The sequence below is a fragment of the Polistes fuscatus genome, unplaced genomic scaffold (genome assembly GCF_010416935.1).
Source record: "Polistes fuscatus isolate 324 unplaced genomic scaffold, CU_Pfus_HIC Scaffold2, whole genome shotgun sequence".
NCBI lineage: Eukaryota > Metazoa > Arthropoda > Insecta > Hymenoptera > Vespidae > Polistes > Polistes fuscatus.
The window spans coordinates 5,137,870-5,259,765 of record NW_025113096.1 but is presented as its reverse complement, the minus strand read 5'-3'; the positions used below and the strand labels follow the sequence as shown (position 1 = coordinate 5,259,765).

The 121,896-nt window shown below is 31.8% G+C and overlaps 10 protein-coding genes, 4 long non-coding RNA genes and 2 other non-coding genes across 27 annotated transcripts; 8 read left to right on the top strand and 8 right to left on the bottom strand.

The window, feature by feature from the left end:
• Positions 1 to 556: 556 nt before the first annotated feature.
• On the bottom strand, positions 557 to 4,793 carry LOC122516928 (O-phosphoseryl-tRNA(Sec) selenium transferase). Of its 3 annotated transcripts, none has more exons than XM_043635171.1 (6): positions 4,487 to 4,793; positions 2,499 to 2,679; positions 2,126 to 2,399; positions 1,679 to 2,054; positions 1,094 to 1,590; positions 557 to 1,019 (listed from the first exon to the last, which is right to left on the bottom strand). In XM_043635171.1, the coding sequence occupies exons 2-6, from the start codon at positions 2,610 to 2,612 to the stop codon at positions 754 to 756; spliced, it is 1,527 nt and encodes a 508-aa protein (XP_043491106.1). In that variant the 5' UTR covers positions 2,613 to 2,679; positions 4,487 to 4,793; the 3' UTR covers positions 557 to 753. The 3 variants fall into 3 exon arrangements, with proteins under 3 accessions (XP_043491106.1, XP_043491107.1, XP_043491108.1); XM_043635172.1 differs by lacking the exon at positions 4,487 to 4,793 and adding an exon at positions 4,194 to 4,282; XM_043635173.1 differs by lacking the exon at positions 4,487 to 4,793 and adding an exon at positions 3,773 to 3,859.
• Positions 4,139 to 19,703, top strand: LOC122516926 (cytosolic purine 5'-nucleotidase). Of its 9 annotated transcripts, XM_043635167.1 has the most exons (12): positions 13,189 to 13,453; positions 14,325 to 14,648; positions 15,080 to 15,189; positions 15,564 to 15,659; positions 15,807 to 15,880; positions 15,954 to 16,167; positions 16,312 to 16,735; positions 16,834 to 16,990; positions 17,091 to 17,331; positions 17,466 to 17,703; positions 17,796 to 17,915; positions 18,003 to 19,703. In XM_043635167.1, exons 3-12 carry the CDS (start codon positions 15,113 to 15,115, stop codon positions 18,168 to 18,170), a joined length of 1,809 nt encoding a protein of 602 aa, XP_043491102.1. In that variant the 5' UTR covers positions 13,189 to 13,453; positions 14,325 to 14,648; positions 15,080 to 15,112; the 3' UTR covers positions 18,171 to 19,703. The 9 variants fall into 9 exon arrangements, with proteins under 9 accessions (XP_043491096.1, XP_043491097.1, XP_043491100.1 ...); XM_043635161.1 differs by lacking the exons at positions 13,189 to 13,453; positions 14,325 to 14,648; positions 15,080 to 15,189 and adding exons at positions 4,139 to 4,321; positions 6,352 to 6,473; XM_043635165.1 differs by lacking the exons at positions 13,189 to 13,453; positions 14,325 to 14,648; positions 15,080 to 15,189 and adding exons at positions 5,216 to 5,411; positions 6,352 to 6,473.
• Positions 7,522 to 7,916, bottom strand: LOC122516935. Its single transcript, XR_006303692.1, has 2 exons — positions 7,799 to 7,916; positions 7,522 to 7,586 (listed from the first exon to the last, which is right to left on the bottom strand). It is a non-coding gene; the product is annotated as an uncharacterized LOC122516935 (long non-coding RNA).
• Positions 19,704 to 20,149: 446 nt separating the features above from the next.
• On the top strand, positions 20,150 to 22,552 carry LOC122516929 (F-box only protein 9). Its single transcript, XM_043635174.1, has 7 exons — positions 20,150 to 20,343; positions 20,548 to 20,772; positions 20,846 to 21,160; positions 21,257 to 21,420; positions 21,513 to 21,704; positions 21,791 to 22,028; positions 22,119 to 22,552. Exons 1-7 carry the CDS (start codon positions 20,341 to 20,343, stop codon positions 22,308 to 22,310), a joined length of 1,329 nt encoding a protein of 442 aa, XP_043491109.1. The 5' UTR covers positions 20,150 to 20,340; the 3' UTR covers positions 22,311 to 22,552.
• A 746-nt stretch (positions 22,553 to 23,298) lies between these two features.
• On the bottom strand, positions 23,299 to 26,864 carry LOC122516931 (progestin and adipoQ receptor family member 4). Its single transcript, XM_043635175.1, has 5 exons — positions 26,087 to 26,864; positions 24,739 to 24,963; positions 24,509 to 24,612; positions 24,284 to 24,421; positions 23,299 to 24,167 (listed from the first exon to the last, which is right to left on the bottom strand). Exons 1-5 carry the CDS (start codon positions 26,280 to 26,282, stop codon positions 23,940 to 23,942), a joined length of 891 nt encoding a protein of 296 aa, XP_043491110.1. The 5' UTR covers positions 26,283 to 26,864; the 3' UTR covers positions 23,299 to 23,939.
• A 580-nt stretch (positions 26,865 to 27,444) lies between these two features.
• LOC122516932 lies at positions 27,445 to 33,382 on the top strand. Its single transcript, XM_043635176.1, has 3 exons — positions 27,445 to 27,624; positions 28,716 to 28,817; positions 32,528 to 33,382. Exons 1-3 carry the CDS (start codon positions 27,448 to 27,450, stop codon positions 32,663 to 32,665), a joined length of 417 nt encoding a protein of 138 aa, XP_043491111.1. The 5' UTR covers positions 27,445 to 27,447; the 3' UTR covers positions 32,666 to 33,382.
• LOC122516936 lies at positions 31,416 to 32,407 on the top strand. The gene is made up of 2 exons (XR_006303693.1): positions 31,416 to 31,498; positions 31,989 to 32,407. It is a non-coding gene; the product is annotated as an uncharacterized LOC122516936 (long non-coding RNA).
• A 96-nt stretch (positions 33,383 to 33,478) lies between the features above and the next one.
• On the top strand, positions 33,479 to 37,120 carry LOC122516933. The gene is made up of 2 exons (XR_006303691.1): positions 33,479 to 33,565; positions 36,958 to 37,120. It is a non-coding gene; the product is annotated as an uncharacterized LOC122516933 (long non-coding RNA).
• Positions 37,121 to 45,629: 8,509 nt separating this feature from the next.
• LOC122516925 (serine/threonine-protein kinase Doa) lies at positions 45,630 to 57,742 on the top strand. The gene is made up of 9 exons (XM_043635160.1): positions 45,630 to 47,913; positions 51,108 to 51,186; positions 54,270 to 54,336; positions 55,168 to 55,281; positions 55,481 to 55,571; positions 55,768 to 55,938; positions 56,122 to 56,251; positions 56,354 to 56,604; positions 57,153 to 57,742. The coding sequence occupies exons 1-9, from the start codon at positions 46,681 to 46,683 to the stop codon at positions 57,363 to 57,365; spliced, it is 2,349 nt and encodes a 782-aa protein (XP_043491095.1). The 5' UTR covers positions 45,630 to 46,680; the 3' UTR covers positions 57,366 to 57,742.
• Positions 57,743 to 59,623: 1,881 nt separating this feature from the next.
• On the bottom strand, positions 59,624 to 70,083 carry LOC122516924 (NADP-dependent malic enzyme-like). Of its 2 annotated transcripts, none has more exons than XM_043635159.1 (8): positions 69,996 to 70,083; positions 66,406 to 66,562; positions 61,678 to 61,836; positions 61,234 to 61,596; positions 60,844 to 61,155; positions 60,375 to 60,743; positions 59,993 to 60,287; positions 59,624 to 59,907 (listed from the first exon to the last, which is right to left on the bottom strand). In XM_043635159.1, exons 1-8 carry the CDS (start codon positions 70,046 to 70,048, stop codon positions 59,798 to 59,800), a joined length of 1,818 nt encoding a protein of 605 aa, XP_043491094.1. In that variant the 5' UTR covers positions 70,049 to 70,083; the 3' UTR covers positions 59,624 to 59,797. The 2 variants fall into 2 exon arrangements, with proteins under 2 accessions (XP_043491094.1, XP_043491093.1); XM_043635158.1 differs by lacking the exon at positions 69,996 to 70,083 and adding an exon at positions 68,145 to 68,330.
• Positions 70,084 to 72,175: 2,092 nt separating this feature from the next.
• Positions 72,176 to 72,247, top strand: Trnap-cgg. Its single transcript has one exon. It is a non-coding gene; the product is annotated as a tRNA-Pro (tRNA).
• LOC122516508 (signal recognition particle 19 kDa protein) lies at positions 72,199 to 73,111 on the top strand. Its single transcript, XM_043634369.1, has 2 exons — positions 72,199 to 72,480; positions 72,674 to 73,111. Exons 1-2 carry the CDS (start codon positions 72,434 to 72,436, stop codon positions 73,065 to 73,067), a joined length of 441 nt encoding a protein of 146 aa, XP_043490304.1. The 5' UTR covers positions 72,199 to 72,433; the 3' UTR covers positions 73,068 to 73,111.
• Positions 73,112 to 73,710: 599 nt separating this feature from the next.
• LOC122516509 lies at positions 73,711 to 74,121 on the bottom strand. Its single transcript, XR_006303585.1, has 3 exons — positions 74,011 to 74,121; positions 73,858 to 73,932; positions 73,711 to 73,792 (listed from the first exon to the last, which is right to left on the bottom strand). It is a non-coding gene; the product is annotated as an uncharacterized LOC122516509 (long non-coding RNA).
• A 41-nt stretch (positions 74,122 to 74,162) lies between these two features.
• LOC122517167 lies at positions 74,163 to 77,059 on the bottom strand. The gene is made up of 5 exons (XM_043635580.1): positions 76,940 to 77,059; positions 74,887 to 75,006; positions 74,693 to 74,821; positions 74,269 to 74,603; positions 74,163 to 74,207 (listed from the first exon to the last, which is right to left on the bottom strand). The coding sequence occupies exons 1-5, from the start codon at positions 77,019 to 77,021 to the stop codon at positions 74,163 to 74,165; spliced, it is 711 nt and encodes a 236-aa protein (XP_043491515.1). The 5' UTR covers positions 77,022 to 77,059.
• Trnah-gug lies at positions 75,606 to 75,677 on the bottom strand. Its single transcript has one exon. It is a non-coding gene; the product is annotated as a tRNA-His (tRNA).
• An 860-nt stretch (positions 77,060 to 77,919) lies between the features above and the next one.
• Positions 77,920 to 78,760, bottom strand: LOC122516636. The gene is made up of 3 exons (XM_043634608.1): positions 78,488 to 78,760; positions 78,124 to 78,393; positions 77,920 to 78,027 (listed from the first exon to the last, which is right to left on the bottom strand). The coding sequence occupies exons 1-3, from the start codon at positions 78,758 to 78,760 to the stop codon at positions 77,938 to 77,940; spliced, it is 633 nt and encodes a 210-aa protein (XP_043490543.1). The 3' UTR covers positions 77,920 to 77,937.
• Between the last annotated feature and the right edge of the window lie 43,136 nt (positions 78,761 to 121,896).

Below are 121,896 nucleotides of genomic sequence, written 5' to 3'. Positions count from 1 at the left end.
ATTCAAACAATATTTAACGAGAATTAATTGTCTCCTTGTGTAATAACATATAATGTAAAATTTAATATTATATCTTACAACGTGATAAGTTAGAATTAAAATGCACCAGAACAATTTTTTTATATTTTTGTTTCATAAAAAATATAAATTTGTAAACAATTCATAATGATATTTGCGACCAGCGCACATTATAATTGAATGTCTTGTAACAGATAACTAAGACAACGTTATTTTATTATTTCTTGATTTCTTTTCATTAGCTTTTGACATTCATTTAATATCATTTACTCAACATCCAATTGCCTTGTCTCTTAAGATAGGAATTGACAATATCACAACGCAAGTGGACAGACAAGTCAGTTCATTATTTTATTTCATGTCTCTGCAATATGTACTGTATCGTATTAATTTGCTTTAAAAACATGTGTCATTGTTTATTATAATATATAAAAATATCGTAGAGTAAAATTTTATTATTTCAGATAATCTTTTCATAAAGAAATAAAAATTATTAGTTGATATGTAAAAAGAAATATTACAATGTGAAAAAAATATTCTCTGTTTAAATATGTGTATATTTTAAATAATATTATGTAAAAATATATTTCACCTTTATATAATCAAATTTAAGATTGTTGTTTTGATACAAGTAATTATGCAGAGATATGAAAAATATATTAATTGCAAGTAATAACTTACTTACAAATTAATATTAATGTGCTGATTTGACTGGCCAGTTGCGTTGATTACGGTTCATTTTCGCAAACTATCTTTACTACTTGCACGGCTGGTTGAAGCTGTGCTGGATTCACCTGGTCCACCAGCACCACCAGCATCTCCATTAATACTAGATCCAGCAAGTGATGCTGTCGGAGTTACAGAAGCAGAACGTCTTCGTACTTTTGTTAATGCTTTATCTAGTCTCTGTATAAATGCTTCAACGTCTGATCTTTTCATACCTAAAGCTGCAGCAACAGTTAGATATGGTACTGGGTAATTACTATTATGAGCACCCCACCCTAAAAATACGATTTTACAATATGAAAAGATGTTCTCAAACTCAAATAAAAAAGGTGATAATAATGATAACAACCTTCAAACTTGTGCGAGATAATGTGCTTAGAGTCTGTTGTAGTGATTACTCTAGTACCACTAACATTACGAAGGAACAACATCGAGCCTAGGGTTGTAACTTGCTTATTATCATGTTGATGACTTAAACACTGTAATGTCATTCCCATTGATATTGGATTTCCTTTCGTATCTAATAAACGTTCTCCATGTTTCGCTGCTATTTTTCCAAGTTCCTCTTTAAGATAGGCATACATTTCTTTACGTTCAGTAATAAGTTGTTTGTAACCTGCTATGCCAAGGCTTAATAATGTTATCATAACATCCATAGTAGAACTTGCACTTGCACGACCTGGATACATTTTTGATATACGACTCAAAATGTTTTTATCAAATGATCCAATTATTGCACCACCCACGGGTACAAGAAAATTTTTATCAGTGCTTTGAACAAATGCATCAACGCGACCCTTACGTGATGCCTCTTGTATGAGACGCATACATCTTGAACTCTGTAACCTTTTAACAATATAGTCAAATATACCTCATTCTTACCTGTATCAGAAATATTTAAAAATTGTTAAAAGAACATTCACTAAATTCTTACCCATAAGCATTATTCACTAAATGAGGTATATTATATTGTGTACACAAAATTGCAATTGAATCAACCGAGTCGCATGCTCTAGGTGCAAAGCAACTTGTTGTTGTTAATACACAAACTACACTTTCTCCAAGAGCTACCATTTGAGATTCGAGCATTTGTATATCTGTTTTTAATTCGTCACCAACTATTTGCATTTCAATGACTATAGGTTCTAAACCTGCTGTAATTATAGATTTGAAACTTGATTTTTGATCAATTCGAGGCCATAAAACATATTTTGCTCGTGGTCTATCTTGTTTGAGAGTCAGCATACATAATACTAAACTCATGCCTGTAGCCATAGGAGATAAGAAACAACCAGCTATACTTTTTACACCTACGAGTATACATAAATATATGTATAAATGTTTAATTCAATTTTCAACATATTCGATTTCTTTCTCTTACCCATATAGCGCAATACTTCCAATACCAGAGCATTTGTTAATTTATACATGAGACTACTACCAGCAGCTTTCGGTTGTACTTCTTCTAAATCACCTGATCTACCAATACCGTGTCCCATGCGAAAATGTCTCCTTGCTACAATATTCGATACAATTCTTGCTTCACGTTCTCCAACACTACAGTTAGAAGGAAAATTGTTGCTATCCATTTGGGATAGATCGGAAAGAAAAGCTTCTATTGTTGCGTCGTCCCATCCCTCTTCTGGCCATTGTCTCTATGTTTGATATAAAAATGTATGACATATATTTTTATTTATAAATAGAAATATATAATTATAAATATAATATTTGATATGTCTGTAAATAATACATACATGTTCGATAAAATGTCTTATATGGTTTTCGCGAATTTTCTTTGCATTTAAACCTTGTTGCACATACGTAGAAGGTATAAGCTTTTCTGCCAAACTGAATGCTTGATTATTCATTTTTCAGACTGGCTTAATATTCTTACTTTGCAAATATTATGTTGATCGATGTCTTAGTACACCATTGCTTGATAATTATTAAAAGAAATTGCAATGAATTATTAATGATATATTATAAAGAATAATATTTTACTTATAACTATTATCTTACGATAAGATCAACAAATATCGTGTATTTAACATTTATAATATTTACAAGAGTTTAAAGATGTGCGCAGAAAAACTATATTTATAATGCAACATAATTTCGCTTAACTTGAAACAAATTTCTGTCGAATGATAATATGAAACAAATAAAGATAATTAATTAAACTAATATCTAAAATAAAAGAAAATATATGAAAGTAGACACAATTTTTATTTAAAAAAATAACGTTTCAATGACAATGAACAAATAATAAAATTTCTTAACATAATATGGTATCCGTTACTGTAACGTAATGTTAGATTTTAGAATTATAGTAAAAAACATATTCCTAATATAAAAAGATATCTTATATACTATACGAATAAATAAAGAAGATGATTAATACAAAAAAATACAAATGTGATGCGTTAAAAAGAAATTTATTCAAAAATTTGTAACAAAATAGAAGTAACAGATCAACTTAATAAAGTGAACATTTGCATAGTACAAAACTGAATACTTATGTAAATATAAATGAAAGTGATAGTAATTAAGTGATAAAAAGTATGATGAATAAAATAGAGCGCATCATATGTCAGTAATAATAATGATAAATGTGTAGTACAAGGTTGGAACAAAACATACGATAAAATATGAGATAACGCACACACACACACACACATACACGTGAATATATTACAAAATCATAATGTATTTTTGATGAGGAAGAGTAAATAAAAAAAATGTTCTTTAACAAATGCTCTCCCTCTCTCTCATACAAACACACAGAAACATACATACACTTTTATTTCACATGTAGAGGAAGGTTATGTTATGTCACCACACTAATTGAGTTCCTCTAGGATGAAGAATACCAAATCATGATGAAAACCAAAAAAATAATAGAGTAGAAAAATAAAAAAATCATAAGAACTTAGAAATTGCAATGATCAAATTGTCACAAAAAATGTTCGTTAAATGCATTTATCAAAATATATTGAAGGAGTTAAAAATTCGACATAAAACAAATCACCGATTAAAAAGTGGGTTGGGCCGTGAGCCTAAAAGGGTCCGAGTTATTACACATCAGGTTTTCACTTTCGATAGAAAACATATCCCGATAATAATAAATCATATGACACCGAGATAAGTTCTCGAAAGAAAAAATATCGATTAGATTAAGGAATTAAAAATGTCGATAGAGAATTGGTCTACGTAAAGGCACGAAAGAGTTGTCAGAAGAAGGAGAACCAGAAGGCGGTAGTTCAAGACGGATTTGTAGGTTATGTTACGTCGAGGTCACCTAAATCGGATTAATTTTACGCAACAACGAAAGAATGCAACGTAATTGCTCGTGCACGGGATAGACGAAGTCTACGTTCCAATCGTGCTCAACACGATGAGTACTGTGGACGTGTTGAAGTTCGCGAAAATAGCGAAGTACGGGCTTTTACCTCGGATTTTGTCGTTCGGGCAACGGCGGACGGACGGTTTACACAGGGCGCTACGGACGAATTCGTCGTCCGTCGCCAAGGCGGGTCAAAGTGATCCGCGTGTTATCCGTGAATCGACCATCCGGCAGGTGCTTTCATTATTTTATTCATCATTAATATAAATATCGCTCTACCATTATTATTTTACAATTTTTTCATTTCGTCCATCGAATCGAAGAATGAGAAATGCGAGTCAAGTTCGATCTTCATCGATCGAGTTAACCATCTCAAGTATGTTTTATATTCTTTCCTACCTTTCTCTGTTATATTCGTTTTCCTTTCCCTTTTTTTTTATTTTTCCCCAATGTTCAAACGCGTCGTATTACTTCCTTAGGTTAGTACAATTAATTCGACCTTTGTTGTATCTCCGTCATCATCTATTACTCGTTTCTATTTTGTGAATTCTATTACGAGATCGATGATAAGATAGACAAAAAATAGCGCGCATATGCCGAAACAAATTGCGCGCGTAAATATGAAATTCTTTCTTTTTATCACGCAGATGTATATACATAACCAGTACACTGTGTTGGTTATTTTGATTTCGTACTTAAAACTCGCTACGGGGTATTTTTTATCGATCGACTTTTATAATATACATATATATTTTTATTAAATATAAGGATAATGCATTTTATAAAAAGATTGTCGAATCGATTCGATTCGATTAATCGATTATATCGTTTCGTTATTTATATATAAATCATATCAATAAGAATTTATTGATTTCGATTTAAATCAAATAAACATTTATCTAGGCTATACTCTTGTACTCTTATTGGTCAATAAATAAACGTAAGAATCGATTATTTCATCGTTCAAATGAATTTGATTTGTGCTAAAAAATATGCGTCTCCCCTTTGATTTTATTGCTTGAAAAAGGAGGATGATAAGATTTGGCGCGCACGTCAAATTCAGAAAATACGAATCAGGCTTAGTAACATTTGAAACTGTTCGATTGGCATACCTGCGTCGAGGTCAACACAGTTCAGTGAATTGACCTCAGTCTGCGGCAAATCTGCACGGTGCGTGGTCGTCAGTTGTTTTCTCGATATACATAACTATCGATGACAGGTTGGCGCCCGATAAATTCTATTTCGAAGTTGCCAAAAAGAACATTTTAAATCGTTCTGTGTTTTAATCTCAAATCAAACTGCATCCAACCAGAGATATCACTAGGTACGAATTTATTTTCTATTTACTCCGAGTAACGGTCTAAAGGAATGGCTGTTCACTATTTTCACGCTTTATGCGAAACAGACATAAAGATTAGAGATAATCGTATACTCTTTTTCATTTTCTTTTTCGTCTAATGAATTATCATCTATGTTTCTTGTTTATTTTTTTTTCATTAATTAATTATCGATTAATTTCAATTTAAATGTTTTTCTTTTTTTTTTTGTATCATCGTAACATATGATTCATACGCATTTCTTTGAACACGTAGACATTTTTATAAACGTTTATTTAAGATTGAATATCCTGTATTAATGATATTAAAATACTATGAAAAAGAAAAATGTTTTTTCTTTCAAATTCGGTTTAATCAGAAAGAGGAAATGCGTGTCAGGTTTTTAATAATCGATCGAATCCTACTACTTTGTCTCTGCATCCGATAAAGATGTCCAGTTACTGATCTTCTCTAATCGGCTTTATCTATGCAAATATCAAATTCCTTACTCTTGTCAACTATTAAAAATGAGATAATTATTTCTAAATAAGATAATTACGATTATAATTACATTCATTTTTATAAAAATATAAGGAAAAGAAAAGATTCTTAAAAGAAAAATAAGAACAGCAGAGTGCGTTGATTGATATATGTGTATTGCGAAATCTTGCAGCATTTATAAGAGTTTAGTTAACCTCACTCTTCCGGGTCTTATTGCAGAATAATTTGTATTTTTATATAATCAAAACACTCGCGTATAAGATAATACTTCGAAATAATATCGACAACAATTAATTAATCCCAAAACACACGGAATAAATAATCGTCGTTTATCAAATAAAAAATATCGCGCATTGATAAAAAAAAGAAACAATCCAAATTGGGAAAAGGTAAAATTAGTCAACGTACACACGTTGATTCTATTTTTGGTTCTTAACACTTTTACAGTTGATCATGGAACTGGAGAACTGTAATTCGCATGGTGATCATGGAAACGTATTCCCATCGACACCGCAAAATGATAATGACCCCTCGGGTCATAAGAAATGGTACCGGCAAGCCAGTCAAAGGTTAGTAAAGAATTTTATTAGCAAATGTCATCTAATCGCATCTATCTAATGACGCGACTAAACATGACGATTTTTCTTCTTATTTTTCTCTCATATTCTCTTTCCCTGACACAAATGAGATACGACCTGTTTTAATAGAAATATTATTTCATTCACAATGGGATTATTGAATACGTATATACACGAGTTTCGTTCAACTTTATGTGATATTTTATCTTTTCGTATCATCGATAATAATTTAAGAAGAACACATTACGAAAGAATAAGGAAAGTATGTCGCAACGTGATCCAAATTTGCTGCATTGCACCTTCTTCCTTTGTATAACATCCGTTCGTGCACGCACGCGCGCGCGTCTACATACACATATACAAACGCATACACACATCGCGCGATACGGAAAAAACTTTACAATAAAACAAAGAAGCAAGGTCATGGTCGTATCGTTAAGCACGATTAATAGTCGATAACGAACGTTTAATAAAAATATTTTCTTTTTTTCTTTTTTTAAATCAACAAATTATTTCATTTTTAAATTCAACATACCGATTTATCGGATGTATTTATTGATGTATTTTTACTAGTATTTATTGAAGTGTTTATAATAAAGCAATCCAATTTTTGGATAGAATCGATTGCTCTCATCGATTATGTACAATTCGATATTTTACGATATCCGTTGTGGTTTCGTTCATAACTCGTACTCTTTCTCTCTCTCTCTCTCTCTCTCTTTCCTTTTAAATCAAGAAGGAGAAACCCAGATCAAATATATTTCTGGAAAAGCGTGCAACTCGTTAAAAGAACGAAGATCTTACTCGGTCCTCCGAGATAAAACGAATTTATAAGTTTCCACACCATTATTATCCGAAACCAGTTTATTATATTATTCTCCTCGATTAGGTATAATATTTTTCCTTGCATTTTCCTTCTCTCATCGTTTCTTTTTTCTTTTTATTTTTTACAAATTTGATTAAATATTCCTTATCATTTTTCGTTCATCCTTTGTTATAGTCCCATCGTTCCGCGTCTTCTTTTTTTTTTTTATCTTTATTTGCAAAACACACGATTAAACGTACGATCGTTACGAAGATTGCATTATCGTCATTGTTTTCTGCCTGGCAAAGAATAATAAGATTATTTACAAATGATAACTTGACACAAATTAAACGAGTCTTTACTCGATACTTTTCGAATATTGCAATCAAAATAAAGTCAAATGAAATATAGGATTCTGCGGGAGGTCTCTCTTATCGCGTTTGTTTACTTGCAAGAACTGAAATTGTGTAATAAGCAATGTGTATGTATATATATATATTTATGTACATACATGGGTAAGTTGAAAAGTTGTTAGCCTGAAGAAGAGAAACCATATTTTTCCGGTCAAACTTGCTCTTTTATTAAAACAAAACGAAAAATAATTTTTCGTTGAGGCTTACAACTTTTTAACCCATTCGCATATTTATTTGTTTCGAAATTGTATTGTTGTATATAAATTATTTATTAATAATTATGTATATTTTAAAATTTCATTTATCTTAAGAGAATATGTTTTTATCTTTCTCGTGTGTATTTTAATTAGCATACGAAAATAAGCACTGCTGTTAAAATATGCAACACTTCATCGTTCTTTCTTCTTCGTCAATCTTTTTTATTTCTTTTTTGTTCTCTACTTCTTTCTTTCTTATCATCGCATGAATGACCTTTGGCGATCCACGAAGTGTCCACGCTTATCGTAATCATTTATTTTCATTTATTATAGTCTCCCACTTCTTGTTTGTTCGTTCATTTGAAAAATTTGTTATCGAAGATTCACGATCATCGATATTCATTATTCAGTCGTTTGCCTAACCGATCAGATCGCACATATGGGTGTAACTTTAATTATTAGAAAGAATTAAGAATTAAATCCGTATATTTGTTCATTTTTATTTTTTTAATTGTTGTTCTATTCGCGTAAAGTGAATAATCTGTGTTCATTATATTGTATTATGAATCAACAAAATATTGATTCAGTAATTAAATCGCCCTATAGTGTTGGTAATTATTTCATTTTTCAATAATATCGAGATTATTCTTCTCTTAATCTTATTATTAATCTTTACATCTTTTGTTTATACAAGGGAGGGATTGAAAAGTCTTGAGCTTCAATAAAAAAAAAAAGCTTGTATCTTTTCAAAAAAATAAAAATGAGTTTGATTGAGCAAAAAAAATGTTCAGTACTTTTCAACCCACTCTCACGTATATTTTTATATATATTTATTTATTCATGCAGTTACAAAGTTTGTTAATAAATTTTGATAAAGTGAACAAATATGAAAAAAAAAGAAAAAAAAATATATTTTTATATAATATATTTGCGCGCACGCACACACACGAAAGGTTCATTAAAAAATGAAAATAATTTTACGGAGTAGGCAGGAGGATACGATTTCCCCAAGATGAGACAATCTTCCCGGAGGAATCACTTCACAGGAACATTCTTGGCTTTAACTTTTCTCGCACGGTCGGCTTGAACAGAAACGATAGTAGCGAGAATGATCTGGAAAGTTATAATGAAGGAACGCAAGGGACGTGGAGTGATAAGAGGGAACTCGGTCACAGGTAAAGGTCAATCGGTTAGTTTTGTGAATGACGAGTAAAATGTCGTGTGGTGGAAGAAGAAATGAAAGAAAATGAAAAAGTCGCGAATGAGATGAACGAGATATAGGTACGAGGGGGGTGGGGGGAGGAAAAAAAGGAACAATGCATAATCAATCGATTAAAAATAAATTTAATACAATTTTCTAAATTTGCGTTTATCATCTCGTACAACAAATATCCGATAATCATTAGGATAACAATGAATATTCGAATTACTTACTATTTCGAAGATCAATAAAGAAAAAACGTCATAGTTCTTGTCTTTATGCAAATCACTGTTTAATTGAGAACTGCATAATGCATAATCGCGTGAAACTTCATTGATAGCGCGTAACACGCTCTCGTTGATCATCGTGATTTATTTCAGAAGATTACCAATGACGTTTACAAATTTGTCCCTTTTTTGTCGCCAAATGGCGTAAAGCCATGTTCACAAATCCACAAAGGTATTTAACAGATGGAAAAGATTAAAAGGACTAATAAGCGATGAAATATCAAAATGTTCAGCCAAATTCGTATGACTTACTTACTTCTATCCTAATATTGCCGATGAATTTTGTTATCCGGCCAAGAGTCTGTCACAATACTGTTTGAAGATGCATTGGGATGTACTTCGTATGTTCGATAAACTATTTCTATTAAATATCCAGCCGATATCTGTTTTTTAAACGTTTCAATTTCTTCTTAGTTTTATCTCTCATGAAAATATTTCCACGAGATTATGTAGAGTTTATTATCAATCGTTTTTCGTGTTCATTTTGATAAGAACGAAGTGTGACGTAATCGTAGATGACGACGACGACGACGACGATGATAAAATTAAATTTTGTCCATTGTTAAAAATTATAAACACGCGTTCATTTGAGAATGAATATTAATCTTAACTTTCTATACAATTGAAATCTTTCTCACTTAATTCAGATTGGTAAATTTCTATAAAAATTTGTAAATTGATCGTATACGTGCCATTAGTCACATGAATCACCTTTCTAGGAAGACCTTTCAATAGTATCGCGACTGATTATATTCTCGTATGTGTAATCATAAAGGATTCTGACTCTCACGGTACTTGAGTACACTTACGATTCAAATCCAACCGACTTTGTTCTGTCGTTCATTTAATTTCTTTTTTTTTCTTTTCCTTTCTTTTCGATAGTGCTTTGACCGCCTACGCAAAATGACGATGTGAACCAGTTTATGCTTTTACTCGTGAAGAAATATACACGATGACATTGACGATCCATTCCAATTAAATTTTCTACTTTATATTTAGAAAATGTTGCATTCATTCCAAGATCTTTAAAATACTGTTCTGCATCTACCTACTTAAATACCGTTTCGGTATTAGATCGAATAATAAAAGATTCGAAAAGCTCGTATATTCCCTCGTGAAAAGACACACGTATAAACAAGATTATTCATGGTCAACAGATAACGGAATACAATTCGTAACCGTAGCTTTTAATTTCATCATCATTTCTCTTTTTCTCTTAGAGATCTATCAAAAATATAAATAAATATATGTGTATATATAAATTTTCGAGAAAGATAGAAGTACGCTAAATTCAAAGTTCATTTTCTTTTAAACTATCAAACAGAATTCTGTCTACTCTTTTTTTTATCTTTTCCAATTTACATATAACAAATCTTTCATTGTTAATTTTGTCCGTTATCGTAATCTTTTATTTTAATAATATTTGAAAAGTAATTATCCCTGATTTATAGTTGATAATTAAATACATTAAGAAAAAATAAATGAAAACAAATAAGACAATTATTCTATCACGATCTAAAAACATAATATTAGGTAAGAAAGATCAATTGGAAAATTTTCCTTTGGTTTATTTGTTTTCTTTTTAACTATCTTAGGAATAAGAAACATGCAATCGTGACGTGCTAGGATCGGCACTAGTTATAATCGAGAAAGACACGAATGTTTATACCAATATAACAAACAATTACTTTGATTGTGTTTAATCATATACGGAATGTGTCAAGAATTTGTAAATAATTTCTCAAATAAATTATTCCTATTTTATTTTATACTTTTTTTTTTTTCAATTGTTAACGAAATTTTAAAATCGTGGGTAGGAGAAAATAAAAAAAGGAAGTATGCTATCAATATTTTACAAATTATTTCAGAAATTGACTCGCTCTGTAAAAATATTTTATGATTGAGTTATTATTGAGTTATTTCGCGGAAAAAAAAAGATAGATAAATAGAGAGAGAAAGAGAGAGAGAGAGAGAGAGAGAGAGAGAGAATACGGAATGAGTCAAGAATTTGTAAATAATTTCTTAAATAAATTATTCCTTTTTTATTTTATAGTTTTTTTTCTGAGATACTTTAACTCAATCATCTTTCTCGTCAAATTGTTAACGAAGTTTTAAAATCGTGGGTAGGAGAAAATAAAAAAAGGAAGTATGCGATTAATTTTACAAATTATTTCAGAAATTGACTCGCTCTATACAAATATTTTATGATTGAGTTATTATTGAGTTATTTCGCGGAAAAGAGAGAGAGAGAGAGAGAGAGAGAGAGAGAAGTAGAAAAAAAGGAGGAAAGAAATAAAATGGAAGGAAGGATAAATAAATTTCATGAGTTGCAGCGAAAGTGTATAATTTCCGTTCGTGACACGAACAAGTCTTGCATCCTCTTGTATAGTGCTTGACCGACTTATTCAAAAGTCGATACCTCAAACTAGCACGTTCAAGGCGTAGGTGCCCTAATCATACCTTAGTAATTAAAGAGTCTTTTCAAGGTCTAACACACCGAAATAAAAGCCATTATAAAAATTATCTTTAACCGGAAGAAATGTATTATAAAAGTTAATGACTCTCGTTTTTCAAGTTTAATTTCTTATTTTTTTTTTTTTTTATTCTTTCTTCGTCTTTCTATTCGTAAAATGAAAAATGGATGGAATCGTTTATCCGAAAAAGAATAATTTTTAGTACAACCGATCGTGTTGTAAAGATATCGCGTTCAAATTCTACGTAATTATATTTATAATGATTCACGTTCGATAATCGTTTTATGAAATTTCTAGAACAATTATGAAATTAAAAAATAAAAAGACTATTCTTCGAAAATCGTATCAATTTATATTTCTTGAAAATTTCATACTTATCATTTTACAATAGGAAACTTTCCAAACTTCTCTTTTGATAGAGACAACGAATGGAAAATATGTATTTTATATAAAATAGTTTAATTATACGTAACATTAGTCGACTAATATCGTTGGAATAAAACATAGGATAAAATATATTCGATTGGTTTACAAATAAATAAAATCACCAAAGAAAAATAATTATATTCCATAACATATTAATGCAAATTTACATTAGTTGATTGCTATATCCAACTTATTCCATGGAATATGAGAGAATATGAGAAAGGTTTCGATAATTCGTTTAAAATGTAAACATTGGTTAAATTTTATAAATATATATATTTTTTGTTTTTCTATTTGTATATTATAAGCTCTCTGTAAGTGCTTAAGTATCGTTTTATATCGTTAAATCGAATGATAAATATAGTCTAAAAGTCAAATGAAAAGTAATAATAATAATAATTTATTAGGAATATATATATATTATATGTGAAATATATATTATATGTAAATCAAATGAAATAATTTCGATGAAATTTTGATGTTACAATTATTCTACTTATACCTTAAGGAGAACGATATTAAACGATTAACAATAAAAGATAAAACGAGGATTATTATCGTTTGAAAAATGACTATTAAGGACATTAAACAGCAAATAATTTTAAACATTTTAATATTATTTTACAAAATTCTTCTCGATCGTTCTCTCATAATATATTTATACGAGTAATAAAATTGTTATTAATTAAAAAATTATCCAAGGTTGATAAGAAATAATTAATACGATTTGAATGCGTAATGTGTACGTGTAAATGCGTGTATATGAAAGAAGTAGGATGTGAAATAAAATGAGGAAGACATATATATATATGAAATGTTCTGTTGATTAGAGAGAATAAAAGAAAAGTTTACATCCGGAAGACGATGAATTAAGTTTCATCGTAGTGTATTAACCGTATCGTCAAACCCAGTGGGGATCAGTCGAGGTTTGATCATCGAGCGGAGTGCACGTTTTCTTCCTGACTTTTCAACGACGTATTAAATACTATACACCTTAGTCGTTTATGCGTGTCACTTCGATCGGTTGCGTCTTTAAATCCCACGCGAGTCACCAAAATTTCGCTGAATCCGTCGTTTAACTCTCTCTCTCTCTCTCTCTCTCTCTCTTCACTATTTTTTGGTTTGTGTCAACGTTTTTATTTACATACCTTCCTTCAATCGATTGGTGGTAACGTAGAAGAGAAACAATTTTTATATTTATTTTTATTTATTATTAACGTGTATTCTTCTTTTTATTTTTTTTATTTAATTTGAATGGTTCATTCCATGCGAATCATTTCTTTTTAAATTGTTTGCACAAAATTCATTCATTGCATCGAAATTTTGCTCATAGATTGGATTTAGGTCTTTAATTGTTTTATTTTCATTTATATTATAATAATTATATCCTTATTTGTCTTCCCTCTTATCTTTTTCTATTTTTTTTTCTTCTTTCTTTCTATTCGTTTTCATTGTAATCGCAATAAACGATAGATAGCAGGGGAAAACGAATAAATTAACATTTCCTGTAATATCACGAACACGTGGTATGTATCTAGTAAGAATGATTAAAAAGGAAAATCAATTTCGCGAATATTTTGTTGTCTTTACATTGATTCTTATCTCTATTTGCACGTAATTAAGACGAGTAATAATTCGAAAGGTAATTAGAAAATAAAAAATGATGTAGTATAATATTGAAAAAAACAATAATTATTATTATTATATTATAAAATTAATGATCTCTTTGCCACATTATTTCGTCTATATAAATTGTTACGTGTATTTTCAAGATCTTTTTGTTTTTATTTGTTTTGTTTTTCAATGAATACCTACGTTGCATTGACTTGAACAATTATCGTTAGTTAACAAATATATCTCTCACGTTTTTCATACAGGTGATTTATGTCATAATCATCATAATACTCTTGAATATTATGAAAACGTTTTAGAAAATATATTTTTCTTTTTTTTTGCTGCTTTCGATCATCGTTTCTCTTTTTCCAACTTATAATTTCTTTAATAACGCACCTCCTTCTGTTGCTTCTTTCTCAATTAAGGTTGTTAGGTATTCTCTGCAAAAAAAAAAAGAAAAAGAAATAACGCTTACCAAACATAATTCTTAATCGATTTCAACGAAACAATATCTCATTGGAAAGATTTTTTAAATTGGAAAACGCGTTTCCTCGTTTGAATCTTGCTTATCTTTCAAATGAGATCACCGTCGTAATTTCTTCATAATCGATTAGAAATTATTTTCTAACTCGTCGATTATTTTCTTTCTTGCGTATCGAGGAACAACCTTGACGATTTCTTTTCTTTTATTTTTTTTCTTTTTTTTGTTCTTTTTCTTTTTGTTATTTCTTTGATCTAACCAAAATATGGTAAGTTCTAACGACTAAGCGTTTCGTTATATAATTAATTTACATCTTGTTCTCTTGTCGATCAATTGAAACGAAAAATCTACGGCGCGTTATGTGTTTATTAATTGTAAAAAAGAAAGATCATTATAACACAACCAGTTTGAATGTTATCGAATATCTGGATTAATTACTAGTTTGTTTGTTTTTCTTTTTATTCGCATTGATCGAGCTTTATTTATCGGTAATGCGATAGAATCTAAGGGAATCTTAGATTAAGTTTTTGCAGTTTCATTTTGAAAAAAAGATATCACGATTATATATATATATATTCTGAAATTAATTAATTTATTTGTTGCGCGGTATTTCTATTTTTGACACTAAAAAAATCTTTCGATAGAATAATTTTCATAAGAAATTGAATAATAATTGAATGAAATTGATTTATGTAACAGAAAGAATGCGACATTGATATGATATTGTGAAAAATGTGGTTAGAAAGTATAAGCAAGTGTTCGGTACCACAAACAGGTATCCCTAATCATGGACGACAAAATCAAACCGAGTAAGTCACCCGTTAGAATTATTCGTATTCAAGAAAATTTCACATTTACGTTCGTAAGATCATTAGAAACACACGCATTGTCTCATAGCGATACCGATCATAGATGTTTATGAAAAATAAATGAAAGAAATAATAGAAAAAAAAAATATTTGTGTTCAATGAATTTAACAAACATTAAATTCGATCAATTTATATCATTGCCAAATTTTAATTATGTAATCGTTTTAATCGAATCGTATCATTCTCGTTCACGTTTCAAATTAATTCGGTGTTTAATAATAATCGTCAAGATATTTAACGATACTTTTAAACATGGGGAGCATAAGTAGCAACGACAAATCACCGCGGCAAATGAGCGATTCTGATTTTACTAGATATCCAACCATCAGTATGCATGAAGCTGATACATCTGATCGAGTAGAGAGTTTGGGGACTAATAGCAAGATGGCTAGAAAAATTGCTGCAAATAGGTCAGAAATATCAATATGGATTAACGAGAATGATATTAAAAAAAAAGGAAAAAAAAAATAAATTAAAGAATAAAAATGTTAAGGAAACATAGCCAACGATTTGTCAGACAATGAAATAATTTGAACAAATCAATTTCTTTGTTACAGGATCTTTGTTAATCGCAGTCTCCATTTAGAAAATATTAAATTTTATGGATTTGATATGGATTATACATTGGCGGGTTAGTATTTTTAAAAACAATAAAAAAACGAACGATCAAAATCTCACGTATTAATTAATATTTTTTTTTGTAGAATATAAATCACCGCAATACGAGCAGCTTGGATTTAATCTTTTAAAAGATCGTTTAGTATCTTTGGGATATCCACGAGAAATAAAAGCGTTTGAATATGATCCGAGTTTCCCGGTACGAGGCCTATGGTTTGATACTCTTTATGGAAACTTATTGAAGGTTGATGCCTATGGAAATATTTTGGTCTGTGTGCACGGATTTGAATTTTTAAAACAGTGAGTACAAATGAGTATAAAAAAATATATTCTAATGTAGTATTATTAGTAATATTACGATTATTATTATTATTATTATTATTATTATTATTATTATTATTATTATTATAATTAATTCATTTGTATTTGTACGATCTCTTTTAGCTCACAAGTTTATGAATTATATCCGAATAAATTCTTACAATTGGACGAATCAAGAGTATACGTTTTGAATACGCTTTTTAATTTGCCGGAAACATATTTCTTAGCATGCCTAATAGATTTCTTCACAAATTCACCGCAATATACTCGAGAAAAAACAGGTGTTAAGGAAGGTGAACTTACTATGAGTTTTAAAAGCATTTTCCAAGATGTAAGAAATGCAGTTGATTGGATTCACTTGCATGGGGATTTGAAAAGTAAGACTATAGAGAACTTGGACGAATATGTCAAAAAAGATGAACGATTACCAATGTTTCTTACGCGTATTAGAGAAAGTGGTGCTAAATTATTTTTATTGACAAATAGCGATTATGTTTTTACCGATAAAATAATGACCTATTTGTTTGATTTTTCACACGGTGCAAGGGTACGTTATTCATTTTTATTTCATAAAAATATTATAGAAAAATGAGTATAATTATTAATTACTTTAATATACATATATATATATATATTTTTTTGCAGCCTGACGAACCACACCGAAATTGGAAAACATATTTCGACACTATTGTTGTTGATGCCAGGAAACCATTGTTTTTTGGAGAAGGTACGATCTTAAGACAGGTAGATACTAAAACTGGTGCTTTAAAACTTGGAACACATAAAGGTCCTCTTCATACTGGTAAGTTGAATTTTGTTTGCTATCATAAAGTCATATATGTAATTTATTCTAATATAATATATACATGTGCAATTTATTCAAATATTATTTTATATTATAGGTGAAGTTTATTCGGGAGGATCCTGCGATGTTTTTACCGAATTAATAGGTGCAAAAGGCAAAGATGTATTATACGTCGGTGATCACATATTTGGTGATATTTTAAAAAGTAAAAAAATTCGAGGATGGAGAACATTTTTGATAGTGCCAGAATTAGTTCAAGAATTACATGTATGGACAGACAAATGTCAATTGTTTGCCGAATTGCAAAATTTAGATGTAATGTTAGGGGAAATGTACAAGTAAATATAATTAATACATTTTTCTTTCTTTTAGTATTATTTAAATACTAAAATAATATTTATAAAAGAAAAAAAAACATAATATTTTGAAGTATTCAAATTTATTTACGTTGTGTATATTTTGTCCGTTTTAGAAATTTAGATAGTAGCACAAAGGAAAAGCCCGATATATCGAAACTTCGTACTTCCATAAGAGATGTCACGCACAAAATGGATTTAGCATACGGTATGATGGGATCATTGTTTCGTAGTGGAAGTAGGCAGACATTTTTCAGTAGTCAAGTAGTGAGGTATGCAGATTTGTATGCCGCAACTTTCCTTAATCTGATTTACTATCCATTTTCGTATATGTTTAGAGCACCTTCTATGCTGGTAAGTATTAATTCAATATTTTTATTTAAATATTAAAATTGTGATAATTAATATACAAATTCGAATTTTATTTTTATTATTATTATTTTAAGATGCCACACGAAAGTACAGTTGCTCACGAACAAAGATTTGTAATGGAAACACCTATGATCAGTCGATCAAGAACATTTAAACTTTCCGAAGAAGAAGAAGAACAAAATCGGCCGACTGCTGTAAATATTAAAACGTTAAATTGTTATATATGATCCTATAAAAAAAAAAATAATTACTACGTTTCAAATTGTTTTATCTTTTTGTAGAAAGCTGTGTACGTGGATCACTTAAATAGTCAAATTCCACATGCAAGACCTGAAACACCGCGTAATGTGACACATACGCATGACGAAGACTGCAGTGATGAGGATAGCGATTCTCAGAAGCAAGGGAACAGTACTAAAGCATCTACAAAAAATTTTAACTGTAATTAATTTATTATAATAACTAGTTGTTTCTTAAGTTGGTTAAAAACAAAAATTATTGAATCTAATTTAATACAAACTGTTGATTTGTTACGATTTATAATATTAGGCCAGAATGCTGCTTAGTTTACTTTCAAAGTAAAAAATTCAATTGTGCTTATATATATATATATAAATATGTTTTGATAATGCTTTCTATGTTTTCAATTGACTGTTACATATCTTGTAATCTAACAAGTTTTATATGCATTATAGAAAGCTTCATAATTCATTTTTATAATGTCAATAAAAACTGTACTTGAACAGTTTTAACTTATAACCATATTATATGTTAGATAAAGAAAATGGCTATGGATTATCATAGTATTGAAAAAAGTGTATAACACACACAATACTTTGTTATATCATTTACAATATAGTAACATTTGAACATAATGTAAATGATAGATTGTAACATATTATTTGTTAAATATGTGAAGTTATTTATTATAGATTTTTCATATACCAATTTTTGGAATTTAAAACAGTAATATGTAAAAATGAATAGAATACGATACATGCAAGACAGATGTAGTTAATTATAATGTACACATAATATATGTACATCACAAAAATTATATATACATATATAATATGTGTGAAACATTAACATGCAATCTCAAATTTATATTTATTTCAAGAATATGCGAAGGCCATGGGCTTTATGTAATAAGATTTATGAAACATTGCTATTATTACTATCATTATTATTATTATTTACGAATTTAGATAAATATATATTAGAATTTACATATTTATAACAGATTATTTTCGCACAACAGATGCATATTTATATATATTTAAATATATATCTAATTTGTGTTATTTTATTAAGAAACATTGCTGAATTTGTGAAATATGTTTTATATTTATTTCTTATTCAGTAATAATACTAATCGGATGTTTATCAAAGCTAAAGCTGAATATTAATTGTACGCAAAAAGTTGATAGGATAAGGTTGATCATTAGATTAGCATTTTTACACGAGAAATTTAGCTGAGAAAGTTTATTAATACATAAAGGTTATGGTTAAATATCTAAGGATAAAATAATAGCTAAAAGCAAATTTAAAATGAGATTATCATATTATTATAATAATAATAATAATAATACTTTTATCGTCCGAGTTCTTAAATTATACAAACTGCATAAAACTTTTTCGATATACATCTATTTAGTTAGAAAAGAATCTTGTTAAAAAAATGATCAAAACGTTTCTATACGTTATTAAATAGAATAATAATACGGATTTTGATAAAAACTTTACATTCGTAATAGTATGACAATATTAATCGTGCGTATAATGATAAGTAACTATTCAAATTTCATGCAGTTTGGAATTAGTGTTAATATTGACGATTAAAGATCTCTTCCATAATTGACATTAGAATGCAATTAACATTAATTTAACTAAATAGTCAATTCAACAAATCAAGTGTTATATGTAATTGCAAGAGTTTCATATTATATAAATTGAAAAAAATAAATAAAATAAAATAAAAATGTGAAATGGAATGTTAACCCAAAAAAAAGGAAAAAATAAATAAAAAAAAAAAAAAGAAATTGTGTAAAATAATTCATAAAGTAATAGAATAGGAGGACAATTTTTGTAATAACTTCGCACAATAATAGCAGTTAAATAATGTCTTATTGAATGAAGTAATTAATGAAAATATGTGATTTTCAACTGGATAAGTTATAAATAATTGTATTGTATCGTATTGTATAATTAAAGATTACATTTTTAATAAAGGCCATAGTAATATACGTCTACACGTGTATTATACAAATTTATCAAATATTAAAAGTATTTAAATATGATGCAATTTTTGTTTTCTTTTTTTTATATTGTTTAATTATGCATACATTTTTAACTTTCTATACCTACTTTCAATAATCACTGCAATTACATCATGCTAGAGAAAGAGAGAGAGAGGGAGAGAGAAAATGAAAAGAGAAAGTAAAGGATAACACGACCTTATGTGGCAAATACGTAAAAAAAGGGAAACGTAGTAGCAGTCAGACGAGAACCATGGCGGCGGTTGCTCTCGCAAAATTGTGCTTTCGCTGTGTTGTACGCTTTTCTGACCGAGAATTCAAGCGCTGAAGTTAGATTTAAAAAATTGAATAAGAATAGACAATGGTAAAAATGATTTATACTTTTTTTTCACTTGACGTTATTTTGTAACAATATATTTCATAGATTCACAGTTGTGACAATACAACATAACCTATAAATCTTTTAAATGCCTACTCATTGGAACAATTAATAGTTTTGTATGACATTTTGTCATTATTTATAATATCATTTTTTAATTGTTTAATTTTTCTTTATTTTTTCATATAGAGTAACGTCGGAGGTACGAGTAATGATTCGGATGAGGGTGGTGATGATCAAGAAGCATCTTCTTTTTCTAAGGAACACAACGTTGAAGATGCATTAACATCTTTCAGAGAGCAATGGCAACGCGAACTGGAAATATCACCTAAACGGGATACATCTAAAACACACTCTACTTGGTCTGTCAGTACGGAAGTATCCAAAGATGATTTGCAGTCTGTTGAAAACAAAGTATGTAAAATATACGCTTAATAATACGGTAACATTTTTCAAGTCAATAGTTAAATTGTATCATTGTTTTCAGGCAAAGAATTTGTTCCTTAAAGGTGTAGAACACGAACAAAATGGAAAGTTGTATGAAGCAATTCAATTTTATAAGCGTGCCGTACAACTAGTTCCTGATATTGAATTTCGTTTGTATGATTCTACTAAAATTAAAACACGAGAAAGATTTGAATCGGATGATAGTCTTGGGAGTATAGAGAATGATGCACAAAATGCTGATAATAATGATGAAGATGAAGAAGAAGAAGATAAAGATGAAAGAGATCTATTTGTAAAATTATCTAGAATTATCAATCGCAATCAATGCGTTTGCTTTCCACAATTTGAACAAAGTGTGAGTATTTTGTTTAAGAATACTTTAAGTTTTTTTTTTTTTTATAAAATCATGAAGAATATATAGTCTATTTTTGGATATTATTTTCTTTTTCAGACAACACATATATCTGCTTTACCAATGGAGATAATACTTTACATTTTACGATGGGTTGTTTCTTTAGAACTTGATTTGAGGTCACTTGAAATGTTCTCTAAAGTATGTCGTGGATTTTATATATCTGCAAGAGATCCAGAAATATGGAGACTTGCTTGTATCAGGCAAATAAATAATATTAAATAGTTTTATCTTTATACGATATTATCGGTAATATAACATTTTATTTTATTGTTAATTCATTGTCTATTTTTAGGGTATGGGGTGTCAATTGTGGAACTTGTGATCCAAAATATCAATCATGGAGGGACATGTATGTACAACGGCCTAGATTAAGATATAATGGATGTTATATCAGTAAAACAAGCTATATTCGTCAGGGAGAAAACAGTTTTCAAGATCAATTTTATAAACATTGGCATTTGGTTGAATACTTCAGGTACCTGAGGTAAATTAGCAGTGAGTTATTAATATAATCATTATGAATTATAATTAAATATCTTCCACACATTTAATATTCCTTTCATTACATAGATTTTTTCCGGAAGGAAGAGTCCTCATGCTAACATCAACGGATGAAGCACAAACCTCTGTTAATAGTTTAAAAAATCGCATCCCACGAAATTCTTCAGTATTGATAGGGCACTACAGATTATGTGATAATTTCGTTACGTTGATACTCAAAAGACAGGATACCAAGGGAAATAATAATACTAGTCGTAGAAGGAGAAGAGAGGCTGTTCATGATAGCGGAGAACAAACATTTCATGCTGTAAGTCTTTTTTTTTTTTTTGTTACAGCTTATGTAATATATGCAACGATAATTATTAAGCAATGAAAAAAAAATAATGTTATCTTTTAGGAATTCGAAATTCAAAATCATCACAGAAAGATTAATTCACAACTGTCATGGATAAGATATAATATATTTACTGTATATAGAAATGGACAGGAATCATGCGACAACGCTATGAATTTTAACGGACGATACCCGCCATTCAAGTTTAGCAGAGTTAAGAGTTATACTCAGGAAAGTGAGGCCCCTTTGCAGTAATAAAAATCACTCAAGAATCAAATTTGGTAAGAAGAGTATATTGATAACAATTTAAATAACATAAGAATAACAAAAGATCAATTTAAATATTACAAATTTCTTCTACAAACGTTCATTGTCAAATGTTACTATTTAAAATCTTTGAAATCTTTAAAAAGGAAACTGTCCTATGACATATTGTCGTGTGATATAATATTATTTTCTTAAATATATTCGAAACATAAAGTTTAAGTTACAGAAAAGCAGTAGCAAGACTACACTGATTGCTTATACTATTTAATAATTAGCGGTGTATGTTTTTTAAAGTTTCGTAATATTTGAATATTGTAAATGTAAAAATAATCTTTATCGTTATTGATTTAAATATTATTATTTTTCGTTAAATCTATATATATGTATAACTTGTCATTATAATTTATTATTGCTTTAAGCACATAAATGGTGCCTTATGTGCTTTTAAAAGTAGGTGCTTATATATGAAGTGTTATATCATTTTAATTTAATCGCAAAATTACACGGTCTATATCGCAAAAAATAGTTATTAGAATTTTAATAGCGATCGTATGATACTTTAAATACATATACATGTATATGTATATGTATATATATTTGTGATTGGAAATTTTGGTGTATATCACGCGATCACTAAAAATGACGATAAACTATAAGTGAGCTAACTTGCAATATACTTTCAATCGAAGTACATGCACGTAAAAAGAAACTCGCAAAAGTATTAATACACATTAATTAGCTCTATAAATACACAAAAGCTAACTATTTAATAGATGTCAAAAAAGTTGAAAATTCTATATTTGATTGATCTGGTCTACACCTACTATATATGGCTATTAAATATTGTTTCAAAATAAGCTCATTGAAAAAAGAATTCAAGTCGAAAAAAAAAAAGAAAAAAAACTATAATACTGTATATAATTGAGCGATGATAATGATGATAATGATGACGACGACGGAATGTAATGAACATCCATATTTTCGAACAATTTTATTTGTCTAAATATCGGATTTGGTATAGTAAAGTGTAAGAATTTATAGAAATGAGAAATTGGAAACGTCTTGGACATTGGTAGATGATGATATCGATAATTACAATCATACAATAAACATATTTTTGATGTGCTTAGAATGCCTTTTTGTTATTTAGAAAACATATCGTCTTAACAGACTCTTATTCCCTTTCTTATTAAATCCGCAATCCTGCTGCGTGATTCGTGACTTCGAAGTCATATATTAACATGAATTTGGACGCTCGTGTAATATATAGAAATATATATGTCATCTGTATATTTATATATATTACACTAAGTCACCATATCCACTATCGATATCGAAACAATATATATTATATATGGCATAATATATATAGTATACATATATCTTTGTACTTGCAATTGTACTTCGAAAATCCTGAACATACGATCCGAACATACTATCAGATATCATTTAAAATGAACTTCCGTTAAGATATATATTGCTTTTTTGAACCACATATGTATCGATCACGAAATATTTCCAGCATTCTTAGAACCTCTCTTACGCAATTGCATTGAACAATTTACCAGCTGTATCTTATCACAGACTATCGCAAAATACGACGTTATTGCGAATCGATCACAATTCTTCTTTTATCATCGAAGATGCGCTTATTTCATTACACGTAGACTTATCAGCAATCCAAGTTAGATCCTCAACGGTGGCGGCATGCATCGAACAAACTGCTAGAACGACCAACACGTGCATCAGGTTGTGAGAATTCAACATGAAATCTAATTTCCCTGGCATCCATTTCTCGGGAATACGAAGAGCACCAACAATCGCACCTATTACTGCTATTAAATCCTATAGTACACACGCGAAAAATTCAAATAGTTTCTTTTTTTTTTTATCTAAATCCATGACTATCAGTTTTGATAAAAATTGATTGAAATATGTAACAACAAAATCCGTAGAAATACCTGTAAGACGATATGAGTTAAAGCTTTGGGTGAACCACCACCGATACCGAAACACCTCAAGGTCATTATGAACATTCTCATCAAGAAAGGAGGTGCAAAACATAGTCTCCTTTCCCACGGAGATCTCGCGTGCATTGCCTACAAATGTGTCCCAACAAATACGTAGAAATTTTCTAACACACATTCCCATGTCCATATTTAATATAACAAACATTTATACGTTACCTTTAAAAGACCCCATATACTGAGGAAGCAATAAATAAAAATGCAGCAGTACCATTGATTATCTGGCAAACAATGAACCGATGCTGCCATCATTGGAATAGCTCCTGAAATAAAAAACAGATATTTTGTTATCTTTTTCCAACCAGTTGAAAGAATGAAGAAAAAAAAGATCGGATAAATCGATTATAGTTTGTGATGAAGATAGTATATTCTAACGTGACAAGAATTACCGAAACTTTGACATAGCCAAATACCGATCATGTCGAGTCTTAACAGCGATCTATAAAAGGCTTCGTCATAATTAACGTTCATGAAAACATGATAAATAAAGGATCCGATCCACGGACTAACTGCCCCTATCAAGTGACACCAAGATAATACTGCTCCGAGTATTCCTTGCGTGTGCCATGGAAGCCAACGAGGTATGGTCCACAACATGTATAGAATTGCGAAACCTAGAAGATAAAAATAATGTAATATTTTATTTTCTTATTAATTAAAACTAGAAGAAATGGCTTGTGACAATCTTTTTTATATTTTTTATTTAGCGTTCGTTACGAAAAAAAAAAAACACAAAATTTGACCTATTTTAATGTTTCATGCAAATATACGTTAATTAACAGCGATTCTCGTTTCTTCTATTTGAAACAGTAATAATCTAACAACGAGTTAGAGTACTTATACTTTTATTAATATTTATTCATTATATATAATTCTTAATAACTGTCGTATCGATTGACCGTCACCCTGCATTGCGTCCTTGACAGAAGAACAAATGATTATACGGAAGTCCCGACTGGTAGTGCACCTTGACCTTAATCCTGAATTTATATTTGATCCAATTATATATATCTATATAATATTCTATAAGTCGAATGATAAGCCTTTTTATTTTTTTATTGTTTTAATCAAAGACCGATTAGATGCGATTACTACATCATCGAATGTTCTTACTTTCTAGAATTGATTATTCATTTTTTGTAATAATATTTTTGTTTTTTGTTCATCAGACTCTCAAAATTCCCCGTGAAAAAAAATTTGATTATTTCGTTTTTGCTATTGTAATTAATTTTTAATATATACACTTATCTCAGTTACCAAAACTGTTATTTCAATTATACATATATTTACATAACTTATCGGTAACTTTCTTGAATACTGATCAAATTAAAATTGTTCTGATATGCATTAATTTAACGGAAATGTCAAGTGATACGATGGCGAGATATAATTACTGTTTAAGATCGTCCACTTTGTCCGAATAAATTGTTCGTGTGCTGTTACTTCGACATAAAAAAAAAATCTATAAATCAATATATGATACATATAGGACAAAATCAATGTAGCTTAGTTACCAAGCATGTAATTGATTCCTCGGGATCGTATTCACGGTCATTTCCTCGATGCAACCACTTACTCGGTAGATTACAATTATTTTTATTGCAATAAGTAAAAAGATAAATAAATACAAGCAAGCATATATATATATATATATATATATAAAAAAGAAAGAACTCGATTTTGCAAGCCTTCTCGAGAATTAAAAAGATATATGAAAGCTTAAGAGGAAGAGCTCACCATGCGTCATGATGTTGACGGTCTCATTGTGGATATAAAAGAGACTACCAATACATTGACGGGCGGTCATGAGAGGCCTGTAGCCAGTATGTATGTGGGGATTGAATTGAAGATGTCTTGGCATGTCGGCCCATCTTCGAAGGAAAAGATTTTCTGGCGAGTTTCGTTCTTTCCTCTCGCCGTTTGCGGTGTACATCCTAGCGTCATTGACGTCTCGCTTAGTGGTCCCTTCCGTTTTGATGATTCGACTAATATTAAATTGCTTCTGCGGAGGGACGTTGGCCTCCGTGGCATCGCACAATGATAATCTGTCTTTTTGATGCGACGTTGTTGTGCGTTAAAATTAATTGTGATAATCAGCTTCGAAGATGATGATGATAATGATGATGATTATTTGTCGAAGAACGCGTGGACTAACACACGAGACTGCGCGATGAAAGGATTCGCGAGGACTTATAAAAGAAACGTCCTCTCTCTTCCGTAGCTGACTTTGTCACTGCATCGTTAGCGTTGATCAGAGTCGATCAGCCAATCTCTCCTCTGCCTCCTTCACCTCAACTACTACCACCATTACCACTTCCACTCAGTACTCTCGCCGTCCTCGTTGTCGCGTTGTCGACGTCTCTTTCTCCTCCTCGTTTCTCTCCACCACCTTTTAACAACCCCTTTTCCTCCAGCACACGGATACTCGCGCCATCCGTATTTTCTGCTTCTGCGACGGTCCTTCAGCGGTATTCGCGCGTTGCCGAGGCAACCAAATCCATCGATCGCCTTTCTGACGCACGAAAGGGTAACTCGATTTTAGACCGACTCCGAGATCTTCCAAATCATGATCTACCTTAAGATATAATTAATAAGATAAATATTTCCCATTCCTACTATCTTATGGATTTATCTTTTATACGTATATATATATATATTCGAATATAAATTTAATTCGATTAGAATATATCGATAGATCGTTTTTTTTACACGTATATTTCTTCTCAAATATTTGATCGTTTCAAAATTACCGCTAATAGGTATTATATTTATAGCACGACAGCACGAGGACGTATATTTAATATGTACATTGAAATAATAAAGTTTTCTCATCGATCATATTATCCTAATATTAATCTCTACGATCGTATTAATGATCGTTATCAAAAGAATTAATAATTAATCAAAGTTTATAAATATATAAAGAGTCAAGGTTTTTACTGCATAAATACGTCACGATATTTCTTCCAACGTGGGTGTGCTGAAAAAAAAGAAGAAAAAAAATGTGGTTCAAATTTGTTCACCCTCTCCTCTGTGGCCACTGAAGGTCATATGTATCTACCTAGGGTAGGTTGTGTCATCGCGCTTGCGCCAAGACGATGAAACACTGCAAGCAACTACCATGCTCGGTGAGTCCTAGAGAAGCGATTAAGATGGGCGCGCGATCCGCGCCACAAATCTTTCTCCGTTTGACATCGAAGAGCTTTTATAATATTTCCCGATCGTCGTCCATTCGAACGAAGAATATTCTAAGTTTCTTGTCTTTCACGGTACAGGTACGTCAAATAATTCTCTTATGAATCTTTCATTTATAGTGCTTCACGAGCTTTTCCCTCGTCAGAACTTTCCACAATCGAGTGAATGGCGCATCGAACGTTACTCGTGACAAGACGATATTTTTGTTGTAAGTTTTATACTAATTATATTAATTAAATAAAACACTTAAATTGTTGTGCGATTTTTCTTTTTCTTCTTTTGTGGCGGGCTTATTTTTCTATTTTTATTTTTACCTATAAACATGGAAGACAAATTAACGTGGTACGCTGTTGTAATCGAAGAATTTTGTATATGCAAGTTATCAAACGATTTAATTTCAAATGAAATAACTTACCCTAGGTTTTCTTTTATGTGTTTTTTTTTTTAATTTGTTGTTTATTTCGTAGCAGAGATTTGAAAACTTGCGTTAATTTCGTGACCCCATTACTGCGAATGCGGTCAAATTATTAACCCGCCGATTGAGCATATTTGCTTGAGCCGCATCGTGATTGGCGCAGGTCCAGTTCCTGTCACGTGTGGGTGTAACGGATGCAAAAGTTATGTTTTTGCATCTATCGACTTTCGATTTTTCATAGCTGAAATTTACCAAATATTATTACAGAGTTTTAAATCAAAATCATTTATTTGTATATTATATTATGTTTATATGAAAAAGAAACAGAAAACAAATGTTAAAGCTTGTTATATTATTAATTAATCATACAGAGAAAAGTATGGACGTGAATCATACCAAATATTTCTAGCTCCCTTTTCTCGAAAGCTAAAGATAGAAGAATGACAGTTGTTGACACACGATTTAAATGATTTCCAAATTATGATCGAACGAGTTACGTAGTAGTCGATAATTCTTTTTATATACGAGGGTGACTTGAAAAGTTTTGAGCTTATTCTTTTCTCAAAGTTTCGATACCATGTCGAAAAATAAAAGTAAGTTTAACCGAAACAAAATTGTTTTTATGTTATGTTTCAATTCACTCATGTATATATATATATATATATATATATATATATATATTTTATGACTAATTCGTAATGCAATTTTAAATGATTAATTTTGCAACAATATGGAAACTATTTAAATATGTTTCAGAAAAGGCGCGCTAACTTATGGCCTGATCTATCGAGATCAATTTCCATGGCGACGACCCAACGGTTTATCTTCGATCGTTCTGAATTTATAACTCTAAACCAGGTAAAACTTATATAGAATCAATTAAATATTTACTGATGTTATGACCCGTTTGTATTTTTCTCCTAACGATCTTGTGTTTAAAATACATTTATCTTCTCCTTTACTATTATTATTATTATTATCGTTCTTTTTCTTTTTATTATTACCGTTATTATTATTACTATTCTTATTCTTCTTCTTATTATTTTTCTTTTTATTATTATTATTATTATTATTATTATTATTATTATTATTATTATTATTTATTAATTTATTTTGTAGGTTTCCCCCCTTATATAATACTTTTGCTATGTCCGGTACAAGATCAAGAAATACTGTCATAAAAACACTACGTGAGTTTTATTCTAAGCAACTATTTTTTTTTCTTCTTAACTTACAATTAGTTGCTTCAATAAAAAAGCGTTATAGGCATAATTTTGTAAGATCAATCAAATATTATATTGTGGTATTTTTTATCAGAACATTTATTGCAAAACAAAAAACAACATAATTCGTCATTTGACGTGCAAACGTCGAACCGCCGAAATTAAAAATATTTATCGATAAAAATGCCGGTTATCATTGAAGAAGTTAATCTTATGTGTGGTTAGCGCCATCTATGATAACGCAGCCAGATCATCAACTCGTTGTTCTGAACAGAAGTGTTTATACTTTATGAGTTGTGCTTTCCTGTTTAATTAAACGTGCATACGATTAATTGTGAATATGCTATGGAATCTATTCAATCTGATTCGATCCGGATTCTCAGATATTCTTAGAAGCCTAATCTGGGTACAGGTGCGTGTTATTTCATTCAAAATTTTAAGCGTTAGTTATAATTTTCACGACGATAAATTTACTTACTTATTTTTTATTGACCTTAAGAGAATTCGTAAAACACATGGACCCATATCTGGGTTATCGAACATATTTTTAATTTTTTTACACGTGCGAGATTATGTAGATATTTGTTTCCATTGATTAGAGGTTAGAATTTTACTGTCGATATATTCATTCGACACGCACGGTATTCGTGATTTCTTAATATTTCGTCTCAGAGATTATTCTTTTTGAGTAATCATGGAACGAAGACGCCTTTATCAGTTACAAAATACATTTTTTATCTCATTCATACTTTCAATTTATTTAACTGAATTTAAATTTCGAGATATGACACTTTCGATATATGCATATTTCGATTCTTGTCTCGAACGTTGTTCAAATCGTATATATGTAAAATAGTATACGTATTTTCTATTGGTGAATCATGTGTGCACATATATACATTATCTATACCTTTAATTGTTCCTTTTTTGAATAGAAATATCGCGGGATTAACGATCATAATCATATCAATATAATTATAGAAAGATAATGAAACATTAGATACATCTATTTTTACGAATCATGGTAACCGTTAAAAAACAATAAAATTGATTAGATAATATTTCTTATATTTTTGATAAGAATTCGTCTTGTATAAAGTTCATAAGGTAGTAAAATAAAGATCCTCCCTTGAATTTACCAATGGCTCGGTGATTTGAGCGTAGATCGGGCATATTCGTGCGCCTTCGGCTAAATTCGTCAGAGGTCGTACTCACGACCATAAACGAATATAACCGAGCAGAGCTCACCAATCGCATCGATCCGACATCCACGTCGTTGTCACACTAAAGTGTTGTACGTTTGCACGTCGTCGTGCTCTTGGATATCGTGTTTTCAAGCTTGATTTTGGGGACCAAGCGAGCACATTAACTTTCTCCAACGTAAGTAATTATATTCATAATAATATCGTTAACGCGCCGAGTTTATTTCGTATAATATTAAACGTTATAAATGTTCGAAACAAACTCGACGCGTATGCTTTGCGTATTCGCTTTTTTACCTGATGCTTTCCTCCATAACTTCAAGATGGCCGCCATTTCATGAATATTCCCTTATGGCGTACACTTTGTCTACTATTGCGCTTTATATGCACGAACTTTTACAGCTTTTTACATCTCTTATGAATGATGCACGCCTTTGGCCGTGAATCGTCGCAACGATTATCGTTATTTGTCGAAGCAAATGGACGACAAGAAGTTAAATAGTCATGAGAAGTTGAATTCGCTCGGTTAGCATTGATTTTTCTATACTATATTTGCCCAGCATGCCCACGCGTGCCAATTTATCTCTCATTGTCATTCCATTTTTCTCGAGATTTTCATCCTAGATGATGCACGTATATCATGCTGTTGATTTTCGAACTTTTCCTATATTTACGCGTTTTCGTAAGTACCTTACGAGCAAGATGGTTTTGGCGGGGTTTTATAGACATTTATTTCATAACGTTACGATTTTCTATATGTATTGCGTCGCGTGTTTTGTAGGTACACGCGTTTACTTTTGCTACGAATAATGTAGTGTTGTTAAAAGGACTTTGTACTTTGATTTTTGTCCTTTCGGGATAAAATACATATATATATATATATATTTTTTTTTTCTTTTTCTCTTTTGTATCTTACGGAGTGGGCTGATCTCTTTTGTAGATCTTTATTATACTTTTACGATGCGAATGCCCACATTTTACAGAATTTTTTGAGCCGATGTCCTCAACGTTGTCGAAAAACAGTCTCGTACCACAAGCATCATCTTCACGCTCCTGGATTTCGTCCGTCTTCGATTTCATTTGGGACCAAGTAAGCCTGTTTCGGATTCCGAATGTAAGTACAAGGAGTCTGACTTCAGTAAGGCGGATCTGGTCCTAGTCCTGTTTTTTTCTTCTAAAATATTTCAAAAGTATCACAGTAAATGTAAAGCGTATTCTCATTATTCTCAGCTCTCTTTCTCTTTATCTTTCTTGCCGGTTTTGCTTATCTTCCATCAATAGTTATTAGAACATTCCATCGATTATTATTCGTGGAAATACTCTCCCGCAAAGAACGGTCTTGCTCCTTTTTAAAATTACATGCTACCATTGATTATTGCGTATATCATAAAAACTCATATTCATATGCATGTATTTACAAATTTTAAGATTAGTTTCTAATCATTATGTTACATCTTGAAATTCTTCGGTTAAGGTGGTATCAAGCATTAGCATAGCTAGTATACGATAAAATAATAGTTACGATGAAGAAAAGATTGTAGAATTTTGTTTATATATTTTTTCTTTCTCTTACATAAAGATAATTTTTATATATGCTCTTCAAGTTAACAGCCTAGCCACGTTGGATCACTAGTTCCCATCGAATTACTAAAGTCAAGCAATGTGTGGGTACAGTTAGTAAAATGGATGGGTGAAAGGTGTTCGTAGAGAAGTGACTCGAACTCATAAAAGGGAGAGTAAAGAGATACATATATACTCTTCAATTTTTTTTATTAGTCTAATAAATTTATGTCATTGCTTTCAGTGCTACATATTTTCAAAGTAAAGTATAATTATTTGCATAATATTTTCACAAACAGTCAATAGATTTCTAACCTTTCGAGGTTAAGAAAGTTATTGACTTTTATTCATCTGTACGACAAAAGTTTAACATTATCTTAGGAAGTCGATGTATATTACCGAACATAAATCATTTATTATATTTTGCAATAAAATTGATCGACATGCCATAATGAATTGTGAACAACGTACATCTGTATAATTAAAAGATAATATACGTGCAAAGAATTTTGATAAAGCTTATTTTCTATATTAATTCGATTTACATATAGTACATTATCAAAATGGTGAAATTCTGTTACAGATGCCACGCAGTAGAAGACGTCATCGTTCTCGCAGTCACTCTAGGACTCGTTCTCACTCGGCGACTTCACCTCAATATGAACACAAACGTAGGCGTATTGATTATGACAGTCCACAAAGCAAGGGTACATATAGGTAAGTTTCTGATTATCTGTTATTATTTCTAATAAAAAAAAAAAAAGCATACATACCATAAAATAATAATGTAAACATAAAATAATGCACACACCTACAGGATAGAAGTATCAATAAACTTTACAAAAAAAAAAAAAAGGAAAAAAAATTACATAAGCTTGTCCAAAGAGAAGAGACACACAGTAGCTCTTTTATATTTTTCAAGGGCCATAGACCAAGTGCACTTAATTGAATCTATTAAACTTATAAAATGGTCGTGTGTAACGACTCGATAACTCTCTTCTCGTCGAGCTTAGCTGATGAGAAAAAAGAGAGGGAAGAAGTAGCGGCGCTGCATCGAGGCCAATGCCGCGAGTCAGTCTCTCCCCTCTTAAAAGAATCTTTCTGTTAGAGCGAGGAAAGAGAGGATAGAGATTCTCCATGAAGTTTCTTATGGGTTGTGTTGTATCAGTCTTCTTGGTTGGTGCGTTTAGTGTGCTTTGTGAGTTTCACCGGAAGATCGGCTTTAGCAGAAAGGAATACACATTCTACTCTACTCTATAACCAACGGGTTTTTTTTAAACTCTCAACTACTTTACATTTGCCTTTCGAATATTGTCACAATAATCGAGACCACATTCGAGATTTGTAAATTGTATCACACGTATATTAATCGCATACGTGAGTGCACACACGTCTATCTTTTCACTTCTAAGATTCGTTTGAAATAAACGAAGATAAAGAGGAAGAATAGGAGGAGGAGGAGGAGGTAAAAATATAATATTTGTTTATCGTGGAAGATAATTCAAATATTATCGATGAAAGACATATTCGTCCTCGGAAAATCGCGTTGGATCGCGAAGGGTTTTAAATTATCCTTCTTCGGAGTCCACTTGTATCTAGGAAAACACGATACCAATAATAGGTTCGTTCTTATTCTATCGTATATATATATATATATATATATATATATATATATATATATATACTTTTCTTTTTTGTTTTTATATATTACCCTCGTTTACATTAATTGTTGCACGTGATCGTTCGATTATTATTCTCTTTAGGGGATATTATTTTTCTTTTTTTTTTTATTTTCTTTCCAGTTTACTGTAGAACATTTCATTCGATTTCACATCGTTCAAAAAATAATAATGATTAAAATAATAATAATTAATGAGATGTCGGTATTCAGACAGTGCAAATTTTGTCGATAAGCTTGGTACACAGAGAATAAAGTTTGTTTATCACGTTCGAGTCCACCTTATCGATATTTCTTTCTCGTGTTTTTTCAATGATATTATAATATTGAGATTTATTATTATTATTGAACATCGCGTGTTATTCTTTTTTGTCCATTTAAATCACTACATAAAGAGACTTTCCTTTTTTCTTTCTCTCACTCTCATTCTCATTCTCTTTTTTGTCTGTCTCGGTACGAATAATGTTTCATCAGAATGATAGTGAGAGAAAAAGAAGAAGGGGGGTAGGTGGGTTAGGGGGGAAGATGAGTCGTCATGTTCGCGACGAATTAGAGTTCCTCCTCCTCGGTTATGTTGGCTCGTTCACAACGCGGAAGAAACTTTGTTCGATCGTTCGTTTGTAAGTAAAATAAAAAGAAAAAAGAATAGAAAAAAAAAAAAGGAATAAAACTAAACGTTGAAGTTTTCCGCGAGCCATCGTGCCATGACAATAGTAGAGTATTTAATTGATACGTCCTTAGAGAAGGTGCTTCAATCGCATGTCATTTGCAAATATAACAAGCACACCACACACACACACACACAATTCGTAGGAGAATTTTGCGATCGCGACTATATGAGAAAAAAATATTCTTTTTTCCTTACGCAATTCAAATTATTTTTATTATTATTTAATTATTTTTTCGCGTTAAAAGTTATTCATGGAAATAAGAAAATAATAATATACTTCCTCGAGTGTTGTTCGAAATATATTCGTAACGTTCTTATCTTTACTTTCCGAATATAGAAAGAGATAAAGTCATTTATTGTTTTATCTGTTTTCCTTTCTTATGTTCACGAGAATTTCATATTATCGTTTCTTTTAAGAATTTTTCTTTTCGTTCTTCCTCTCTCTCTCTTTTTTTCTTTCCCTTTTTTCTTGATATATAGATTTTTTTTATATATATACATTAAATTTTCTCGTTTCAGTTGCATGCACCGAATGTTACAAAATTGAATTACATTGTTATAGGATGTATACACATGTGCATGTAAATTTACATGTATTGTCGTCCTTCTTGCACGCTCATCCGAAGGGATCAGACGTTTGCGATTATGTGCACCATTTAATCTTACCTACCCTGAACCATTTTTGCGGAAACTTCTGTGTCTCTTTATAATTATCCGCATGTGTGTATACGTGCCTGTTACTCTATTTCAGGATATTTTGTGGGGGCGTTGAAGAAAGAAATTTTTCTTTTGTTTTTCTTTTTAAACGAGATATTACTAAACATAAATTATAAAAAAGAAAAAAAAAAGTAGAGCAATAAATATCGTTTACGTAAATTCGTAGGATCATGTAATTGTTAACTGGTCCATGCGAAAAATCGCATTCACTTTTACTTTGATTTTCTAGAGATATAAAATGTAGGTTGATGGGGGAAAAAGAGGCGTTATAGATTTAATGTATTTCAAAAATACTATTCGTTATTTGAACCGGCGTGAGATTATGAGAGCGATTTCATTTCATTTCAGATATTAAAAGACATATTTTCTCTTTTACTGTCTCGCGTGCTATTTTTATTAATATTATTAAAAAAATTATTTGCAAGAATTAGTATTCGAAGATAAATACATTTAATTTTTTACTGTTAATTATTTTATATATAGACTCGAATTTTTTAAATAATAAAAATATAAATTGCGAAGAAAAGTAAAAAGGAACGTAGAGTGATAAAAAAATTTCTAATTTTATATTTTTTATTTAATAAAATAAGTAACGGTAAATGTAATCGATAAAAATGAATCTCGTTATAGTTGAATAAAAATAAATCTTATTACCGTTCGGAAACTCATTTGGCTCATTTAATTTTATATATATATATATATATGTACCGGTTTTTCGAGATCAGTGATTTCCGGTTGATTAGAAATCTTGATCGTTAGAATTAGTATATTTTCTTTTATTTTTTTTCTTTTTCAATGAGAAAAAATTCTCGATAAGATCAAATATTAATAAATTAAATTTGTATCACTTATGTTTGTATATTAATAATAATATATCAATAACACGTATATTTATAGGATAAAATTTAGTTTACTTGAGATTTCACAGATTCGAAGTTTATTCTTTCTTGTTGCGATAGATTTTTTGTTGTTGAATTCTTTGTTTATAAAAAATATCATTAAATAGAGAATAACAAAAACAATCGGATGATCATTGTACTTTGATCGTTCATTATTTTATCATATGTATTTATGATATCCACATAATTATTTGACAGAGATAATAATTTTCACGTATTATTATTTCTAATTGTTTTGCGTAATAATATTAGAGATTAAGAATAGACAAAATGGGGATAATACGATCTAATTAATACAATTAGTAGTGTGCGTATTAGAACATTTGGATATCTTGTGATAAATATTTAAATACATATATAAATTTATATTAAATTGATCATGAGAGAAAAATGATCTAACGCATTAAACATTTCATTTATATTATTCCGAAAATTGTTGAGAAGAAAATTTATCGCATAACACTATTATTTCGTCGTCCTTTGTGAACGTTGAGATGATGCCAAGAAATTTTACAACAAGCTAAAGGTCTAAACATCCGGTGGAAATTTAAGATCTTCGATACTTTTCGGTCATTGTCCTTTTAGAAACGTTTCCTCTTTCCTTTCCTTTCCTTTCCTTCACTTCCCCCATCGTTTATCTTTTTTCAAATTCCTTTGTCTTCTTTAACAGTTTTGAGAATTCTTTGCCATAACTACGCGGTTTTTTTTAAATATAGTTTTTTTTTTTACCACAATGCGTACCAATGTTTCCTGTTGTTTTTCCGTCGTTATTTTGCTTTTGTGGCATTTCATTCGCGTTCGAATAATAATAATCTCGTTGATAATACGATGACCAAAATTGCGCTACTTTTTCGTGACATATATGAATTGTTTTTTATTACGAATAAATTATTCAATCAAACGACACAAAATTGAATGACAAAATGAATGGTAAGAAATAAAAAAAAAAAAAAAAAAGGACAAAAAGTAATTCCAACTAACTTTCGTTAAAATTTATTTACACTTTACTGCTAGAAGGTGTGCGTATATAATTTAGGGTTACATTTTAGAAATGAGGACTATGAAAATATAAATATAACTTGGAACAGAAAATGTCTCTTCGCTCGTGGTAAACATTATAATATAGTATGGCGCCTGTGCGTGTAAAATATTATCTTCTCGAGGGGACCAACGTGTCTTTTATACAATTAAATAAGACTTCATTTCATCTCGTATTTTTCTTTTTCTTTTTATATACGAACTCCTTTCATCGATAGTTTATTTTCTTTCTTTCTTTCTTTCTTTCTTTCTTTCTTTCTTTCTTTCTTTCATTTTGTTTTTATTCTTCTTATTATTATTTTGTTTGCTGACACTTTTTTAATAAAATGTTTTATTTTATTTTATTTTATTTTATTTTATTTTAATTTATTTTACTTTACTTTCATTTATCGCAACGAAGTAACTAATAGTTTATTTTCTTTCTTTCTATCTTTCTTTCATTTTGTTTTTATTCTTCTTATTATTATTTATTATTTTATTTTACTTGTTTTCATTTTATTTTATTTTATTTTACTTGTTTTCATTTTATTTTACTTTCATTTATTGTAACGAAATTATTAAAAAACAATTCGAAGCTACGAAAAGTGTACATGCGTGTTTTGTGTACCCATCGATCGCATAATTCAAAACTCACAGGACAAAAGGAACTGAGTTTTAAAGGATGCCTTTTCTTTACGTCTCCATTTCACCGTGGATGTTAAGGTACAGTATAAATTGTATAAACAAAAGAAATAACAATTCCTCTCTCTCTCTCTTTTTATCTATTTTTATTTATTTTCTCGATTTTCACAGAACGAACGGGTAGGGGGGGGGAATGAGAGAGCGAGCTTTATCGAAAAGTGAAATTTTAATTAATACTATTAAATAGAAAAAAGAAACACTAACTAATGTTTGTGGTGGTAGCTTTGGTTAAAAAGAAAGTATGTTAAATACTTTGGAAAATATATATTATTTATAGAATGTAATAACACACGTAAATAAGTTTCTTCGTTTTATTCGTGTAGATTCTCTTCTTGAAGAGCAGAAAAAAAGAGACAGAGCAAGAGTGTGCACGAGTGAGAGTAAGAAAGAGAGAGAGATTAAAACTTGGTAGGGAAGTTAAGTCGTTAAAGTTTCTTTTACAAAAAAAAAGGGGTAGACGAGAGAATGTGTACACACTGTGTGGAATAGTGTTTACCATCTTCTCTCTTTCTTTCTATTTTCTCTACTTGAATTTACCGCCCTATTTACTCATCATCCTTCGATGACCATTCTCAAAAAAAGAAAAAAATAAAGAAAAATCCTTACTTAATTTTGTAGAATGATCGTTACAACATTACAAGATGGGGAGAAGACGTTCTATTTATAAAATTAGACTTTTTGTTTCAAATTTTTCTTCTCGGTCGGTAAAGTAGAGTAGAAAGAACAAAATTAAAAAAAAACAAAAAAGAAAGAGAAGGAAGGATACGTAAAAAATATAAAGAACAACGTTATTCGTCGTTTCACTTATATCGATTAGAATTTTTCACGAGTTGAATAGAAAGAAAGACAAAAGGAGGGAAAAGAAAGTGGTAGTAGGCAGATTGGAATGTGTGGGTGAAAGATAAGAGTATGATTGCGGATAAAATTGGCTCCTTTGCGCAAAATCCCATGACCCATTTTACACGGATAACCCGTATCCGTCCATTTCGAATTTTCTTACTAGTAGGATGTATATGTGTGTGTATGTATGTTAGTTTCCATGTATACATACTTATATATACGTATATCGTAAGACCTTGGAAACCTTCCAAGAGGCGAAACTGCAGAAGAAGCTGCAGATTCGATCGACTTTCTTCTTCTACTTCTTTTTCCCCTTATTTTTTTCTTTTGCTCGTTTCGGCTCTTATTTTTTCATACATTTTTTTTTTTTTTTAATCCTTTTCTTAACTTCTTTCTTTCGTCGTTCGACTTCCTATTGACGTCGTCTTCTAACCCTTCTCTTCCATTTCTCATCCTCCCACTACTGAAAACTATCCAATTCCGAATCTTGGATTCTTTCAAATACTTCCTCCGATTGAACGTGTTTTACGTTATCCCTTCCGGTTCGGCTAATAAATCACACGATTTGGTATCGTTCGTTCTTTCGTTCGTTCTTTCGTTCATTCCATTGGTATCATCTGCGAAAGCAAGCAAGAAGATGCACACATGTGCATTCGTCGAAAGATAGACGAAGAAACCGTAGAAGGTTTTCTTTTTCAATTATTTCTTTTGGTATCCAGGAGCTTGTAAGTACATCTTTCGGGAATTCCTCGAGTGTTTCCTCTAATTGTTCTTACAATTCATTTCATTTTTTTTGTTTTGTTCTTTCATTCTTTTCTTCTACTTTCTTTTTGTAAATTTTAATTTGATGAGTTTGCTGGCCGACCTTGAACCAAGTGGTTCGACCTAATCCGCTTCGGGAAAAGGTACTTGAAATCGATCTGGACGTGGTTGATGCGTCATTCTGAGAGGCTTTGTGGAATCCTTCCTGCTAAAGCCTGCATGTTATTTTTTTATTATTATTATTTTTTCTTTTCAATGAATTTCGATTGATCTTTCGGAGAATTTATTTAGTGTCGTAATTATTTAACACTAGATTTACGGATATTTTGTTCATTATATTTCTAATGACTTACAAACATTGCTTGAATGGAGGATTGAGTAAAGGGGAGGAATTAATATTTACGTATATTTAATTAAGTAACTAAAAACTAACACATATGTTTTTAAAAAATAATATTTAAGTTACATATATATACGGTAAACAAATTTTTGTAATGAGTCAAATTGGCTCAGTCCGTAAATCTAGTGTTAAAAATGTTTTATAGATAAATTGATCATTTATTTATATAAATTTTCTTTTCTTATCAAACGTTTGTTTAATATATGCTGTTAAAAACAAAATATATATATGAAAATATGTAGTTCCTGTATGCGATAAAATAATTTAACGGCGTATGTATATAAGCGCATATTATTAGATGAAGAAAATGGTCAATAAATATGGTTAATAAAGAAACACAACGCAGACACGTATAATGAGTTAAGCATCGCGGAACAACACCACCACCATCACCAGGCTTCGGTTTGAAATTCAACTCCGTTGGATCGTTGCCCAATTACGAATCCTAACGACTTCCTTTGCTGACTCATTCTTAGGTGGAGATCGTGAAATTTGGTTCCTTCTTTGGATAGCTTGCATGTCTCTAATCAAATTTACTATTAACAACAATAATAATAATAATAGTAATAATAAAATAGTTCTCGTGGGAAAAGAGAAAATCTCTCTCGTTTCAATTAATTTTCCTTATATAAATATCATTCTTCTTTTCTATTGTTCTTACTTTTTTTTTCTTTTCCTCGAGAAAAACCACGAAAGAAAATATAATACAATTATGTCAAATTTATTTGTAAGATATTATCATCAATTTAAATTTAATAATAATTCGATCAACGAATCAAATTGTAATAATAAATAATATTTTATTTGTTATTATATTCAAATTTGTATAATCAGCAAATTGATTGAAATTACTTGGATTATTTAATTGTAAAAAAAAAATGTACGAAATATTCGTTTAATCACGAACAAAGATTTTTATCCAAAAATTGGTCGTGTTTGACCTGTAACGGTATATAATTTTAGTATTAACACTTTATCGACCGCTAGCCTATTTATCAGCTTTTGACCGCTAGCCTATTAATCGGCTTTTAACTATCGACGGTTTTTGTACAGTTGGAAAATTAGCCGGTACTGGGAGTAAATGCGCGCGCGACTAAGTCGGTACTTAGTGAGTTGCAGCCTCAACTATGAGCAGTCAATAAAGTGTTAATAAATAAAAAAAAGAAAAAAGAAACTACTGAAGTTAGATTTAATTGGAATATTACGAATGATTAAAAATTATGAATTATTTTTTAGCGGCGAGCGAGTATTGAGGTCTCGGCAACACGAACGCGGAACCAGTCAGGAAAGGCGATACAAAAGAAGTCATCGTCGTTCACCCAGCAGTGGTAGACAGCACGGACATCGTGATCGTGATCGTACCCACCTGGCGCATCCGACCTCGTCGCGTCGCGTGCGAATTCACCGACACCATGGGTCCTCCTCGCCTAGTCAGGAAAGGCATCGCCATCGTTCGCCATCATCCAGGAGTCAGGTGAGTCGGAATAGTTTCAAAGATAAAACGATTAAACGAAAACGGAATGGGAAACACGGAGGACGTCGGTAATATTATTATTTATTTTATTCTCTTTGGTTTCTTTTTTTTATATATATATTTTTTTTTCTTCGTTCGTATATATATATATGTATATGTATATGTATATGTATATGTATATGTATATATATATGTACTCGCAAATAAAATCGTACGTCGCAACGAGATTTTAATAATTATGAGATAAAATAAAAAAAACAGGGAAGGGGGCTAGTAAAAATCGTATTTTTTTTTATCGGTGCGTTACAAGAGGGGTTTTTTTTCCGTAGATCAATGAATCTCCCTGAGCCAGACCCCTCGATCTTTTATAGACAAAAATTTATATTTATCGATTATATATTTATTCTATCGAGAAATAAGATTTTGTTCTAAGAAATGAATAATGGTACTCCGTTCTTAACGTTGAATAATAATTATTCTTTATATATATATATACACTCTCTCACGTCGAACATAATAATATTATTTAGACGAATGAAAAATTCTATGTTAAACGCTTAGATTCTAGAAAGTTTTGATTTTTCAGAGAAAACCATTTAACATAGGTATAGTGATATAAACGGGAACATCTTAGCTCGTCCGTTACCTGGAAATATGAGAATCTACTTTAGCTAGCTAAGCATTTAATATACCCGTTAGGTTCATTCTCAACCTCTCTTTATTCCACTATCATTTTCTACTTCCTTTCCGAGCTAGACTACTTTCCTTTCTGCGTCGTTGCGTTTGATACGAGACACCGAAGGAGAAGTTCCTTGTGTTATACGTTTCTTCGTATATCGAAATTTAATTTTAACGTCGTTGAGATAAAAAGCAAACTGATGGAATTGAAGACGAGGATGAGGATGAGAAAGGAAATGAATAAATAAATAAATAAAGAAAGAAAGAGAACAAATTACTTTCGGGTGGATGATACGACGAGGCAAATTCTCGAACACTGGAGAAGTTAGCTGAAGTTGGTGGAGAGGAACGAAAACTCTTCTTCTTCATCTTCATCTTTTTCTTCTTCTTCTTCTTCTTTCTCTTTCTCCCTTTCTCTTTTTCGCTTGCGAACCAAAGCGAATACCGATGATTCTTCTTTCTTATACTCGGCGTCGGCTATTTTAGACCGAGGGACTATTTTCGAGGGGGACTCGGTCGTCACGCGTTTTCGCCGCGAGTTTTAGTGCGAGTTTGCGCCAGATGGCTGGTGCAACGTCTTCGTCGTCGTCGTCGTCGTCGTCGTCGTCGTCGTCGTTGTCGTTGTCGTTGTCGTTATCCTCAGGGATAAATTGTTGTTGTTGTCGTCGTCATCGTCATAATCGTCATCGTCATCGACTTTTTCCTCCTCTTTCTCCTCCTCCTGCACCTCCTTCACCACTTTCTTCTCTTATCGTTGAAAAGAGAAGAATCGATTGGAAAGTTTGAGATCGAAACGTTAACCTTCTTTCTAGTCCTCTTCGATCGATCGATATGAATCGATAATGGGTTGTTCTTGAAAAAGGATGCTCAAAGAAGATGGGTAAAAGTGTGAGGAAGATGGACAATTAATTGGATGTAAATCGTATGGAAACGACACTTATTCTCGTTTTGGGTTATTAATCATCTGACAGAAGAAGAAGAAGAAGAAGAAGAAGAAGAAACAAGACAAGGCTTTCGAAGAAGAAAATTTGGCCAATTGGAGATAAATACGTTTAGGGGATATCGAGAACGGTGTGTTGTCCCCTCTGACCCAGAAAACGTTTTAAAAGCTGGATCTAGAAATACGCGTTCCTCTTGGCAACATGCGTAAGTTTTGAGTGAGAGACAGACGTAAACTCGTTCGTGTCCATTATCATCCTATCACCACGCGAAATCTATTTTCGGCGGGTTGGGTGCATTATAAAGAAAACAAGAAGTTCAAATAGAAAACCCTAACGAGATAGAATCCATCCTGGATCATCCTGGGTGTTGGATAACATACGACGGTGGTCCACCACCAACAGCGACCACCTCGTCGTCGTCGTCATCGTCATCTTCGTTGTCTTCTTCTTTTTCGTCCGCGGTTTCATCATTTTCAACGATGAACGGACAAGAATTAGGCTTGTTGATGCCTACCGAGATTTCTTGGTGGCCAAGACAAGCTGTTGTATGGGATAATTGGTTGCCAAGGAACGTTCCGGAGATGACGACGACGATGACGACGACGACGATGACGGGGGCGACGACGATGACGACGAACATTCGTTGCTTCGACGCTAAACTCGACGTCACACCGGAGTCCAACAGCACGTCGACTTCAGAGGTAGCACGAAAAACTAGATTGAGATCTTTGGATTATTACTGTACACCTTTAATTAATTCTATCGTAATTTTTCTTTGCGTGGATCTCGACAGTGTGTGCAATTATGCTATACATTTTTTTTATTTTTTTTATTTTTTTATTTTATTCTATGCTTGTCTTGACGCGTGACCAATTACAATCCTCTATCTATTTATCTATCTATCTATCTTAATATCTATTTACTTTTCAATAAACTTTTCTCACATGCCATTTGTTTACATAAACTATATTTATAATACGTTTTAAGTAATCCTCGTATTTAAGGGGGGAAAAGCCGGTATTATTCGCGTCTTTCATTTACGATGCTCCCACAGAGAGAGCAGCGGCGTATGCGCCAACTTTTGTAGCACCGTTATGGCCGCCAACAGATACAAGCGCGCCCTCTCCTACCGCCGATTTATATTTGTCCTCCTAACGAGTCTACGAGAAAACGAGAGTTACAATTTCTCTCTCTTTCAATTCCGTTCTACACGAGTTTCTCGTCTTAGAAAATATGCTTAATCCAATTCTCCTGACGACCTATCCTTCATTCAATACTTTTAGCTAACAGTGAAATTTGTATGCAACAGAAAAATGAAGAGAACCACGGAGAAAGAGAGAGAGAAAAAAAAAGAAAAGATATTTTTATCTGATCTTTTTTTTTTTCTTTTTAGCAAATGAAAAAAAAATCTGTCAGTTATTCAAGAATTATTATTCAATTATTCTTTGGTTATATTAAGATCAACAGTAAAGTTATCTCTCTATTTGCGTGGTTCGTTGATCAAGACAGAAGATAAAATAATAAGAAGACTTACCGTAAGAGATCAATTCCGTAAGTTGATCTTCCTCGGCTTAAACGGTGTGCAGACCTTATCGTAGTAGTAATTTGATATTAGAGTTGACCTTAACACGGGTAAGAGATCACTATGTTCAAAGTAAAAGAGAAGAAGAAGAAAAAGAAGAAGAAGAAGAAAAAGGAATCGGTTCTTCGTTGGATTGGTCACTACTTTCGAATGTCCAACAAATTAAACGTTATTTCCCCCCCCCCACATTGAGCTTATTTATATATCGGTAAATCGCAGTTTGTGTACGATATCTCTCTCTCTCTCTCTCTCTCTCTCTTTCTCTCTTCCTCTCTTCCTCTGTAAGGTACACGATGACGACCTTGAAGAGACACAAGCCGAGCTTTATTAATAGTTACGCGGAGAGTCCACGAACCCGCCCACTGATATGTGCGTCTACCAACGATGTCGACGATATGCTGTGCTGTTACTACTGCTGGTATTCTAGCCGGGCCCCCGATCCTAGATCCTAATTTCTAATTCGATCTAAGCTTCCAAGCGTAATTCTCGATCGCCTTGATCGATCAATCGATCGATCGTCTGTCTGTGTGATCGATCTTTTTTTTCTTCTTATTATTATCATTATTCTTGATTTTCTTTTTGGATTGTTCTTTATATTGTTCTTCTTCTTCATCATTATTATCATGACCCACAAATATTACAATCAGTTTTTGAGGTCGCCTAGATCAACTCGTCGATGTATCTCGGTCGATGACGAACTTCAATTCCACCGAGGAGGAGACGAAATGTCTGAGAGACATTACGTCTACTTAAAGCTATCGAAACCGTTTTACATTTCGTAATCGTTTACTATCCATGTCAAGGTACTATACTAATGTAAGATGTGTTTGCATTGAGTAGGGAATTTCTATGCATCTTACAAATTAAATCATTTACCCGATATCTTAATCGCCAGGTTACGGGGGGGGGGTCGGTATATACCAGGAAGTAACGAAGCTTTGCCAATAACGAGGCCAATTTTCCTCAATTAATGAATCGTATCTCAAAACAGTTACTTTATAATAAACTCATTTCATTCCATTTATTCATTTATCAAACTAACTAACTTTTTACTAGCACCAACTTGCTAAATAAATGTTCACGATTAGATATTTTTTTTTGTCTGATAATGTATTCCATTTCAGCCCTTTTAGAATGTTTTATTCAAAGCAAAGTGCTATTTTGGAAGCAGTATACTTGTAAGTTAAACCGAGGAAGACAATTTACGTAATATTATTCGCAACCTTCTCTTTCTTCCTTAATTTTTCTTTTTTTCAAATACTTCTCCCCCTCTTTCTTTCTCACTTACTCATATACTTGCTCAGTGAAAGAGAAAGAAAGATAGTAATGTTATACGCGTGTGTATGTGTGTAGGTAAGAAAGACATCGTTAGGAGTTTGGGTGAGCGAGCGGGCTTCTTGCGATCGCTCCTCGATATTTTTAGTGCAAGAAGAGTATTTGGCGGGGCGTACCTCGGTTTACCCTCCACACCCCAGCCGCCTCCTCTCTTTCTCTCTCTTTCTCTCTTTCTCTTCTTAGTCTTCCTCTCTTTGCAAACGTTTCTCAGAGTCCTCGTCTCTGTTCGCATCGTTTTCGTCGACGTTGCTTTAGTGGCTCTGTTCGCGTCCCTCTCGATTGACGCGTTCGTCGCGATCGACTCTTAGATAGAAGAAGCAATGAGATGAGAAGAAAGTATCATCATTATCATCATCATCTTCATCATCATCATCATAATCAAGAAAGAGGAGAAGTTGTAATATTATCTTCTCTTTTTAATTCCTCAAGAATCCTCAAGAATCCTCAAGATATAATATCAAACCTTCTTCGATGATACGATAATGATTATGATATGAATAACAATGATGATATGATGCATTCTTCGATGATGATGTCTCTTCTCACGGTGAATCGGAGCAATCTTCTACTTTTTCTTCTTCTTCTTCTTGGCCCTAGACCCTGACCATTCAGAACCTCGTCCAACAGATCTAGCTATCATCCGTCCGATTAATATTCTCTACTTTTTTTGGTCTAACTTGACTCGATATTGAATATTAAACTTAACAGATCGTGTTCAACATTTTTCTCTTTTCATTCGTTTGCTGTTGAAAAAATCAGGATCAATTTAGCAAAGTGCAACAACTTGGGTGTCATCGAGTGCGTTAAGTTTTATTGAAAGAATTGAAAATCGTTTCTATCTAGTCTCGATAACATCACTTATCATATTTTTGTGTTCTTTTTTTTTTTCAATTCGAGTCGAGCATGAAAAATCGATTTTGCTGAGGGGAGTATCGATCAAGTCGACCGTACCTCGGACGGTCGACTAATAATCGACGAAAGAATTTTAAACAAGATTCTCTAGCATTTTTTACTCATCATCGCCAGTAAAACAGCAGCAAGATGTTCATATTCGCTCAACGCGACGGTATGTCGACGAACAGTAACAGCAGACAAGTATCTACAGCACGACGTAATCGTTACGCTCGTTCATCGACAACGACCAGCGTAACACAGCTTTTAACAGATTCCTGCAGTAATTTACTGCAACGATTGACCACCAGGGTACGTGGCACTTCAACAGCCAACGACCGATCGATCGGAACAAGACGATCACCTCTCAATGCCAGCAATTATCTTACCAATGCAAGAACTAGATTAGAAGACAAGTATTCTTCAATATTGGACAAGTATACCAATAGGAAAACTATCGATGATAAGGAAAAGAGTATAGATTATGGTAGTAATATCAATGTTGCTGCTGCTGCCGCTGCAGCTGGTTATTTTCGAAGGAAGGACGAACGGGAACATAGTTTTCATCGAAGAGATTCTTACGGCAGGGATGAAAAAACATTGGAACCATCGTTGCCACGATCGGTCATTAAAAGTACTGCCAATGTACTTCTAAGTGAGAAAGCTTATCCATACGTCAGTTCTGTAACTAATAAAGAATTGAAACGTGAGAAAACACCTGGTTATCGTAGGACATCGGATAGACAAACTTTATTAGGTTCGGAAGCTTACCGACGTTACGGTAGACACAAATCCGGTCACGCTGAGACACGCAGTAGAAAGGTCAGACCACATCGGAATGGTAAAAGCGAACAACTCGATTGCAAGTCGACCTCTTCTCTTAGATCTTTAGCTCGGCCAAGCAGAGTCGAACCTTTGAGCTTAGTTGCTGGCAAGGAAGTTCTTAACGATCCAGAGAAAACACCAACCGATGATGGTGTTGTTGCTGCTGCTGCTGTTGATTGTACTGATGCTATATCAAAGAACGAGCTAAAGAATACCGAAATTAACGAACAAGAAGAAGAAATTGATCCTGCTATTTCCGAAAGAGCAGCCAAACGCAAAGAGATTCAAAGTTTGATTATGAAATACGCGGCTATGGATGAAGCTTTCAGCGAAATTGCTACTACCGGTGGTGGTGGTGGTGGTGGTGGTGGTGGTGGTGGTGGTGGTCAAGGAAAAAATGCTAAACCAAGTACTACCGATATCATCGCTAGCAAGTATAAGAAGAATACTCATGGTAGTAATAACACAAAGGATATTATCACGAAGAATTCATACGCGTCAAATATTTCTTCTTCCTCTTCTACTGTCATTAACGAGTTGGATTCGAATCACGCGATCGTAAGTTGTCGAGCCACGAGCAATGATATCTTGCTGTTGCTGTTGTTATCGATAATTATTGTAATATAATAATAATAATAATTATGATCATGATAATAATAAGGATCATCAATTCGTTTCCATCCAAACGATTCCTTTTTTTTATATATATATCCCTGTGAGATTTAATTTATCCATTGCACACTGCTTTCATTTAATATTTTGTTGTTGTTTTTTTGGTTTATAAATGATCAATACGAAAATTCGTTTAGATGATATTATATGTCATTGAAATATATCAAACGTCTTTTCGTGCTTCCAAAGATTTTCGATATTTGGCACGCTGGTGGGTAAATTTCACGATTTGCGCGTCTTTTCAACATTTTCTCAAAAAGATCATCATCGTCGCGAATTAGTGTGCTTTTAAAATTGGAAACGTTTGACGTCCGCAACGTTGGATATACATACAGGATGTTTCATTTTAATCGATTCCACAAAAACATCGACATTTTTATTCTTAGCGCAACAAATGGAAAGATTTTTCTTATTTATTTCTTTTTTGGTTTTTGTTTTATGAGAAAAATTAAAAAAGAAATTACGCAAACAAGTTAGAAATAAACGTTTGTAAAATTTTACATGCAAGATATAGTTCACCAGCACGCAAAATTTCGACTCGTGTTGCAAAAAATAATGCTGCACGTCCTGTAATAATAACAATCCCGTGTTTGCGTGAGAGAGTTTTTTCTTCGTGTACTTAGAACCATAAACTCCTGCTCGATCTCGAGTTTTTTTATTTTTTAACAATCAAACTAAAGTAATACTACAAGTTTGTGCTTAATAAAAAAGAAAAAAACATATCGATCGAATCTTATCGACATTATAACAAACGTTTTCTCTTGAAAAACAATTATTTAAAATACTTGAATTATTAAAAATAATTCAAATTCTTGAATTAGATCAACTAAATATGTTTCCAAGTATGCTTTTTCTAAATTTCGATTGCCATGAAAAATTTAGTTCTTTTTTTTTTCTTTTACACAATCCTCGATAAGACGAAGATCGAGATCACGTTTGTTGGTTTCTTTTTATTCCATAATTGTTTCTTTTTTCTCTTATTATTATTAATATTAGCGTGTTTCACGCGTATGATAATTGGGGGATCGTAGTGGCACGCTAACTTTCTACCCACGTAAGTATATTTAACATATATATTTGTGAGCTTTTTCGACACGAGTCAAGAGTAACGAAAGTAAGATATAAGTTAATTATTTAATTAATAATAATAATTATTAAAAAAAAAAAACAGAATAATATTAACTGACATGCGAACGGAGTACCATTTTCTCGTTTTTCATTTCGTTATACAACTTTATATATAATGAAACAATAATAGCATATTCTATCTTTTCTATCCTAGTTATTATAATATTACTATAATATAATTACTATATATATTAACATTTAAAAAGGAAAAAGGGGTAATGGCTTATAATCGGGAGAAATCGCGATAAATTTCAAGATAAAATTAAATATATATATATACATTATATATATCAATACATGCATGTGTTGGTTTTTAATAATCGTAAAAGTATAATCGGTTATAATAATCGTTCTAGACAAATAGAATATTAACGCGTTTTACATACAATATCGTATCGACTCGAGAAACAACACGTGTTGATACTTTCTCTACTTTTTCTCTATCCGCTTATCGTACATATTATCATATAGAATATAGATATGTATTAATTAGTTTATCGTCGTTCGATATTGTACATAAATATATACATATATGTGTATAAAAATGTATATATATATATACATATATATATATAAAATTCGTCGTAGTTATCGAGACGGCTTTGCGTATCCTTGAGACACGAAAAATCGAATTAAATAACGGGGAGTTAGGTTTAAATCGATAGTTATTGTATAATCGGAGGGGGAGGGGGAAAGTAAAAACGGGATAGAAAATATAATGTCGGATTAATAATTAGACGTATGACGGGGGTGCGAGTTACGATGGTATAATTAATAATAAATACAATGAAGAGAATATAATTAATAATAATAATAATAAGAGTAATATATATATATATATATAAAATCAATATAATAATAAATATATATATATATATATGGTAAAGATGATAATAATAATAATAATAATAATAATAATAATAATAATAATAATATACATAATAATAATATAATCGTACTATAAATAAAATACGGGTAAAATAGAGAAAAAAAAAAGAAAAAAAAGTAAGGGTTATATTTAAAAGAAAGAAAAACGAAAAAATATGTGCTTTGTGCCGATGGTAAATTCGTAACCGCAACTTTCTGACTTGGCAAACCATTTTGCCCTCTCCCCTTTCTCTCTGATTGTTGGGTTACCATCTCCGTTGTAATGGAATGGAATGGAATGGAAATGGCTATGGCACACGGATTGGTCACTATGGTCGACTGGGCACTCGGATTGTGGTTGGTCTCTCTCTCTCTCTGTCTCGATGATGATGATGATGATGAAAATGATGATGATGATGATGATGATGATGATAATGATGACGATAACGATGACGATAATGACGGTGTATCCCTCCTGTTCCTCCCCCCACCGACACACTCTAACGTTCGTCCGTGGTTACACACGTCCTCTGCCGCGTGTTACACGGGTCTCTCCGCCCCTTGTGGTGGTGGTGGTGATGACGGTGACGATGGTGGTGTGGATGACGGTGTGTGGCGATCGGTTGACGCGATGTCGGTTGGTGACATGGGATGTGGACAACAACAACAACACCCTTCACCTGATGGATGATCAATGGCAACAACTCGACAACCAACCTCCAACAACCTCAACAACAACAACCTCAACAACAACCTATCAACGACAACTGCGCAACTTCAACGACGACGACGACGACGACAACCAACGCCAATGGGGTCATCTTCATTCATCTACAATTGGGGCCTACTATCATCAACCAACCATGTTGGGGTCTCACGAACACACCTAACCCCCAACCCCCGGGCCTTAATGAAACGAAACGGCACACGCTACTCCGGGTGTATCTCTCGGGGTTGGTTTGGTCCTCTTCTTCTTCTTCTTCTTCTGTCTCTGTTGGCACCGTGCCCTCCTTCTTCTTCTTCTTCGCCAACGCCAACGCCAACGCCGCCGCCGCCGCCGATACCGATTACGCCGGCCCATATAGAGCCCACGACCGCCCTCCGTTGAGGACGACGAAGACGGCCACCTTGTTTACCAATCCGGCGACATCCTGGCAAATAGATGTTCGTGAATACATGAATACACTCATTGTAGTAGATTTAAGCGAGCCCGAGATCGATCGATTCGATCGGTCAATCGGACGGTTGTTTATATATATTATTATTATTCCATTTTTAATATCCGGTATTCTCTCTTTCTCTCTCTCTCTTTCTCTCTTTCGGGAAACCAAATCTGTCTCTCTCTCTCTCTCTCTCTCTCTTTTTCTCTTTCTTTCTATCTTTCTTTTTCTTTTCACCTCTTCAAAGATTTTTCATCGTTTCCTTTCACCCCCTTCTCTTCTCTCTTTCTCACTTTTAAACACACATACCTTTTCTTTCTTTTTCTTTTCACCTCTCGAAAGATCTTGGATCGTTTCCACCACCCCTTCCCTTCTCTCTTTCTCTCTCTTTGTTTTTCCTTAACTATATCTATCTCCTTGTCCAACTCATAGACATCATCATGGACTGCTAACTAATACCTATATACATACATACATACATAAATATATAGATACACCATGAACGAAAATAGAATTTAACACCTCGCTCGTTAAAGTCTCGTGTTAGAGAATGTTTTAACTCTCTGCAATCGAGATTGCTCTTTTAGTTTGAATACACTCATAAGTTATACAATATATATGTATGTGTATGTGTGTGTGTGGGTATGGGTGTGTGTTAACTCTTGTTACATATCTTATCTCGACCAGATGGTACATTACTATATTGTATTCCCCCATACAATCGTTTATCTATTACTTTTTTTCCTTTCTTTCTTTCTTTCTTTCTTTCTTTCTTTCTTGATTTGTATTTAGAAAAAAAAAAAAGGAAACAGAAAATCATTCACCCCCTCTTAGGAAAGATGATCTATTTACGCGAGCAGTAAATTCTACTATCTCTATTTTTAAATTCGCACTTAAATTCTTTACACACTTCTCAATGATTTTTTTTTTTACGTTCGTCGATCAGTAATAGTTAACCAATAACATACTTTAACGGTTAAACATGATCGTAAATAGAAAGAAGAAGGAAGTGTTAGAAAGTATTTTCTGTTTAGTCAAACTAGTTTTTCTTTTTTTTTTTCTTTGATTCTTTCAGAAACGAATTAGCAAACGTAACGCATCTCTTCTTTCATTATTATTATCATTAGTATTATTTTCTTTTTTATTTTTTCTTTTTTTCTTTTAATTAAATCTTTTTTCCTCATCCTTCCCAATGAAATGATGATACATTTTTTCCTTTTTTTTTCTTTTTTTACGGAACGATTTGATTAAAGGGAGATTAATTCACGAGGAGAGACGGAGAGACACGAGGAGGGGGGAGAAGAGACGTTTGAAGAAAGAAAAAAAATAAATAAATATGTCGTGTATAATATAGAAATCGAGGAAAAACAAAATAGAATTGGAAAAAAATTTCTTAAAGTAATGGTTTTTAAAAGAAAGAAAGAAGAAAAAGAAATAGAAATAGAAGTATATACGTAAATTACGTTAATGATAAAGTAATAGGAAAATAATATAAAGGAAATTTAGTTCGCGTTATCTCCTCCTCGACACACATACACAAACACACACACATGTATTTTATTATATTTATATAATGCGTCTTCCTTCAGTTGAGACGTAATTTCTTTTTATCGTCTATGAGAATGTAATCCACTTTGGCATTTACTCTCTCTTTTCTCGGCGGTTATTTCTCTCTCTCTCTCTCTCTCTCTCTCTCTCTCTCTCTCTCTCAATCATTTTCTTAATCTTTGTATTTCTATGTTTATTTTAATTTCTTACTTTTGTTTTCTTATTACGTACATACACACACACACACACACAGATAATTTTCTATTTCTTTCTCTCGTTGCACTTTTGTCGACAAAAGCAAAAACAAACAAAAAAATTAGTATGTTTTAATTGCACTTTTAAATAACGTTACACGTTAGGCAGAAAAGAAAAAACTAAACACACACACACAAGTTCTTCCTTTCCCTCTCCCTTTTTTTTTCCAACACACACGCGACGCGTTCTCTAGGTATCATCCTTCTCGCTTAAATTTTAAATTACGAGATTAACCGTCCGGTGTGGGAGACAGTAAATGCCTCTTCCTCCCGTTCACCATACTGCTGTCTTCTTTGATTATTATTATTTAAACGGGCCCATAGGAACATATAGTAGTAGCAGTGTATTACAATAGGGTCGACCGAGAGTAAAGTTTGACAAAAAAAAGTAATAATAATAATAATAATAAAAAAGAGAACCCAAAAAGAAAATATAGAAAAGAAAAAAAAAGAAGAGTCAGCAGCAGTGTTGTGTCGAATATTATTTTCGAGCCAACCGTTCGAACGAATAACGTTCTTTTTTTTTTTAATTTTTTTTTCGCACTCTTTTCTTCACGTTCGTTCGTTCGTTCACTTATATGTATATATATATGTATGTATTGTATACATGTATATATATACATATATATATATATATATATCCGCGTGTATATAAATGGATCCGACCGAACGCCCACGCGGAAGAAGTCTCGTTCTAGTTTCGTCTCTCGAAAGTGTCCTTGCTTTCCTTCGGGAAGGCCTTCTTCTTCCTCTTCCTTCCCTACCCTCACACACTCCCTACTTTTTTACTCTTCTTTTTCTTCTTCTTCTTCTTCTATTTTCTCTCTCTCTCTCTGTCTCTCTCTTTCCTTCTTTCATTTTTTTATTTGCATATTTCAATCTAATTAATTTTCTATTTTTTAATATCCTAGGTTTTATGACTCACAATCAATTTATTTTTATTCGTTTTCATTATTAGAGATACATTATTTTCTTTTTTATATATATAATAATCATGCATATCTTTTTGAAGGTGAACAAGAGGTTTCCCTCTTTCTCTTCCACCCCTCCCTCTCCTAATTCTTTTATTGAATTTCTTTCTCTTTGTTTTTTTGTCTTTCTCTCTCTCTCTCTCTCTCTCTCTGTCTCTCTCTCTTTCTCTCTCTCTCTCTCTCTCTCTCTCTCTCTCTCTCTCGGTACATAATAATATACACGGATACGCGTGATAATCGAGAACGAGAGATCTTTTTCGTGGGCGCAAGGTCTGTGTCGCGCCCTATAACTTACCCTGTTTTTTACATTGCAGATAAAGTACTGGCCACCCTAGGAGAGGGTACTTTTGGAAAAGTTGTCAAGGTTAAGGACTTGCAAATGTAAGTGCCAGCTCACATAAACACCTACGTAGGTAACCTACTCGCGTCGTGTATATATATATATATATCCTTTAATTCTTTAAAAAAAAACAAATATGTTATTTTTATATATTTATATATACACACACACACACACACATACATATCAAACATACATGCATTAATATACATCTCCACTTGCATATATTATTTTTATTTTTTTTTGTTATAAATTTTCCTCTACTATTTATCCATTCGCGTGTTCGCGAGTCTTATAAACCTCAAGAGAAAAATTCACACACACACACACACATACATAGAGAGGACACGTGCATAGATTATATATGCATACAAGCATCACACGTATATGTCATCCCAAGTGGCGTATTGTACGTGGAAACACGAATTCGCCTTTGGGATATCAGAAATAGACACGCTCTGTACTGTCGCGAGTAGTTGCAATAATAGGATGGCCTTGCACTTTGTTTTACCAGGCAACCGTCGTCATACCACGTTCTCTCTCTCTCTCAGTGGCGTCTTGCAAAAATTGAGTGACGAAATTGCTTAGAGGGATGAGAAACTACACCTCTAACACTCTCACATTTCATCTTCTTTCATCTATCTCTAATTTTGTTTGTTTGTTTGTTTTAATTATCTCGAGACTATCCAAACACACACACACACAACGCACGCACGCACACACATATACACATACATACAAAAAGAAAAAAAGGAAAATGAGACTTAGGAAAGAATTCGGCTCGATTTAGAGCATAACTATGGTCGGACGAAATTCCAACGTTTTTCGTTGTTTCCAACTAACACTTGGATTACTTTTGTTTCTTCACACAGGGATCACGTAATGGCTCTCAAGATTATCAAGAACGTTGAGAAGTACCGTGAAGCTGCGAAGCTCGAGATCAACGCATTGGAGAAGATTGCCGCTAAGGATCCCGAGGGACATCAGTTAGTATTTGAAATGCAATTAAAAAAAACCGACTACTACGAGGAGAGAAGGGCAACAGTGAAATCCCTTTTCTTTCTTATGAAACCCGCTATCTACTACCACTACTACTACTACTGCTATTAACTACCCGTTCGTTCGTTGAACAATTTGTTTTAATTTTGATTTTAATCTTGCCTATGTTTTGCCCGTTTGTTTTAGTTTGTGTGTCAAAATGTTAGACTGGTTCAATTATCATGGACACATGTGTATCGCCTTCGAGATGCTTGGCTTGAGCGTTTTCGATTTTTTGGTAAATATATTTTGATCTATTATAAATATAATATAATCGTCGAATAAAATATATGAATAATATTTTTTGACATAAATTTATATATATATGTATATGTATGTATGTGTATATATATCTATCTTATTTGTTATTTTAACTGTGATCATTTCTTTTTTTTTTATTTTTCTAAAAAAAGAAAAATACGATGATGTTACAGAGAGACAACAATTATCAACCCTACCCATTGGAACATGTTAGGCATATGGGTTATCAGCTTTGCTATGCAGTCAAGTTTTTACACGACAACAAACTTACGCACACCGATCTTAAACCCGAAAATATCCTATTCGTAGATTCCGATTACGATAGCACGTACAATAATAAAAAGGTGAGTCACATTTTTTAATGTTTTATTATATTATTTTTAGTTTCTTTTTTTTCTCTTTTTTTTTTACCACGCATCTTTTTCGCCACGTTAACGAAAAAACGTTCTCACTGTCTCTCGATCCCCCGGTACGTACACAAAGATGATTTATTACTAAACTATTTCAAAAAGTTCTTTCTTTTTAAGCGAAAAGATGTAAGGCGTGTTAAAAGGACCGACATCAGACTAATCGATTTTGGCAGTGCTACGTTTGATCATGAACACCATAGCACAATTGTTAGTACAAGACATTATAGAGCACCTGAAGTCATTTTAGGTAATTAACATAAATATATGATAGTATTTGTCTTTTGTTTTTTCTTTTTTTTTTATATAATGATTTACTTTTAAAATTAAACATTCATTTCTTTTCTTACAGAATTAGGATGGTCTCAACCTTGCGATGTATGGTCTATTGGTTGCATTCTATTTGAATTGTACTTGGGTATAACTTTATTCCAAACTCACGATAATCGTGAACATTTAGCTATGATGGAACGTATATTAGGTACAATTCCACATCGTATGGCCCGAAAAACAAAGACGAAGTATTTCTATTATGGTAAATTAGATTGGGATGACAAAAGTTCGGCCGGCAGATATGTTCGCGATAATTGTAAACCTTTATACGTAAGTTTTAATATTTTATTTAATCGTAAAGAGTTTCCTCGTTAATCCTTGAATCGCGTTAGCTCATTTGCATCATCATATTATATAGTTTCTTTAAATACATGATTAAATATCACCAATCACAGAGGTGTATATTCAAAAACCTACAATCGGCGGCTTGTATCTGTCGCCGTGCATAAAATTAAATTATTCTGTTGGAAACTTTTTTGCTTAGAAAGAAAAACATGAAAAAGGTTAACCTTAAAAGATAAAAGTACTTGGCATTCAAAATAACGAGACATAAGCGTTACAACGTCAGTAAAATACAGATATATGCATTTTACGTACGTCATGTTCAAAGTTGTATTGAACTTTTTCCTTTCTTTTTTCTTTTTATTGTAAATACATACGCGATAAATAGAAAACACTAATGTCACTAAAATAGCACCAGTTAATGATACTTTCTAACAGAAATTCGCATACGGATTATTCCAAATTCTGTGATAATTAATGACAATCATTGTTTGCTTATTATTGATTACCCTTGCATATACAAATGGTTATTACAGCGTTATTTGTTGTCGGACGACGAGGAACATCGACAATTGTTCGATCTTATTAAAAGGATGTTGGAGTATGAACCATCGATAAGGATAGCATTAAAGGATGCCTTGCAACATCCATTTTTCGATGCGCTTCCGGCGCATCAAAGATTAACGGATCAACGTGCAGCCGGTGATTCACAACAAAGTCACGAACGATCGCATTCGCTCTCTCGATGAAGCTAGGAAAGGGACCGACTTCCGTACTGGACAGACACTATTAATAATAAGAAGAAAATGAATAATAATAATAATAATAATAATAATAATAGTCATAATAATAATATTATTAATATTAATAATTATAACAAAAATAATCCACTCTCAACGATATTACTGCCCTACGTTTTAGTACTCGTTTTCTCTTTATCCAATTTTTGTTCGAGTCTCTCAACAATAATGACTGTTCTTAGTTGTTGTTGTTGTTATTGTTGTTGTCGTCGTCGTTGTCGTTGTCGTTGTTGTTGTTGCTCTATTCGAATAACTCGATGACACGTAGATAATTTTTATGCGCGGAAACATCTGGAATGTTGAAAAGGAAAGGAAAGGTAAGAAAAGAAAAGAAAAGAAATAAAATGGAAAGGACATTAAACAAAAACTAAAAATCTCTTAAGCTGATTTATTAATAATAATAATAATAATAATAATAACAATAATTCAGCGATATTATTCATATAGAGCCTATATAAGAATTGGTACTAGATAAAAATAGAAAACGAGTACTACTACTGCAGAGCGTGCATACCAGCAAAGGGATACAAAAGAAAACAAAAAAAAATAAATGATGGAAGAGGGTTATGCCAAATAGCGAAATTTGGTGGACTTGGGTCGCAAGAGAACGTTGTTGTTGTATGCGTGTGATAAATATATTTCGACGATTCGTAGGGCCTTTTTCACCGGGTCGATTTTGACGCGCGTTATATTATCTCGTGGTTTATTTCTCGGACCACCAATATAATATATAATAATAATAATAATAATAACAATAACGATTAAAATTAATAATAATAATAATTATTATAATACTGATAATAATATACTGCTAAATTTCAAACGCACCAAGATCCTTTTCTCTAACTTACTGGCATCGGAAGTCAGTCAGTGTCTGTTGTGCGTGTGTGTGTGTCTGCTCAGTCTAGCGTAACAGAGTCCCATAAATAATAAAATTGTAAAACACATTTTCTATAAAAAAAAAAAAATGAATTGAAATGAAATGAAAAGAAAAGAAAAAAAAATAATTAAAAGGATTAAAAACCCTTCTGTACATTTTGCCTTTAATTTTATTATGATGTTATTATTATATAGAACAACAAAGTTTAGAGTTAAATAAAAAAAAAAAATAATCATTACTTGAGAGAGTGAAGGAGGGAGGGAAGTCGTAGTTTATAATCTATTTGTTATGATGATCGTGACGAAATGTAGTAGTAAGTTTCGGATCCTTAGATTATAAGATCGTAGACAATTGCGTACGTGTTTGAATAAAAGAGAATATAGAAAAAGAGAGAATATGTGTGTGCGTGTGTGTGAGAGAGAATGACGAGTGTAATTAGTAAAAAATTCAAATGAACGCCAATCCCCATTATCATAAAAATACATAAAACTTTATCGTTCAACTATCCAAATGATTATTATCATTATTTTATGTAATGCAAAATACTTTGAATTATTATATATATTGTTGTTATCATCTTTGGAGGTCACATATTATATATATAGATAAAACGTTTTATTCATTTCTTTGGTCAAACGTATGAAATTAGATTTTATTTTTCACGAAATAACTTGATTATTCATGAATTTATAGGCTGTACTCTACTTGCGTCTGAAAGGATAAAGGAACGCCATTTGTTCCTTAGTCGTTTCTATTGACTCAATACAACGAGGATTTATCGTGTATATTAAATTTAATATAGCGTCTGTACCTCATTTGATGATACAATGTGTGAGATACATGTTTTATTATAGCGAAAGCATTTCTCGACTAGTGTTATGTCATCACTAGAAGTGATACTAACGCAAGTGTTTTCTCCTTTCTTCTTTATTATTATTATTATTATTATTATTATTATTATTATTGCTATTATTATCATTATTATTATTATTATTATAATTATAATTATAATTATAATTATAATTATAAATGCAAAAGAATTTTTAAGTTTAGCTGCTCTCATTACCACGATAGGAAGAGGGATGCCTAATTAACAGAAAGTAATGTTTCGATTAGTAATAAAAATACGTTTCTTCGAAGTAATCGAATTCGATGTTTTTATTATTCATTATTAGCTCTCTAAATACAATTATAACCATGTCAAAGAATAAGGATTATAATTTAAAAACAAAAGAATAGAGTGTACTAATTGTAAGTGTTTAAGTTATAAGTAAGTGTCCATTTATCGAAAGACAAATTTCGATTGTTCTCCTTAATTTTTCTTTTCTTTGTTTTTTTTTTTACACAGTGATACTTTGTTACCCGATCAACAGGCTTTCTTAACAATATATATATATAAGTAGCCGAATAATATAAATTTTAAATTATATACTTTCTCTCGAGAATCTTATTATCCGATATTAAGCGTGAACGCGTGAATTCTTACGTCAATAGATTAAGCTTATGGCCATTTATAAGTTGGTGGTATGGAGGATTTATATTCTGTGTCGTATAACTGTGCTTTGATAAATTCCATGTGATCTTTAGGTTCCGGTAAAACAGTAGCCAGTGCTATAAAAAAAAATTATATGTTAATTTCCGTGAAAAAAAAAAAAAAAAAACAAGAGTTATATATTATATTGAGTATATTACTTACAAGATTTATAAGCGTATTCCATAATTTTCGTTGCTATACACAAGGAACATTGTTGTATATCGGCCAAAGGTGGATATAAAGTACCTCTGTTCAAATCTTCGTTCGTGACCAAACCGGATAGAACCGTGGCAGCAATAAGGAACGTTTCTTCTGGAATTACTCTCATACCAGCGCAAATGGCAGCCAGTGCTACTCCAGGGAATATATAACTGTTATTTCCTTGGCCAGGATAGAAAGTTTTGTCATCGATTGTGACCGGTGGGAAAGGTGAACCACTCGCAAATAAACACTTTCCCTATGCAAATTGTAAAATTATAATTGTAAGTCATTAATCATCTGTGGTATTAATTTTGAGAAGAATAATCATGCGTTTGTATATTACCATAGTAGCCTTGTAAGCTTGTTCAGCCGTACACTCGGCTTTGTCAGTAGGATTACTCAAAGCAAAGATGATTGGTCTGTCGCTATTGCGTGCCATTTCTTTTAATATTTCTTCGTTAAAGGCAGATCCTACTGCTGATGCCCCAATCAATACAGTTGGTTTAGCTGTTTTAACAACATCTAATAATTTGTCAATAGGTTCACATTCCCTGGCAAATTCTAATTTGTGTTCCGTAACTCCACCACTTGGACGATTCTTAACGACCAATCCTTTCGAGTCTACCAACCAGATTTTGTTCTTTGCTTCCTCTTTGCTCACACCTTCCTTCTGCATCGCCATTACGCATAACGTAGCGATGCCTAACGAAGCCTAATTGTCAAGTCACATCCCAGGTATTAAGATAATAACTACTATTCATTTGAATAATCCTTAACATTTGCATCAGTTTCATTCAATTATAGATACGAACCTCTCCCGCTCCAAAGAAAACAATGGTATTTTCGGAAAGCTTCGTATTCGTCACACGAAGGGATGCTAACAGACCAGATACTGCAACCGAAGCTGTACCTTGTATGTCATCGTTAAAAGTACAATAATGATCGCGATATTTGATCAATAATCTGAAGGCATTAGCATTTCCAAAATCTTCAAATTGTATCAAGGTATTTTGTCCGTAACGTTTTACCACCGCTTTCATAAATTCGTCCAGAAATTCGTCGTATTCTTGACCGGTGACACGTTTATGTCTGTGTCCAATGTAAAGAGGATCGTCTAACAATGACTGAAAATTATTTCATCATCATTATTATTTAATATTTCTTTTTAGATATTAAAATATAAATCATATTAAAATCGTTACCTGAGTGTTGGTACCAACATCAAGAGTTATAGGAAGACAATTGTGTGGTTTAATACCAGCCAAGGCCGTATAAAGAGCTAACTTTCCTACTGGTATTCCCATACCGTGTGCTCCTAAATCACCAAGTCCAAGTATCCTTTCTCCATCGGTAACAACTATAGCACGTACGTCATGCTCAGGCCAGTTTTTCAAGATGTCATAAACGTATCCCTTGTCGTGTATACTTATGAATAAGCCACGAGGTCTACGATAAATCAAACCAAATTTTTGACAAGCTAGACCTACTGTTGGCGTGTATACCAATGGCATCATCTGTTCAACGTTGTCCATGAGTAAACGATAAAACAATCTTTCGTTTCTATCCTAAAATAACGGATAATTCATTTTTTATAATAATCGTATATATCTGTGTGATTAATTATTTTCAAATCAATATATAAATACCAATAGGCCTATGAGGTAGATATATTTAAGAAGGTCATCAGGATAACGTTCCAAATTTAAACGACAAAGTTCCAATTGTTCCTCTTGAGTCTTCACAGCAGCCGGTAAAAGACCATGAATACCAAGCAGTTGTCTTTCTTCTATACTAAATGCCATTCCCTGAAAATAAATTATTTGATTTTTTTCCCTTTAATTAATAATTCCATACTTTTCATAAAGTGATAATAATAATATTACAATTTGTTTAAAAAGTACAAAATATTCGAGTTAATCAACAACAAAAAATGAAGATTTATTATTCGTCGACCCAGTTAACGGGTTTCATAAATTCGTTCTTATGGAAAGAAGAAAATTATGTTCTATTCGTGATTGTCGTCATTATTCAACCTCGAGGCATGCACGAAGTAAACTTCCTTTCGAAAGGATTATCCTTAGGGTATACACTTTACGCGATTACAAAAATCTTTCTAATCGATTCTAGAAATAAATTATGCAACATTTCTCAAATGTCTTATCTGATGGGGATATATTCTTTATTATTGATGTATAGTTAGTATACGATGACGTAATATTTAGAATGAGTCATTTTAAAGGATAAAAGGATTTAATATCTCGAGTGTTAAAATAATAGTAAAAAAAAAGATAGAATTAATTTTGTTCTCAGGAATTTGTTAAATAGTTCAGGGGAATTATTTTCTCATTTAAATATCTTATCATCCTATACGCGTATCTACAATTTATTATTAGATTTATTATTAGAAAACATATATATTTATATTAATAGAAATCGTGCATTAGAAAATAATTTAACACGAGTCATCGTACGATAAATAACAAAAAAAAAAAAAAAAAACCATCAGAGACTGCACGTCACGTTTTAATTCGAGAAAACTTTTGTAATTATTCAACTCGTTTATAGTGCAACGATTACGACAACTCGTATAATTATAAAGTGCAATAATAATTAGCATGTCTAGACAATTAAGATTTTAAAAATTGCAAATTTTTTTCCTACTGTTTGTTTTTATTTCTTATTTTTATTTTTAAAATGCACGTAAACAACGATACATTTCAAAATATAAAGTTAAATAGAACAAACAAACGTCGTTATTAATTATCAATGGCATAAATTTCATTTCAATCGCGAATACATTATTAATAAATTATTCGCATTTAAATTGGTTGTTAGTATGAACCCGTTTTAAGTGTATGCGCAATTTGTTAATAAATTTTTTATTATTTTTTTTTTCTTAAATGCGAATCACATGGAATATTCCAAGTATAGAACAATCAAGGTTCTTGACTGTCACAATACAATTTTATTTCGAGAGAAAATATAAAGGGGAAGATAGAGACAATAAGGGGAAGGGAAACGAAGGGAGAGGGTGGGATTGAGGGAGAGGGTTAAAGCACGTTTATATATATACTAATGTAAGTCACTTGTATTTTTCCATAGACGTCGGAAGCGGTCGTTGACAACGAGTCCGTTTAATACTCGTCTACTTGACGACTCAGCGACACAATCCTAATCGAGTACTATAAATCGTAATAGCCATAAGAAGACACCGACCTTTGCTTACACATACATTCTAAAGATTAATATCACAGTGTATAGAAATTGTTGTTGTTGTTTGATAGAAAATCATATTCGAATAATCTTGAATTATTTTAATAATCTTTTGAATTTAATTTGTTTCAGTTCAGATTAATTCATGCAAAATAATACGTTCAGGAACGTTAACGATTATCGAGAAGAAGAAGAAGAAGAAGTAAAATATATAAATCGATAAACTTAGATCGCAATTTCGGGATTAGCCACGCGTCAGCGTTTTTCATTCCGATCGTTGAAATATTTTCAAAAAAGGGAAGTAAAAAAATTGTTTTAATATATATTAATTCGACGAATTAATCTCAACTGAACATATACGAACTCCAATTAAATTTCTATATTATTTTAATAAAATGAAAAAAAGAAACCAAAGTTATAAAAATATTTCTACAAACTAAGATAAATAAAACGCTGATGTGAAGATCCATTTGATATATTACTAAACGTACGTCCAATTTCAATGCAAGCAAAAAGAAAAAAAGAAAGAAATGAGTACATATCAAATGGCAGATAATTATGGTGAATTTTGCAGAAGCAAAGAAGGAAAAAGAAAAAAGATAAAAACCAAAAGGAAAATGTTTTTTAAAATTATACCCTGCCGTCCAATGCAAGAAGAGCTTCCGGTACGTTAGGTGTACGAGTCTTGTCAGGTATAAGACTCCACCAATCGGTCTCCATGTAAAGAGAAAAAAAAAGAAATAAAAAAAGAAATGAAACTTTGTTCACAAAACTATGACACAAATGAATTATCTTTAATTTTATTCTTCTTCTTTTTGTTCTTCTTCTCGAATAATTCAAATCCCATGACAAAAACAAGCGAACGTGGAAACGGTTGCCGGGTTTCTTGACTCTCTTTCTCTCTCTCGTGTTGGCGACCCCTTCCTTCGGAGAAGTCGGTTGTTCAACCGATCGATAAAGGGAACCAACCCTACGATTTCTTTTATGCAAAGTATAACACGCGACCTTATTGCAATCATCATCCTCCTAACGTTTATGAATTCACGTGGTAACCATTTTGAAAGTTATTAACTAATTTTAACGTTGGTAGAAAGAATAATTATAATATGTATTAAAAAGATCAAATAAATTAAAAAGTGGATTAGTATTAAGTCAAGGATCGGATAAAAGCATCTGTGGGTGTGTGTGTGTGTGTGTTCAAAGATAACATTAATAAGGATAGTTTGATAATCGGTATTATTGGATTATTTCGAGTATTTTGATAACGTTTGAATTTACTCTGATTAAAATCACTGATTACGGATAATACGTTTTGTTTAATATTTCTTTCGTATTTTGTATATTGTAGCGAAGATATTGTTACTATCTTGCAATTGGAATTTATATAATTTATGTTAAATAATTTTCTTGAAAATACGACTATAGTTCATTTGAATATATTTTTAATTTGTTTTTAATTCTTAAGAAATACGTCGAATATCAAATGATATTATATGTAAATCGTGTTTTGCAAATTTTTATTTATCAGCACGTGTGTTATATTTTTTCTTTAAATAGATTATATAAGGAAACAATTGGAAAGACTTTAGAACTAGGTTCTTTATGTAAATACAATTCACGACAATACAATCGAGCATACTTTGAGAATATACGTGAAAACAAAGTTCATGAGAGACAAAGTCAACATAATATTGGATAATGGAATCGTATGAATATTTAAATAAAAAGATATTGTGAAAAAGTGTTAACAAATACGAGATGAACCAAAGGTTCGTAATAGATTTTGAAAAATGATTTATTCCATTGCTAATAAATAAATGTTTAAAAAGAAAATTAATTGATTATAAACTCATTTCGTACAGTCTCATAAATAATGAATATTTAATTATCGCATAAAAATTTAAATTTCTTTTCGTTAGAATCATTTTAATGTTAATTTGATCAATAGTATATTCTAACTAATCCAATATAGATTGAATTGTTATTACACATAGTACAATAATGCTATAATGTGTGCAAATAATAGCGTATCAGATAAAAGTGATCTAACTTTTATGGAAACTATTTCTAACAGCTGTGTGATCAAAGATTAATGTAATGTGTATTTGATTCATTAAATAAAAATGTTATTTGTAATAAGAAAAGAAAAGAATCGGGGATAATCAATGAGAATATAATGCGGAAGATAAAGAAAAAAAAAAGGAAGAAGTTTTGTGAAAAAGTCTACGTGACTGTGATCGCGTTGGTCGAATGAATTCGACGAATTTATAATACGTTCTTTCAACATATAGTTTACAATTTCGTTTCCATGTTGCGTCAGATACCGGTCATATACTTTTTCTATATAAAAGAAGTCCTTATTACTTATTTTACTTTTTTTTTTACCATTTCCATAATTGTACAGGGTATAAAATGATATTACAAATAATTTTATTAGTATTCAAATTAATTATAACAATTATCGTTTACTTAAAATATCAAATGATTTATCTTTACGTTAATTTATAAAAACGAAATATAATTAATATAAAATATTCAATAGGGGTAATTATTAAATTATTGTGTCGGATTTATTTTATAAATAATATTTGAACCCTTTTCACACTTCGAGTAAGCTTATGAAATATTTTTTTCCTCGAACGAAACGCAACTTGTCAACTCGACAATTTTCTTATTTATCAAACGTTTGTTAAAATCGATATAATTTTTTTGTTCTTAGAAAACAAATGTTATTACGCGAAGATCATTCGAAAGATTACAATCAAAAAATTTATTATCGAGTTATGATATTAATTCTCGACGCATACTACATATATATATATATATATATATATATATTAAAAATTTACATTTATTAAAAGGATTCTTTAAGCAACAAGTCACAAATTTAATGGTAAACTTTAAAACACCCTTAATACGCAAGCGTATGCTTTTGATCACGCGCATATACTCGCAAAATGCATTGGCAAAAAATTAAAGCAACAATTATTATGCCAATGACAATAACAATAAAAATTCTGTTGAATAGTTAAATGATTACTTTTTTAATGGTTACATTTCCATCGGATTCGTGTAATAAAGAACAAAAATAAAATACGTCAATAGTAACGTGAAATGATCGATATTAGAAGTAATAGTCATATAAACAGTAGCGACCCTACCTTATTCAATTGAGGATTCTTGATATGGTCAATGCCACGAAGAAGGCCATGACACGTAGCATCACCAGTTCCAGGTTGACCCAGACGATCACGTTCGAGGTTCGACATTGTCAAAGATTGTTTGTTTCTCGTAGTAACTCTTACACTGCTTTGAATCCTGAGAACCAAGTGCGAGACTGAATACAGACTGTAAATGCTCGTCGGTAGGGTAGAACGCAGTACTGCCATAACAAGGTGAGGTTAGAATATGTGGGGGTTATGAAGGATAGGTTCTCAAGACCGTACACGTCGATTCCAATTATCTATACTATCAATTTTTAATACTTTCTAATACTTACTACGATTTATTTTTGTTTATGTATGTACAGTTAAAATTATTTAGATATTTATATATATAACTAATCATAGCGTAAGACATTACTATATGTAGTTATCAAAATTTGTTGCATAATCTAAATTTCATTAAGCTAACTTACGTCTTGTTTTTTATAATTTGTTTTAATCTATGAAAATCAATTTCTCGTGTACACTTTATCTCTATTTATTTATTTATTTTTATAATAAAATATTTAATAATAATTTAAATAATAAAATGAAATAATACAATGTACATATATTTTATTGATCTAAATTTGATTATGATATTTTATTAGTGTAATTTATTAAATACGAGTTAGATATTAACGCGTACGAAAAGAAAAAAAAACAATTTGTTATAAAATACAATCGTGATAATGTTATTTTCTCTTTCGTCGGGTGTTCAAATTGATATCTACGAGCCTGAGAAGTAATCAGATGATCCGCTGGCATACGATCGCGCAATGCGCAGTCGTGCGTTGTCGCCCATTGAGCGACAAGCTTCACGCATAACGGGTGTTGTATGTTACTCAAATTTATCTACTTTAATTGTAAGATATCTCTCTTTAAAAAAAAACTTTCCACATTTTAATAAGACTTTCACTTAGACATTGCAAATTGATTTATGAGTGAAACACGTAGCCATAACGAGAGATTTCTAGAATATATTTTACATATTATATAAATAATAAATGTTATTGTGTGTCTGTATTTTTCTGTAAATGTTACTATCATTTAATCGTTTCTTTTTTCTTTTTCTTTTTTTTTCATATTTAAAATACAACCTCGAAATTGTGCGATTAAAGTAATATAATAAAAATATAAATGATAAAACAATTCTTTTTAGATAAATTTCTTGTATTATACAAAAAAAAATTGCACTTATATTTAATAATAAATGTTGTATTTTATTAGAACATCAACGAAATCTCGTTGTTCGATATTTCTCGAGTTATTATCCGTTTTATTATTTACTAACATTATTACTAAGAGCACGATGATAACAGGCGATAAAGCAATAAGTGCACCAGCCGGTGCACTTTGCACGACAATTATTAAAATGCTTGGTATGTAATATTAACTTCCTAACTCTGTCCTATTTCAAGAAAATGCATTCAAGGAGAAAATACTACTACTTATTATTATTATTATTATTATTAAATGCAATCTAGGAATTGATGATCAAACAAATGTAATCGAAAATATACAAGAAATACGGGGCCTATTTAATTAAAAGATTTTACAGATTTTTATTTGACAAGTATTTTGATAATTTTTATCACAGATGAAATAATAATTATTTCGATAAAAATAAAAAATAAAAAAATATACGGAACGTTTCTTTCTTGGCTGAGAAAAAAACGTATGAGATAAAAAGTTACCCGTTAATGGTCAGCTGATCGTCTTGACAGGTGATAATTTCAAGGTTATTACTGGTAGCACGATTCAAACTGGTCGAACGACGATGAATGGCAATAGAACATCGTTCAAATAAACGATCTAACAAACGTCTCGAGGACATGATCAAAAATTATTATTATTAACAATGATAAGACACTCCGTTACTTTCGTATGACTCAACATCGCTCGATATACTGAATTATATATCGAAACTATCGACTTATGTTAGACTTGGATTTATAAATCGAACGAACACGCGATTACTACAGTCGACAATCTCGCATTAATAATTTCGATAACAATTTCACGCACGTGTTGTTGTGAAATAACTCACTGCAAGACGGAAGAAGATACATGATCGTAAACGCGAACCGCAAATTATTTTTTGAAGTTATTATTTTTACATTTATATTTATTTATATGAATATTTTTCGATTTTACGAAAAAAAGAAAAACGAAGAAGAAATTTTTAACTTACGTTAGGTGTCGATATTTCGACACTGTATATAAAAAAAAGAATTATTTTTTGTATTCAATCAGCAAATATTTCTTTTCTTTTCGACCAATTAACATTTTATATATATTTTTGAAGAAATTTTATTTCTCCGTTTATCTCTTTTACTTTTTCCTTTTCGTTGCCTTTTTCTTGTTGTAAAGTAGCATGATCAAAGCGGATGTATAGTACCTTGCTCGAGTATCGTATGACCAACTTCCCTGGCTGACCATAATGATGATAAGTTAAATAAAAATATATGAGTACATTTGAACTTTCCAATCAAAAGGATATCTCACCGTACGACAATATTTTTGTTATGAATCAATCGTTAGATGATCGTACGACATCGATTACAGGTCAAAGTTCGATAATCGTGTTAATACTATCCATTTTTACATCACGCTAATTTATCATGCAATAATTAGTTTGATATGAAACTTTTTAACGAAATAAATCAAACAAATAATATGATTTAATTCGATGTTAATAATATTTACACGCGAATACGCGTTACTTTCATATTCGAAAGGCTAGTAACGTTAATCTCTGAACTAATTCTATCGAATTGGAAAGGACAAGTTTGTATAGAATTTATTTGAAAATTGTAAAATCCTTTTAAAATACTTAATGCAATGTTATTGTAAATATCAACGGTCTTTTATCGATGTTTTCAAAACGAAAAATCGTGAAATAAATACGAGAGTATTTTTTTCAAAACAAAAAATATAATTTCTTTTTATTTTTCATTTTTATTATACTTATTACGACTCAGACAAAACAAGTGATCAACAACATAAAAGAAAATATTTCTTTTTTATCTTTATTATGACTGGTTAATCAATCGTAATACTGAGAACGTTTGTCTTCAATTATCTAACTAATTATTCGAATAAACCTTGAACTAGATTAAAATTTCTTCTGACATTAGAGATTACGTATTGAATATATATATTTAAGAATAATGATTTTGCATTTCAAAATATCAAAATACTTTTGCATGGATGGATTAATCTTTTTTTTTTTTTAAATAAAGAAAAACCAATATGTATACGTTTTGTAAACTTATATAAACGATTGATGATGTTAGACAAGAGTAATCTAATACGAATGCTAGACCACTCAACGTCCTGTTGAAAATCAAGGACGATCGTTAGATAAACTTATTCTATTATAATTATCATTAGACATTTTTTTGTTAGATCGTAAAAATTGTTGCTTTCCTAAATGATAGAAATTCTTATAAAAATAATTTAATATTAAATAAAGAAAAATTTAAGTGAGAATTACTAGTAAATGTATATAAAAAATAAAAGGAAAGAAAAAAAATTCTACTTACATTCTGTTGTTTCGTGGATAATTTTGAAACTCCTTCGTATTTGTACTACCCATAATTGATCGAATTAATTATACGATTCTCTTATATACATATGTATAAAAAAAAAAATTACGTGAAATGTAATCTGTGATTCTTTTTTTGGAAGTCTTTTGATTTATAATATCGGGATAAATGAGATTGAGGAAAAAAAAAAGAAATGAATTAAAACAGACGCAAACAAAACGTCACTTTCGTTCGTAGAGAGAAATCAAGAACTCTTCCGATCGCGAGGAAATCGCGAACGTGACTGTGCCATATGAAAACGTTGGAGAGAACGAATACTTGTGTTTGCCAAGCGTAACGATATGCCGTTTAAAATTGATTTTAAAAATCAAATTTTGAGAAAAAAAGAAAGAAAAAAGAAAACAAAACAAACAATAATATATTATTCAAATACACGTCAACGACAAGAAACATCAAACGTTCATTGTATTTTAGTTAATAAAATTTGAAAATAGTAGAAAACACTATGAACGATATGTTTCTTCTTCGAGAAATTAATCCCGTTATTTCGTGTAATCATTAAATATGTATTCGATATAAAATATAATACAACGTTTTGTGGGGAATAATTTTACCCGATGGAAAATGAAAAGAAGAACAAAATTTATATTTGTATTTGTAAAAAAGAAAACAAAAACAAGGCTCGAACGCTAGAGGAAAACTTTTATTGCGCGAGTTTGTATTATTTTAATGGAAGGTGACTTGTGCAATATTAATTAGATATGACTTGGCAATGACTTTCGAAAAATTATCAATTGATTAATTAACTAACACATGAACATCCAACTTGTTGACGTTTCTTAACAAATATTTTTATAATATGTATTTAATTAAATATATATATGTTCATGTATATATGCAAATATCTACTTATATTATATGAGAAACGGAAAAATTCTAATGATTGTTAGGAAATAACATTTTATTATCCTCCTATTTACGTTCGTACAGTGTCGTACAAAAGTATTGAAGCTAACTAAATTTTCCAATAATATTCCTTTGGAAATTCGTAAGAAGTACGATATTTTATTTATATATATAATTGTTACTTGTTTTTAATTATATCTCTCGTATTAAAAGTTTGATAAAAGTGTGTCGTTGAACAACAACAAAATATTATAATGAAAAACACGTAAAGGATCGTTTTTAGATAATAACTATTTACAATTATAAAATGTTTTTCTTTTTTCCGTACACCTATCTAATCATTTTGACTCTTAAAATATACTTAAACTTTAGACTTTTAGGAAATATGTTTTGACAACAAAAATTATATTGGAAATCATATTTTTTATAGTACCATAAATAATATTATATAAAAATGTAATCTGTCATAAAATAATTTTGTTCAGCACTATCCATACAAATCTAAATATAAATTTATATAAATAGATAGAAGGAAAAATTATGATAATAACAAGAACTTTTTTTCTTAATCGAATAATTTTATTTTAACTTAAGTAAGTATTCACGTGTTATAGGTATAATAATTTAGCACGATTTCTCTCTCAAAAGTATATTCTTTATTATAAAAGAAACACGTAGAAGTAAATACGTAATTTCGAAAACTCTCAAACTGGGTCATCTCGTAGTCTTTACTTTTTACTACAATCCAAACAGACTATGATTTAACTGAAGAATTACGTGAGATAACGCACGCTTATCTTTTCTTGCCAAATGAAGAATCTTACTTATCGCGAAAAATAATCAATGATATAAATAGAGCTTTTTATGATAATTGAAAAATTCCAAAATGCCGAGATGGTGGGATTAAAATAAAAAAAGAAATCGCGTTTTATTTTATGAAAGTACTTATGCTCAATAATATTCCATTTTTTAGAAATGGCCTTGAATTGTTCCAACCTGTACGTGACTCATTAGTAGTTGTTGCGTTGTTGTTGTTGTTGAAAAGTATCATTTTATTTTCCTTTTTTTCCAATTTTTACATGGATAAGTATAAAATTTAAAGATTTAAAGATATAAAACAAAAGATTTAAAATAATTATTAGAATAGCACATGCTACCGAAGGATAGATTTCATTATCTTCTTTGTATTGTATTATTATAATATTGAATAATTTACTTACAATATAAAGTTTACGAGTATTTCTTGCATTTAATCTTCCTATCGTAAGCGTGGCTCGTTGGTCTAGGGGTATGATTCTCGCTTCGGGTGCGAGAGGTCCCGGGTTCAAATCCCGGACGAGCCCAAGTTCTCTTTTTTTTTTTTCTAATTAATACTTTGAATATATTTTGTTAATTTCTCGAATATACACATCGAAGAGAAACGATATTAATAATGAATAACTTTAAAAATGCGATTAATCGCAATAATGGCATCGCAACTTATCGAGTTCGATAGTGTATATGTCATACCAGTTTGTTGATAAAACATCATGGCGCAAGTGTGGAGTCCGTCAAAGAAACATAGCGAATTTGCAAGGTTAGCTATTTGTTAATACAAATTTGAATGATTTTTTCGTTTAATTTTCTTAATAGACATACTAGAATATATATGCACGTTAATTTTTTTATTCAGGACACCCGTCAGACAGATTCCATCTGTTTCCTAACCTCTTTTATACTTTTCCTCTTTTACAACGATGATATGGTATTTTTAATAATCTTTTTCGTAGGTGGGTTTGCATTTATCCGGTATATTTAAATAGTAAAAAAACTTTGGCTGCTGGTAGAAAATTAACCAAGGAGAAATGTGTTGAAAATCCTACCGCACATGAAATTCTTGACGTACTTGTAGCGACTGGGTTTAATGCTCGTTTGGAAAATAAATTACATCCACGTGAACGCAGTAAAGAAATGTTATATTATGGACGTGTACGTGTACAATTGAAACAGGATGATGGAACACCGGTCAGGTCTGATTTTCCTACTAGAGATTCTCTTCTGCTACATCTCGGTACTACGATACCAAAGTTAAAGACTCGTCAAGGAAAACAAGCTTTCGGAGACCAATCTTCTCAATCGTCTGCTTCATCATCTAAAAAAGGAAAGGGTAAAGGGAGGAGATAATAAAAGTATGAGAAGATATTGCTCTACGTATTGAGATAAATATTTTTTTTATTTATTTAATAAAATATTTTGTAATGGTCTACCATACAGCATATAAGAGAAAATTCAAATATAATATACCTTACGTTATAACATTGATCGAATTTATATTCTACACTTATAAATAGTATCCTATGTAAAAGTATGTATCTTGTTCTATGAAGATTTTAATGTATGAAGTTTCAGAAAACTGCTCGATAATATTATTGCGTATTGATTTTACATATACATTTTTTTGTAAATTTATTATTCTCATGATTTATTTTTTTGTAAACTTCTTATTTTTCATGAAATTATTCTCTGTTAGAAAGTAGCTATTTTGCGATAGAAGAATATTTTGTCTTTTCTATAGTTCCAACATTAGAATCTGGACTTTTAATTGGACAGTTGGAAGTACTGACAGATTCATCAGTATTCATCAAATTATTATTGTCACAGTTTTCAGACTCCTGTGTTTGCGACGAGTTAATTACTTCCGATTGTGCCATAGAATGCATTCCTTGCGGTATTATATTTACAGGTTGAAGAATAAAAGCTCTAGGCGTCATAGTATTATAGAAACCATTCATTGGTGATCCGATTAAATATTGCGAAGCATAGATTGGCCGTTGCTCATTATATGGAATATTTTGGAAATTTGTAGGAGATGTACTCGTTCTTTGAATATTTTCTTGTAAAGCAGTTTTCTGAAAATATTATTTAATTATCTCCATATATTATTAAGGAAGAAAAAACTATACTCTTTACTTACTGAATTTATTATAGGTGTTTTATCATCTTCGTTGGTAGAACCAACAATAGAATTGACTTGTTTAGTCTCATTTTCCTAAAATAATTTGTGCACTGTATTAGTAATTGAATTTAATGATTATATGTTTATATAAAATGTATATATTATACTTACAATATTATTTTCATTAACAACATTTTTGTTATTATTATAATTAGAAGAATATCCAGCAGGATCTTGATATATAAGGTTGTTGAGAAAACTACCTAATAAATTATCGGTTACAGGCTCTCGAGATACTCCATGTAACGCATCAGAGACACGTCTTAGAATATTTGTACGCAATCGAGTTCTCGGCAATAATTTTCCATCTATCAAATTATTTCGCGAAGATGCACGATATCTTAACATATTATTTTTTGGTTCTATTACAGTATTATATGGAGTAGCCATAACATATCTATATGGACTCGTTACGACAGGTGCAATAGGCATCTCGTTTGGTAGGAAATATACAGGATTGTATTGATTATAAGGAGCACCATTGCTGTAGCTTCGCTTTATCTGAATATTTGTTGTTGATGGCTGCTCATCGGGAGTTTGATTGTTAGATTCATCTAAATTAAGATATGAATTTGTCGATGGATATTTGTCACAATTACATTCTTTTTCCAGATTCATATTTTGATTAGCTGCTTGAACAAAATACGCGTGGCCATTTGCTGGTCCACCATTAACAAAGTATGTGACTACGCGATCAGCATCATCTATTATGTTATATAAAAATAATTAGAGAAATTGCATTATTAATTTTTAATTTATTATTTGTATGCATAACTAATAAGTTTGATCTTACGATGTCTCATTTGTTTCCTTGATCTTAACGCGCAGCGTATTGCTCGATCTTCATTAGTAAGTTCGTTGGAATCTAAAGTTGGATCAACGTATTCTGTTTCTCTATTTCCACGGATTGCGTTTTCTGCGTCTATAATAAAATATTTGATAGAGTAGAAGTTTGAAAAGTATTATTTTTGAAAGTAAATGTAATACCTGTATTATCCAAATTTTCACACACACAATTTCCATCTTTAAAGTTTCCTATGTTACCGTAAGTAAAACAAAATTCTGTGCAAGCTTGGATGTTGTCAATATTGGATAATTCTCCTGCGACTAATTTTTAAATCACATTAATATTATATTTTTAACGAGTTATTAAATTATTATACATTGGATTTTACAAACCAATTACTCGTAATGCAGAAGTAATCGTTAACAATTCAATCAACCCGATCATGATAAATTTAATATTTTTAAATACTTGATTTTCTCGTCGCACTTTCAATATTCATTAATATACTGACATTATTAACAAATATGCTGTTAATTTAAAGCTCCTGATTTCAATAAAAAATTGCTGATTGCAAATTTCTTTTTAGAGTTTACATCGTGGAATTTCTTTTGTCATGTGGCATACTTTATAAAGAATAAACATTCTGTACATTTTGCAAGAAAATGATACTTTTGCTTTCGCCAAATATTCATTATTTATTTTTTAATAATTGCTCAATAAGTATTTCATATGTTTTTAACATTGTTTCAAAGTATGCGATCATATCTTTTAGTTTTAAATATTTATATAATTATAAACATTTATACATGTTAAAAATTATATGATATTATTAAATAATTCGAGGAAAGAAAATCAATAAGACAAAAAAAAAATAAAAAAAAAAAAAAAAGACCTTCCACCGTGACAATGTATTACACATTGCCGTGACCAGGATTCGAACCTGGGTTACTACGGCCACAACGTAGGGTCCTAACCACTAGACGATCACGGCTACGGAAGGTTGTGGAAGATGTACTCTTTATTTTTGATATATGGAATCAATTTTCTAATAAATAAATTTACTCGATAAATGAGATATACAAAATTAATGTATAATCATTTAATTGTTAAAAAAAAGTGCATATAAATTATTATACATTTAATATAAAAATCGAAAAGGAAATAAATGAATCGATTGTCTACTCGTTAATACGTAAAATAACATTACTATTGTTTCCACGTCGCATAATCGTTTGAAATGATTCTGAAATAAAAAAAGGTAAAAAATTAATAAAAATAAATATATAAATCTATTTTCAGAATCTCAATTCTTCTATACCGAGAAAGTTTAACGTGAGTTTGTAAGGAGCACGCGGCTAACACGAGATCGGAGAAGGTACGAAGAAGATATCATAGAGTCCTTGTGAAAACAAAAAAAAAACAAAAAAAAAGCAGAGTCGATAAGGTAGAAATCCACTTTATATGTTTCTCCTTCTCTCTTGTTAATACATTTTTTGAATTTACGCGGGCGAATTTATCGAACCGCATGAAAAAAAAGGGCGGTGATGTCTGAGGAATGGGCGGATGATATGGGAAGGCTTGAGAAGACGGGCAGGGAAGGGGACAGGGGATAGGGGGACAACAAAATGGGGAACGAACTGGGGCGTTCATTCGCGACTCTTAGACTTTTATGCGATCCGGATAAGAGCGGGCTTTATGCGACCGCCAATGTTGCTGCGGCGTCGTGGTTTTTAGTTACGACGACGTTGACGACGACGTTTTGACGACGACACTACCTCCGTACCACGAGAGGAGGAGGCTTTTTTGCACGTAGGCAGGATAGAGGAAAATTCGTAGTAGACGAGGAGACATTTCTCTACGCGAACGATTATATGGGTAGATATACTCTATTAGAAAATTCAACGACGACGCCGTGGGAAGAAAAAGTTTGCCGCTCACTCGCGACAGGGCCGTAAAAAGATTGTTCTTCGTAATAATTTCGCATAGAAATTTATAGAACGATAAAAGTGTACGAATATAAAAGTTAAATTAATGACATTTTTTGTTCTAATATAGTTTACATCTATCACACGTTATCGATTCGATTGAATTTTTTTTTATTACAATAATCGATATTTTCGAGATAGGGAAAATGTATCTAATAACGATTTATTTCATAGACAATCGTGCGATAGAATTTTGATGGAACACCCGATGTATACGTTCCTAAAAGACACGATGCGTGCGCATCTGACGCATGGCATTCATTCGCACCTTGGATATTTCTGTTCTCCCGATAACGGGAGTCTCCGGGAGAGCCTACCCCAACGACGTCGGTGACTCGACGGAGCATCATCGTCTTACGTTTGTCTCTCCCTTCTCTCTCCCACTCTCCCTTCCCCTCTACCACGATCTCGTTCCACGTAGCTGCTCTTCTACGTCACATCGAAACGTGCCACGCGCATCGAAGGTCGAACTTCCTCCTCCTCCTCCTACTCCTCCTCCTCCTCCTTCTCCTCCTCGTCGTCGTAGTTGTCGTCGTCACTAGTCAACCGATATATTAGATGTTTTATACTTACGTCTTCTACGTACCTCGTTAAAGAACTATAACATTCCATTAGGAGATTTTATTATCCTCTAGGAGAAGAAAGTTTTACTCGAAGGATTAACTTTTCCCGAAGGAATAATTTTTTTTTTTTTTTAAATAAACTTACTCCCGCTCTTTTCGCTCTACGTTGCTGTTCTCCTTCTTTCTCTTTTTCCCCCCTCTCTTTTTTACCTTTATATATTTTTATTTCTTTCTCTCTCTTTCTCTTTCTTACTCGCACATACATCTGTCGTACCACGTTCGTCGTTATTTTTCCGCGAAGTTTTATTTTATAAATATTTCTTTTAAAATGTTTTTAAATTTCGTTTATTGCTCACTTTCGTATTTACTTATTCTAGTATTTATTTATTAATTTATTTCTTTTCTTTTAACGTTAGAGTTGAAAGTAGAACTTATTATTATTAAACAACTTCCCTGCCCCTAGACCTTTCTTTCCCGGAGTTCGTTCGATTAATCGATGTATTTAAGTTTATCGACGACATACTAACTTGCCGACAGAGTCGACATCTTATTCAACAAACAAATTGTCCTACACCTGTATTAACATTTTATGATAGCGTTTAATTGATTTATGGAACATTTTTATGTGGATTAGATTTTGGATAAAATTCTTTTTTATTTCCTCGTTATAAAAGTTGCCTTTTTTTTTTTTATTTTCGTTATTTTATTTCGGGACACATTTTTCAGCCTCCTTAATGAGTTTGTCAAATTTCTTCGCGCATTCTGCCTTTAATTTCGCATCTATTTCATGAACCTAATATAATTCGTTACAAGAGGTGATTAGAAAGTTTTTACGTATAAATGAATAATACAGCAGCGAATACGTTTACGAATTTTTTTTTTTTATTACCTTTTTCGTAAAACTATCTTTCAAACGTTTATCTTCGAACATAAATTTTTCTCCTATTTCCAAATTTTTAAATACCTTCACTCTCAGTGGGCCAAATTTTTTTTGAAATTTACCAATATCCCCCGCACACTCGTTTTCCACTTTCTGAATGGATTCGTGAATTTTTCTTTCCTCGGCGCCGAATTTGTCAACTTTTTTCGTAAATTTTTTGATATCGGAATAAGCTGATTCGTATTCTTTCCTTACTTTAGATGCAAATTCCAATTTTAGCTAGATTTCGTGTATGATCATTGATACGAATTAATTTATAAGAACGATCAAATAAATTGAAAGTTTCTTTTTTCCTATTAACAGTTAGAATTACCTTTTCAATTTGATCTAAGATGCCACGTTTGCAATCTTCAGTAATGTTTGGTATCTTTGACCAAATTTCGTTAATTCTTCCCATGTTAGCATCAAACCATGCTTTTACTTTCGCATCAACTTTTTCGTCGGTGTAATCCATTAGAAACGTATCTTCGTTTTGGATGTTATCACTTACTTTAGCGAGGATTTCACCACTCCAATGAAGTACGCGATCGCGTTCTTCCTTCAAACCATCCAACGTGGACGGCATTTCACCTATTACTTGACCCATCTCTTTAATATTTATTTCTTTATATGTTGCTTTTAATAAGGAAATTTTGTTGCTCCGAATTTATTTTATTTTATTTTTGGTGGATGCCAAACTAACGAAAAATTTGGACGAACCGAAAAGTTATGGGCTTGTGCTACGCGTGTCAGAGATTTGATTTACCGTTGTCATGCAAACGTTATCCTTTCTTTTTTCTTTTTCTTCATTTTATTTCTTGTTTCTTTTTTCCTTTGTTTTTTTGTTAATACAGAGATTATTTATTTATAATTCCGCTACATTAGACACGTTCATATTCGAAGATTCGTATGTAACCTGTGTCTCGAATTTTTTACGATCATTTATTCACCTCGTACTTCGTATTTTCGTATTAGTTTATTAAATTATTTTGCATTTTTGGGAAAGATCATTTTTTACGTTTACATTTTTTTCTTTTTCTTTTTCCTTTCAAGGAATATATGAAATAATGTATATTAGACATTTGACTAGCATCGTTGTAAAGTGGCGCCACGTAGCGGCAACTTGCAGTCATTATTTTTAAGCGGGATGCACCGATTAAGTGTCGATCGATCGCGTTGTTTTAGAAAAAGAAATTTAACGACCATTTAATATGTTACATTTTTTTCAAATATTCATTAAGGACTTAATTCGACATTGCTCGAGAAAATGAGTATACTTTTAACATAAAATATTAATTAACTATTGTAACAATACGTGAAAAAGAAAAAGATAATTTGCAAATGGCGGACTTCTTGATTTTTAATATCTACCACTATTTTTACTTTATTTTACAGAAAATTCATAATATATGTTTCACAATTTATTTAATTTTATATCTTTTATAGAATAATTTACATTCATCGATTACTTGGTATACAATCGATCTATGGAAATCCGAGACAAGGTTATACCTTATGACAGAACAAAATAATTCATTTCATCAAAACTATTGTAAGTATCGATAAAACAATGAAGTCAATATTATAATTTAAACATTATCAAGTAACAATTTTTCTTTACCAATGATAAAAAAGGTACGATATAACAACAATAGGCTATATAACCGAGACGTACGATACAATAAACAATATAGTCAGCTTTTCAGCAGCTTCTACTTTGTTTTCTTGGGGGTTGGGAGAGTGTGGGGGGTGAGGTTTATTTTTTTTTTCACGCCCATTCAAGCAGAACGCATAAATACGTTGTGGACAATGGCAATAGGACAGGGTATGTGCGTAGCTTCCCTACAAAAGGGACGTACTTTACGTAGTGTCCGCGAAGATTACATTGAACGTTGGATCCTCCCTTGTCAAACGCCGTTGGAAAAGGAACTGGGACGGATGTCCGGCTGTCTGGAAAGTCCATGGTATTCAAACGAACCCACGAACCATGTGCCATCATAGAGGTGTCGATTCGTGGTAACATAATCTCCTCTCGTGCTAACCAATAATCGGCTTATTGATTTTGGTTCATCCTGTTAAAGTTCTTTAGGTGTATTGTAAAATATAAAATATACAGGGTATTCTCTGTTAATAACTTGGTAAAATCGAGCAGGTAATAATTGCTTGTAAAAAAAAACAAAATAATAAGTCAAAAATGTAGATAAAAAAATTTTGTAGATACGAAGTTTTCTTATTGAGAGAAAAATCATTTGATTTTTATGTATAGGATAATAGAATTTGTAGATATTTATTTTTTATATCTAATATAATAATATAATTAAGTATCGATATATAAATGTGATATAATAATTTGATATTAAGATCGTTTGATAATAGTAACAGAATTGTTATATGTTTTAGCGTAAATTGTCAAAATTTCCGTTCGTTATATGCAATTGGAAGCTCTCGTGCATCACTTCTATAGGACGAAATCAAATCTGACTTTCAGTTCGACAAATGAAAGCACCGTTGCGTATATTTTTCTTTTTTTTTTTTTTTCAAACAACATTTCATGGTACAGAAGATACCCGCGATTATACATGTATGCGTGCGCACAGAGGTGCTCGTATATCGCGTTGTCGTTCGTTTTAAATTCCAAATCGCACCTTATCGTCGAACTAACTATTTTGTTGTCTTTCTATAGAAACATTAACAAAAAAAAAAAGAGAAAGAAAAAAAAAGTAAACAAAAATTATTCACAATCGGAGATCAACAACAATTTGTCACATTCGTTCGTGCCAATTCAGATTAAAAAGTTTCTGATTGAAGGTAGGAAAGAAGAGAAGGGTCGAACGATTATTTCAAAGTGACGTTGAAAACAAAGCGATTTATATTTCAATTGTTACTTTCAATCGGATCAATTCGTATATCGTTTGGTTATTTATTTATTTTATTTATTTTATTTATTTTATTTATTTTATTTATTTAGATTTACATTTTTCTTTTTTAATACTACATCAATTTTTATAAATCTTAGATACATATTTCTATGTCAAATGGAATTGAAATCCAAAGAATAATTGGTAGAGGATAATTGACATGGAATTCGTGACCATTTACCCGTTATCCTATTCGATGCTTTATTGACTTTCATCCTAACTTGCATGATGCGTGTTTTGCACACGTGATATACAGTGCGTATGGATACGTGACATACGAGGTGTACGTAAACGAAGCTGCTGCTGTTGCTGCTGGTACTGCTGGTGCTCTGGTGCGTTGTGCTCGGTCGGTTATACAGAACGTGTTACTTCATGGTGACACGTAACACGGTTAGATTGCCGCTATATTTCATTTTTTCCATAAAAGTCGAATGAACGATCTGTAACACGTACCTATATGTATATGTGTATAAGTTTCACGATAGGAACTTCTAAATCTTACGAAACATTTTCTTTTCTTTCATATCTTACGTATTCGTATTGTACACCTATATGTATCAATTATATTTATTTATTATATAATAACAATAATTAATAATTAGAGGAAAAAAAGAGATATATAGAAATGATTTTTCTAACAATTCTTCTAACATTATCTAAAAGTAAAAAAGGTAGAAAATAGAGTAGAAGTTATAAGGAATTATTTATTACATTACAACTCATGTGTATCATTATTATTATTATATTATACATGATATTGCATCTAATGACATCACGTATAAATACATTAACGTATCTAACACACATAGAAAAACATATTGGTAGTTGTAGAAGGAAAGAGACGAGCGGGTAAAGTTCTGTTAGGCTTTATGGTATCGTTCGAGCGACAAATTGAAACTAAAAATAACCCTTTGCTTAGTGGTGGTACTTGACTATTCGTGCGTACGAAGGTAGCCTAGCCAAGTACGGAATATACACCTCGCTTGGGTGCACCTTTGAAACTGACGGTTTGCGGTAGTCGCCTTACCGGTTACGTGTAAACGTCTGCAGTACATCGTGACCTATCTTTCATACGCCTATACTATTTTGCGTGAGAGAGAAAGAGAGATATATATATATATATATATATATTGCTTGCTGCTATTCATGCTTCTATACATATTGTCTTCTTTATTAACGACGACAACCGCACTCTGCTATTCTCGATCAATTTATTTTTAGCATCATCCTTAAGCTTAGATATTACCTTTTCTCATGTATTTATCTAAGTAATTATCATGAGTTAGTTGGACAGAGATAGAAATAAATGTTTCTATCTTTAAGATCGTCCATTTTATTATTTGAAAATAATTGTGCTTCGTGATGAACGAATGTATACATATATTGGAGAATGATCTTTTTTTTTTTTTATAGATATAATTGTTTAAAGAATTATTTATAATACACCAGTGCGACAATGAAATTTTTATTAATTCAAATAATTCGTATGAACGAATTGGAATATGGGGTTTTATTTTTTTTTTTCTTATTGGTTGACGATAATTTTGGAAGAAAGAAAAACAAAACTTTGACAGAGATCCAAAACAATTGGAATCGATAAAGTTAACGAAAAATATTACGATTTCTTGTGTTGTTTAAGTATTACAGATTTGATTATGGTGATGACGTTCGTTGAATATATTCGTACGGTATCTTCCAGTTGGTAGATCAAAACCTAAAAAGGGATGAGGAGAGGCTGGGGTACGTTGGAAACGACGACGGTGTGTCTAACGAACACGGGCCAACTAACACGAAAAGAGAAACGTCACTTCCGGTCCTCTGTTTGTCGAACCAACCAGAAAGAATTAACTGGATAGCGCATGTATCCGAGCGTGCATCAAAGGCATCAGATCACTTGAGCCTATCTATCGGTTTCAATTCGGCATAGGTGGATCTATCCATCCGTTTATATTTATTGATCGTTTCTTCTTTTTTCTTTCATCGTTTGTGAATAGTATTTTTCTTTTCTTTCTATTTTTTTTTTTTGGTTTCATCTTATTCTAACGGTAAATTATATGTATTATTATAGTTTGGAGAAACGAATGGGTTAAGTTGATTATTTTAAGAAAGGATTATTATAATATATTTGAAATATTTTAAATTATTGTTACAACTATAACCCAATCAATCGTAATCTCGTATCATTCATTTTAATTTTCTTATCAAAATTTGATTGGCAATGTTATCTCATTTAACGTGTAACGCGTAAAATACAAAATAAAACATTATAACGCGTATCTGATATATTTGATAATAAAATAAAAATATTATTATATAACAAAGCTGAAAAGTTTTAACCGTAATATATAACACAATATCCTGTGTGCTTTCAAATAATAATAATTTTAACATTTTGAAATGTAAACTTTCCAAAGAGATTAAGATATATACCCCTTCTCCCCCACCCCATTGAATGAATAATCAAAGGATTCCTTTAGCCGAAACACGAAAACTTTCGCTAAGTTTTCAAGTTAAACCACATCAAATGTGTTGTTGACCGTTCGACGAATAATTTGGTGTGGGGTGGAGGGTGTATTAAAGGACTATATCGTCTCGTTTCTCTCTCAACCACCCCTCCCTCTCTCTCTCTCTCTTTCTTCAAGTGTTGAGAGAAACGATTTATTTAATTAAGCGACAGATTCGGCATCCGTTCGTTCTTAGGCGTCTACCTAGTCGGTTTTAAACGGAAGTAGAGAAGCCAGCAACGACGTAGCACCACCACCAGAAGCAGAAGCAGAAGCAGAAGCAGCAGCAGAAGCAGCAGAAGCAGCAACCAAACACTTGTGGCTTTTAAGCTTGTGGTGAACCGGTGCTCCTGATTCAATTACCTTGAAATCCTTTGTCGTCGGACATTAAAGCTGGAGCTAATCCTTGGAGATTCCGAATGGCTTCTCTCCTTCTTCATTCTCTCTCTCTCTTCCTCTCCCTTCCTCTCTCTTCCTCTCCCTCTCTCTTTCTCTCGTTCACCCTGGTTTAGTTTCTACTTTTCTACCACTCTCTTCCCTTTTTATTTTTATTTTCTTTCCTCTCTCCTTCCTTTTCTTTTCTTTTCTTTCATTGATTAGAACTATCACTGTGTTAAGCTGTGTAAAGGAAATTCGGCTATTGGTTGGAGTTCTTTTTTTCTATTCTTTCCTTTTATTTTTTCCTTTCTTTCCCTACCTTTCATTAGGGAGTACCCCATCGATGGTGTTAAGTTTTAAAAGGAATAATTCTGTGTACTCGTCGTTAATCCTTCTTTTCTTTTCTCTTCTCTCTTTCTTTCTCTTTCTACTTCTATTTATTTATTCTCAGATTTAGTTTATCCACTTCGTTCTTTTTCGATTTCTTTTTTATTTCTATCGATTGGAAGCGTTAAAAACCTCTGTTAAGCTTGTAAAATTGTTGAAGGTTCGTTAATATTAATAATATTGTTTTATTTTTGATTGAATTCGGGTTTATTTATATTGTTTATATATTGGATTGGTATTAATGATTGAAATTGTGTAAATAATTTCTCAGATATTTTATGTTATGAAATATTGTAGAAAGATTGTTAGATAATTAGGAAGTTATTAAGTACGGTTAGATCGATTTATTATTCCGTGAAATAGAAAGATAGTTTTAGATAGGAATAGAAAGAAATAGAGAAAGAAATAGAGAAAGTGAAGGATCGAAAAGGAATGATTCTTGTTGAATCGTCGAGCTTTTACACTCGGTCGAGCGTAAATTTTCCAGTTTCGGCCTCGTCGAACGCTTATCGATCATACACGATCGGTAAGTGCAAGAAAATTGGAAATCTTTTTCTTCTATATATATATATATATATTATATTCTTTGAATAAAACTTTGATAAAAAAAAAGAAAACAGTCCAACACCGCAAAAATAAATATCTTTGAGAATTTTATTTGAAAAATTTGTACAAATGTTAAAATTATCAAAAATAAATGATTTCAAATATCCTATTGGAAGATACGATACTTCGATTAGGAAATAAATTAATTTGTAAATAATAATTAAGTATTCGTTGATTTTTTAATTCTTTTTTATAAATGTGTACATAAATATACATAAACATATTATATACACATGTATGAAATTTTACAGTTTATTAATAATTTTTGATTTAAATTCACCATCGATTAATTTTCTACAAATGTTAATATATAATATTTTCATAAATTTTTATTTAATTTGAATAAGGAGTTGGGAAGGGGGAGGGGGCGATGGGGGTGTGGGGGAAAGTTTATTGATCATTTTTTTTTAATCCATTATCGATTACTTTTCTATACCTGAAAAAGGGGTGAGTATATTTTGAAAGTGGAACGATAGAAGCCTGTCGATATAGGATGAACGTCATAAAGCGAGATGCATCCTAGAACATCGAAGGTCAACGAGAGAAATCTGGAACACTTGGGTACTTAGCTTTTGAGTGGGAACCATTCCTCTAACCCTTTTGGACAACGCCTTTTATACTCATCTCTTTAGGATATTGATAAAGGTTATATTAGTGTTAACAATGTTCGTATTAAATCAATGTAAACTTACATTGGAATATCGAATCTTGTTTAAGAAAAATTCTATTTAAATTGATAATTTAACATAATTGCTTTTACTCATATAATTTATTGCTTTTTATATATTAATTTATATAATAATAAATATTAATAAATTTAATAATAATAAATAATAATAAAATTAATTTATGTAATTAATATATAATATATTTATATATTAATTGTATATTTATAAATTGAATTGAGAAAAATTTCGATTATTCAATATATTTACGAATTCAATTAAATAATTGATGAAATGACCAAAAAAAAATGTCAATTTGACGTAACAAATAATAATTATAATAATTACATATATGTATATAAAATGTTAACGATGCTTTATATCGAGATTTCATTTCGTTGAAAATTTTATTCAAAATGCATATACATTATAATTTATTAATATTCATTTAAATAATATATACGATATATTGTGCTATACAACAATTTCCGAACTATTTTTTATTACTTTTTTCGGTAATGACAAGTCTCGCGTAAAAAAGCTTTTATTTTAGCATCGACGCTTTGACTTTATAAAAAGTATATGAAAAACTTATGAGAAGTTAAGAGAAAAAAAGAAAGAAAGGATCAAAGGTAAAAAGTGTTTTCAACATATACATATTACATACATACATACATACATACATATACGTGTATTTCAATTCAAATGAACATTATGATATTTTTCTTACTATTTATAGTATATTATTTTTGGGGGGAAGGGGGGAAAGGACAGGTCTCGCGTGGAAAAGCTTTTATTTTACTGTCGAGACTTTGGCTTTTTATGAAAAAAAAAAAAAAAGCATAGAAACTTATGAGAGTAACAGTGTATGAAGTATAAAGAGTAAAAGAAAGAAAGAAAGAAAGAAAGAAAAGTATAGATGGTAAAAGTATTTTTCAACGAATACACGTACATATGAACGAACATTATGATTTTTATTATATTATATTATTTTTTGAAGGTGGGGGGTGGGAAGGGGTAAAGAAGGAGTTACGCGTGTAAAAAAGTTTCTATTTTAGTTTAGAAATGTTGATCTCGATAAGAAGCTTAAGAAAGTCATAGTAGCAGAATACGAGGTAAAGAAAGAAAAAAAAAGAAAAGAAAAGTATTTTTCAACAAAAATACACGTACGTAACATACATTTCGATTTAAACGAACATTATAATTTTCCTTTATAATATTATATTATTTTTTGGTGTGGTAGGGATAGGGAGTAGGGGTAGAAAGAACAGGTCACGCGTGTAAAAGAATATTTCTATTTCAGTTAAGAAATTCTGACTCAAATAAAGAGGTAAAAAAAAGAAATAAATGTATAAAAAAGGTAAAAATATTTTTTCAAGATCGAACGTTGCCCTGTAGGATTTTCTTACCACCGTAAGACTATAAATCGTCCCTTTCTCTTTTTCTCTCTCCCTTTTTCTCTGTTAGTTCGTTTTACGAAGCGCATACGCTTCGTGGCATTCGTCGAACGTCTTGACGAATGGAAAACGCAACGATAGAAGAAGAAGAAGAAGAAAAAGAAGAAGGAAGGCTCGTGTCTCCGATTCCAAAGGGGGAAAGCTATCCGTGAAGAAGATTCCACACGAGTCTCCACGAATCGATCGTTGACCTTCTCCCTTATATCTCCCCCTCCCCCTGTTCACCCCCCGTTCACCCCTTTTCCACTCCCTTTCCTCCTCTTATTCTCTATCGTCTGGGAATCCGTGGTAAGGGACGTAAGGGTAATACCAGAATGGATTCGAATAACCTCCGATGGAAAGATTAAACAAAAAATAAATAAATAAATAAATAAATAAAAGAAACGTATTTGGAATAGGTTCTTCTTATTCTTACTTTACCAGTCGGGTACGAAACACCGTGATTTTGTTCTTTTTCATCGAGAGATCCTCTCTCTCTCTCTCTCTCTTTCTCTGTAAAAAACACAAACCGTTTCTTCTGTAGGTTCTTTTACTTAACCCTCAAAGCCTATCTTTCTTTATCCAACTACTTTAGTGTCTCTCCGTATGCATGGATGTATGTGTGTATGTATGTGTGTATGTATGTGTGTGTAAATCCTCTTACTCGAAAGAGTGCTAGTAGAAAAGGAACACCAGTCACGGTTATTTTCGAATCGGCCGGCCCGATACGTGGAAGCCATTGTTCCGTACGCGGTCTCCTAGTTTGGCAGTGATCCTCGGTGTCAGCCGGTCTAATAAAAGCCAGGTCGGGGCTTGCGAACGATTACCGATCGGTACTCTCTATTCCGTGATTCATCTACGAATGTTTTTCTTTTTTTTTTTTTCTTTTTTTGTAATTGTAGCTGTAGTAGTTGCAGTTAGTTGGAATGGTAGTAGTAACAACGTCGTCAGTTGCAGAACCCCCCCACACACACACACACACACACAGAGGACACACAAGCAAGCATCGATCTGATATCATTCACTGTACGAACGTGTAGAAAACATTTTCTTGACTTATTGATTGTACGTGGGTTAGATGGAATTAAGATTGAAAAAGGATTCATTTTAAGATAGAATTTGTTTGATACTTATATGAAGATGTAAGAATTGTACATTACGTATGTACAGGATTTTTGTTTTTGATTATCCTATGCGTTACGGAGATGCTTCCTTTTTTTTTCTATTTACAAAGAAAGGTAATAAGATTAAGATGAAAGTATTTATATTTGGAATAGATGAAAAGTTTTTTGAACATTAATAATAGATATATTTAAAAGTTTGGAAAAGTCAAATCATTTCTAAGAACAACAAAAATATCTCGACACATCGTGTATAAGAATAATAAATTATTAATAAACATAATATTTCTTTTACAATATTGACAAAATATTTCTACTTTTCTAATCGATAAAAAAAAAAACGAAATAGTTTAATAAAATAATTTAATCGTACGATGTATCCCTACTTATCGTTAAATAATACTCCAATGAAATTGGCAAGAGATAAAACAAAACAAAATGTTTCATACGTTCAGAAAGGAAAGTATTAACTCCCCTTTTCTCCCCTCATCACCGCCCCCTTCCTTCCTCCCCTGCCCAGTTTACGATCGAAGTAGTAGGATCAACGCAACACACACTCTTCGTATCTTTTGGGTTCCTCGATCACATGACGATAGCTTGCCCGTTTTCTGTGTGCGAATTTCGAGAGACGACCGACCATCGATGGCCAGTTGCCAAGCAGACACAATCCATACTATAAATACTGGCACGCACAACTGTCCCCCATCCTGGCGTAACGTCCCGTTGCTTTGCTCCATTCCTATCTGGCAGGCAGGGCTGTTGCTGCTGTTGCTGCTGCTGGCTCCTGAAATTTTTCTAAACCCGTTTGATGATATCTTTACTATGTCACATGTTCAATTTAATTACTTCGATAACGTGTGTATGTAACGTTCGATGTATTTTGATTTCTTTCATGTTCGTACATACCATTTACGTGTGATTTTTATTTTTGATTATTTTTTTTTAATATCTCTTAACACTAGATTTACGGATATTTTGTTCATTATTTTTCTAATGACTTACAAACATTGTTTGAATGGAGGATTGAGTAAAAGGGAGGAATTAATATTTACGTATATTTCGTTAAGTAACTAAAAACCTACATATGTTTCTAAAAAATAATATTTAAGTTATATACATATATATGATAAACAAATTTTTGTAATGAGTCAAATTGGCTCAGTCCGTAAATCTAGTGTTAAATATTACTTGTCGTTTTGTATAATGTATGGAGAAAGTATACAGTATAATGAAAAGAATGCGTGTCACTCATTTTATTGATTTTTTATACAGTGTTTCAAATTTTATTCACTAGTAATATAATGTAATGTAAAACATGGAACATAACGTAGATATATTCAACCAATTCATATTCTCTATTAAATTTTGTCTAAACTCAATTTAATTGTATAATTTTGTTTTTCTTTTCTTTCTCTTTTTTAGATATTTTAATTAATTTATTTATATATTATTTGTATATATTATCTTTATCTTTCAATATTTATTTTGGTTATGTGACAATGGGTAATTCCCGTCAATGTTTGAATAAACAAATATATAATATCTATTTCCTATTTTTCTATTATATTTGTTGTAATAATTTATAATCATACATATATAAAACATAAGAAACTTCAGTTACCTGAAGATAAGGTATATAATAAATATTTTTAATATACAAAAATAGTAATATAATTTAACGTAAAATATAAAAATCATTTAAAAAATACGATAAATTATTAATTGTATAAATTTAAATAATATTTAGAGAAAAAGAGAGAGAGTGAGAGAAAAAATAAATAAATACACATTAACAGATTAAAAATGATCGTTCACGTGTAGTATAATATTGTTTATGAATAAAAATAGAAGAACACCACACGCATGTAGGAGGTAATAAATTTTTTGTTGGGATCCAAAGAAAAGAATTTAAAGGGAAGTGTACTAGACTATAAGGACGAGAAGAAGAAGAAGAAGAAGAAGAAGGAACGCTTATTGGACGTTATTAAATATAATGCCGCAAGGCATGTCCCCCTTCGAAGAAACTTTTCCGATAACTTCGTAATTCCCTAAAAGGATCCTTACTCGAAGACTTTTAAGATGTTCCTCTCCTCTTCTCTACTACTCCTCGTAGATATTTCCCATCGACTACGAACCGTTCCTTTCCCGTTCTCCGGGAACAACGGGCTATTACGTTCTTTTCTTTTTCTTTTTTTTTCTTTTTTTTCTTTTTATTTCTTTTTTTTTATCGACGTCAAATTCCATTGACTTTTCACCTAGAAAAGGAATGCTCATCACGATTATTACTTTTCCAACTGATTCCGACCCTCTCGTTCGGATATTCGTTTATCGACGATTAGAAAATGCTAATGCGAGATCTTTTTCTTTTTTTTTTTTTTTCTTTTTTCTCAACTCTATCGAAAAGATCCTTTTATTATTATTTATATTAATTTAAAGGTAAAATGAAAGTTCGTTACAAGTACGAACGGATTTAATTATTACATTTTATTTTACTTGGATTGGCAGAAAAATTTCTTTGTAGATTTATTGATATATAATTTTTTTTTTATTTTAATAATAAGTAATATTTAATTACAAAATATTTCTTTTATATTACTTATATTAATTTAAAGGTAAAATGAAAGTTCGTTACAAGTACGAACGGATTTAATTATTACATTTTATTTTACTTGGATTGGCAGAAAAATTTCTTTGTAGATTTATTGATATATAATTTTTTTTTTATTTTAATAATAAGTAATATTTAATTACAAAATATTTCTTTTATATTACTTATATTAATTTAAGGAAAAACGAAAGTTCGTTACAAGTACGAACGGATTTAATTATTACATTTTATTTTACTTGGATTGGCAGAAAAATTTCTTTGTAGATTTATTGATATATAATTTTTTTTTTATTTCAATAATAAATAATATTTAATTAAAAAATATTTCTTATAGCAAAAATCTTCCGGGCATTCTATAGATTGACCGGACAATCTGTATATATATATATATTTGTAGATTTGCATGAAATATTTTAGGTCAAACATTTATGTGTATCCTCAACGCATCCTCAATTTAGGTTTGTAGCTTTCTAGTATATTATTGAGAAAGTTAGGATGTTTCGCGGTTAGGTTATTTCATTATGAAGATACAAACGTGAAGTTGTTGACATGTTGTACAAGTACTATTAAACGAGATATCCGAATTCATGATCGACGAGACAGTAAATTCTTGCCCAAGGCAACGCAAATATAGGATTGTTCTACTACGTTCCTGTGTGTGTGTGTGTGTGTGTGTTGTTGGTTTATACTTCAATCATTCGAATGCTATATTCGAATGATCGTATTTCGATTTTATGTGTATCAGTTGTTTTCTTTTTTTTATTATTTATGTACTCAAAATTCAATTTTATATAGTACGAATATTAAACGGATGAATTTGTTACGTTGTATTTCGATACACACAGAATATTTTATTTCTTTTATTTATTCTATAAGGATATATATAAGTTTAATAATTTGATTAATTATGAAAATACTTATATAGTTGCTTTTGTATACTTTGTATGAGAAAATGCAATATAAGATATTTTTTATAAGAATTTTATTCGACGTAGTTAACAATTTTACAAGATGATTATACGAAGCAATAGGAACGTGAAATACGATGACTATTAACGTGTTACTTTTTTACGGTTATTACCCAAAGGTAGAAAAACATTTTTTCCGTCAAATTATATAGGTCGACATAAAAATTTCTCTCTTTCGTAAAAAATATATGTAAATATATATATGTAGATTGTATAATATATTTAAGAAAGCTTATGCAAAATTGATCATTTATCAAAAAGAAGATCGGATATACGTATTTTCTATAAAAATAAACTTTTACAATATATTCGTCTAACATAAAATATTCTTTTAACATTTATTTAAATAATATTTAACACGCGTTTACAAAGTATATACGAATTATTTTAAATAACATTTAGTATTTTTTATATTCTGGTTTCATTATTCATTATTCATTATTGTATTAATATAATTGTATATAATTTTGTCGAGATAATTATAAAAAACAATGACAGGATATATAAAAAGGGGTTTTACCTTTAGAAATTATAAAATTATAAATATATTAATTTTATTAGAGAAATGATTACTTGAAACAAAGAAAGATAGAGAAAAAAAATTAATAACAACAATAAAATCAATCGATTTAATTAGAAATTATATTTTAACTATTAGAGAAAGAGAGAGAGAGAGGGAGAAAAAGATAGAGATAATTTGACTTTAACATGAGATAAATATACGTACAATTATCTAAAAGACAGTATTCGTATGTGTGTTGGTATTAAATCCATGGGTATATATACTCGCTAAGAGCTATGGCGTGTCGTCCTAATGGTGGTGGCCCTGATGAGTGAAATTTACCTGAAAATCGCGTTAACCAGGAAGTTTCGTAGAGTCCGTAGGTAGATATACTTCCCGACGATGCCAGAGAATTGCGAGTTTCTACTTTGCCTCGAGTCCTTTTAGAAATATCTGTATTATAATGCGTAATTTAATACAATATTATCTAATTTAAAACAGAAATTACATAAAAACGTTAACGTAAAATAATAACAATAATAATAATAATAATAATATAAATTAAAAAAGAAGGAGAGAGAAAAATATAATTGAACGAGATGATGTCAGATGAAAAGAAAAAACACTTTCATTTTTTTTCCTTCTTCTTCTTTTTTTCTTTCTAATTTTGTAAGACGAAGATGGTTCTCAAGTAGGCTAGTTTGATTAGGGTTCTTCGTCAACGTCGTTCGGGGGAGGGGGCAAGGGTAAGTGGGGATAGGGTGGCAGATGGAAAATTCAATTCAATGATATAACTTCGTATTGCGTTAACGAAAGAAATAAAGATGGTGAGAGTATGAGAGGAAGTGGGGGAGAGGAGAGATAGTCGTGTTGCAATTAAAAAGCTCGTTGCACGATTCGTCTCTTGCGATTAATATTCTCTCTCTCTCTCTCTTTCTCTCTTTTTCTCACTTTCTAACACTCGTTTTATCGTAGTTACGCAATCCGTGTCATTAGATATTCTTAATGTAAAAGTAGAAGGGAAAAGATGAAGATAGAGAGAGAAAGAGAAAGAGAAAGAGAGAGAGAGAAAGAAAAATATGATTTAACTTCATCTTCTTTTTAAATCTTTTCTGCAGAAATTCTGTTAAATCAGAATTTGTTGTGTGTATATAAATTTTATAATTATATATAAAATAAAATATATATAATAAAATTAGAGAATTTCACAGGTTTATTAGATACTACTAATTATTCAATTTTAAACGATTAAATATATTTGCTTTAATGTATTATGAATTATTATTAATTAATAAATTATTGTCAAACGTTTCTACATAGGAAATATATATTTTAAAGAATAATTCAACTTTCACATTGATATTTGTCTGATCAAAATTAAATTAAATTGTTTCAAAAGAATTATAATTTATAAAATACTTAAGAGTGTATTATTTAGAAACTTTGCGTTACATGTTAATTAAGAGTACAAATACAAAGGGTTGGGGGAACAAAAAATAAGAATATTCGATAACATATAGGTCTTTATGGGGACAATTTCGAAAACGTTGAACCATAAAAAAAGGAAACGCGTTTATTTAGCAAGATGTATTGTAGAAGAAAAAGAAAATAAAAAAAAAGAAGAAACGAAAGTGTGTTCGCGTTGCGATGTAATTTTTCTTTCCTTTCGATAGAAACTTTGAAAGTTTCTGTAGATCTTCTTAGAAACTTTGTACGAGTATATACTATGATAAGTCTCTCTCTCTCTCTCTCTCTCTCTATCTTTAGCATTTATAAGTTATCCATTGGTTGACCGACCAACTTACTCATAGGTTTCCTAAACCATTTATACCGATTTCTTTTCTTCTTAGAATCAACTAAACTTTAATTTCAACCATTACGTTCGATTTAAATATAAAATTATAACATATATATGAGCCGCTTATTTTGAAAGTGGCCTAACTCCATTTTTCTTTTTTTTCCGTTTACCCACGGTAACATGTACAGCTTCAAATTATCTATCAATAAAGTATTTAAGATTTTTTATATTCCGAGTAAATACGGTAAATCTGGACACATAAGTTTTCAGAGTTAGTTGAATCACTGAACCGTTTATTTTGAAAGTGGCCTAACTCCATTAGGAGTAGAGATTTTGGTGTGGTAGAAATGGCATTAAAAAAAAATAATTTACTGTTTGTCCCCCGAGAGTATTACAATATTATCAAAAAGTGTCGGAAAGGTAATAACTTTATTGTACATGAAATGAGACAAGAAGATTTTGTACCAACAAAATTATTAGAAGACGCAATTTTTAAAAGGGTCAAGAATTCTAACGGAAAACCAATAAACTGGTTAAAAATATGTTGGATGCGTTTTGTCAAAAATGAATAAGATTTTCTATAAGACATCAATGAATGAGAACGAAAATTTGAAAGTCCTGAATTTAATACCACGTCGGGGTAGACCAAGAAAGTTCGAAAATATTGTATTGACACCACTGTATAAAAATATAAGACAAATTACAACCGCAAAATTTAAGGACATAATTGAATTATTACGATATATACCACCGGAACATCATGATTTCTTTAAATCCCTTTCACATACACAAAATGTAGATGAGTAGAAAATTGTTTTGTAATTTATGTTTGTAAAAAATATTTTGAATCGCATAATTTATGTTTTTAAAGTGTTATAAAGATATGTAAAATAAAATAAGTATTGTTTTTTCACAATTTGAAGCATCTTAAATTATGTTGAATGGACTTCGGTTCCTTCAAATTTTATAACGAATCTGGTTGTTAATTTTGAAAGTGGCCTAACTCCATTCTTGGTAAGAAAACGCATATTATTCACTTAATAATTGCCATTATTTTAATAGGAACTGTAAATTGAACACCTTTAGATACACTTAAGCAACATAACTCATTGTTATTCTTTACGTATATTTTTAATTGCATTGAAACGCAAACCTTTAAATATCTCAATTTAAGGTTATATGGAGTTAGGCCACTTTCAAAATAAACGGCTCATATATATATCAAACGTAAATGTGTGAGGGTTAAAATATATTAAAGTAAATGATCTATAATTTAAACAGTATTTAAGTATATTTGTTCAATAATTAAAGTGGTCAATTAATTTATTCTACCTCTAAGACACTTGTCAGAGATTTGTTTTCCGAGTAGTTCAGAAAATAGGATAATAAAATCGAATGATCTGACAGATAACTCGAAACGATAATTAACTTTGTTCACCATTTTATTTCGTATATAAAACAATTTTTGGAAATTTGTTAGAAAGTTTAATCGATCACCTAAATGGTCAATTAACTCGTTGTGTCAGTTCCCTTTTTGTTTTATTTGTTCGGACACTTATCGGTGGTTTGTTTTTCGAACGGTTCAGAAAAAAAAAGAAAAAAAAAACAGGATAATAAAGTCGAGTCATCTGGAAGAAAAAGTTTAGGGTATCGTTAGGTTCGTCCTTCATCGTGGAAGGATCTGCCATGATCGGTGAAGAGAGAGAGAGAGAGAAGCTTACGTTCGTGGATCCGTGCAAATTGAGCTGCGAAGCTTTGTCTTAGGAAGCTCCTGTGCATAACTCACTCTCTCTCTCTCTCTTTCTCTTTTATACTCTTGTATTAGTTCTCTCTTTCTCTAACACACTTTTATTCGTTCTATCTTTCTCTCTCACTCGGCTTTGAGCTTCTCTGGAATTTGTGCTCCACGGGGTGTGAGAACGAGCAGGTAAGTGCATCCCCTAGGTTTAATCGATTATCCGCACCACCGTGCGACAATCGAGCCGGTAACTACGCCGTATCGGTCTTAGATATTTACCCCATAACGACCTGTGCTCGCGTGTGTTGTGAAAAAAAAATTTAAAAAAAAAATAATAAAAAATAATAATTAAAAATAAAATAATAAAGAAAAGGGATAATATTACGATCATCCCCCCCCCCGTTATTACGTGAAATATATTTTAATACACAAGTTTTTATGTTAGTTTTTATTTATATGGAATTAGTTAGTTTTTTATGGAATTATTTATATGGATTTAGTTAGTTTTTATTTATATGGAATTCTTATAACGTGTAACTAAGTGTGATCATTTTACAATACCTTTTGTTATACTAACGTTTCTTAAACCAAGCCTTGTTGGATTATTCATTAATTCCGGTTCAATTAACTAATCGAAATATCTAAGTTAAATGGTGTTGCTAGGCTCTCGTATATTGGATGAACCGTGTAATATTCATTCATTAATATTTTAATTACCCATTTTGCATTCGTAGAAAACAACATAGTAATTATGTAAATCATAATATATCCTTTCGTTTCTTTTATAATAATTTATCATTTTCTCACGGTTAAATACACATCTCATCATAATCGAATGGAAAATTAAAAAAAAAAAAAAGAACGATTAATATTATTTGTCGTTTTAATTCTCTTTTGTTCTCTTCGTTTTTCTTTTCTTTTCTTTTCTTTTCTTTTTTTTTTTAATTTTATTTTAAAGTACAAATTCTTACTTTTAATTTGATATCTCGTAGTCGGCGACGTTTAATTAGGTGACGTTATATAACATCGTGGTGGAAATTAATTCAATAGGTAACATCCCTTTCTGTTAGGGTAGGTCGTAATCGTGAGAAGAAACGGTGTGTCCTTTATTTGCAAGTGTGGTAGTATCAAGGGCCACAATACTAACGTATTTACGAGACACGATTTGGCGATAGCTTGTGGAAGAAGGTAAAGAGATGGTAGAAAGGGTGAGCTGAAGGTAAAGGTGAACGAGGTGGGATGGGGTGGGCTGGGGGTTTAGGGTGGGCAAATTTACGCGCTCCATAAACTCCTGAGCTGTAGGTAAATTCCGTGAAAGAGTGTCGTCGTCAAAGTCGTTGCAGTCACAGATGTCAGGAGCTTATGGTTCTTTGAAGGAGAAGGGAAAAGGGTGGATGGGGAGTGGTGGGAGGGGGGAGGGGTTTTGCGAGCATATAAAGATCTTACTCCGATGAATTTAATTATTTGTTGGAACATAAAAGATATGGAGGAAAAAAAACTTAAATGAAAATATGTTTGAACAAAAATTTATATTTTTTATATTGATTTGTTTTTTTTTAAATAAAATATTATTTCGAAAATTTGTATTTGCGAACACGAATGCAATCGTTTACGGTGTTTTTCTCTTTATAGATGATATTAAAAAGAAAAAATGAAAGAAGATAGAAAACAGAATTCTTTGATACATGCAACATCGAAAATTCAGTTCTTTTTTATTTTTCCATTAGTTTTTGACAAAACGTCATTGGCATATTAGTTGTTAGTATGTTTTAAATACGAATCGACAATAGTATTAGAAAGTTCTCACGAATATTTTGACTTCTCGTTACTATGATCACATCTCATATCTCGTTCGTTATCGGAATACTCGAGTGTATAGTTCTGAATACAACCAAATACGATTTTAACATGTTTCAAAACGAAACTTATTCCCTACACGTACGGATTTTCATATAAAGCACCGAATCCCATATAAATTGAACGTAACCGGGATTTTACTTTTTTTCTTTTTTTAGTTTTTTTTTTTTGCAGCACGCGAAATCTCTCATTTTTTATCATTCGATTAACTATCGAAAATAAACTTTGACAGTTTCTTCTTTACTTACTTTTCAAATGTCAGTCAATTTTAACTACTGCACCTACGACCCATTTACCTACACCCTACGACCAATTTATTCATTTCGAAAAAGCCCAAAATATCGAATGTCTCTAACTGTTAATTTAACTATTAAATAGAAATAAATTTTCAGGATTTTATTCGGTTTACTTAATAGAATTAAAAAAAAAATTAAAAAGTATTTAAACGATTCGTTATTTTTTCCGAATTATTTTAAATAGAAATTGAAAAATACGTTTTCCGAGAGATTTTCTCTTGTTTTATTTTTCTTTTTCGTACTATCTCTCACCTCAAATTTAATTAACAAATATTATTAGATTAGAAACATTTCGATACGAGATACGAGATAAAAGATTTTATTAGAGAAATTTAATCGAACAATTAAAAAAAAGACAAAAGAGGAAAAGCTACCATTATTTATGCGCCAACAAATTATTCCCATATTCCACATTCGATTTAACTGATCACGATTTTTAATCGCGTTCTATTATTACTTTTTCGAAATGTCGCATTATACTTTTATAAAATGCATTTTGAAGAATTCAGTAAGTTTGGTTATACCCAACCATCGTCCTTGCTTGTCAGAGTTAACGAATTCGATGTTTATTATCCGACGGGTTCAATTTGTTTGATGGTTTAGTAGAACTGGCGTGACTAAGTAAAGCCTCCTGGGAATTTTGTTCGGTCATATTTTATTATCATAATCATTACGATAATGATAATGATGATGACGACGATCACGACGACGATGATGATGATAATGAAGATAATAATTATTATTATATTCAAACACAATTATTATATTATTTTTATTAGAATTGATATTATAATGATTATAACAATAATAATAATAATAATAATAATTATTATTCTGACGCGTAAGTACGAACAGTAGTTCGATATTATTCCTGGTATGTAGACTTATTCAAAAAGAGGATGGGAAACGGTTGGTGAGAGGCAAATGGGTAAACTTCGTGTTATAAACCAAACACGAAACAACAGTGTTGTCGTATGCATGTATTTATATATATATATGTATGTATATGTGTTCGTATAAAGGATGCATATGCGAACAATACAAAACCTTCGACGATATGTAGGTCGCAAATGTGTATGCAAAGCGAAAGAATGAATACTGTTGCTAGAATATTTCTCTCCTGATTACATAGTCTTTCGTGAGTGTTTGTGTGCGTGTGTGTGTGTGTGTGTCATTTATTTAAAAACGTATGAAAATCGATTAATATTATTAATAATTCTTCTCGCCTTGGCACGTAATAAACAACCTTCGGTTTTCGATTTCTACGATTCGTCTTGTTTTAAAGAGAATATTTTCTTTTTTTCGTCTCTACGTTTTCAAAATATGCCAGCAATATTTATTTTTCATCGGGAAAAGAAGAAAAAAACTAATCCTTTCAAATAAAACCTTTTGTCGAACGTTAACAATTATATATTTCTTTTTCTTTTGTTGTAGTTGTTATTGTTGTTGTTGATAACGTTGATGACATATTTTAGGAGAAACATTAATGATCCGTAAATCTGATTCGTTTAAACTCACGTACTTTGATATTCGATTTTTCAAAAGGTAAGGGAACAAGAAAAAGAGAAATTAAATCATTCGAATAATTGGAAGTTAAATTGCATTTGGTTAAAATGAATTTTCACGATTTAAAAAGGTCGTTTGGAATGTGAACTTAACCGAGTAATATACCAGTTTTCAAAATGTTTAACGCGTATAGAGATACAATTACTAATACTACTATTATTACTACTACTACTACTACTGTATTTGTGTAAGTTGCTTACGCGCAATGTAATTTGTGTGTAATTTTCTTTACAAATGGATGCGTAAAAGATAGAAAGATAATATGGTATTCGTTATATCCAGCGTGATGGTATATATCAAGCTACTAATATAGACGGAAAATGTGGAACGCGTAACATTGAACAGCGAAACGTGGAATGCGAAACGGACAGGAGTGGGGGTAGGTAGCGTTACGCGTCATTGGATATCGAAGCGTTAAATTTTGTTTTACGAAGAAAGTAACCAATAAGAATCTTTTCATTTCGCGATTCTCTATTTCTCTGATAACACGCGACCATTTTTTATTTTACAGGTTTCGCAAAGTGGAACGGGAAATCATCGAGCGACCAAAACCGACGGAAACCACACAGATTTTTCTTTTCCATCCCCTCTCTTTTCATATTTCCCGCCTTTTTTTGTGATTTATTCTGTGAACGCGTCGGTCTCTCTCCTTCTTTTTTCTATTTTCTATTTCTTTCTTTCCGTTCTTGCTTTCCCATTTCTTCATTTCTTTCTTTCTTTCTTTCTTTCTTTTTCATTTGTGTCTCGACACGAGAAAAAAAATGGCGTCTCGAGTTTGGTACTCACAGCCATTTTGACGGCCTTCGATCATTGTCCTTCGGAAAATGCGAACGATGAAAAATAGCGAGGAAAAAAAGACCGAAAGAAAGACAGAAAGAAAGAAAGAAAGAGATGAGCTAGATGAATCGTTTTGAATCTACTCCCCACCCTTCACTTTCCCATTCTTTTTTTTTTTTATTAAAGACCACACATATAATATTGTACATAGCTAATGTAAGAGAGTTGAACGAGAATGGAGACTAAGAGTATTTCCCGAGGGAAGTTTAGATAGGAGATTACGATGCAGTTATCTTCCTTTAATCCTCTCTCTCTCTCTCTTTCTCTCTTTTTCCCCTCTCCTCACTTCCACCATAATTCTTCGCGTTTTAGCAGTATTCCTCTCTCTTTCTATCATAGTTTCTTTCTTCTATCTCTCATTTTCTCATTCTTTCTCTCTTTATCTTTTATCTTTTGGTCTCTTTTACACTGTCGCTAGTCGGCACCCAGGTGAACACGACCCAGGTTGGCCCTCTAGCTCTTCATTATCACGATATCTCGTGGGAACCATCCGTGCTTGTTAAGTTCTCGACGAGAGCACAGCATTGTCCGAGTCTCGGGGATCAGAATTTTCCAATTAAGTTATGAAATCCACGCGTTACCGTCAGCTCGACCAAAGACTGACCAAAAGGATGGTTTGGCTGGGTGGTTGGATGCTTGTTCTCCCTTTTTTTTTTCACGTTAATTCTAACCGTTAAATGAAATATCGAAGGATTAACAATAAGTCTTTGCTTTTTTTTCTTCCTTTCTTTTTCTCCTTTTTTTCTTCTTTCCGCTTCCCCTTTTCCTAGGGTTTCGAAATTTTTGCTGTTCTTCGTGGATTTAGATTAGACGAGATTAATTTGTCGGGATTTATTATTCGTTGTCGTTTTACTTATTTTCTTTATCTTTCTTGTTTTCTTTTTTTTTCCTTATTGTTATTATAAGTATTACAGTTATAGTAATGAATTGGTATTTGTACTTGTTTCCAAACGTTAATTGATTAATTTTAGTTAAGATAATGAATATTATTTTTATTTCATTTAAAATTATACTACACATTGATAAATGATTTAAGAAATATAATCTAAATGATTTTGTGTTTTATTCAGGAAAAATGTATTTTTTAATTAAACAGAAAATTTATGTAGATCGGTAGGAAGAGTAATATAGATACTTCTTTTCTTTTCTTTTTGAAATGAAAAGTATATTTTATTTACACATTTGTTTTACGTCAAATTTATAATGGAAAGAATAAATTGATTTTGTATTTGATAGGATTATCGAGCAATTTTATTTGTTGTGTGCGATTAGAGATATTTATCAGAACCTATATATATATATATATATTATACATATGTTATATAGGGTGTCGTGGTGTGTTTTAGGCTAATCGTGTGCTCCGCAAGAACATTATACGAATACCGAGCGTGAGTACCGACAATACCGAGGAACCACGAAGATTATCGTACGTGAAACGTTTATGTACACACACACACATATATATAATGTATTTATCTAGATATGCGTGCAAGCGAACGATAAGTGAAAATTCCAGACCTGATGAAGAAGAGAATAAACGAAATAATAATTTCAATTAAACTTCGGCCCCCTACCTATCAAACCTATGATTTCAACATTTTATTTGAATATAAAAAAAATGATCTACAACAATTCTCTACGTAAAAAATAATACGAAAATTTGTAGTAAAATAATTCGACTCTTCGAAAGGTAAAATTCTAACAGGAATAATTAAAAATAATAATTCGAACATTATAATATATCGTTTCACAAAAGAAGATAAAAATAAATTCTATCAACGTTCCCCTATTTTTCCACTTTGCCATAGTCTCACTATTATATAATGTTTCTTCCATTTAAAACCCTTCGACTATTATAGGCGCATATATGCGCCCGATCAAAAGCTATCAGTGTTGTACGAATATCAGCCGCTACGTGCCGTTAACGCGAAACATTTCACTTTCAAAACAGCTCTTACAATTATACTCAAAGGCTTAAATTTATTTATTTCTTCTTCTTCTTCTTTCATTTAAACAGAATAAAATAGAACTGATATAATAGCCAAAAGAAATGGCGAATCAATTGACTAAATTCGTATCGTGATTGGTCTTTCCTCGTCGTGTTTAACCTGATAGAACTGATCGGTTTTCCTTCTCTCTCTTCTTTTGTCTGTCCGTCTATCCGCCTGTCTGTCTGTCTTTCTATCTGTCTGTCTGCCTGTCTTTTCGAACCCTCTACGGTATCTAAACTTAGCGCAATCAGGCACATTCGTATCTCTTTTCTCTCTTCTTTACATTTTCTCTCTCTCTTTCTATCTCATTTACTCCTTCTCTCCTTCTATCCTGTCCGTCCCCCTCCCCCTTCTCTTCTTCCACCTCGTGTCCACGGTCGTACTAACTAAGAGAAGGAAGAAGTAACCTATTCTCCGTTCGTCGCGTATCGTCGCGTAATCGTCGTCTCGTTCGTATTTACACATATACATATATATATACACATATATATATACATCATTATTATTTTAATTTACAATTAGATTTCATTTGTACGACACGTAAAGTACGAGTAAAAAAATAGGATAGATAGACAACAAATCTGGTGTTATACTTTCTGATCATTTTCTATCTCATTTAGTTTCTATCTTAAAAAAGGTGTTCGTTTATACTAAGAAGAAAAAACAAGGATAGAAGAAGAAGAAGAAGAGGTGAATATAAGAAAGAGGTGAAAGAGAAAGAGAAAGAAGAATAAGAACGAAGAAGAAGAAGAAGAAGAAGAAGAACGTGGAAGAGAAGATACACGTTGGTTTGCAGTGTCTCGAGTGCTAGGAACAGCCAGTGGAAACACAACCCCCTGTATATCAACTATCTTTCTTTCTCTCATATTCTCTTTCTAATTCATTCTCTCTCTCTCTCTCTCTCTCTCTCTTTCTTATATTCTCTTTCTAACTCTTCTTCTATCTCGTCGTCTTTGTCTGTCTTCATTTCTGATCTAAGGAGTCGCCTGGAAGACGGGACAAGACACCCAAGACTCGGGTGTTCCTGCCGCTTGTTGACCGAGTGTCTTCAAGCTGGAGCTGGCAAAGAGGGCTTTCGGTCTGAGGGGGTGAGTAAAGTACTTCTTCTTCTTCTTCTTCTTCTTCTTCTTCCTCCCTTCTTCTTCTTCTTCTTCTTCTCCTATCTACAACCCCTTGAAAACTCTCCTCTTCTTCAGCACCCTTTTTCTCTTTACAATGATCACGTTTCTCTCTGTCCTTCTTCTATCACTTATCTTCTACCAGGTGTCTATGTATGTGTAAGAAATGTAAGAGAGTAAGAAAGAGAGAGAGAGAGAGAGGAACTACTTGAAACGTCACGATCTGGTCTTTCTTTTCTCTCTCTCTCTTTCTCTCAGCCCTACCCCCTTCTCCTTTCCCTGTCCCCTTACACCCCCTCGTCTCTTTAATATCGACAAGATCCGATCGAGATTTCTCTCGCACACTTCTTACCGAGTAGCATGAAGGGTAGATGATGGGTATCTTCTTTCTTATTCCCCAGGTCAAGATCTGGTCTCTCTTTCTCTCTCTTTCTTATTCTTTCTTTCTTTCTCTCTCTCTGTTTTTTTTTCTTTTTACTTATTTTATTTGTTGCTTGGTTACTCTTTTCTACGAGAGTCTTAGACTAATTTGATTATTATTATTTTCTTTTCTTTTCTTTTCATTTCATTTCTTCTTGCGTTTAATTAACATTTTTTAAGATTTATTTTTTAACGTTTTATTATAGTTTAATCGATATTATAATATTTTTGTATTTTATTTGTGATATTGAAATTGTTTAATTATAAACATAATAATTGAATTTATTTTTTTCTGTATTAACGTAATAATATTATTCGTTTTTCTATATACGAATTTGTATTTATAATATATATGAACGGTGGTTTTTAGACAATTTCGTCAATTTCAAATATACACGGTGACGTTTTTCAACTTTGTAAAATGTTTTTCTGAAAAGGGGGTTTAAGGGATTGAGGGTATTTCTCGCTTATGCTTGATATTATTTTTCTTGTTACGAAGCAAAACATCATCTTCGATTACATATGTATTTCTCGCGTACGCAATGTTGTTGCATTACTATTCAATAATTTTCCTCTCTTTCATTTATTGATAAAACATTTGCACGGAATGAAAATTTGCGAAGATTCGTTTCAGCTATAGTACGCATCATCGTTTTATTTATCTTTCGTGGAAATGGCTAATTAGCTTGCACTAGTAAATTGGAAAACAAAGCTCGTTATCGTCGCGAAACGAAACAAAAAGAAATTATTAATAATAGTACAATCAATCAGTAATATATTTCCTAATGATAACCAACAAAAAAAAATATATATATATATGATTTTATTTTACTAGGAAAAGTAGATAAGAATATCGAAAAGATTAAAAGAAGAAGTTTGTGTCGTGTGTGGGATTTTTGACAAAATTTTCTTTTTTTTCTTCTCATCGAGAAATACGACTGTCGGGGATTCTATTTTTTTTTCTTTTCTTCGAACTGAAACTCAAAGTGCAAAGGTTTCGACGACGACGACGACGACGACTACCGTCGATTCGCATAATCGTAACTCATGCCGAACCTGTCTTTGACGGGTGGACGACGTTTCTAACTCTCTGACACCTTTACCTGAAAAGACCATTCCCTACGTCCTGTGTATTTACTTTCATATCGTATGACGTACACTACAAGCCAAAAGCTTCCTCCCAATTCCTCCTATTTTTTTTTAACGTAAATCTAAAGAAACGGAATATTTGTTAGAACGACTAACAACAACAACAACAAAGTGACAGCATTTTATTAGGGTAATCTTTTTTTTAGGGGGGGGGAAGGGGGGATAGATTTATTTATTCAATGAAAAATTTACGAATACTTATTTTCATATCTTATGGCGTACACTATCGGTCAAAAGTTTTACAATCTTACCGTCGATTTCAAAGAAACATCATTTGTTTTCTTCTTCTTTTAGAGAAAAATCACAACCCTCATGGAGAGGAGGAGTAGATTTATTCGTTCAACGAAAACTTACGCTTAATGTGGAATCGGTAATTTATTTTTTCACATTGCATTTTAATCAGGAATAAAAGAAACAAATGCAGTTTCATTCTTGGCAATTAGTTTGTTTTTTTTTCTCCCCAGCGTATTTAATTGAATATTATTTACAATGTTTCTTAATAAAAGTTGCCATAATTGTTCGAGAATTAGTTTAAATTGATCGGTAAAAATTATACATGAATAATTATGGATATTACAAATGTTCGAGAATCATTCGATGTTCGAAAATATCATTCAACTTGTTGTTGTAATATTATAACAACGATATTCGATTTTGATGGAAATCATCGAATAATATCAAACTCTTGGCCGGTAGTGTATTCGTATAGGTGCATAAATATGTTTTGCTGGAAAAAGAGAGAGAGAAAGAGAGAGAGAAAACGTGTTTCATATTTATCTGTCTACGTGTTCGCATATATGTGTGCGCGTATTCGCGTATGCATTTAGGTGTGTAACATAAGAGAAAAATTTAGTGACTGGAAAATGAAACATGCCAACTCAAACGTCATTCCGAACAAGTTGCATACAAATTTTCATAGTATACTTTACAAAATTTAACAAATCTATTTTGTTTTTTTCTCAGATAGACATTCCAAGAGATATTTCGAGATATTTATTTATTTATTTCCTCCCTTTCGTCCCTCCACTGAAATATACAATAAATTAATGGCATAATTTATTCGATTCTATTTCTATTGATATATTTTCCTGTAAAGAGACCGTGTGCGTTCAGGTACATACGTATTTGCATTTATTTAAAATTAGGTCATCTATTCAAATTGATAATTCGTTTTATGTTTTAGAGAGAAATTATAATTTATATATATATATAAATTAATTAGAACTTGTGTTTATAAGCTTATGAATATGAATATTTAATTAACGTCGAAGCTAAACTTTAACGTTAACAAAAACATTACTTACTGCACTTCAACAACGTTACGTTCGGAATCAACGAAAATCCTTGTTTTTTTTTCCCTTTCTTTTGTATAAGTTCAAAACGTCGTCGTCAAAATTCGATGGAAAATTTTTCAAAAATTTCCTTTTTTTTTTTCGAAATAATTACACCATCAAGTATTTATCTTTCATAACGAATATACATATAAATATACTATACTCATATAATATAAATATAACAAATAGAAATTCTCAACTATATATATACATTGATATTAATTTCATATTAGAATTAAACGTTCATTTCAATGTCCGATAAAAGAGATAAGAACAAATACATAGACACACACACTCGCACAAATCAACATTATTAATTTAAACATTAAAATGATCGATCATATTGGGCAGAAGGAGAGAGATGAGTGGGGGGGGGGTGGACGGGGGGAGGGTTTCAATTTTACGTAATTCTTTCGTTCAAAGAAGCGTGTCGCGGATTCGATTGGAAGGCTTTAAAGACTGTCGAGTAGAAAACACAAGAGAAAGAGAAAGAGAGAGTGAGAGGGCGGTGAAAGGGGGGTGGAAGGGGGAGGAGACCAGTGGTGGTTACGCGACATGATCGATACGATCGGAACACTTCCAAGAGATTTAATTCACTCGCTGAAGTTCGTGAATGAGTAGATGCATGGCATGAGAAACGTTATAAACGAACGAACGTGCGAGAGAGAAAGAGAGAGAGTGAGAGGGAGAGAGAGAGGGAGAGGGAGAGTGTTATAGTGTGCAAATTCGTAATCGGCCACGCCTCGACTAGCTTTTATTGGATCCTATCGACGTTTTTCGTAGGTAAAAGGGTACCCCCTCGTCCTTCACCCTTTCTTTCCACCTTCCGTGGAAAATTAATTTCAACACAAAAAAAGAAAAAAAAGCAGGTGGCGGGTAGAATTAACACTTGCATTTTTGTTCTGGTTTTTTTGTTTTCTGTTCGATATAACTCTCTTTAAACTCATCACCGAAACCCCGTAAGCGAACTCAAATGAACTCGTTTCAGAAAAGTTCTCTCATTACTTCTTCGTTTGTTTTTTTTTTTTGTTTTTCATTTTCATTTTCATTTTCTTTTTCTTTTTCTTTTTTCTCTGCCTCCTCCCGCATAGATTTGCTCCTGCTACTTTTTTCTTCTTATTTTGTCTTTTTTTTTTTTGGTTTATCGTCGGAAATTCAGTTTCGTTTCGTTACGTTACATGTTACGTTACATTACGTTACGTTACGTTACGTTACGTTACGTTACGTTTCGTTTCGTTTCGTTTCCCCCCCCCCCCCAAGAAGAAACGAATTTGGCTCGACTCGGTATATCGCATTTGCATAAAAAGAAAACGTTTCGTTGTGTCCCGTTCAACAGGTTAGCAATAGCAATCTCGGACGAATATTTTCGCAAAGAAGTGTTGGTAAATGAGATAAAGAAAGAACGACAGATAGAGAGAGAGAGAGAGAGAGAGAGATAGTGATAAATCATGTAGTTTACTGTGGCAAAGTACGTGTTAATAAATCAATGGATATTTCAAAGTGGAAGCAAAACGAGTAGTAAGTGGAAAAAAAATAAAATAAGAATGAAAATAGACGGACAGACAGAGAAAGAGGAAAGATAGAAAGAGAGAGAGAGAGAGATGGTTAGATAGATAGATAAAAAGATGAGATGAGAGATATATAGTTGGAAGGCAAATATTCGAAAAGTTGAGAAGAATAAGAATAAGAATAAGAATAAGAATAAGAAAAAGTAGAATAAGAAGAAGAAGAAGAAGAAGAAGGTTTGAGATAGAAAAAGGAAAGACACTTTGAAGAGGAGAAGGTTAGGAAGGGAAGTAGGAAAAGTGGCGTGAAGAGGGAAGCGGTGGAGAGGGATGGGGGAGGAAAAGGGGGTGGGATGGGGTAGCTGGTGGAAGGTTGGAAGTCCGCAGAGGATGGCAGGCACGACGATGCATTTAATAATTAACTCGGTGGATACACGAGGATGGATGTCTGACGGGCTTTTGCAAGGAGGGATGGAGGTGGTTGCGGGGCTGGTTTGTTGCAGGAACGTTGCCGACGACGACGACGAGGACGACGACGACGACGATGGTGCTGGTGATGGTGTTAGTGTTAGTAATGGTGGTAGTGAGGGGACTGGAAGAGAAGTAGGAAGAGGAAGGGGAGGTTGGGGAGGGGAGGAGGAGGTCGGAGGAGAATGGAGGCAGTCTGGAGGATGCTGTTTGCTGTTGGTGCTCGTATTAGTAGTGGTAGATAGTGGTAGTGGTAGTAATGGTGGTGGGATGGAGGGTGCAACCGGCTAGACGGAGAGGAAAAGGGGTTGTGCTTGGGGTAGGTAGGAAGGTTGCCAGCCGGAATGGCTCTCGTGGATGCTGCGAGACGATCAATACACCACGTGATGCCACGCGTCACGTCTCCTCTCCCCCACCCTCGACAACCAACCCTCTTCTCTCCTCTCCTCTCCTTTCCTCTCTTCTCTTCTCTTCTCTTCTTCCAACTCCCTCGAACTCTCTCCCTCCCTCCCTCTCTCCCCCTCACCCACACTTCTCGTTCATTTGCTCTCGCACTCCGCCACGAGTTTCTTTCTCTTTCTCTTTTCAAACCTACCCTCTCCGATCCCTTTCTCTTTCTCTTATAGGTAGGAAGGTACCGTCTTTTTCCTCGCTACCTTCTTTTTTTTTTTCTTTTCGTTCATTCGTTCGTTCGTTCTTCTTATTCTTCTTCTTCTTTTTCTTTTTCTTTTTCTTTTTCCACCCCCTCTTCCATTCTTCGGTCTCGCGTTATCAATCGCGAAGTCGCAGAAACGACGTCGAGAGGAACTGGATGACTACTACTACTACAACTACGTAACTTTCACGTATATATAAATGTATATGTTATTCGAATAGATGTAATATACGCGTATATATACAACCACCAACCCAATATACTACGTCTTCTCTCCTCAATTTTTTCATTTGTTTTTTTTTTTCTTTTTTTTCTTTCTCTCCCTCCTTTTTTTCTTTCTTTTTTTTTCTTTTTTTTTTTTTGACAGACGCACGACGCTACGAGGGGTGAAGTCGAGTGCGTGAACGTACGGGGCCCTCTTCTCGTTGATTCGGTGTTGGTCTCGAGCCTGGATAAAGGCATTGTTAACCTTACTTTACTATACTTTTGCTGTTGCTATTGCTATTGCTGTAGTTGGGGAAAGATTTTATGAAACGACGTTATGATTATATACCAGAACGTATATGAATTTTTCTTACTTTTCTTTTTTTTTTCTTCATATATTCCACGCGGAGATTGTTAACGACTCCGCGAGAGTAATATTTATTATTATTATTATTATTATTATTATTATTATTATTATTATTATCATTTATAGATTTTATATTTCTTTGTATCTCATTTGTCCTTCGTTTTTTTATTTAAACCTATTTTTTATATTTATCATCATATTATTTCGTTAAAATTCTTGAAAGTTGTTAAGATGAACCAAAGATAAATTAAACAAAAAAGCAAATCGATTATGCAATTCATAACACAATAAACGCACGAAATTTTCATTTCACTTGTTCATAATATTTTTGAACCGACGCTATTGAAGACAAATTTTATTCTTTAAACAAATGAATTTGATGAAACTTGTAGAAGACACGGGGATTTCGATGATACCGGGTGGTCTCTCGTTTCGAGATTAATATTAATAGTTTTGGAAAGTGCAACGATTGTGGGTTCGATGAAGGACCGAAAAGATCTGTTCGCGGGATTTGGAGTTGAGTTTCACTGGAGTTAGGGTTTTCATTGGTTACACGGGGGGTCGGTCCTTCATATTGCTAATAGTGGTGGTGGTGGTGTTGGAGGGGGGGGTTGGTAGAGAAACGTTACAGTCGTTCACCAGATGATCTTTCCTTGCCAAATTCGCCAAGTTCCAATTAAATCACTTATGTCTACTGTATTTGCCAAACTTCGCGATATCCGATTGAAATTGATACCTACTACTCCAGGAGAGTAATCTACGATTGTGCTGGAATTGCGCGAGCGAAGTTATGCAGCAGAAGGAGGAGGAGGAGAAGGGGGAGTGGGAGGAGGAGTAGGACGAGAGGCTTTTCTGGTTTCCCTTCGGTATTGCGAGTCTCGAATTTCTCAAGTAGCATCATCGCTTTCGCGAATACTTCTCTCTCTTTCTCTCTTTCTTTCTCTTTCTCTTATTTGTAAAAAAGAACGAGAATTTTCTATCGATACAGTGATAACAATTTTTTTCGTTACATTGTCATGGTGAATTATTCGAAACAATCGATTCTTCTTTCCGTCAATTTTCATCCAAAAATGTAGGTTAGAATGAATTATTCATAACCATTGACAATATATATACGAATTATTTCAATTATAAATGTCACATGCCCATAATCCATAATTTTCTTTTTTTTTATTCCATTCTTCGATTAAATCCGTAGATTTTAATTACCGACGCGTATACGTGCATTAATATTTTCATTGTTGTTTTAAATATTTCATTACACACGTGTCCATTCCACTTTGGATCAAAAGTTAAAATAAAAATAATAACAAAATTTAGAAATATATATATTTGTTTTATGCGCAACTAATGATTCGAAATTTTCTCTCAAAGGAAAAATTCATTTTTTGTCTTGAGAAAGTAATGAAATTATTAGAAAAGAACAATCGAAAAATCGCAGCGTTGATTAAACGTCTCGAAAAAAAAAAAGTAGAACCGATGACGGAAGGGAAGTTAACGGCGGGGAGGGGGGGCGGTTAGGGGGTTAGGTGGCTAGGGGGTTAGGGGGTAGAAATAAATCGTCGAAAAAGTCTCTTTTTCCGGCGAATGTCAATAGAGAGGAGGTGAAGGAGGAGGGGAAGGGGGATGAGGAAGGGAGTGGGGGAAGGGGAGGATCATTTTGCTTGTGCTCGTACGATCAGCAACAACGACGACGACTACGAGGAAAACGACGATGAAAATGAGTATGTTGGCACATTGGTGACAATTCTGTTGAAGTGGTGGTGGTGGTGGTGGTGGTAGTAGTGGGTGGGCTTAAATATTCATCCGAGATCAATCGAGTGGATTTGCAATTTCGCGGCGTTTGTAGTCTCGGATGAACGAATATCAATCGGTTGGTTGGTTGGTTGGTAGGTTGGTTGGTTGGTTGGTCAGTTCTTCTTCCTTTTTCGATGACATCATCCCTTGGATGATCACCTTTTTTTGTTTTGTTCTAGATACTTTCAAATAAAAGAACAAAATTAATCTAACGTTCAAATTTGTCTTATAGGAAAAACGAAATCTTATAGAAGAACAAATAAAAAATATTATCAAACCATTTATATATACCACGTTTTTTTAATTTCGCAAATGAAATATTGAAAACATTACGATTAAAAATTAAACGTCTAATTTTGTAAACTCGTTGAATAATTCGTTAACGATATTATTTCTAAACGAACGCAAATTTCCGATCGGACGAGCATGAAAGAAGCTGCGTTCGCGAGGACCGAACCCATGTTAAGGGTTGGGGAATGGGGAGGGGGGTTGGACAAAAAATGCATGAAAATGCATGCACAGACTACTGGTATTTACTTGCATCTTGCAAATAGATTGTTGGTTGTGTACTACGAGTCCTCTCGTATACGTCTTTATGTATCTTTGTCTCTTTTTCTGTCTCTCTCACTCACTCACGTTCTCAATGTATGCAACATGAATGTATATATATATATATGTATATAAAACATAGGTGTATATCTGGGCGTGTGAGTTTCTGCTTGCGAGAGTAGTCGGTCTCCAGTGTAATTCAATAGAGTACACTGGTTTTCGAGATAGAACTGCAGCTACGAACGAAAGGGGTCGACCAATGAGAGAATGAGAGTGGAACGTGCATGTATATGAAATATGTAGAGAAAGAGAGAGAGAGAGAGAGAGAGGGAGGGAAAACTCAATTGTACGGACACAGGGTTTGCTGCATCATGGTGCCCCATCGTCATTGTCTAAGATGGATAAAACCGACGTTTGATTTCTGTACAGGTCGTAGTACTGAATACGTTTACTTCCGGTACACCATTCACGTTACTCTACTTCATTGATTATTATTATTGTTATTATTGTTTTGTTGCAAATAATTTCGCATATGTAATATTTTAAAATTGACATTTAAATTAGGAAGAAAAATCTTTGAACGTTAAAAGAAAAGTATTAGTAGTTTGTTTCTAATTAATTTGGATTATTATTTTTAATAGTAATATCGTGTAAATTGCTATCATCTTGAGAATGTAGGATTGTAATTAGATAGTATACGTAGGTAGTATGTAATATTGTAATATATACGGTGTAATGTAATACGGTATGTTATGTTTAATGTCGGCGGTGGTGCTTAATTAGATAGAAAATACATGAAAATTTTCAAATTAATTATGTTAGAGTCATTTATCACTCGACACAATATTATATATGTGTATAACGTTATTTTATTAATTGGATGACTCGATGTCAAATATAAAATACTGACAATTTTGTCTGTTGCGTTAATTTAATAATATCAACCTCATCTTACATTAGTTGCGTTTAATTAAATTTAGTTGAAATTAAAGTAGGTATACCCTTTTTAAGAAAAAAAAAAACAAAAAATTATTATCGTCGTAACGTTTGTCATACACTCGTAAATGTTTATTCCCTGCCCGTTTGAGTCCTACGAAATTTTTCATTCTTTTTATTTTTTAGAAAAAATATGAGTTAGAGTCAGAGAGAGAGAGAGAGAGGGGGGGTGGAAGGGGAGGGGGAAGAAATAAACATGTTAAAGTCTCTTGTTACACTAACAACTTCTCGTTGTAATAGATCAAACGATCTCACTGTTGTTGTTACAGCAACAATCGGTTACAATTATTATCACGAGTTAAAAACATTGAAAGTTGAGTTGGATTTCTTCGTAAGTATGTTTACTCAACGTTTTATCATTCTCATTTACTGCTACCTTTCAATATTCATTGTTTCACATTTTAATTTCTATTTGTTGAAATCAAGCACTACTACCCCTACTGTTTAAATATTAAATAATATATATATACGTGTGTGTATGTGTCTATCTTTTTGGAAATTCTTTTCTCTTCCTCTTTTTATTACTCGTTTATTTAAATTTTTTCTTTATTTCTTCTGGCATTCTCCTTCACGAAGAAATAAGAATAAAATTCTGGAATAAGGTTTTTCCTCATATATATCTTTCTTTTCGTTCAGTTTAGTTTCTTTTGTGGGAAACGTGTTTGCTTTGCTTCTAGAGAGAAGAAAAGATCCCGTCGTTAGAGAAGGTAAAGTTCCCCCTCCTTCTCTTGGTGGAGTCTTGTTGACGGGAAATCCCGTATATGCAAACTGTGCAAAGTGTTTTCCAAATCTTTTTCTTAGAAGATCGAAAAAAGTTTCAATACTTTCTCGATCGGTTCGATTGTAATTTTTCCATACTCGACGAGTAGCTGTCAGAGATATTCTATTCGAAATATGAAAAACACGAGGGGGGTGGGGGGAGAAAAAACACAATATACGAAAAAGAATAAGAATATACGAAAAAAGAAAATATACGAAATATTAACAACATTAGTTCAACATTTCATTTGATAAACTTTTCAAACGAAAATTTCCATGTTACAAGCGTTCAATATTTATTCTAATCAATAATTCATTCGTCAATCGATTTACAAAATTAATGCACACATTTAAAAAAGAAATTATTATTCCATCGTTGTAAATATATCGCGACGACTGTTATTTGTAAATAACTACCCCTAATCCCTCTCACTCCCACCCCCACCCCCACCCCGATGAGAGAACTAATTTTCGTGCGTAAAGAGAACGTGATTTATATGAGACAGGAAACAAACGCACTTAAGTTCGCACGTACGAGTTTGTTGTGTAGGTGACACCAAAACTCATGAACTATTCATGGGGGAAATACAAGCACCACCCGTGACATCGGTTAAGCACGTGCACGTGGAAGATGCGTGCTCTGGGATAAAGAGTGGGAGAAAGAGAAAGATAGATAGATACACATATCTATACACACACACACACATATATATGAAATATCATAAGCGAATATAAACGATTTCGTGGCTCTTCAATCTTGGCTTAACGCCCGTTAAATTCGCCACTTCGTCGGCCATTAGTCAACATTTATTATAGTAATCGTCGTAGTCGTTGTCGTTTGAGAAGAAGAAAGGAGGGGGGTGAGGGGAAAGTGGTGGGGGAAATCACTCGATAATTTGGTGATTTTTTAACGATCTCGTTGGTTTTACTGAAATCGATTGGTTTGAATTAATTGAAAGATTAATCGGGCAAGATCAATCGGGTCTACACGTAGCAACCCCTCCAAAGGGGGAGGAGGTGGAATGGTGGATTGAAATTATAATAGACCAATTCAATTCATTTTGTTAGATTTGATTCGTTCGAATATAAATGTCGTTGTTTATAACACGCGATTAAGTATTCAAATATATTTAGTATTAAAAGTATTATATTAATATTCTTTTGTGTGGGGTTAAACAGATTTATTGTCATCGATTGAATTGGTAAAAATAATTTGTGTCTTCCCTTCGATTGTCATTTTATTCGAATCACGTTTAAGTTTATTATTTTTGTCTATCATTCTATTCGTCTGTCTATGATGTTATTTCGTATTAATTTTTGTAATTATTTGTAAAATCATTATTGTTTTGTTTATCTTCTCGATTAATTAAGATTTTTCTAATATATTTTATCTTGTTTAAATTTCTGTCGACTGCAATGAAATTAACAAATTTGTTGATCTTACAATACACGTCGAACGTAGTTTTAATTGATCAAAAGTGTACAAATTCGTAAATATTTTTGTAAAATTCCCTAAGCGACACACAAGATTTACACAAGAGACGAGAATATATATATATATATATATATATATATATATATATATATATATATAAATTATTTATGTATGATAAGGGAGAAATTATCGGTTGTTTCGTGTTAGAATTCTCAAGACTGATTCCAAGAGAAATTCACTCCGGTCTTTGTTCGTAAACAATTACTCCCTTGTCCAAGAAATTCTCAGAAACTAACCATAAGCTGCTACCCGTTCTGAGAACAACGTTTTCAACAGTATTATTGTTCATTTGGGAATTATATCGAAGCGTTGAACTGTGTTGACTGATAGGAAAGACATCGTACGAAATATATTCGCATTATCTCATTAATAGGATATACCTATATATTCGAAAATATATTTTTTTTGTTATATAACACGAAATAAAAAATTACGAATATTTAAATAACACAGTTACCATTTAACGGAATTGAAAAACTTGGACAATTGTATAAACCCAATACATATAGGAATGTTTTTATTCATTCCAAATGTTTTGTTTCGTTTAACACAGTTTCGATATAACCAGAAAGAGAGAGAGAGAGAAAGAGAGAATAAGTATTTAATCGTGTTTTTCGAAGTTTCAATATATTTTTTGACATGACGAAAATTCTCTTCGTTTTTTTTTTTTTTAAACAAGAACAACAAAGAATTCTCTCTCAATAATTTTACAATTCTATAGGTGAGGCGCACGTGTATGTATGTTCTATTCCACTATACCTCAATTCATTGTCAATCCACAAACTCTGTTTACAAATCGTCTATCCAGACAATGGCCTGGAATACTGCAGTGCAATGTGTGACCAGAAATCGTTGGGTCACTACTTAATCGTGCTTTATCTTCTATTTAATTTCTATCGATTAGAAATTATGACATTTATATATATAATATCATTTACTATTTGTGTTTTTCCTTTTTTTTTCTTTTCATTCGATTAACGTTAGATCCTAATTTTTGATATTCATTTTTCTATTTCTTCCACATTGTATTCATTTGAAGAATATATTTATATTCTTGACAAATATAATAAATATCTATTATATTTAATTTAATAATTTGTAATATATATATAAAATTGTCAATTGTTTTATCATGACAGTTGTCTTGTTTAAGAATTGTTGCATTTTTATTCGCTCCAATTGAAATTTATTCCGCAAAAAGTTGATGTTTGTTTCGAGAAAAGAAAAAAAAAAAAGAAAAATACAAAAAAACAACGCAACGAGAAAATATGACAAGAGAAATTTACAAAAGTTTGAATTTGCTTTTTCCCCGAGTCTCATTTCCTTTTCTTTTTCTTTTCGTTTCGATGACGTAAAAAAGCAAGTAGTAGAACGAAAGGCTCATGAACTTTTTCCCCTGAAATCACCGCTTTGTACCAGGTCGACTTCCGACCTCTCGACGATGTTGTTCATGATTACATAACGAACGTTGTATTTTTTTTTTTCTTTTTTTCAAACTCTCTTTTTCCTTTTCAGTTTTTTACTTTCTTCTTGTTTTTTACTTTGTGTCCCCTCCCCCATCTTTCTTTCTTCCTTTCGTTCTTTTTGTTTTTTTTTCTAATTTTCTTTTCTCTCTCTTTCTTTCTTTTTCCTTTTATACTCTGCTCGCGTAGAGTCACTTTAATTCAGGACAACGTAAGCACGCGCTTGGACGCTTTAATAAATAACCAAGAGGTTTATTGTGCTGTTACCTTACCGAGAATCGCGTTTATGCATATTCCGTTTAACGGTACTTAAACGTCCGCCCAGTTATACCTAACACAAACGAAAAAATATATCTCAAATTTTCAACATCTTTTTTTCCCCCTCCGATTGTCAAACAAATTCTGGACAATTTTTCGTTTGCTTTTTTTTTCTTTTTATATTCGTTCTACTATTAATAGAATTAATTTAATACGAATAGATACGCGAGTAATTGTTTAAATGTATAATAAAATAATTTGTCTTCGTTGAAAATGATAATAATACGAATCGTATGTATATTACAAAGTAATATGAAAGAAAAAAAGAAAGAGAAAAAGTAGGATGCAAAAATTGTGAGGAGTAAAAGTGTCGAGAATTAAAAAGGGGTGGGAAGTATAGATGAGAAAAAAATTCTGGATGAAGGATAATTTCTCTATGGATAATTTGTACGTAAAAAATAAAATACAAAAAGAGGGATAAGATTTATTGCGTATTTAAAGTATATTAAATACCGCTGAGAAGGTTTGCGCGGTATCTAATAAAACGGTTATAACAGAGCGTTCGTTCGTAGCTAGGTTCCCGCTGACATATTAATCCTACTAACAGAGGGTTGAGTGTACTTTGCATGACCGTTCTGTCGGTTAGCCGTGTTTAACTTGCCGTTCTCGAAAGCTTCGAACCGTAACACAAAGGGTGTATACCCCCACCTTTCTAATTTCGTTGCGTATAACACCGAGTACCCGGAGAAAAGCTCCTCGAAGTTACGCTTTCCTGGGATCGAAACTTTGACGTTGTCCCGTGTGAGAATGAACTAACGAATGAAACGAATGAACGAAGGAACGAACGAAACGAACGAACGAATGAAACGAATGAACGTAGGAACGAAGGAACGAACTAACCTAAAAACAGCGCATGCTCGGCCTCTTTGCAAATTACGAACCAACGAAAGCAATTCCTTTCTCACTTTTTTTTGTTCCCCCTTCAACGAGAGAGACGATTCCTCTCGCGAAAATTATTCCGCGTCCGCGATTTCGTCGCGGCTGTTTCTCGACACCATTTTCTTTTTTTCTCACTCCTTTCTTTTCTCGCTTTCTTGTCGTCGTCCATTTTTTTTTCTTCTTTTCTTGGTCATATCAATAACGTAGTAGCAAAGTGTGTACTATATTGTTTTCAAATTTATTGGTTTTTTCTATTCTACGACCAATGATTATCGTTTGAAAATTCACACACACACACACACACACACATTTATAATTAATATAAATATGAATATTTTATTTTGTCGAGTGTCAAAAGTTAAAAAAAAAAGGACCCTATTGAGTATCAATATTTTGCCATTAGTCGACGTAGTAGTTTTTTAAACAAAACCTAAAATCATTTTTTCGAATCAACTGGAAATACTGGTAGAAAAAAAAAACTAAAAGAAGAAAAAAAATGAACCCGTCCGTGAATACGTATATCAATCACATTCGCTAACGCGTACAACACAACGGAACTATGAAAACGCGTTGATCAAAACTCGAATCTCACTCGTTCACTCATTCGCTCTATTATTTACCCCTCTTACCCCCATGTCTCCCATTGGCACTGTCATTTTCCACGACGCACCGAATTAATCCTTCGGAATAAATTTGAACGTTCTCAAAAAATAATGTTTTCGAATCAACTACTCTGGGAGGATAGAAATAAAATAAAATAAAAAAAGGGACTATAGGGGGATAGATAAAAAAAATACCGCGTACCGTCAATAAGCGCGTCGTTAATAAACTCTCGCGCAAATTACTTTTTCTTTTTTATACCAAACGTTAATTATCCGGGTAACCAAAAGAAAAAGAAAAAAAAAAAATTAAAATAGTTAATCAAAGTTCAACACATGGTAGGTAATTTGGTAATTTAAAAAAAAAATAAAAAAATATAGTATAAGGTCGAACACGAAAAATTAGCGGACATTAATTATTTGCGCACACGCGAATGTGCGACAGTCAAAGAAGGGAAGTGAAGAAAAGGGGAAGGGAGATGTTGATCAATCAATTCTTCGAATAAAAAAAAAAATAAAAAATAAAAAAGAAGTCCGATAAATTTTAACATTCTACGTATATCGTGTCGAGTAAAAGAGGAACGAAAAATGAATGAAATAATAAAATTTGATTAGACACGACGTTAATTAGTTGAACGAACGCGTGACACTCGATAAAAGGGTGTATTATTAACGAACGTAAAAAAGTTTGAAATGGGTTTGGGGTAAAAGGGGTAGGAAAGTACTATGACGAAGAATTAACAAGCTTTATTTTCTTGATATATAAATTTCGTCGAAATAACCATAACCAACTCTCCCCCAGCCTGTCGTCGTCGTCGTCGTCGTCTTAAAATCATCCCTCGACGTTATTAGGATTCCTTCGGTGCTATGAAATTGTAACAGATACGCGTATTATTCTCATTCTCTCTCTGTCTTTCTTGTTCTCTCTTTTGCACGGGAGAATTAAGAATATTTAATTAAAATTAATGAAACACCGACGTCATACGTGTAAGATAGGGGTAAGAGGAAGGGAAGAGAAGGGGAAGGGGAAGGAAGGAAGGAAGGAAGGATGGAATAATGAAGAGGGGGGTGGTGGTGGTGGTGGAGCAAGATAAGGGGTAAGGGGTAGGGAAGGAGAACAGCGTAATTGGAGAGGCCTTGGTTAGGGGTGCTCTACGGCCCGTTGCCCGAGTGCACCCAACCACTTTGCGAGCCAAAGCCACCCCCTCTTGGCCGGTATTAAGCCTGCAACCCCCTTTTCTTTTCTTTCTCTTTTTCTTTTTTTTTTGGTTCGTCATACACAACATCAACCATTTTTTTATTTTACAAGACGCGTGCGTGTCCATTTGTTCCTTTCTTACGTGTCGTTCTTTTACAATATTATTTTTTTCAAAATACAAATTTATTATTGCGAATTACAATTGAATGATATATTTTTGATTGGTCGTAAAACGAGTGAAAAAATAATTTTAACGTCGTCGTTGATTATTTATTATAATCGTAGAAATGTAAAATGTATTTAATATTATATCAAAAGAAAAATGAAATATTTATATATATTAATTGCAAAGTTTGAAACTCTGACGAATCGTCACGAGATTCGATTAAAAGTTAAAATAAATAAAGAAATGATGCGAATAATAATTATTAGTTATATCCCGAATGACCGTAGATTCGAATAAGCTTAATTTTCTTTAGAGACACGGATATAGTGAACACGGAATAGAGCAAAAGAGAAATAGAAAGAGAATGAGAGAAAGAAATAGTCTATGTGTGTGTGTGTATACATGTATACGTGCACGTGTGAAAAAAGAAAAAGATAGACAATCAGACAGAGAAAGAGAAAGATAAAGAGAGAGAGAGAGAGATAGAGAGAGAAATTAGATTTCTCGCCAGTTTTCCATACGATTCGCGAACCAACCGAGGCAACTAATCCCGTTTAAATCTCGATCGTCAGAGAAACAACAAGTTCCTCCCGGAATAATCAAATCTTTTGTCGCATCGTTCCTACTACGAGGTATCTATGAATGGACGGTAAAAAGTATACGGTAGATACGATTATACTTGATTAAAAAAAAAGAGGGAAGAAAAAAAAGGATGAAAAACAAAATAAAGAAAAAAAAAAGAAATTCAATCAAATACGAATGCACATAAGAAAAAAGAAAGAAAAAAGAAAACATCTCAGAGGGGGGGGACGTATAGATAATATTTATTATAACAATAAGTTAAAAAAAAAACATATGTTCGAATAACAAACTTCGGTAAGACTTCTCTTAGAAATCTGAAGAAGGAGGGGTGGGGGTAGGGGGATCCTCTTAGAAGTTGTTCTTTATAACAACCGGACTGGACCATCTATTTCTTTCTCTTTCTATCACTTTTTTTTCCTGCCTTCCTTCACTCTCTCTCTCTCTCTCTCTCTTTTTCTCGTGTACTATTCGCGGCCTCGTAAATTCGTCCGAGGCCTGACCCTTTAAGCCAGACGAAGCTTTTCTATGGCATCCACCTGCAAAGCTGTATTGTACTAGCCCTTTCTCTCTCTCTCTCTCTCTCTCTTTCCCTTTCTCTCTCGGGTGTATCTCTTGCAAAAGAGTTTTTTGCCTCGTGCATACATCTACCCACACACTATGATCACGCGTACAGCTTACACACGTCGATACGCGCTCGCGCGCATTTTCCTACCTCCAACGCATAGTGTTATAGAGAAGAAGACACACACACACACACACACACACATATATATATATATATACATGTGGTATGAATACGTGCAAACACGTATCTACATATATATGTATCTAACCATAGGCTACTACACTCATACACCTTATAATATGTACATACAAATACATATGTGTATCTAACCATAGGCTACTACACTCATACATCTTATAGTATATACATACCTATATATATGTACATACAAATACATATGAGTATCCAACCATAGGCTACTACTACACTCATACTACACACCTCTTGGTTTCCCCAGTCCTCCTTTATATGGAGGATCGTACGCATACACATTTATACTCACTCATACACACACACTCTTGCGATATATCCCATATCGTTTTGCTCGGCTACAGAAATTCTCCTCTCTTTCCCACCCCCACCCCCCATCTCTTCGTTCCTACCTTTTCCTCTCCTCTTCTGTTCTCTTTCTCTCTCTCTTTCTCTCTCTCTCTCTCTCTCTCTCTCATTCTCTGCTACCAACGGAGAAAGCTTTCGAAACTCGCGCCTCTCGGCCAGACTGTCATTTCGATCCCCAAAAGAGGCTCAGAGGTTCTCAACGAAAAATCCGTCAGACACGTGAAAAAATGATGCATCCAAATATTTCTCCGGCAAATATCATCTTCCCGTGAGTCAAGATTTAGTTTTTTTTAAAAAGGATATCGTATTTTTGATATTTATATTTTATAAGTAAGATTCAAGATTTTTTGGTTAATTGTTTATTGTAATTTTGAGACTATTGTTTAACACGGAGAATGCATGTTTCTTTTTTCTTCTGTCAAA

What these genes read in the sequence shown, in the direction of transcription:
- LOC122516928 (XM_043635171.1), bottom strand. Translation starts at nt 2,612, where the DNA reads ATGAATAATCAAGCATTCAGTTTGGCAGAAAAGCTTATACCTTCTACG. An exon ending in GGAAGTATTGCGCTATATGG is followed by an intron (nt 2,055 to 2,125) that starts GTAAGAGAAAGA and finishes GTATACTCGTAG; the next exon opens with GTGTAAAAAGTATAGCTGGT. An exon ending in TATCTCGCACAAGTTTGAAG is followed by an intron (nt 1,020 to 1,093) that starts GTTGTTATCATT and finishes TCGTATTTTTAG; the next exon opens with GGTGGGGTGCTCATAATAGT.
- LOC122516926 (XM_043635161.1), top strand. Translation starts at nt 4,139, where the DNA reads ATGAGTACTGTGGACGTGTTGAAGTTCGCGAAAATAGCGAAGTACGGG. An exon ending in TATGGATTATACATTGGCGG is followed by an intron (nt 15,881 to 15,953) that starts GTTAGTATTTTT and finishes TTTTTTTTGTAG; the next exon opens with AATATAAATCACCGCAATAC. An exon ending in ATGTTAGGGGAAATGTACAA is followed by an intron (nt 17,332 to 17,465) that starts GTAAATATAATT and finishes TGTCCGTTTTAG; the next exon opens with AAATTTAGATAGTAGCACAA.
- LOC122516929 (XM_043635174.1), top strand. An exon ending in TGGAGACTTGCTTGTATCAG is followed by an intron (nt 21,421 to 21,512) that starts GCAAATAAATAA and finishes GTCTATTTTTAG; the next exon opens with GGTATGGGGTGTCAATTGTG. An exon ending in GAATACTTCAGGTACCTGAG is followed by an intron (nt 21,705 to 21,790) that starts GTAAATTAGCAG and finishes TTCATTACATAG; the next exon opens with ATTTTTTCCGGAAGGAAGAG.
- LOC122516931 (XM_043635175.1), bottom strand. Translation starts at nt 26,282, where the DNA reads ATGTACACCGCAAACGGCGAGAGGAAAGAACGAAACTCGCCAGAAAAT. An exon ending in TTGGCTATGTCAAAGTTTCG is followed by an intron (nt 24,613 to 24,738) that starts GTAATTCTTGTC and finishes TTTTTATTTCAG; the next exon opens with GAGCTATTCCAATGATGGCA. An exon ending in TAACTCATATCGTCTTACAG is followed by an intron (nt 24,168 to 24,283) that starts GTATTTCTACGG and finishes TGTGTACTATAG; the next exon opens with GATTTAATAGCAGTAATAGG.
- LOC122516932 (XM_043635176.1), top strand. Translation starts at nt 27,448, where the DNA reads ATGAAACACTGCAAGCAACTACCATGCTCGGTGAGTCCTAGAGAAGCG. An exon ending in TCTTGTCTTTCACGGTACAG is followed by an intron (nt 27,625 to 28,715) that starts GTACGTCAAATA and finishes AATATGTTTCAG; the next exon opens with AAAAGGCGCGCTAACTTATG. An exon ending in AATTTATAACTCTAAACCAG is followed by an intron (nt 28,818 to 32,527) that starts GTAAAACTTATA and finishes ATTCTGTTACAG; the next exon opens with ATGCCACGCAGTAGAAGACG.
- LOC122516925 (XM_043635160.1), top strand. Translation starts at nt 46,681, where the DNA reads ATGTTCATATTCGCTCAACGCGACGGTATGTCGACGAACAGTAACAGC. An exon ending in CGACATCCTGGCAAATAGAT is followed by an intron (nt 51,187 to 54,269) that starts GTTCGTGAATAC and finishes TTTACATTGCAG; the next exon opens with ATAAAGTACTGGCCACCCTA. An exon ending in AGCACCTGAAGTCATTTTAG is followed by an intron (nt 56,252 to 56,353) that starts GTAATTAACATA and finishes CTTTTCTTACAG; the next exon opens with AATTAGGATGGTCTCAACCT.
- LOC122516924 (XM_043635158.1), bottom strand. Translation starts at nt 68,284, where the DNA reads ATGTCCTCGAGACGTTTGTTAGATCGTTTATTTGAACGATGTTCTATT. An exon ending in ATGTTGGTACCAACACTCAG is followed by an intron (nt 61,156 to 61,233) that starts GTAACGATTTTA and finishes AATAATTTTCAG; the next exon opens with TCATTGTTAGACGATCCTCT. An exon ending in AAGCTTACAAGGCTACTATG is followed by an intron (nt 60,288 to 60,374) that starts GTAATATACAAA and finishes CAATTTGCATAG; the next exon opens with GGAAAGTGTTTATTTGCGAG.
- LOC122516508 (XM_043634369.1), top strand. Translation starts at nt 72,434, where the DNA reads ATGGCGCAAGTGTGGAGTCCGTCAAAGAAACATAGCGAATTTGCAAG. An exon ending in AAACATAGCGAATTTGCAAG is followed by an intron (nt 72,481 to 72,673) that starts GTTAGCTATTTG and finishes TCTTTTTCGTAG; the next exon opens with GTGGGTTTGCATTTATCCGG.
- LOC122517167 (XM_043635580.1), bottom strand. Translation starts at nt 77,021, where the DNA reads ATGATGCTCCGTCGAGTCACCGACGTCGTTGGGGTAGGCTCTCCCGGA. An exon ending in GGAGAACAGAAATATCCAAG is followed by an intron (nt 75,007 to 76,939) that starts GTGCGAATGAAT and finishes TTTAAAAATTAG; the next exon opens with TCGCAGGAGAATTATCCAAT. An exon ending in AAGGAAACAAATGAGACATC is followed by an intron (nt 74,604 to 74,692) that starts GTAAGATCAAAC and finishes ATAACATAATAG; the next exon opens with ATGATGCTGATCGCGTAGTC.
- LOC122516636 (XM_043634608.1), bottom strand. Translation starts at nt 78,760, where the DNA reads ATGGGTCAAGTAATAGGTGAAATGCCGTCCACGTTGGATGGTTTGAAG. An exon ending in TCTTAGATCAAATTGAAAAG is followed by an intron (nt 78,394 to 78,487) that starts GTAATTCTAACT and finishes CACGAAATCTAG; the next exon opens with CTAAAATTGGAATTTGCATC. An exon ending in AAGATAGTTTTACGAAAAAG is followed by an intron (nt 78,028 to 78,123) that starts GTAATAAAAAAA and finishes GAATTATATTAG; the next exon opens with GTTCATGAAATAGATGCGAA.